This window comes from Quercus lobata, chromosome 2 (assembly GCF_001633185.2).
Source record: "Quercus lobata isolate SW786 chromosome 2, ValleyOak3.0 Primary Assembly, whole genome shotgun sequence".
Classification (NCBI taxonomy): Eukaryota; Viridiplantae; Streptophyta; class Magnoliopsida; order Fagales; family Fagaceae; genus Quercus; species Quercus lobata.
This window is the reverse complement of record NC_044905.1, coordinates 48,417,981-48,562,159: the sequence shown is the minus strand read 5'-3', so window position 1 is coordinate 48,562,159 and position 144,179 is coordinate 48,417,981. Positions and strand designations below refer to the sequence as shown.

General features: G+C 36.8%; 6 protein-coding genes and 5 long non-coding RNA genes across 13 annotated transcripts; 9 read left to right on the top strand and 2 right to left on the bottom strand.

Moving 5' to 3' along the window:
• The first annotated feature begins 9,764 nt into the window (after positions 1–9,764).
• Positions 9,765–17,632, top strand: LOC115975736 (ATP-dependent Clp protease proteolytic subunit 3, chloroplastic). The gene is made up of 5 exons (XM_031096641.1): positions 9,765–10,261; positions 10,857–10,971; positions 13,548–13,723; positions 16,902–16,997; positions 17,110–17,632. Exons 1-5 carry the CDS (start codon positions 9,935–9,937, stop codon positions 17,401–17,403), a joined length of 1,008 nt encoding a protein of 335 aa, XP_030952501.1. The 5' UTR covers positions 9,765–9,934; the 3' UTR covers positions 17,404–17,632.
• A 26,222-nt stretch (positions 17,633–43,854) lies between these two features.
• LOC115978311 (uncharacterized protein At2g29880-like) lies at positions 43,855–47,932 on the bottom strand. Its single transcript, XM_031100330.1, has 3 exons — positions 47,889–47,932; positions 44,729–45,080; positions 43,855–44,564 (listed from the first exon to the last, which is right to left on the bottom strand). The coding sequence occupies exons 2-3, from the start codon at positions 45,071–45,073 to the stop codon at positions 44,043–44,045; spliced, it is 867 nt and encodes a 288-aa protein (XP_030956190.1). The 5' UTR covers positions 45,074–45,080; positions 47,889–47,932; the 3' UTR covers positions 43,855–44,042.
• On the bottom strand, positions 45,333–46,571 carry LOC115978312 (protein ANTAGONIST OF LIKE HETEROCHROMATIN PROTEIN 1-like). Its single transcript, XM_031100331.1, has 2 exons — positions 46,120–46,571; positions 45,333–46,032 (listed from the first exon to the last, which is right to left on the bottom strand). The coding sequence occupies exons 1-2, from the start codon at positions 46,513–46,515 to the stop codon at positions 45,739–45,741; spliced, it is 690 nt and encodes a 229-aa protein (XP_030956191.1). The 5' UTR covers positions 46,516–46,571; the 3' UTR covers positions 45,333–45,738.
• Positions 47,933–62,572: 14,640 nt separating the features above from the next.
• Positions 62,573–74,785, top strand: LOC115965487 (serine/threonine-protein phosphatase 7 long form homolog). The gene is made up of 8 exons (XM_031084726.1): positions 62,573–62,738; positions 63,998–64,328; positions 65,130–65,241; positions 71,804–72,567; positions 72,938–73,028; positions 73,141–73,533; positions 74,043–74,695; positions 74,758–74,785. Exons 1-8 carry the CDS (start codon positions 62,573–62,575, stop codon positions 74,783–74,785), a joined length of 2,538 nt encoding a protein of 845 aa, XP_030940586.1.
• Positions 74,786–74,789: 4 nt separating this feature from the next.
• Positions 74,790–75,272, top strand: LOC115975764. The gene is made up of 3 exons (XR_004088189.1): positions 74,790–74,857; positions 74,970–75,054; positions 75,182–75,272. It is a non-coding gene; the product is annotated as an uncharacterized LOC115975764 (long non-coding RNA).
• Positions 75,273–76,047: 775 nt separating this feature from the next.
• On the top strand, positions 76,048–77,160 carry LOC115977964. Its single transcript, XR_004088611.1, has 5 exons — positions 76,048–76,116; positions 76,204–76,421; positions 76,515–76,587; positions 76,866–76,949; positions 77,121–77,160. It is a non-coding gene; the product is annotated as an uncharacterized LOC115977964 (long non-coding RNA).
• A 68-nt stretch (positions 77,161–77,228) lies between these two features.
• Positions 77,229–78,279, top strand: LOC115977966. 2 transcript variants are annotated; one of them, XR_004088614.1, is made up of 4 exons: positions 77,229–77,261; positions 77,346–77,432; positions 78,044–78,119; positions 78,204–78,279. It is a non-coding gene; the product is annotated as an uncharacterized LOC115977966 (long non-coding RNA). The 2 variants fall into 2 exon arrangements; XR_004088613.1 differs by lacking the exon at positions 78,044–78,119 and having other exon boundaries at positions 78,204–78,272.
• Positions 78,280–78,326: 47 nt separating this feature from the next.
• LOC115977965 lies at positions 78,327–78,937 on the top strand. The gene is made up of 4 exons (XR_004088612.1): positions 78,327–78,433; positions 78,554–78,621; positions 78,720–78,812; positions 78,896–78,937. It is a non-coding gene; the product is annotated as an uncharacterized LOC115977965 (long non-coding RNA).
• Positions 78,938–79,512: 575 nt separating this feature from the next.
• On the top strand, positions 79,513–82,258 carry LOC115975735. Its single transcript, XR_004088186.1, has 7 exons — positions 79,513–79,601; positions 79,693–79,881; positions 79,964–80,085; positions 80,464–81,027; positions 81,183–81,301; positions 81,409–81,440; positions 81,854–82,258. It is a non-coding gene; the product is annotated as an uncharacterized LOC115975735 (long non-coding RNA).
• A 7,560-nt stretch (positions 82,259–89,818) lies between these two features.
• On the top strand, positions 89,819–102,890 carry LOC115975734 (E3 ubiquitin-protein ligase SINA-like 10). Its single transcript, XM_031096640.1, has 2 exons — positions 89,819–90,336; positions 102,075–102,890. The coding sequence occupies exons 1-2, from the start codon at positions 89,887–89,889 to the stop codon at positions 102,777–102,779; spliced, it is 1,155 nt and encodes a 384-aa protein (XP_030952500.1). The 5' UTR covers positions 89,819–89,886; the 3' UTR covers positions 102,780–102,890.
• Positions 102,891–113,045: 10,155 nt separating this feature from the next.
• Positions 113,046–120,066, top strand: LOC115975732. 2 transcript variants are annotated; one of them, XM_031096638.1, is made up of 9 exons: positions 113,046–113,241; positions 115,418–115,554; positions 115,649–115,706; positions 115,814–115,948; positions 116,026–116,628; positions 116,721–116,864; positions 116,938–117,069; positions 117,794–117,835; positions 119,311–120,066. In XM_031096638.1, the coding sequence occupies exons 1-9, from the start codon at positions 113,239–113,241 to the stop codon at positions 119,929–119,931; spliced, it is 1,875 nt and encodes a 624-aa protein (XP_030952498.1). In that variant the 5' UTR covers positions 113,046–113,238; the 3' UTR covers positions 119,932–120,066. The 2 variants fall into 2 exon arrangements, with proteins under 2 accessions (XP_030952498.1, XP_030952499.1); XM_031096639.1 differs by lacking the exons at positions 113,046–113,241; positions 115,649–115,706 and having other exon boundaries at positions 115,469–115,554.
• Positions 120,067–144,179: the final 24,113 nt, after the last annotated feature.

Below are 144,179 nucleotides of genomic sequence, written 5' to 3'. Positions count from 1 at the left end.
CTGTGCATTTACATTACAAATCCTTTAACTTCCCTTTATGTTGTAAACTTGCAGTGTTTCTTTCTGCAGATTATGCATGTATAAATGTTACAATTATCTAATTCTTTATAACATGATCTAATCAGATCAACTACACCACAACTTCAAAGAAGGTGGTATCCTTGACAGATGAAAAAAAAATAACTTGGAAAGTTCCCCTATCTCTTATAAACTATTTTTCATTATTTCAGTCTAAACTTACATTAGCAACCAAGAAAAACAGTAAAGCAAATGAGAAACTCAAAAACTACTAAAAAACTTCTAGCTTAGTTGAGTATTCTTTGCTTTTACCTCTGTGTTATTTCCCATCTCCAAGTCATCCAAAGAACATGTCCCATTAGTGAATAATTCCTCCTTTACCTTTTTATTTTTATTTATTTATTTATTTATTTTTTAAATAGAAGAGAAAGAACTAAATTGGACTCTACTAACATGCTGGTAAGTTATCAACATTTTTTAGGGCCTCACATAGTTCAACTCCTTCCACATCTTGGACAAAGTTGATAACATGATATAAATATATATATATATATATATATATATGAACAAAGCATGAATCTAATGATTGATTGATGTGCACCTAATCATACCCAACATATAAAATGGAAATTTGACTTTATGTTTCTGCTGTATCAAAATCTACCTACAAATCACTCTAAGAAAATTCCTTTATTCATGTCAAGGATTTTATGAACGATTTGCAATTATGATACCTCATATTTCTAGTTAACTAATTTGTAAAATTAATTTTTATCAACTAAATGTGTCCATTGCATTCATAGCTGTGACTAAGAAATAGAGAGAACTAAATAGTTGAATTCATTTCTCTGCAATCTCTTTAATATCCTTGTAACCATTTGACTTCTACATGGAAATCCACACATAAACCTCTTGTCAATTAATTGGTTTACCTAATAAAAATTGGGGGGTTGTAAGAACATTCCATGGATATCCTAATCCTACCTAGTTTTTGAAAGGTATCAAAAATAATGCATTGAGATACTAAAAACAAAAGGCACAATACTATAGCAAGTAAATTGACCTTCCTCACTATAGTGAAAAAGCATCCCATGTTCCAAAATAATGCTGATTATTGTTCAATTTTGATAATTTGCAATCCACACAACTAAACCAATTAAAAATAAAATAAGAAAACACCATTAAATAGTAAACAATCAAGTTGTATCTCTCTTCAATAACTACTTAAAACCTAAAAGATAGAACAACAAGGAAAAATGGAAGAGTTTTTTGGTTTCTCTAATTTTTAGACAGCTTGTCATAGTTTTTGAGTGGTGCATTGGCTAGGTCCAAGGCAACCTCCATATATAGTTTATAGAAAAAAAATAAAGGCAAGAGAGATAGAGAAAGGGACTACCTTCAATGGCTTTCAAATCTGGTAGATATTCATCAATACCACATCCTCTTTATTGTACTTTGGTTTAGTTGCCCTCAGTTTTTACACATAAATCAACTGCACTCAATTTGCATAGAGTACAAAATGTAAATATTATTTACTCTAAATGGCACAATGGATTCTGCACAGTGACCTTGCCTAATCATATCAAAATATGCCCTAAGGATCCAAAAGCCAAGACAGTATTTAAATTAAGAACTTTCACCCTTGACCATAACACTGCTTGCCTTATAAATTAATTTGCTTTATTCAAATGAAAATCCCAAATTAACATAAAGCATAATCTTCTAGTCGTTTGATTTAGATTTAGAAAGCAAGTATTCTATTGCAATGATCATTAGAGCATCAGTAGTGGGACTTGCAAATGTCATATGCCACTAGTATTTAGCATCTAAGCCTTAAAAACCCCAACAGCCGAACTTGCAAAACCATCCCATTGCAAAAAAATTTACAATTTCGCTATAGTACCATCTTATATGTAAGATGGTACTATAGCAGTATTGTATAATAAAAAGTAGTTTTTTATTTGTCTGATGCTTCTTCTCTCTCCTCTCTCTCTCTCATTTCATTTCACTTTCTCTCTCCAATTTCTCTCTACTTCGTTCTGCTCTCCCCTCTTCAAACCCGAAACCCATACAATCTCAGGACTTCAGAACCAAATTTAAGGCTTATATCAAATTAATACTAAAATTTACACAGAGAAAACGAAAAATCAAAGAGATATGAACCTGATCTTTGTGATCCTCGGAAGAAGATAAGGAAATGGAAGCAACGACCGAAGCTCCGGTGGAGCGAACTGTGGAGGCGATGGTGCTGGTGTTGGTGGAAACTGTTTTGAGGCACAACGATATGATTCTGAGTGAGTTCGGTAACAAATCGTTGTTCTTTGCCTTTACTTTCTTCATCTTCACCACAATCATACAGTAACGGTTACAGTTACAACAACAACAACGCTGCTATCAACAACTACCACCGACTCGGCGGAGCTACTCGGTCCTCCACCTCCACCACCGCCACCAACAGTAAAACTAATTCCACTTCTGCCTCCGCCGACGATGAACATCTCCTTCGATCGCCGCTGACGATCGGATATCTCATCCGATTACTTCCGCGCGACAGAAAAAAATATCGTGCTGAAGTAAAAAAATAAGTAATTAACGGTTGTTTTTTTTTCCTATCTGTTCTTGTGCCAGAGGTTGAGGGAGAGAGATGAAAAGGAAAGGAGAGAGAGAGAGAGAGAGAGAGAGAGAGAGAGAAATAGTTAAAAAATAATATTTAAATAAACTGGTAAAAAAAATAGAGTTTTGAGATGCTGGGTGTATTGAAAAATGGTATGTTATAATTGATAAAGTAGTTTTTGGGATGGTAAAATAGGATGGGATGAGATTTCCGGTTATGGATGCTCTTAATACTTATTCAACAGATTTTAACACCTTTAAATTTAAAGCAACAAATTAAACAACAATTAATTTGCATTTGTCAAATGACTACACTACAACATTCAAGCTTCAACTATAGATTTTAATAGTGATCAAGGATAAACCATCTAAACCTAAGAAACAAAGCAAAAACCATTAAATAAAAAATAAATAAATAACTAATCCACATACCCTAATCCAAATTCCTTTATCAACACAAAATCCTCCAGTCTAGGCATGCTCACCATCAAAGAGCCCTAGACATTTAAGGGAGACTATCAAACCAATGCCAAAAATCCCTTTCAATTATTTCTCTGCCTTTTCTACTCTTGGTGTTGTAGATGTCTTCTATCATGCTCTGCTTTTTCTTATCATTCAACCAAATAGTATTATTTATAACTAATGAAAGTTTTTAAATAATAATAACTTATATAAATCAAAAGTCCTAAATTACAAAAATTTTAAAATAAGAATATAGTTCCTGTAATCTAGATTCAATGTGTGAATACTCAACAAAGCAACCATAATATACATAATCATAGAAAAGAATACTCAGTTCTCACACAACACAACAACAATAGCCAATAATAACAACAACGACAAAAAATTTCAATAATACAATGCCAAGAATAGCCAATAAATTAATAGGGGTGTGCATGGGTCGGGTTGGATTGGGTTAAAGAGATTTTTTGACCCAACCCACTAATGTTCACACACAAGGTTCTCTCGTTCTCTCAAATTATAGTATAAGATCCTTAATGTGAAGAAGCAATTCATTGAGTGGAACAAAAGAGTTTTTGGAAAGGTGGAAAAGGAAATTAAGAACCAACAACAGATGCTCCAAGAGATTCAGAATTCCATTTAGACTATAGCAGATTTGAGAAGAGAAAGAGAACTTAGAGAGGAGTTAGAGAATTTGATGATTAGGGAAGAAATCACGCGGGCTCAAAAAGCTAGAAGTGATTGGATTGTACAAGGTGACAGAAACACCAAGTACTTCCAAATAGTGGTGAAACAGAGAAGAGCTCGAAGTAGAATATTACATCTCAAAACAGTTTATGGAAATACAACTAAAGACTTAAAGGTAATTGAGAGCACTTTAGTGGAGCACTTTAGAAACCAATATGTTGAAGTAGAAACAAAATCCATTCAAACCTCGCTGGAGGAACTAGCAACTCTGCCTATCCCTAAAATTGATCAGCATCAACAATCCTATCTTGATAGTCCAGTAACAAATGCAGAAATTGAAAAGGCAGATTATCAATTGGGTCCACATAAGGCACCTGGTCCAGATGGGATTCCAGCTTTCTTTTATGAGGAGTATTAAAGCATAGTGAAGCAAGACATTCTCAACTTTGTGCATGCCTTTTTTCATTCAGGCTCCCTCCTCAAATCCCTAAATCAAACCTTTCTTACTCTTATACCTAAAGTCATTATTCCTGAGGATGTATCCCACTTTAGACCTATTAGCCTTTGCAATGTCACCTACAAAATCATCTCCAAAATTCTGGTGTCTAGATTAAAACCCTTCATATATAAACTCATTTCACCTTTCCAGAATGCTTTTATACTAGGCAGGAACATCACTGATAATATCCTGTTAACTCATGAAATCTTTGATACCCTGAGGAAAAAGAAAGGAAGGAAGAAAGGTTATGGAGCCTTGAAAATTAAATTAGTACTTGTAAAGCTTACGATAGAGTTAATTGAAATTTTCTTAAGGCTGTCCTACTCTCTATGAACTTTAGTAATACCTGGGTGAATTGGATTATTGTTCAATACACTTTGCTTCTCAATGGTAGTCCTACATAGCCTTTTTGCCCATCTAGAGATATTGGACAGTGTGATCCTATCTTCACTTATTTGTTCTTATTTTGTGCTAACATTCTCTCTATAGCACTCAGCCAAGCAAAAAATCATAAGAAAATTAAAGGTATCACAATAGGAAGAAGTGGTTTCTCTCTCACACACATTTTTTTTTTTGGCAGATGATTCCTTATTTCTCTTCTAGAATGATAAATGTTCCCTCTCCAACCTAAAGAGCACAATCATGTGGTAATGTTCAATCTCTGGTCAATGCATAAATTTCAATAAATTTGATCTCTTCTACTCTCCTAACATACCTCCCAATACTCAAGAATCCCTAGCTAGCACTCTACATGTTAAACTAGTTCGGAACCATAGTAAGTACCTAGGTATAAACTTCAAGCTTGGAGGTAGGAGAGTGATTGATTTTCAAGATTTGGTTGACAGAGTATAGACAAAACTTCAAGGTTGGAAAGCCAAAATTTTGTCCCAAGCAGGCATAACTACACTCATTTCTTCAATTCTATAGTCCATGCCTCTCTATCCCTTCTCTTGCTTTAGAGTGCCTGAGACTGTTTGCAACAAGTTGGATGCTATCATTAGAGTCTTTTGGTGGGGGCATGATCCTGGAGTTAGGAAATTACATTTGGTCAAGTGGGATACAATATGCCAACCAAAGAGTATGGGTGGTCTTGGATATAAAAAATTCAGTCTTATTAATCAAGCTATGATTTCTAAGCAAAATTTGGAGAATCTAGAATAATCCAAATTCCTTGTTGGCTAGGACTTTCAAAGCCAAATACTTTCCTAGATCTCCTTTGCAAGACTATAAGCCAAAATCACATCACTCGTGGATTTGGAAAAATATTACAGTACCACAGTTTGCCTCCTTACAACAGGGTCACTAATTGATAGGTATTGGTCATCAAATCCCCCTCACTCATCCAAATTGGTTTCATTGTTCGAACCATTTCCTAAGTGAAAATAATCTTCTTGATGGTATTGGGGTTGACCTCATGAGACTAATACAAAATCCTAAAAATGTGATATGGTCAAAAACTATACCAATATCCCATTTGTAAGGATATCTTGCAAATTCCAATCTCCAGAACTGATGGCATTGTTGATAAGCTCCTATTGAAGCATTCTAACTCAGGAGAATATAAGTTTTATAAGGCCTACTCTCTGATCCAACAAACTCAGAGCCACACAAACAGGATAAACTAGAGCCCCTTTTGTGTACCTCAAGTTGTTTGGAAGTTGATTTGGTAAGTTAAGCTACCTTTGAAAATTCTTATCTTCATCCTAGAAAATACTGCATGATAGTCTTCCTGTCTTTGCAAGCCTCAATAGAAGAGGTATTCTAACTGCTAACAAATGCCTCATGTGTGATGAAGAGGAGGAAACCGTAACTCATCTTTCATATTATGCCCTTTTGCAAGAGCTGTTTGGCATGGTTTTATTCTTGAGATTAGAACCTCTGACTTAAATCACAGCATAGCAAAGCAATGGATTTCAAATTGCATCATCACAAGCAAAAACTTGGAGCAAAACATAATGAATTTCTTGCAATCTCTATTCACCATCCTTTGGTCAATATGGAATCATAGAATTATGGTCCTTCATCAAGGAAAGGTGCCTAATCCAATAGAGGTTGTTCTCACTTCTCAATCTCTCATTTGCAGGTACCAGGAAGCTTTTCAACTATTAAATATTAGCATTGATACACCATGTTGAATATGCTAGTATAGATGCGGAAGCGAAAGCATAAAGTATAAAACACAATAACACACGAGGGTTACGTAATTCAGCCTAACGGCCTACATCCACGGAGGAAACCCTAAAGGGCTACATCAATAATATATTATAGTGTAATACAAATCCTGTATTACTATGAATCATAACATGTGTATATATAGTAGACTAAACCCTAGACTAATAGACTTCTAGTACAAGTAGGAGACTTGGCTTGCACACAAAGTAGAATTAGGCTTGGGCTTATGCTAATGGGCTAATATATCTCTAACATCAACAAAATCAAGTGCGGGAAAACAGCACTAGATAGAAGCCTTCACAACTTGTCACTAACCAGAACTGGCAGATACTTATCAGAGTGGCAGCATATAGGTTTAGAAAATCCAAGACATGTGGCTATGCCTTTGAAGGCGTTAAGCTAGATGGGAATATTCTGTTCACAGGAGGAGCTAACAGTGGGAGGCAAACTCAATATCTTGCAATCTAGGAAGCTTTGATGGAGGCAATTCTAAAGGCTAAAGAGCTAGGATTCAGCAGAGTTCTAACAATGAGAAACAACAGAAGCCTTGTTCAGATTTGTGGCTACTCAAGAACACTATCATGGCAGGAACAAACCCTCACTTCGGACTCTTTCAGTTGCAACAATAGGGAATGATCACACATGTAATTTTTGTACCTAAGATAGTGATTTCACATGTGCTAGAACTTGCTGCTAGGACTACTAGTTTTCTTTTTCACTTTTGCAAACTAAATCCGAACTCTGTATAAGCCAGCTGGCCTATTTGTTATCCTTTTATGATTAATGCATGCTTACCTGATATAAAAAATAAAAAATAAAACCCTTCTTGCCAAATAACTTTGTATTATACTACTGAAAAAGAAAAGAAAAGAAAATGGACATTTTTTTTTTAACGATCACCATAATTCCCCAATTATCCCTTTTCTTGATCAATGAAATATCACTTACGTTTCTACCCCACCCAAAAAAAAAAAACCATAGTTTCTAAAATCTAATGTAATAATTGCTTGTTACCAGCATTACATGATTTACATCAAGATACTAATAAGGTTTTTTTTAATGAATTTCTTTTTAAAATTTTTTATTTACTCTTAAGGTTTTAAAAGGCTTCTTACTAGAGTTCAAGACCTCCCCTACACAAACAATTTGGAACTTAGTCAAGATTTAGTTCTCTCACCTCACCCCACTTAAAAGAGATCTTTTGACTTTGAGAAGGGTCAATGGATGCCGTAAGACATTGGTTATTTTTAAAAACTTTTTATGAGAAAAGAAAAAAGTATATAACTTTTTTTTTTTTTTACAAGTTTTTATATATCTCATGAAAGTACTATTAAAACTTTCATAAAATGGTCCATTAACAAATGTACCCTATGGGTACCGATTCTTTGGGCTTTTGGGTCACCACAACAAAATTTACAACTTTTTTGCAACTTGTTGAGATGTTAGAGCATTTGTATTAATTCGTGTAATTTTTTTTTTTTTTTTTTTTGTCTATTTTAGCATAAAAACCATTTTTTTTCATACTCACTTTTCAAAATATCTCACATCCGATTTTCCATTTTACACAACATTACATTAAAATATTAATTTTTCTTGATTTTTAAATTGTTTCATTTTCTTCACATGCAACAATTTTCATTTACTCTTCTCCTTCGTTCTTGAGATACGTAAATAAAGAATAAACAATTAAATACAAAATGAATAATATCAGTGTAAATTTACACTGATATTGCAATAAACTTATAAATTTACTCAGTTATATGCGAACTGATGTGGGTCATTTTTAGGCAAAACTGTTTAAATTCAACATTTTTTTTTTCTATTATACACGGACCAATATAAATGCTCTTATAGTATGATTAACTTTCATTGAAATTATCACTGATATCATTTTTATTGTACACCAATTATATTTTGTTATTTCAACAATTGTTAAAAATATTATAATATTTTTTGTGACTTTAGATTTGTTGTTACGCAACTCACAAGAAATTGACATTGAACTCAAGTTTTTCCTTTTGACAAAAATAAATAAAGAAAAATATTTTTAAAAAACTTTGTTTGGTTTCCAAAATAATGAAAATAGATTTGTAAATAAATAAATATTAAAAATGTAAAACTGATCATCTAACTTTCAACGTTTTTCATTTTAGTTCTCTAACTTTTAATTTTGCCATGTTCTCTAACTTTCAATTTTTATCTATCCAGATTTCTGTTAGAACTTAGTTAAGGCTGTCGTTATACACACTGAAATGACGCCGTTTTATTTATTTTTGGAATTCAAAGAAAAATCTGTAAAAAAGAAAAAAAAAAAAAAAAAACATTTTAAGGGGAACGACCCCTTCCCCTGAAATCAAAACAAACAAAGAAATCATTGAGTCAAATCCCTAACATAAATCAAAACAAAGAAACCTTGGGTAACTTTGCTTTCCAAAGTTTTATAAAATTTCTGGGTTTTGTTTGAGTAAAAAAAAATTAACAAAATTTTCTCCACAACCAAAGAAAGCAAGAACAGAAACATAGTAAAAGAGGAAAAGAAAAAGTACCAGAGGGGTATTGAAATTTAGTACCCAGAGATGAAAAAAAAAATGTTGATCTTGGCGTCTAGTCAAGAAAAAAGGTTTCACCCACGAACCGAATATGTTGTCTAATATGGGTTTTGTTATTATGGGAGAGTAAAAGGGTCCTCTTTGAAAACTCTTCTCTCCCTCAATTTGTGTGTGTTTTGGTCTGCCTCTGTCTCTGAGGAAAAAAAAAAACAAACAGCTGGGAGGCGTTGCGAAAAAGCAGAGAACTGTACGGCTCTATCTCCAGCTTTTGAGTGCTTTTAACAATTTTAGACCGTTGAGGATTTGGGATCCCTTGCCTTTTTTAAAATTTTGGATTGTAATCCTCTCAAGGTTTCTTTGTTTTGATTTACGTTAGGGATTTGACTCAGTGTTTTCTTTGTTTGTTTTGATTTCAGGGGAAGGGGAACAATGACGTCGTTCCACTTAAAATGTGTTTTTTTTTTTTTTACAGAATTTTTTTTTCTTTTAATTCCAAAAAAAAAAGAAATAAAAAATAGAAGGGTAAAACGGCGTCGTTCCAATGAGTTTAACGGCAGCCTTAACTGAGTTTTGATGGAAGTCTGAATTGGCAAAAAATTAAAAATTAAAGAACTAAAATGACAAAATTGAAAGTTAGGGAACTAAAATAAAAAACATTGAAAATTAAAGGTCAGTTTTGTATTTATATCTAAATAAATATATCCTTTTCTTTGGTTCTGATATTTGATATTTGAATAGAATGCCGGGTCAGTTTTCGTTTTTGCCTAAATAAATATATACTTTCCTTTGGTTCTGATATTTGAATAGAAGACAGACTAGCATAGGGAAACGACGTCGTAGGAGTTCTTGAAGCGCCTAGGACTAGGAGTATTTTGTTGGTTCAACAAGAATCCCAAGCTAAGAAAGCAACAGAGACAAACTCAGAGAGAGAAATATGGAGATGAGTTTGAGTTTGACGTGTGCAACCTCACCTTCAAATTCGATGTGCTTCAACCATGGCGTTCTACACTCACAGTTCCCAATTGTGACCATAATAAGGAAGAACACTACTGGTCTTATCAGTAATATTAGAAAAAGAACTACAAAACCTATTTCCACAATCAAGGCTTTGAAAAGCTCATCTTCAAAGCAGACCTTATCGACCAACTGGGATGTTTTCCAAGATTACTCTGCAACTTCAGCTCCATGGCTGCCCAGATTCGAGGAGCTTGACACTACCAACATGCTTATCCGCCAGAGAATTTTATTCTTGGGCTCTCAGGTATCTTTCTCTCCCTCTTTCTCTCTCTCTCTCTCTCTAGAATTGTAAAAGTTGGTATTGTTTTGTTATTTTGAATTAGTTGTAGGATTTCTGAGATGGGTTTTGCTGATTTTTGGTTATTGGTACTATGTTGCTTTTGTTGAGGATATAGGGAAGTAAGATTCCAGATAGGCGGTGGGTTTATCTGTATAGGGTAGCTGGTTGTTATTGGCTTAAAATATTGGGTCTGGATATAGGTTTTTGTGAGTTTTGATGATTTGCAACATTTGCTAGTAGTTGAAGTTGACTTATGTGAATGAAAGGTTGTGCTTTTGAGATGGGTTTTGTTGGTTATTAGCTATTCAGTTCATTCCTATGAACTGTTGGGAGTGTATGGTTTTAAGTTTGGGAATCATGGAACCTGTTAGTTAAAATTGAGGTAGCTGTTAATGTTTAATGATTCTAATTGCATGTGTTGCAGTTCAGACACTTGTAAACTCAAGTTTTCTTCCCATTCCTAACCCCTTCTTTTCCCATATCCCCAAAACTAGGGGGGGAAAAAAAGAAAAAAAATATTACCCTAAAATATTCAGATTTTCCCCCTGAATGACGGCAGGTGGATGACATGACAGCAGATTTGATCATAAGCCAGCTTTTATTTCTGGATGCTGAAGACTCAAAGAAAGATATTAAATTGTTTATTAATTCACCTGGTGGCTCTATTACTGCTGGTATGTTTGATCTTGTGCTTTTTCCTTATGCTTATCATTGTTGTGTCTCTTCATATTTTATGAGTATCTGAGCTAATACTGACTGGTGATAAAAGAAATGAGATGCTTGTCAATAGGGTGGACATGTTGGTCATCTTGTATGAGACGAGTGAAACTTGAATTTAAGTTGATTGCTAATAAGCGTTCTAGCTTGAATAGCAGTATGCTTTAGTCAATTAGGCTTGTCAACATAATTGGCTGAAAAAATCTAATTTAATGAACACACTTCAAAGGATTTACTGCAGGTAAAAAAAGGAAAAGTAATAAGCACCTCAAAGGAATAAATTGACAAGTAAGTTGAGTGAAAGTTTAGTTAAGAACTTAAGAACCAAATGGCTTTTAGAAGAAAGGAGAGGCCAAAGTTTTTTTTTCCCCGGGGGGGGGGGGGGGGGGGGTGTATCCTTTCTTCTTCATCCCTCCCACCTTGCATCCAAATAAGGGGAAGAATACATACTCTGCTTTCCCTTCTTATTATTTATTAAAATGCCATTCAGTCTGCATCACCTATATCTGCCTTTACTAGAATGCTCTTTGATTGCACTACTTGTTGAAAACAACAGTACAGTTAAATATGTTTTGTACATATCAGATATACCATGTTCCATGATTTCCTTTATGTAAATTCCAGCTTCCACATATAATATTCAGTAACAAGTAGATACTTCTGCAGTAGGATCAGTTTTCTGTCTGAATACATGATGAGATGTTTTCCATTTTTTCAGCATTCAGTTCAATCTTATTTCTGTGCCTTTTGGTTGGCCTGAACAACACATACAGCTTAATCAATGAATATTGGATTTGCAAACTTATAACACATAGGTCGCTTGAAATATGTATATCCCCAAAATTTGTTATGAAAGTTATGAGGTAGTTCTTGGTTTGTTTGAGGACTTTGAATTTGTAGGTTTTTATAGAATTGGGCCAGCCTGTAAAAGATATTGATGCATTAGATGTGTACAAGTTTGTGATGGAGATGTCAAAGGATGGCATTTGATGTTGCAGACTGCTTATTTGTGCAATCTACCGAATATTTAATACTGGCTAGATCTCATTAAAAACCTATTGTCCTACCTTTTTGATTAATGAAGACAAGCTAAAAGCTTTATTGAAAAGGAATTTTCTAGAGAAGATACATTATTTGGGTATGTTTTTAGAGAAGATACCCCTAATATTCAAAATGATTTGGACTGATGAGCATTGTCCAAGGCATGCTGGATTAAAAAAAAAAGAAAAAAAAGAAGAAAGAAACTCATATCAAACCCTAGATACTGAGCAGTAAATAAAGATTTGACACAAAGGCTCAGTTTAAATTCTCCTAGCAGGATTTATCCTAAAAAAAGAAAAAAAGAAAAAAACTAAACTCCTAACAGGCATGTTTGTCTTTTGACTTGGAGAAGTGTTTTTCATTATGTTGATAACAGTGTGTCTATAAAACATATGATAAAATCTGAGGGTATGTTGGTTTTGCAAGAAATTTTATGATTCTTGAGGATTGGTGTTGGACCCAAGCATGCAGTTTTTCATTTTTCATATATTTTTGGGGGAAGGGTGTTTGAACCCTAGATGGTTCTCCTAGAAACACTGGGAAATGCCATTTGACCCAAGGGTCATTGTGGACCAAGTATGGAGTTGAGTTCCTTTTTTAATTTAATTCCTGTTGGCAGTTTGGATATGCATCGTGAAGTACCCACGATAATTCTGAAGGGAGTTTGGAATGAAGTTGATAAAATTAAAGAAGTTTGATCAGAAATAGTGCAAAGTTGTTGTACTGGTTTGGTTTCTGTTAAAGGCCAAAGAGGTCAATTATTTTTCTGTATAAAGAAATGGATCGATTGCATGCTTTCTAATATGGAATGTATCTGTTCTACTAACACGGGATTAAGTGCATCATTTTGCAGATATTAATAAGATTGTCATGTCTTTGACAGAGAACTCAACTATGAAAAGTAGTTTCATCTGGTTAATGTGTGTATGAATTTGTTAGTCATATGTCAGAGATGGTGACTTATAGGGATAGGGGGTAGTGTGGATAATGTTGATGTCTTAAGTTATTCATTGGATTGTGACAATGTCTTTGACAATTAGTTTAACTAATGAATGTTGGACTTGCCTGATCTATTCTTTGTTTATATCTTATATTTTATTTGTTCTTACTTCCTGCCATATCTGCAAGCTTTAAGTTCTTCTATGGAACTTCTGAGTCACAGATCAAGAACTTCAAGACTGCTTATGCATGGAGCCTGAAATTTAATCTAACCAGTTAACAAGTCCCAAGCCCTCTGTAGACACCTCAATTCACACCCTCTGGAAGGAGGGTTTGTTAGGATGACAGTCAATTCAGTCATTAAAATTGTGAACCCCAATGGGCCTCCTTAAACGGACATATATGGAGCTAACCCAAAAAAAAAAAAAAAGGATTTTTTTTTTGGTAGCCATTGCAAGTAATTGGGTAAAGCCTCAATGAGTTCAGTAAACGTATAAACACATTGGCCAACATTTGATGATGTTATATGACTTTATTTATTTGATGCATGTAGGCATGGGTATATATGATGCGATGAAGTTGTGTAAGGCAGATGTTTCAACTGTTTGCCTGGGCCTTGCTGCATCTATGGGTGCATTTCTCCTTGCTGCTGGTTCAAAAGGGAAGAGGTTCTGCATGCCAAATGCAAGAGTGATGATCCATCAACCACTTGGAACTTCTGGAGGCAAAGTAAGTGCTCATCTGAATTTTTGGGCTATTAAATTGCAATTTATAATAAATTTATATCCTGACATAATTGGATGGAGAGTTTTGGAAGTATAGAGATGAGAAAGGAAGGAATGTAAAAAAATTCTCTGATTCTGATATTAATGAAGGGGAGGGGAGGATATGGAGGGAAAAGACATTTCGATTTAGCCCCTTTTTAATCCTACCAAATCACCCAAAGGTGAGCAGATTCAGAGGAAGAGCAAAATCTTTGATGTGTAATTCCAAAAATACTTCCAACTGAAAATAATGTTAAATCATCAAAGAAAGGGTACAATAGTATCAGTTGGCATTCTTGGAGTTATTTAGTATCAGTTCATTCAGTTGTCATAAAGAATCCTCAATAGATGATTTTTTCCATCTCTCTAATGGGGTGTCCGATTGGGATGTTCGATTATCTAGACTGGTCCAAGATTGGGAGCTGGATCCTCTAGTTGCTTTTATGGAACTTATTTATTCCAAACCTATTAGGGGTGAGGGGATGGATAGACCCTATTGGAGACCTACCAAGAGCAGGGGTTTTAAGGTTCAAAGTTATTATCACTCCCTATCTGCATCTAATAGCATGTCTTTCCCTTGGAAATTGGTGTGTGATTGAAGGTCCCACCTAGGGTGGCCTTCTTTTCTTGGGCTGTTTCTCTAGGGAAGATTTTATCCACTAAGAATCTCTGGAAGAGAGGTATTATTGTATTGGATTGGTGTTGCATGTGCAAAAGGTGTGGGGTGTCTGTGGACCACCTTCTTCTTCATTGTCCAATAGCTTACGAGCTATGGAAAATGATGTTTTTTTTTTATTTTTTTTTATTTTTTATTTTATTTGGACTCCAGTGGATTATGCCAAAGAGGGTTATCGATTTGTTCACAGCTTGACAGGGATCTTTTGGAAGGCATAAAAATATAGCCTTTTGGAAGGTTGTGCCATATTGCATCTTATGTTTTCTTTGGCGAGAATGGAATGCTAGAAGTTTTGAGGGATATGAATGCTCTATCCTTGATGTTAAAACCTTTTTCTTTTGTACCTTGTTAGATTGGGGTGTTGCTTTTCATTCTTCTCCTTGTTTTACTCTAAAAGATATGATCAAGCATTGTAGTTTGAGAGTTTAATTGTACTTCACCTTGAGTACATCCGTGTACTTGGTTTCTGTTTTTTAAATAAATTTTTTTGTTACTTCTCAAAAAAAGAAAAAGAAAGGGTACAATAGTAAATTAAAAAAGTTTTCCCTTTTCTCCTCTACACACCCAAACAAGAGAAAAGAGAATCTCCATCCCAACCTTACGCTCTCCTTTCCCCATAAACTACCAATCATAATTTTTAGGGTATACACTTGTGAGTGAAGTTTCATAGTGAATATTAATGAGAAGAATGAGTGGTTAATATAACATAGTTGAGCCCAAACAAATTGGTTTAAGCTTTTGGGCCAATTGGTGTCCCTATATGTTATATTAACCATGCACTTTTATCATTATTATTCAATGTGGGGTACTTCACTCACATGTGCATATCCAACAATAATGTTAGTTATGGGCTTTCTTGTATTTTTCCATGACCATTAATTTGGTTTAACTGTTTCAGTTTGAAGTGCTAACAAAATGCTACCAATATTGGCATTATAGCTGTGAGACCAGTCATAGCAGACCTTACATATATGTTAGCTATCCAAGAAATTTGGATGAGTGTGAGATTAGAAGAGAAATTACACATTTCATAACTTTTTGCAATAGTAGCAAATGCATAATAATTTGTAGACCTTTTAGACTACACCTCTGCTTGAAATGTCAAAGCAATCTATATGGTATCAAATTCCTCTGTCCCAAGCAATAACTACCAGCATATATGGGATGAATTAATTCATTGGATGTGACATTATAGGATGAGAGTGACACTGATCTTTTGCAAATTAAAATGGTTTGCCAGACAATTCTTTTTTTATTATATTATTTATCCAGTTTGGGACACAATGTTTAGTTTAACTGCTATTACTCTAAATGAAAGGAACAACTAATCATCTCCTGATATGTTTTTCTTTGTTGTCATTTCCCTTCAGCTTGCTTGATTTTCTTTGTTCAGGGTCCAAAAGTTTGTTGTCAAGCTAGAATTTAAGGCATGGCTGTATGGGTTCCTGAAGGCAGTTGTAACGTCCACCTTACACAATTCTTTTCATTTTTAAATATGCATTTTTTCCTTTTATTTTCTAAATCTCTTGATGTTCGTATGATTTGTCCTTAGCTTGTTTGGTATAAATTAAATAGAGTTCATTTTTCATGTAAAGCGTGCTGAGGTTTAGACTTTAGGAGGGAGGAAAATTCTAACTGTTTGGTGAGTGAGTTCAAACTCACATTTTCACATTTTAAACTATATTACACACATTTCCACACATTTTTTCACCCACACGTATTTCAAAAAACTCCAAACAACAATTCTCAAACTACTCTACCAAATGCCCCTGACTCTCCCAAATTGTAATTTTTCCTTTTCTTCCTTGAGTGTACATTGGGTCTGCACTTTTGTTTTCTTTGCTGTTCCTCTGTAAAAACATAGAAAGAAGCAAACAGCTTTATTTGTTTAGTGAAAAACTCGAATACATTGTTTGGAATAAGGGTTAACCTTGTTGGATCTTCAAGTGTTAGCCTTAAATAGCTGATTACATTCCAATGTAGAGTGCATTTACCATTTGTACATTTGAAGTTGATAGTTTGATTTTTGTTTTTGAATTTGCCAAATATTTTCTGTATAGAATGAGGGCTGGTGACTGGTTTTTTTCAAATATTTGTATGAAATGATCTGCGGTGTATTCAAAAAGAAGTTTGGTTTGATTTTTAAATTAAAAAATCTGCTATTATGGTTAAATATTAAAAAGGAATTTTTAGCTTCTAGATAAGTTTCATAGCAGAAGAATGGAGCCTTGGCAGATTATATTCTTGCTTGACACAGCAAGGCTACAAGATTCTGGTCAAATTTTGGTTTTTCTCTATAAGTGCAAGTGAACATGTGTATTGCATTTATAATTGCATTGGCTCTATTTGGGTAAATATTGATACAGAAAGGACACTTGATATGTTTAGAGGAGGCTGATCCCTCCATTAGTGGTCTTAAGGGAAAACTCTTTGTTGTGTCTCATGTAAAGGTTGCATGTAATTCCAGGTGACGGACATGAGTATACGAATAAGAGAAATGATGTATCACAAAATTAAGCTGAACAAAATCCTGTCAAGAATCACAGAGAAGCCTATAGAGCAGGTTGTCTCTCAGATCATATTCCCTTATTCTCTACATATTTATTAATGTCCAACTACCTTTCCATTTTCCTTCACGCTTTCTATTTTTTCCTATTTTGGGTGGTTATTTGCAGATTGAAGCTGACACAGACCGTGATAATTTCATGAATCCTTGGGAAGCTAAGGAATATGGGCTCGTTGATGAGGTTATTGATGATGGCAAGCCAGGATTAGTTGCACCCATCGGAGATGCATCACCTCCACCAAAAACTCGGGTGTGGGATCTGTGGAAAGTTGAAGGGGGTAGGAAAGCCAAGAAGAATTTACCCACCGAGCATACACTTTTACAGGATGGATATAAAGGGGGTCAAGAAGGTGATGGGGAGAGGGGTCTTGAGCAAGAAAAGCAATCACCTGCTCCTGTATGAGACTTAAACTTCAACTCTTCCCTGCATCTCTACTTAGTTTACCTGTAATGTTCATCTCCCAAAACAGTGGTTATTGCTAATTTGTGCTTGTTTAATGATTCCTTATACTCATTCAGTGCTCAAGGTGTATTTCCTATATATTTTGAGCTTTGTTTAATAATTCTTGTTAAGTGCTCAGGTTGCCTTTTGGGATAACAGAATGGTCAATTGGAAGGGTTTTGGGGCATTAGTCATAATCTTACTTTAATCCTGAGACAATCCTGCATATTATAGTCCTTACTGAACTTTCTAATTACATTACAGTCAAGCTAAGTAAAAGTTGCCAGTTCCAAGCAGGTAGAAGCTTGATTAAAGTGGTAGTTTCCGTGCTAATTCCTCTGAAAATTGTCCAATGGGGGCTCTAGTGGGACTAAATGGAATGTTATTCTCACAAAATTTTGTTTGCGAATCTTTCACATACATGTATCTTCATACTCTATGTTAAATCACAAAATCGTTTGTAATCATATTCATTATTTTGAATGAATTCATTTTATTTGAGTTTTAAGAAATGAAGGGGTTTCTTTGAAGAAATTAAATTATTTAACCTCGTCGAATAACTGTACTTTGTGAAAGTGTCATGTGAACTAGGTTTCAAGATGTACTTAGCCTCATCCGTTTGGTCTCCCTCACTTAAATGACTAAAAAAAAAGAGAGATCTGTTCCCCTCTTCTTTATTTTTTATTTTTAACTATTTGTCTATGCCTTATCCTTTGGGTATTGCTTATATTTTCCGTATTATGGAATGAGTATATTTTCCCTATTATGGGAGGTGACGTAAGGGTAAACTCTATGTAATATTGTATAATTAGACATGATTGTTACCAAAACTTCCATCAAAAAAGGTTCCTTACCAAAACTAATTCATAATTCTTACTTATAACTACAAAAATGGTCCGAGAATGAAAGCACATATGATATAGGGAGCCCCATTTGAGAGCAATTACTAGATAGTTGTTACTATGACAGATTTGAGAGCAATTACTTGATTTAGCTAAGTGGGCTTTTTGTTGTAACAAGTTTGGTTCCTTTAAACTTTTGGGATGCCTCCAATCTTTCTCTTGTTTTGATAAATGCATTTTTATTCAGCAAATAAACAAAATACTACTTAGACGAATTGTTACCTCCTCAAACTCGAGATGCTCATTTGGTGAAAGTTGCACTAAAGAAAGGGGGGGGAGGTTGGTGGTGGAGGGGGAGAGAGAGAGAGTCACGGTGTATATTTGTAAAGTGTACAGCAGTAAAATGAAATGTAAAAGAGTAGAGAAGAAGAATGCAAACACAGATAACACGCCGATGTGTTATCGAAGAAGAAACCAAAGAACTCGGCGAAAAACCTCTCCGCTGCCCTCCAAACGGTAATCGATCCACTAGACAATTAGTTGGGATACATGGGTTAGCAAGAGACCCTCTAAGCTTAATCTACCCGCTGTACCTAAGCCCTCTAAGCTTCTACTCCAACAAGGCTTCTCGAAACTGTGTCCTGTCTAGCTCTCCGGATCCCGCAACAAACTCCATGTTGCATTTGCTTGGCTTCTTCCAATACTTCCCAGTAGCATCAAACTATCACTTGACACTCTGAAAGAGTGTTATAAGTGTTTGGACTATCAACCTCTCAATGGTATGGAAATTGAGAGGTAGGAGTTGAGGAAAATCCACAAACTATTATTTAAAGGATTGTGGGTATAACAATCTCTAACTCTCAAGGTGTTTGGTTAGGATTTTCTCTCAGAAGCACTCCTTAACATTTGTGGGTAATATGAGTATATATAGTGTGGGTACAGAAAGTGTGTATCAGATAACACAGTCTGGCAAAACAGAATGTCTCGCGAGAAGGTCTTACTCGCGAGATACTCACGATACACAGTTGTCTTCATTTGTACTGACTCTTCGTATTTCAGTCATGTGCAGGGCACATGCATTACTTCACGGGATGCTAAGTTGCGAGCTATCCGCAAAAACCTCTTCAGTCTTTAATAGCTTAAGTCTTCACATTCTCTCTCTCTATCACACAACCCTTACAATCAAATCCCACAATAAATACAGGATACAAAAGATTGAATAAAATTATAATAAAATTTGGCACAAAATTAAAGCCAACAAAACAAATAGTTGTAAATCACAACTTCACAAAAATAAAAGGATTTTTTAAGAAAATAAAATGAAAGAATTTACAATTTAGTAGTAATTGAATACTCATATTTAATAAAACTAGAAGAGTACCGACGCTATGCGCGGATAATATTTTAGGCTGCTATATGAGAAGGTTAAGTAGAACGTTAAACTTATTTGAAAGTAATAACATGGAATAATCCTTTTTATCCATTCAAAAATATAATTATAAATAATTTTTCAATTAAAATTGCTTTATTTTTTGGGATAAATAAATTAGAATTGTTTAATCTACCAATGACATTCACAATTAGTTACATGTTGCATCTATACAATTTTCCATAAACCTTACATTTATCCTTGACTCTAGAAATTGTAGATGACTTCAATAAAGAAAAAAAGAAGCATCAACTCACTTGAAGTTATATAAGGGCAACACTAAAGCTGCGTTTGGATTGCGCTGAAAATCAACGCGTTTGTGTTTTTTCCCTTTTTTTTTTCTTTTTTTTTTTTCACGCGTTTTTCAGACTTGCGGTTACTGTTCATGTACTGTTCAATGAACAGTAACCGCAAATTTTGACTTTTCAAACTTTTTTAGCCAATCAGAGCATATTATGTACTGTTTACGGACCCACAAATTTCACTTTTCAACAACTTTTTCATTAAAAATGGGTCTCACGGTACTATTCACACATTTAAAAATTATTTTGTTACAGTATTTTTCAGTTTTCAGTTTCAGTTTTCAGTTTTCAACTGTATCTAAATGGACCCTAATTGTCATTCAGCCAAAAAATTGTAGTTACATGCTGCATCAATACAATTTTCCATTAACATAACATTTATCCTTGGCTCCACAAATTGTAGATGACTACAATAAAACATAAAAGAAGCACCAATTCAATTGAATATAAATAAAGACAGCACTAATTGTCATTAAGAAAAACAAAAGAAAAAAATGTGTTGCACTTAGGAAGCACTAACCACATATACTACTTGAGATTCTCTTTCAAAGTTTTAGAGCATTTAAGTTCCACCACAGGAGATGTAACTATATAGAAACAAAAGGAGATGGACCAAATGAGAATTAAAAAAATAAAATACCTATTGGAAGCCTTTTGTTGAACACTTGGCAAATATAGTCATTTGTTTTTACTAACATAACCCTTACGGAAAAATAAATAAAAGAAACAATTTTATAGAGCTTAAATATTATCAACCAAATGAGTTCATAGCAAAATGATCAGATGTATGGGAAAGAATGGAGATAGAAATAGCAAATGTCAAGAGGTTAGAGGAGATTTTGTAATAGTTTAGGCATGCTAAAAGACAGGTTGAGGAGAGTTAACTAATGTGGCTCTTAATAAGAAAGTCTTACTGGTTGGAAGAATGTAGAGAGTCTTTCAATTCTATGTGCCATTTGACAAACCTGGTTTTTAAAGCAAAAATCTAAGATATTGAATTGCTGTAGATAGAGAAGAAATCGACCGAAAGCCAAAAGCACTTTTGCTTACTTCACGAACAAATATATGATCCTCTTACAACAAACCTCGCATACGACCTAAACTGCATAAAGAGGCCTATAGCATTTCAAATTCATTAGTACCTTTTTAAACGTAAAGGAAGAGCAAGTCAAACAAAGGAGCTTGACTATCCTACACAGATTGCACTTGTAAAGCTATACCAAACCAAATTTTTTGATAATGCAGTTTTATAGCCACTATGCCTGAAAGAGAAATCATTAACAACAAATATTAGTGAAACTAAATATAACAATCATTGCAATATATTGTCTTCTTCTTCTTCAAAGTAAAGACTTAAAAATTTGCTTCCATTGGTCTACATGTCAAAAGTCTTCATTAAGCAGGGCATACATAATATGTGTAGATTATGGTGATCCTTTTAAAAATTCACTTTCAAATTATCCTCAACCCTCAATGGTTAAAGACAAATTATTCACCATTAAAATATAATCACTTTCTTATCCATAAGTAAGTTAATTTGCTTCCACTTATGTCAATTAGAGGCTAATACATCATAAAACCAACATCGGCATGAACAACAACAAAGAAAACCCAATGAACACAAGCTATGTATTTACAATTGTAGTGCTTTCAATCAATTTTTCTCAAATTTAATTGTTTTTATTCCCAAAGAAAATACAGAACAAATGAGAATAAATTATAAAGTCATCAAGATAGAAATATAATTAATCAATTTTCTTTCAAGCATTTTATCTAAAATTTTGGATTCAAAATAAAATATATACCCACTCCTAGGCTCTTTGCAATGCAAATCCACTACAAAAGTTTCGCTTCCACTGGCATTTTGATTGTGACCCATTCCACATCAATACAAGGGTTTGCGCTGTTGATTGCAAGTGATGTGGAAGAGCTCAATCTTTTATGATCCGTTTTGATTGAGGGGAAATAGAGTAGATTTGATCTAAAAGTAGTTTATTTTCAGCTAACTCTACTCTACTTTCCTCCACTCCCCCTCCTTTCCTCTCCATCCAAACGGGCCCTTAGTTAAGCTTCTCCCTCACAGATCTTTCTACATGCCCAACAAAAAGCAGATTATTTAAACAACTCAGTCTTAACCTTAGGATCCAAAAAGTATCAAATTTGACAATTTTTCTTAATCACATTAGCATATAACTTATTTAAACCACTCACCTAAAGACCAAATTATAAATTATAGAAATGGGGTGGGCCTATAAATATCTCAACCAATAAAGATATCAAAGCAAAACAAACAAACCACTTTGATTAGCAAAAACCCATTACCAAACAACAGCAAAAGATAAACAAACCGAGTTAGTATTTTGTACATCTTAGATGAAGGTTTTGATATTCATTGGCCAGTGGTTGTTCCTCCTTTGGGTTAGTAACCAGTATAGTTGAAGCTTTGATTTTCTCTAGCCCGTGTTCCCTTAAACATTGCTGACCACAAACTGAGTACTTGAAATAAATAAATAAAAAATAAAAAAACGATCTGAAAGAAACAGAGAGAGAGAGTCAGCAATCAATAAAAGGAGACAAACACAAAAGTGTGCGTTAAATTGAAGGGTACCGAAAAGTGTAAGAGAGAGAGAGATAGTAGCCAAGAGTGAGAGAGAGAGAGAGAGAAAGGTGAAGTGGTTTTGCCAAACGTTTCATTTTTTATGAGGAGTGCAAAGGACGGAGATTCTAGCCTTTTGCCCTTAATTTTGAAAAAAATTAGCAATATGCCCCTTTTTCGAAACTATATAGGGATATGCCCCTGTTTCGATACTCGATTACTTTAAAATCGAGTTTCATTAAAATACTCGATTCGTAGAAAGTCAAGTTATTTCAAATAAAACTAAAAAAAAAAAAAAAAAAAAGCATAGAACTCGATTTTAGGGAAGTCGAGTTCCAAAACGCCGCCATAGGGCTTTAAAACGTCACTATAGGGCTTAAAAACGCCACTATAAGGCCTCTTGAACTTGGTATGGGGACTTACAAAATTTTTTTGCAGGAAAACGCCGCTATATGGCTCTAAAACGTCACTATAGGGCTTAAAAACGTCACTATAGGGCATAAAAAATCACTATAGGGCACCCAGAACAAAGCGATTACGCTTATAAAAATTTTTGCAGAAAAACGCCGCTATAGGGCCTTAAAACGTCACTATAGGGCTTAAAAACGCCACTATAGGGCACCGTGAATATGGGCCAATCACACTTCTAAAAATATTTGCAGGAAAACGCCGCTATAGGGTTTTAAAACGTCACTATAGGGCTTAAAAACGCCACTATAGGGCTCCTTGAATATAGAGCAATCACACTTATAAAATTTTTTTTTGCATGGAACTCGATTTCCTGAAACTCGAGTTCCATGGAAATTTTTTTTTTAATATTTTTTTTAAGTTTGATCGGGCATAACTCGATTTTCTACAAATCGAGTATTTAATTGAACTCGATTTTAGGATAATCGAGTATCGAAACAGGGGCACACTCCTATATAGTTTACAAACAGGGGCATGTTTCTAATTTTTTTCAAAATTAGGGGTAAAATGCCAGAATCCTCGTGCAAAGGACTATAACAGAATAGTTGGGTTTTAATTCTTTAATTGGGTTTGGACTTTTTAAATATCAGCCCATTTTTTAAGCTAAATGCAGATACAGGACCTCATGAGATCTTTGCTTTTTTATATACTTGTGTTTAAATTGCGCAATATGTAGTATCATTTTACATATTAATGAATTTTGCATCTACATAAACTTAGTTCTCATACTTCCACTACATATATTCAAACCAAATAATGTATTATATTTAAGTATATAGTGTCCAATATCCCCTAAAATTTTAAACATTAGTCTCTTCAAATCACTTCATGTTGTACTTTCCTTCTCTGAGAAACCACTTGGAGGAACATATGAAATAAGCAACCACCATGGCCAATAGTGTTTATTAGAAAAAAAAGAATCTGACTTACTTTAAGCAATTAAAACTTGAGTTACTTTGAGCATCATGTCAAGCTTCTGTAGTGCAAGAAGATTGACATAAAAAACCACATTTGTAAAATGTATACTTGGACTATGGCTTGCGTAGCACACTTTGCAGTGGAGTGCTCTACGATTTTGGCTTTCAATACTTTGCCCTTTACTAATCTCACTAACAATCTGCAAAGGTTATTTTATTTTTAAAGCATTTACTAATTTGCTCCAAGCAAGAAACTACATAAAATGATACACAGAAACAAACTAACCTAAGTAAAAATAAATAAAAACCACATATAAGCTTGAAACGCACCAATCTAAAACTTACATGACAATTTCAAATTTCAAATCTGCTATTCTTAGGAACCACAATTACATTTTCCATTTTTTTTTTCTTTTTGCTATCATATCATGGGGAAGGAAAGAAATAAATTTTAGCATTTATTTTTAGAATAAGAAAGTCCATATTTGATAATCTTCAAAACTATTTTAGTTCTAATTTTTTTTTTTTTTAATTAAGCATCAACAAAGGATAAAGAGTTACAAATTAAATAATAGCTAAAAAGGGAAAATTAAAGTTTTCCTAACCTTTCAATTTAATTCAGTAGCTCTTCTTGAATAGTAGCCACAGGTCTTATAAGTCAGGGATGACTGATTTGCATTAACATGTGGGGGAAAATATTTCATCGTAAATACAAAATTCCTGATAAGAGTCAACATAAATGAGGCACTAGAAATTGAGATCCTATAAAACATATGATTGTGTGCCAGGTAATCTATATATCTATATATATATAATAATAGGTGAAGTTGAGAGAAACTCAAATTAAAATTCCAAATTAGAGTTCCAATTTTGTGCCATATGTCCTAAATTATTTATTCTTAAAGAGTTTTATTTCTTAATTTTAGAATCAAATGTGGGACCACATCATAAATATTCATCCAATTGAGTTATTAAGTACAAAACTAAAGAGTCTAGAATAAATGAATCATTAAAAAAAAAAAAATTGCTTCACAATAATTTTTTTTTTAAATGGACAATTTACATTTTATTCCTAATAATATCCTTATAATTTTTTTTAAATACTTAACAAAATATAAAAATGACTATCAATAGTATTTAAATTACATATATATATATATATATAGGAATTATATTATGCAACTTATTATATATCTTTAAGTGTATCCAAGCATATGCATGGGGTTACAAGCTAGTTAAGTATAATTATCTAAAATTCAAAAAACATTGCAAGTTTATATAAATGAACCATTTCAAATTTTGAACGTTTATCAATACCAAACTAAAATTTAACAACATAAAGTAATAATTTATACTCTATTTTGTATATAATAATTCGACAAAATAGAACATAATGGTTATAGGTAATTTACTACTATAGCAACTCAAACATTACAAACACTGGTTCAGAAAAATTCAAGAGACCACAAACCATATATAAAAACATCATTTGAAATTGAAACTCTCATTTACGGAGTCATCACTAATCACAATTGAAATCCCTCAGAATCAAGAAAACTTAATATTTGGGGTTGACTAAAATCTGAAACTGTCTTATGTCATATGCAAGGTTTGTTGCAAGAGGATCATAGATTAGTTCATGAACAAAGCAAAAATGCTTTTGGCTTTTAGTCAATTTTTTCTCTACCTAAAGCAATTCAGTACCTTAGTTTTTTGGCTTTATAAATTTCCAGATTTTGCTAAGCGGGGCATAGAGTTGAAAGGCTCTCTACAATCTTCTAGGGAAGACTCTTTCCCATACATTTGATCATTTTTGTATAATGAACAATATAAAATGAAATTTTAGAATAAAAGCAACATTATAATTTTAGCAAACAATTTGTAAGCACAATATTGCTAATGTAAAGACTGTCAATTACATACATTTGGGTTGATGTTTAGGTAGAAAATGCCTGAGAAGTTCTTGGAGGACTATTGCTTATTCATCTAAAATTGTGGTGCAACACTATCTGCAATAAAAGTAAGCACAGCATCACATAGCTATGAAAAAAAACTCTGTACATATTTTGTAATATTACCAATTACATCACATTTGGTTCAAAATTAATTTTATCCACCATGCTGATATCTTCTAGACTTCATCCTTGAAAACTTTTGTTCATATTCATTGTTCATAAATGAATAAATCAGTTAGATTTATCATGGTATGGGGGCAGGAAAAATTGAATCCAAACATCACATATTAAGTCTAAAAGGGATTTTATTGAACATGTGGAGTGCAATAAAAACAAATATGTAGAACAGTGCAAATTTTCATCTACATTCAAAGAAACCCAAAAATTCAAATCGGGTCCAATTTAGTAACACCATAGACACAACAACAAGCAGCGAAACACATATTGCAGAATAACCCCATCATTGAATTTTTTGAGTCTTACAGTGGTAGGAGGACGGCTTGATGGTGGTAGTGGCCTTCAGATTTTTCTCTCTCTCTGCTAGGCCAAAAAACTCGTTGACCCTCAAAGAGGTAGACTTTTCATGAGTTGGAGCTCAAGAGATGGTTGACTTCATTCTCTTCCAAGGATTGGGCATACATCAAGCAATTCCTCGGAGATGCCACTTCACTATTTCGCACTCCTCTAGATTGGCACTTACTAGAGGCCATAGTCACTTTTTGGGATCCCACTTTAAGGTACACCATCGAGGATGTGGACTTAGTCCCTACTTTGGAGGAGCACGATCGCTTTCTTTCTCTTCCTACCTTTGTGAGTTGGGTTTATCAACCACCAACTCGATCTCACTTTCGCAAGCGATTGGCGAAGCTATTAGGCCTGAAGACTCCTGTAGTGGATGTTCTAACCCGATATGGAAGCATTTTAGGAGGTAGCATCCCCTGGGATTTTTTGATCTGTTGATTTGGCCTAGTTGAGTGCCCTGTTGCTTACCAAGAAGATTTTGTGGATTTGGGGGAGCATTGGACCTTCTACCGATGCCAGGTCTTCATGGTGGCCTTCTTTGGCTCAGTGTTATTCCCTTCTCAACCAAGTTCTATCATCTTTGCAGTTCTACCCCTAGTGAGTACTCTATCTCATAGCACTTCCTTTATCCCTTCTCTCCTCTTTAAGACTATTCAATCTCTTTCTTTGTGCCGTGAGATAGGTTGTGGTAGGCTTGGCTGTTGTGTGCATTTGTTACAACTTTGGTTTTATAGTCATCTGAGTGTGATATCTAGGGCATAACCCCCGAGGTTCTTAAGGAGGAATAGAGTTAAGATCACTGTAGCCCTTGATCTTCCTTTTACTGGGGATACCACTGCTTGGTTGAGGTATTTGTTTGGCTTGGGTCCCACTGACTAGGTATGGTGACTCAAGTGGGGAGTTACTAAGTGGCAGGGTTGGACCCACTGTGTTGGTTTACTTGGCATCCCTTTGGTAGGCATCTGGGGTTGTACAGGGTACTATCTAGGTATGGCCATGAGGCAATTTGGGCGTACCCAGCATGTTCCTCAACTCAGCAATCTTTCTGTCATCACTTGCGAGTATGGACTCCAAGATATTGACATAGTCGTCATAGATTACACTTCTGATTTCTGGAAGAAGCGCAAGTTGACTACTAATTACCTATTTGTCCCGGAGATGATTATGAGTGATCTACCGTCGTGTTTAGGTAGCGGAGAGCTACTAGGGATCTATGTTTCGTCATTGACCTGTCGGTTTTGGATCCACTTGACCTTTGCCTTCTAGCTAATATATTGAAGGATTACGCACTAGGGTTTAAGGTCAGAGTTGAAAGTACTCTTAGGGACCTGAAAGAGTGCCTGACAAAGGCTATCAGAGATGGATTGCTCTAAGGAGGCTTTTGATGCCATTGTAGAGGACTTTGATGAGATAGGGAGGACATACGAAGCTAAGCTAAGCCATGAGGCTACTGTAGGCAAGATCCTACATTCACTTTACTTTGAGACCTGAGTATGAAACAACTAATAAGCCTAGTGAGCCATAGTTGGCATTTCATTGTCTCCAGGTTGAGGTAGCTAAGAAGGAGGAGGCATTGAGAGTTGCCACTGTTGAGATTAGCACATTACAGGTTCTGCTTGATATAAAGAGGCATAGTTGCACCTCAAGTCCCAGTGTGGAAAGGGAGCTGGTTCATCTTCAACATTCCTATAGTAGGCTTAACGAGATTGCTAGAGATCTGGGCTTTGATGCTGCAGGGTTACTTCATACCTATTCCTCAAATGATCCGATTCTTCTCACCGAATTTGGGGCACTATTCAAGGCAGTGTTAGACCATTTGGGCCATGTTTGACTTGCTGGAGTCTTTTCTGTTTCTTTTCCTTTCTGCACATGAGCTATGTAGTTAGTATTCCACCATGTATGGGAAGGGCTATCATAAATTACTAGGCGATTACGTACGGCCTTCCAATTTTGGGTTTTTTTTTTTAACATAGTCTAGTTTGTAAGGCATGCTTAAAAATGGAAAAAAGGTGGAAACAAAGATGTTTACGCATATATTGATTATTTAGAGATATTTTTGTTTATGAGATTTGTGTTTGGAAGCATAATGATGAATGCATGAAAGGATTGGAAAGGAATAAAACAGGCATGTTTAATGAATATGTGCCCAAATGCATTGAGAATGCAAGATCATACAAATAAAATGATAAATGTAAGTCTATGCATATCAATATCTCAGGTTCCAAAGGATACATACTGTTTTAGATGGATCTTTCCCATTCCCATTAGGGTACACCTTCCATTGGCGTGTGCCATAGCATCTTCAAACAAACCACAAAAGGGCCATGCACGTTGCAAAGATAGAGTAACCCAAGAGGATCCATCATTTCTTTCCTTAATCTTGATCACAAACTGAAGCAAATTCAACTGACTGAATTTCTTTTAAAATGTGACCAGCCCTGAGTTGACTGCCTACATACCTCCGCGAGGAAAGATCAGATCATCACATAGTTCAACTGACTTTACAAATTTTGATTGCCTTAATTTTTGCCTAGACCGCCATTTCGGGTTTTCAATCTAGCAATCTCCTTCGCATTTTTTCTTTTGCTCTCCTTTTGCGTAGACCGCCCTTTCGGGTTTTCAATCTACCTTTTCATATTTTTGTAATTTTTTGCTTGTTTTGTTTTGTTTTGTTTTTGTCAAGTAATGTTGAAAAAGAGGTTGCACTTGGAGGCTCCCTCATGCAAAGTACTATATGACAGCATCAGAATTAGTGGGCATATTGAAATTGTGCCCATCCATGTTGACTAGAATCAAGGCTCCTCCGAAGATGGCCTTCTTCATCACATACGAGCCCTCATAGGTTAGACAAACTTTCCTCTGTGGTTTTAAGACTAGGTCACCTTCTTCAAAGACTTTAGGTCTAACCTTCTTGTAAAATGCTCGCTTGACACGATGCTAGTACAACTATCCATGGCATATTGCAGTCATGTGCTTCTCGTCTATCATGTTCAGTTGCTAATATTGGGAACGGGCCCATTCAGCTTATGGCAGCTCTGTCTGTGATAAGATCTTGAGAGAAGGGATCTCTACCTCTGCGGGGAGGACATCTTCCATGTCGTAGACCAAGGAATACAGGGTTGCACCCATGGAAGTACGAACAGAAATGCAATAGGCACACAAGGCCAATGGTAAGAACTCATGTCAATCCATATAGGTGTCTGTCATCTTTACCGATATCTTCTTTATGTTTTTGTTGGCTACTTCCACTGCGCCATTCATCTAGGGGCAGTAGGGAATTGAATTCCGGTATTCAATCTTGAACTATTGGCAAAGTTGCTTGATCATTTTCCCATTCAAATTCTTTTCGTTATTTGTAATGAGCTCTCCTAGCATGCTGTAGTGACAAATGATGTTCTGTTTCAAGAATCAGGCCACCACAGCTTGGGTGACGCTTTTGTAGGAGGCGACCTCAACCCACTTAGTGAAGTAATCGATGGTCACCAAAATATACTTATGCCCATTTGAGGCTTTCGGAATCACAGGTTAGATGACATCCATTCCCCAGGATATAAAAATAAAATAAAATAAAATAAAATAAAATAAGACTCATGGCGCTACTAGAGAGTACAGAGGTTGGGGAGGAACATTTTTCCTATTCTGATAGACTAGGCAACAGTGGCACATCCTCACATGCTTAATGCAGTCACTTTCCATGGTGAGCCAATAGTAGTCAGCTCTCATAATTTTTTGGGCTAACAAGGGTCCACTAGCATGGGCTCTAAGTAGGCCCTCATGCATCTTTTCCATCCAATGGTTAACCTCGAGGGCATCTATGCATCGTAGCAAAGTTGTGTAATGGTTCCTCTTATGTATGACTTCCCCACTCAAGAAAAATTGGCACACCATGCACCTGATGAATTTCTTCTCACTATTTTTGGCCCCAGGTAGGTATTCACCATCTTTGATATAAGCCTTGATATCATGGTACCATGGCTTCCCATCGATTTCAACTTCAACGTTCATGCATTCTTCTATAGTCATGTAGTAGGCTAGCACTCCGCAAACCTCTATGCACAATTGTCGCATCTCATCACCTTCTACCAACTTAACCATGCTTTCTAAGGTGGCTATAGCATTTGCAAACTGATTGTGTGATCGGGGAAAATAAGCAAAGGTAATGTTCAAGAACTTTGGGATTAAGCATCTAATGCATTTTTGATACAGAATTAACTTGGTGTCTCGGACTTGCCACTTTCCCTTTATTTGGGAGATGCTCAGATCATATGTGCCAAACTCCAAGGCGACTTGTAAGCCCACTATGCATGCCTCGTACTCTGTGACATTGTTTGTACAATCAAAATTTAGCTTGACTGAAAAAAGGATTTGCTTGGCCTTTAGGAATACCAAGTCTACTCCTACTCCATTTCCAGTGCTATTAACAGCTCCATTGAAATAAAGCTTCCTACGCCACGATTCTACATTGTTGGGTTCTGGCTCCATGGCCAAAACATCCTCATCTAGGAAGAGGGATTCTGAGAAATTTGAATCATTTAATGGTTGATCCGCTAGGTAATCGACTATGGCCTAGCCCTTAATGGCCTTTCACACCACAAACACAATATCGAACTCGGATAGCATTTGACAACGGGAGATCTTCCTTGTAAGGGAAGGTTTTTCAAAGATGTACTTGATGGGGTCCATGCGGGAAATCAACCGCCTGGTGAAGTAGAGCATGTACTGCCGCTACTTACATGAGGCCTATGCTAGGGTGCAACATTTCTTTTCAATGGCGATGTAATTGATCTCACATCTGGTGACTTCTTACTCAGGTAGTAAATCACCTTCTCTTTTTGATTGAGTTCATTTAGCTGGCCTTACATGCAACCCATGGATGTCTCTTGCATCGCTAGGTAGAGAATCAACGGATATCTCGATGTTGGGGAAACTAGGATAGGAGGGTTCAATAAATACCGCTTAATCCTATCAAAGGCCATTTGACACTCATCTGTCCATTCTATATTTGTATCCTTCTTCAAAAGCTTGAACAAGGGATCGCATGTAGGGGTCAACAGTGCTATGAAGCGAGCTATATAATTAATCCTTCCTAAAAAGCTTCGAACTTGCTTCTTCGTTTTTGGTGCAAGCATGTCCCTGATGGCCTGGACTTTTGCTGGGTCCACTTCAATTCCTCTTTGGCTAATTATGAAGTCGAACAATTTCCCTAAACTGGCTTTGAAGATGCACTTGTTAAGGTTAAGTCTCAACCTGTACTTGACAAGGCACTTGAATAGCTTTCTCAAATCTACTAAATGATCTCTAAGAGTGCATGACTTAGCAATCATATTGTACATATAGACTTTGATCTCCTTATGCATGATATCATGGAACAGGGTTACCATGGCTCGTTGGTAGGTCACACTGGCATTCTTCAAGCCAAATGGTATGACATTGTAGGCAAAAGTTCCCCAGTGGGTGGTGAATACTATCTTGGCTTTGTCCTCTTCAGCCATTTTGATCTGATTATAACCCGAGCACCCATCCATAAAGGAGAAGAACATGTTGGTCACGGTGTTATTAATCAGGGTATCAATATATGGCAAGTGAAAATTATCCTTCGGGCTAGTCCAATTCAAATCTCTATAATCAATGCATATGCATACTTTCCCATCCTTCTTTGGCATGGGAACAATGTTTGCAACCCAATCAAAGAAGGTTATAGTGGTAAGAAAACCGACACTAAACTACTTTTCTAATTCTTCTTTGATTTTTATGATAGTCTTGGACTTCATCTTTCGGAGAGCTTGCCGCACTAGGGGCATTCGGATTTAACTGGAATCTTATGGACAATAATCTCTATATCTAGTCCGGGCATATCTTGATAAGACTAGGCAAAGATTTCCTTCAATTCCTTCAATAAAGCTATGAGCTCATCTTTCATGTCCTTGGGAAAGTTTACCCCGATCTTGATAGGTTTTTCCTTCTCGGCTTCCTCAAGTAGGTTTATCACCTCTATCTCTTCTATATTGGGCTTGGACCCTTCACTATCTCTGTTCAGAGCTTGTAGGATGTCTCGAGGTAAGTTTGGGACCTCTTCCAATCCTTCAACATCATGATCCAAATCTATTATCTCATTCACCTCATCCACACCCTTGTTATGGCAAAGGGACGATGTACCCACTTGGGAATTAGAACAGACCCTATAAAGCGGAACATATACATAGAAACATAAGATAATTTGCACACACATATTCATAGGAAAGAAAATAAAGAGAGATGCAAGAATTTTCCTGAATAATACACTGAATATTTCATTATAGGATTATGGGTAGGGGGAAAAAAAATTTCATGCCTAATAATTATAAAAAGGGAAATACACTTTTTTGTTGTTTCTGGGAAAAAAAACTGGGGAAATGAACAGGGAATACAAAGAAAGCAAGAAATAACATAAGCATGCAAAAAAAAACTAAATATGCTATTCCAACCCTCTTGGGTGATTAGGAGGCCCAATCACTCATTGATGGAATACTCCTTACTTAGTCAATGCAACCATAAAGCAAGGCTCGATGGTCCAAAGGCCTGCCATCTCGCTTGGCATCCTTGGTCGGATAGTAAAAGTCGGGTCATTTTCAGAAGATGTGATAGCATTCACAGAGAACTCTTCGGGACAAAGCCGAATAATGCAAGCTAGATCTTGGGCTAATCTCAATTGTTAGCTTAATTTCGCCTTGCACTTCATGACACATGCCGTCAAAGGCTTTGATAATCATAGTGCTAGGCCGAATAAGCGACATAGCCACTTTCAGGCACTCAAGAATGGCCATTAGGCAGATATTGGAGGTTGATCCATTGTCGATTAATACCCTCATGACAATCATGTCTTCACACTTGACCACAATATGCATAGCCAAAGTATGATCTCTTCCTTTTGAAGGCAACTCGTCATCTGAAAAGGAAACTCAGTTGGTGGCTAACAACAATGATACCATACCCTCAAAGGAGGAGTCTGTAATGCCAGTAGGAACATGCGTTTCCTTCAATACCTTTAATAGAGCCTTACGATGAACCTCAGAAGATAGCAACAGGGCTAAAATAGAAATCTGAGCTGGAGATTTGTTTAACTGCTAAATCACACTATAATCGGCCTTACGAATGGTTTTCAAGAATTCCTCAACTTCTCCATTGGTGACCCTATTCCTAGCTGGCTCAGCCGTGCCCTTGCCAAAGTCACATCGTATTTCCATGGGACACGATGGCTATCTTTGTAAGGGAAAGGCTCTAGCATACGGATAAGCAAGCCTTCTCGAGTTTGAAGATTTGGCGCTAGGGAGAACATCCTTAAACCAATAATGACTGGACTGGGTAGAGCAGTGTAGGAGCCTTTTCTGTGTGATATGGTATGTTGGGCTGCCTCCTGCGGTAATGGGCTAGGCTGCCTCCTGCGGTGATGGGCCCTAGTGTTTCTAAGTAAGGGAGTTGGGGCCGGTCCAATTGTAACTCAACTTGGGCCGGTTTGTGCACAAACTTATGCCTTGTCTGCCAGAAGCAAGTTTACGACAAGCAGAACTGTTGCAAACAAATTACGGCAGGCGGAACTGCTGTAGACGAGTTATGGCAGGCAGATATAATAATAACTAAACAAAGTATTTTGACTTATTTAAATAAACAGCTATGTATTCCCTGCTAATAAAGCATGATTATAGTCATAATGATATCAATCACAGAGAAGAATGAAGAAAATAATACTGGCTAATTTAAATTGTCATAAATTAAGTTTTAGTCTTAGTCTGCTGCGGCAAAGCCAAAAAGGAGAGAACGCCTCTTCTCAATGCAAATAACCTCCATAGGAAAAGAATCATGCCATGGAGATTAAAGGCTTTGAAGGAGTCAGCCCTGAATGGTTGTTACCCAAAAGAAAGAATCCTTGTTTGCGTTTTAGAAGAAGGTAAGATTTGAAGGGAGAGAGAGAGAAATCGATCTATGGGTGCATGCCCTATTGAACCAACTCTCGTTTTTCTTAGTTTTCTTTTCTTTTCTTTTCTGTTTTCTTTCTTATCTTTTTCTTTTCTTCTTACTCTGTTTTTTTTCCTTTTACTCTCCAAAATATGCTCTGTTTTCGATCCCCCTTTACAGGGCACTGCAAGAGCCTTTTTATAGTGCCTGCCGTGACCATGGTTTTACTGTTTTGCCCCTTAACCGCCTCTGTCTGGTCTAGGCGTACTTGCCGACCACCAGAGGTGTGTGCCACTCACCCTTGCCAGACAGAGGCAGGTTTCAGTTCTCCCCCTGCCGTAGCACTTCTTTCCTGCCACAGTGTAAATGCTTTCTCTCTCTACTCTCAGAGCATGCACCAATGGTTCCCCCTCAAACTTGCCTCTTTTGGGTGGTCTATCATCCCAGCAGGATGTAGCTCCCGAAAGAGGCTTGGGTAGGAGCCGTAAATAGATCTTTTCCCCTCTCCCCACCACCAAACCACACCCCCTTTACCTCTTACCTCTGGCTCATGGCCCCACCATGTCCTATATTGGCTGGGTACAGGCTGGTGGTGCGTGGGCCTTGCGCGTGCTTCCCTTTCAAATTTGTCCAAGAGTCTGCCTGCTGCTCATGCATCTGCCGTGACCTGGAGACTCTCCGTCTGTGTTTTCCTGGCCTTTCATGTGGGCTTTCCTTTGGTTTTTCGCTCCATTTAGGAGCTGGGCCTCGTATGATAATGGGCTTCACATTTCCTTTGCCCACTTTTGATGTTCTTTACTGCCTGCCACGTTGAACTGTTATTCCTGCCATAATAACTTAATCTTGCTAGACCTCCGGCTAGCCGTTTATCCCTTTTCTCAGTGGCCTATTATGGGCACTGTTTTGCTTTTACTCATGGGCTCCTATGTCCCTTTGGGCTTTTCCTTTGGACATCCGTGGTCCAATTGCTTTCCTTGGGCTTCCTCGGCCCGTTTGCTAATTCCACACTCTCATGGGCTTTTTACTAACTTCATTGGACTTCCCCGGCCCAATAACCTTATCCTTATCTTTGGAGTTCATGCGCCTACCATAAACTCTTTACTCTCTTAGTTTACAATTGCCTTAGGCCTGCGGCGGCCCTTTCTCACTTTTCTACCTCATACTCTGCCCATGGGATGCTACTTCTTTCTTTCCTGGCTTCTTTGAGCCCGCTTGCCTTCTTAAGACCCATTTATTCATTTGTTGGGCCTGTGATCCATTTTTCCTGCCGCTTGGGCCTAATGGGTTCTTTGCTATTTATCTTGTCAATTCTTTGTGGCCCTCATTATTGGGCTTTTCTGTCTGTTGGGCTTCCACAAATGGCCCTCAACAAGCAGCTTCTAAATCTTTTGGGCCAGGAGCCCCAGATATTCCTTGGATAGGTTTTGGCAAAATAAAGGATCAAAACCTCGAATGGTGAGAACTATAGGGGTTCCCTTCTAGAAAAATCCTAGAGATGGCTCAGCGATCCCAGGCAAAGATAAGATCAAAGGAATAAAACCCTCAATGGCTAGCATGGTTTATTCCTTCTTTGGAGCTAGCACTACTAAATCCACAGGCGATTCTTAATCTTTTCGATAACAACTGAAGTCAAAGGAGCTGGCATCCTCATCCCTGGAGGAATCTTACAAAGGTGCTCTTGTAAGTACTCATCCTAGTCTTTCCTTAATCCTACTGAGATAGCGTTGTGGCTAGTTCTCATTTGGGTACTTGGAAGGCATAGGCTAGTTGCCATGCAATCATTACTCTGTACGACCTCTCTTTTGATCTAGATAATGTCACAGTCAACTCAACTCTGAACTTGTGCCCTGAGCACTCTACATTCGAATAGTGCATGTTGGTCCTCATTGTCACAGAATGAGTAGATTTTTCAGTCAAATCCTGGGGCTCCTATGTTCTCTAGAACAATGTGACTTTCTCGGGCTAAAGCCCACAACATGGCTTTCCAAGGAATGAGGGGGATGAGAAGTTTGGTTCCACTGTAGAGATAGCGTTCACGTTCCCTTCTGGATGAGGAGGCAAGGGATTGGTGATGACATTCGGCCCAGCCATGTTGTCAAACTATATTAGATTGTTGTCAATGAGATCTTGGATTTGATATCTCAACTGCACACACTCTTCCAAGGTATGCCCTTTAGCCCCGAAATGGTACTCACATTTCTTAGACAAATCACAACCGGGCAGAAGTGGATCGTCTCTAGGTTTTGCAAATAATGGAGTCACTAGCTTCTTCTTCAACAGATTGGCAAAGCTCTGCCATAGGCATGGGTAAAAGTGGGAATTTCCATGGTTCCCCCTTGGGATATCGGGGTTGATCGAGCCTTCCCCTCTAATTGAATGCTCGGTAAGGTGCCTAGGCTGGCAGAACTTGTTGCTGATAAAATCGAGCATTTGGGGTTGTATAAGCAGAAACAACACCCCTTGGTCCTTCAGGCGTTTTGTCGATCATGTGAACATCAACTTCCTTTCCTTTGCGGCTGGTTGCCTTTTTCACCTGCTATTCTATCATAGAATTCAAAGCCTCGAGATCGACTATTTTCTTGCTCCTAATACCTTCATCAATACACTCAGGCTTACGAAGTGAGTGACTTGGGCACTAATCATCTTCTCGTGGTAAGGAGGCTTAAGGTTATCGATGAACCACTTGATCATTTCGTCTTCCATTATGGGAGGAAGCACTTGTACAGCTAACACGAGCCACCTTTAGGCATACTCGCGGAAAGATTCTCCCCTTTTCTTTTCTATCCTCTAAAGAACTATGTGGTTGGGAGCTATCTCCATATTGAACCCTTAATACTCCAAAAATGCATTGGTCTTCATAGGGTGCTATCTTCCTATAGAACATGCGTAGAAAGGCGTAAGGATCTCTAGTACCATCACACTTGACAAACTCAGGTGCCCTGAATTTGGGAGGCATAATGACCTCAAGGAAATTGGTCAGGCTATCCAAATCGACACTTCCTCGGGGATTGGAGCCTTCTATGTTACAGATTTTTTCAGCCAGGGTCTCCACTTGACTTTTGACCTAACCATAACCAGACTCTAAGGTCTTATCCTTAGGAGGATTCAATTCTTGGTCACCCTTTTGTGGGACGAATGGCGGTGTGGCTTGGCCTTGATTTGGATTTGGCAGTGGTCGAGCCTCATTTTCAAACTAGGGTGCAAAACCCTTTAAAGTAGGATTAGACAAATCTCAGCTCCCTCCTACGACTAGCTGTTGTTGCATCATGCACATCATTTCGGTCATCTGCTCTTTCAAGAGAGTGATCTTGTGAATGTTTTCCACGATGGGGGTGTAGACACTTGATTTTCAGTCTCTCACAAAGGTAAAGGACCACTAATAGACATTTCTTTAGCATGAGACATAGTGATGATAGGATTACGATGTAATGGTAACTTGGATTATTTCCTTTAAGCAATCTTTTCTCTTCATAATCCTAGAATGGAAAATTATGGGACAAGAAAGAAATGGGTACATTTGAAAATTTGACAATCTGGAAACATAAAACAAACATGAAGTTAGTTTAGGTTCTTACTTATTTGAAATGCGCCTATCATTTTCAAAAATATTGGCTTGGCCCTTGAGAGGGGTTTTTATTATGGTGAGTTTCTATAGTGATGCGAAATTAATGCACAAGCTTGGCAAGTAGCTGGAACTTTCATATCATGCTTGAAATTGTGGGATGGACCCGTCTCTTTTGATTACAAAGAAAGCAATGCTTTTACAAACTTTGGCTTTTTACAATGCCCCCAAAACATGGGCTATAAACAATGGCTCCGACAATGGGCCTTTTACAATATAAGAAAATTCAAATTTACAATGAAGAGGCTTCATTCTGGGTGGCCTTACCTTCTCGGAGAAGATCTTCAACTCTTGGAAATGTCCTCCTATTGGCAAAACATGGTTTGTATCGCATACAAAACATATGCAACAAAAAATTAACGGATCTACTTCATTCGCAATTAATAACATGTACTATGTAAATTTCAGAATTTAAGAACAAGAGAGTGTACCTTGGTGCAGTGAAATTCAAAAAAAAAAAAAAGATTAGAAGTACTTGGGAACACTTTTAATCTTCACTCCAATTCTACTTGTGCCCAAGAAGTGTGGTCTCTCAATTAGTTTATATGTATGTGTTCGAGAATAAAAGAGTGGCTTACACTCACATACACACCATTTCATTCTCTTATTAAAATTTTGAATGTTTCTCTCCTTAAATATAACTAATTATCTAATTGGATTAGCCTTTTGGGCCATTCCAATTAGGCTTTTGTATGTGGCTTGGAGTGGGACCAAAAGGGAACAAATAAAACACTAGCTCCAATGGGTTTTGGGCCTTTTTGCCAACTCTTGACAAGTTCAAAATTACCATTAATTATATTTAATACTACTATATAAATATAATTGCACTCTAGGCCTTATTAATAAATTATATCCCAAGAATTTATTATACATTCAACCCATTCATTAAAATATTTACAGTAATACAAAGTCATGAAAGTTGACTGCCACTTTGAAGATTACTACATCTTAATCCTTGAGTAACCAGTTTAATCCTTTAAGTTATTCATCATATATTTATGAAATCCAATTTCATAAATATATACTTTGGTAATTCCTTACTAAAGTGGTTAGGCCTAACACTCTGAATAACCAAACTCATTAAACTTATCTCAAGGGAATATTTTATATCTCTATTAAGAGATTATGAATTCTATCTTGAGAATATATGTTCCTTCAACACTAAATATGGCTGCCTAACATACTGAGGTTTTGATCGTGACTTTAGATCTCACTCCTGATATATTAAAGCAACATACACCTCATGATCAAGTTCATTATTCTCTTAGGAGTAAGAGTTGATGTAAATAAAAGTCGTGAGATTTATTATTCATTTGACAGTCGTTAGTAGAATAATAAATCTCACAGTAGTCCAGTTCAATATGTCTTAACACTTAAAACATATCAACATATCAACTAGAAGTCTCCACTTCCATGATCAAGACAAATCATCTTAGTTGATATGTTATAGTCTTCACATATGAAATGCCCAATTTCATCACCAACCACGAACTAAAATTCTGAGTTTAAAAAGAACTTGTAACTTATATCTTCTGTGACTAAATCACATACTATGCATCTTATGAACTATATGATAATGTCCAAATATTCATGTTATCATTATTTTAGATAATAATAAAATAACTTTATTAACCATAACATAATATCATACATAACATCATACAATAAGATTTAAAGGGCATATATCCTAACGCCTCCTTGGTGCGAAGTTCCGGCTACTTGCCACAAATTTTGTCTGTACGCATTTACATGACGAAGCCATTAATGTATGCATGCATTCCCTTGTAGGGTTGGAAACCCTTAGGGATCGAGTATGACCTAATGTGCAAGCAACGAGGTTGCTTTTCCCTAGGGGTTAATCAAAGATGCTATGTAAATAGGATGGGTAGAACCTGGAGTAGAGCACAACTCTTTGACGCAAGCAAAACGGCAAACCTGCAAACGGAAATTGGACACTTTCCCCTTAACTCATTTTGAAAAAAATCCTAAGAAGGATATCCTACCCTAGGCTTTGAGGGTCATTTAACATTGGCTCTTCCTAGTCCTCATGAGATTTGTCTTAGTCTAGTCCAACTAAATGAGACACGACTTAACTAGTAAGTTGGTCCTATTCTTAGGGGGGACCTGGATCATCTAATCATTCCCTTTATAGAAGTTGTGGGATAGAGCGGATCAAGAGGGCCTTTTCAACATAGTCCTGTCCACCCATGGACCTAAGAAAAGCCTACAATTCGGCATCTAGTAACTATCTAAGGTATACGCATCTAGCATTCGCCTTTAACGTTGAGTTCAAGTTCGATCCAATATAAGGGGAGATGTCATAAACAGATAAAGGTGTAGCAGAAATTAAATCTACTACCCTAGGTTCGCATATGTGAAGGAAAGCTGTAAAGCATGCTTAGGAAAGCAGGAAGCTTCACATATATGAAAATGCTTCAAAGCCGGTTTTTGGAAAACCATTTGAAAACATTTTTGGAAAATATTTTTTATTTTTGAAAATAGTATTACTAGGATATAGTAAAAGTATTTTTCAAAAGCAAAGCCCCATAGGCTAATGCCAATTTCAACATTTTTGAAAGCCAATGTCCAATGATTAAGATCTTATCAAAAGTTCTAAAGGCTAAACTCTCTAACTGTCCTTAGCAGAGTCGCTAGTCTATCAATGCCTCGCAGTGGTTCGACCACCTATCGTTGCAACGCTCACGCGGGCCCCTATGAAATTTCAAGCCCAGGAGCATGGGTTGTACCTCTGGTGTGTGACTGGAAAACGAGTCAATTTTAATTGAGTTACCAAAGGTAAGTGAAGTCTCCACCAATCATTAGGTTAATTATAAGGTGTGATTGTCACCTAACTCTATTTGATTTTATTACCAATCCTAGGCTAAGAAAAATGTTGTTTTTCCTAATATAATATGGATGGATAAAAAATCTTGATTCTTGAGTTCGAAAATCTAGTTACATGTGGGGAAAGTGTTAGGCTCCCACAACACCTGTCCAAGGATAGTCATTTGTTTTGGTAAAATCTTAATTTAAGGATATTGGCAATTAAAAATCGAGCTATTGGCATTAGCTTAGCTTTCGGGGCTTTAATTGAATTGGGCTTTGAGGTTTGGTTTTGGAAAGGTTGTGGTCTCGATTGATGCTTCCCTAGTGCATTTGGGATCGTTGCTGAATGCTACGATGAAAATCCAGGAGCATTTCGCCTTTCGTGGAAAAAATCTGGCAGTGCTTCACCTTAGGTGCGTCATAGCACAGAAAACACTATTCTCACCAAGCCTTCCTCACCAAGCCTTCGTCGTGAGAATACAGCAAGGGGGATGCCCCATTTTCATGGAGAAAATCCAGCAGAGTTTCGCATTAGGTGCGCTATGGTGCTGACAAGGTTTCATGCTTGTGTATGCGGCGTGTGCCAACATACTCGTGCTAGGATGAGCCAGAGCCCCTTAAAGCATCAAGCATATTGATGTGTGTCACGTACAGGGGGAAACTGATGTGACTTGATGACATGGATTAGGATATGTAGACACTCAATTTTGCACTCATGATTTAATCAAGGAGAATGACTTGAATGACCATCCATGTACCTCAAAAATCATGATTGCATAACATGCATCAACTTGTCTTTGCATTACATGCATTAATTCATTCATTGCATATCATAAAAATGATCTTGAGATTCTAACGGTTGCAATGGTGTTTCCGTTTTCAAATTAGACCATTGGATTAAAAGATATCACATGATCAAGTTTGCACAGTCAACATGCATTGTGTCTAGCTAGAATCGACCACACATGATTAGTTTAAATTAATTCTGATTGGTTAAATAATTAAAATTGATTAAATAATTTTGTGATTGGTTGATAATTAGTGTTTAAAAAATGGATGCATGCATGGGAATAAAAGGGATGATTGGATAACAATAAAATTGTGGATAGTTTGAACCTTCTCTAGATTTATTTTAGGGTATTTATCTTCAAGATAATTATTCTTAAATATCTTGAATTATCCAAAAATGAGATAAAAAAAAATCATAGACGAAGGATGAAAACGTGTCTAGGTACAAGGACCAGCCAAAAAACCCTAGAAGAGGAGTCCAAATGGCACCCGAACACGAAAGAGTGTTCGGAGCCATAGGGCAAATTCGGCACTTTTGGAGTGTCGAATAGCACTCTAAAAGGGCCAAATTTTCATGTGATCGGCTTTGGCCCAACAGCCTTCGGGTGACGATAAGGCACACCCTTTTTGACCTTTTCGTAAAAGGATGCGTTCGGATTCAAACCCTAATCGTCCGTACCTATATTTTTAGAGTCTTTTGGCCTCTATAAATAGAGACTAAACCTCATAATTCAACACCTTTTTTTTACGCTCTGAGAGGCATATGTTTTAGGCTCTCAAATTGCTCATATTTTCTGATCCTCTCTTTGAGTGTTACTACTTAAATTAGGGATTTTAGTTTTCAAAGAGAATTGAACAAATTTCTTTGAACCCTAAAACATCCTCTCAAGAATGAAGAGTGCTCATGCAAGAGGTTGTTTCCTTTACCCTATCTTTCTTGTGTTTTTTATATAGATGAATGTTTTTATCCATAACATGAATGGTTCATCATTGTTTTGTTTAAAGCATGATTGTTTTTATGTGATTATTATAATCTCTTTCTTGAATGTCAATAATCTGCATGTGAACAATTATTTTTCTCAAAATAAAAACATATCTGCATCTTTATAAGACGTAGATCTAACTTTTTCTCAAAATAAAAACAAATCTGCATCTTTATAAGATGTAAATCTAACTTTTTCTCAATACAAAAAAAGATCTGCATCTTTACAAGATGGAGATCTGGCTTTTTTTCAAAATAAAAATAGATCTACATCTTTATAAGATGTAGATCTGACTTTTTCTCAATACAAAAATAGATCTGCATCTTTACAAGATGTAGATCTAAATTTTTCTCAAAATAAAAATGGATCTGCATTTTCATTAGATGCAAATCTGAATTTTTCTCAATTAAAAACTGATTTGTATCTCTCTTAGATATAGATATGATTTTTCTTTAATACATGTAGATTTAAAATAAAGAAAAAGATTAAACATGATTGTGTTTGTGTTTATTTTTTTAATTCATGTTGCATAAATTTAAATTATGAGTGAAACTCTCTTCTTAAAAAATCTTTTTTTAAAACATATAAAAAACAGATCTGATTTTTCTATCATTAAAAACCTTTTTTTTTTATCATCACAAAATAGATCTGGATTTTTATCATCAAAAACCACTTTTTCTACATACTACTAAACAGATCTGGTATTTTGACAAATCAAAATCAATTTTTTTTACCAATCAAAACAGATCTGAATTTTTTTTTAAAACAAAAGAAGAGAATTCATTCATAACGCTCTGTTTGTTTCAGCATTAATGTTTTCTGGAAAATAGGTCATTTTTCAGAGAACATTTTTTGGAAAACTATCTCATTTTCCAATGTTTGGTAACGACTTTGAAAATGGGCTTGAGAATGTTTTCTAGTGTTTGGTATGTACAAACATTTTTTGGAAAACTATCTTATTTTTTTGGAAAACTATCTCATTACAGCTTTACCACTGCAATTTGTGTGGCTCTGGAACTCTAAGCATCAATACCAAGTGAATAGAAATACGAATAGTGGCAAAAGGTGCTTAACTTTTACCATCCCACACCTTTGTAGCAGATAGCTTTCTAAGCTTCCTATCATGATTAAGCATGGCACTTACACTATTAACCACCAAAATTATGCAATCAATATCCACTAGTAACAATAGCAAACCAATCATTCCATATTAAAATAATTTTTAGCCAACAAAAGGACTAAAAGTTGCTTCCAAATCCACATGCCCATGAAACAAAAGGACTAAAAGTTGCAAACCAATACCCATTATAATGATCTCAAAACCTACAAACTAGATGCCAAATAGTCTGATAAATACCAAAATGCCAAATTGTCCAAATAGAAAAGCATAAATTCTAACAAAAATGCACCTACATAATCAAAATTGGCTTAAATAGTTGTCAAAGAAGTTCTGCAGCCATTGTCTACGGAGCTTGTCATTTTTCAACATGAATGACCTTGCTTGTTTTTCATCCCCATTCAAATGGTCAAATGCAGACGCAAGCATATTTTCTTCAAATCCATCCATCTTCATAACTTCTTCATAAAGACTACCAAAATTTAGCTGATTTTTAGAAATCTTTTCTATTGCAGAAGCAACCTTACCAAGTTGTATGGACAAATCTTGGTAAACAGCATCTTCAATCATAGTAGCATGACTTCGTTTCCTGTGAGACCTTGTTTCATTTGAGGCCACATGTGAGGGATCAACTTGCTTCTTTTTGGATATGTCATCAACATCAGCATCAACAAGCGGAGGTGAGTCATCCAATGCTTCTACACCTATATCACCTACTCCCTTGGAAAAACCTCCTGTAGCCATATCCTTACCCACAACCAAAGCCATCTCATCAAACATCTCAATTTTCTTGTTTAGAAATTGTGCATGATTTGGATGTGCCTGTGTAAAGAAAGGAAAAGAAACAATTAAAAAAAAAAGAAAAGAAAGGAATAGAGCCAAAAACTAATATGAGAGCAATAAGAATAATGAAAAATTTTAAACTTTACAATGATACAGACTAAAAAGTTTCTACCTATAAAATAAAAATAATAAAAGTTTCTTACCTCGACTTCTTCATCATACACTGTCCTATCACAGGTGATCATTTTCAAATCATCATTCCATCCAAACCCACTTTTCTTATTACGAAGTAATGCAATTGTATTCCAATTGGTTTTAAGTGTTTTAAAGCGATGTTCCACATGCTTTGGAGTACATTCAGTCATAAATTTCTCAGTAATTGCTTCAGCTACTTTAGCATATGATGCATGTTTAAATGTGTTGGATTGCTTGTTTCCATGAAGAGCCTCATCTGCAAGTATCTCAAGTAATAAATTCTGCATTGGTTGTGACCACCTGAAGTTGGTCTTGGTGTCCTTGACCTTCTGAGTATCCTTTTTATTTCCCATTGCAATTCTATTACAATGATATTCACAAGAAAAATGAGACAAAATGAAAGAAGAATATAAATAATATTCAATACAAAATATGAACTGGGGTTGTGCATGCCAAACAAAAATAATTGTAACATAAAAGTCTTGATAATATGAAACCAAAAAAAAATCCATTACACAACCAACTAATATAAAGAGTATGAAATCACTCCATAGCATTATAATCCTCCCACATACTACGACAGATATTATCTCGTATTTGAACCCATTCTCTATTTTCTTCTTGGACTTCCCTTTGTGATTGTTGGACTCTTCTACTTGTACTGTCATTTGCAAGTGGACTACCACGAAGCCCATTGTTCATAATTGAGTCTAAAGGGTCAACTCCTATGATATGATTGTGAATTATGCAACAAGCTAAGACTACATCCACTTGTGTTGGGAATGACCAAAAAGGTTCTGCATCTAACACACGGAAACGTTTCTTCAAAACCCCAAAACAACGCTCAATGCTAGTGCGTAAAGAAGAATGGCGAAGATTGAATAATTCTTTGTCATTTCTTGGTGGGTTATCACTAAACTCTTTCAAATGGTAACGAACACCACGATAAGGGGATATAATTCCTTTCCGAACTCCATAACCAGCATCACCAAGATAATATTTACCTACACGTTCATAATCAGAAGGAAAAAAAATCACTCCAAAAGCTATTATCCATAATAAAATCACTTTCTATTCCTATAATACCTTCAGGAATTTTTAATCCTCTTGGCCTAGAGAGTGCATCATTTAAGACACGTGAATCATGGGCACTTCCTTCCCAACCAGCTAATACATAAGTGAATTTTAAGCCAAAGGTAGCAGCAGCGAGGACATTTTGTGTTGTTCCATCCTTTCTGCCGCGAAACCTTCCTTGTATTTGAATTGGAACAGATGCACGAACATGAGTTCCATCAATAGCTCCCACACAATCCTAATTACGACCAATATAAGTTACATTTATCTTATATCTTTATATGTATATAAAAAAAAGAGGAAAATAAAAGCCTATGGAATTTACCTTAAAATAGGAGTTAAACCTGCTGCTATTTCTTATCTCCAAGGGTGTATCTTTGTCAGGCTCTCTAATCATGTGTTTGTATAATTGCAAAATAGCTCTAAGGACATGCCTAAAGTATCGGTGCACTATCTCAACTGATCTATAAAACCTCCCACCAACAACTCGAAACCTCACATCATGTCCAATAGTGTGTAAAAAAATTAACACTTGTTCTTTAATGGACATATGAATGGTCTCTTGAAGTAGATTATTCTCACTCAAAATTTTGCATAGCGCATAAAAAGCAATAGGTCTCATCCTTATATGATGGAGACAACGCATATCACCTCTACAAAGAATATCATTCATATATGTCTCTCTTTCATACTCTCGATTAACATGAGGTTCTCTAGGCATAATTCTTCTAGATCTTAGTCCTTTCAAAAGAACAACACCCAAAGCAATAACAGATGTAGCTGCCCCCATTATGGCAGCAGGAAGTGATGGGTTATCCATCTATATTTCCCAAAAAAAAAAAAAATGATGAGTATGAATTAAATGTGTACTTAAAGAAAGCATTCATATATATAGGTACATCGAGAAATCACTTCATAAAAAAAATGAACACTTTAAGTTTGATGAGACAAAACTATAAGGTAACAACATCATCACTCCATAAATACTAGAAACCAATGGCGGCTCTAGGAATTTTTTCTAGGGAGGTCATTGAGAAACTTAAATTAAACAGTCGTTTAATTTAGAAAAAAAAAATTGAATATATTGAATTATTGAAAACAAAAACACACAAATACATAAAATTTTACAATTTTTTTCTATGAGTTTTTATATTTTAAAATCATCTCATTATAGTTCTATTATCAGTTCTCATTATCTATTGTCAATATAAGTATGACCATGTTATTTTGTTAAATTTGTATAATATTTTTGTTTTTATGCAATTGTGGTTATATATTTGTCATTTTTTTATAAAAATATTTTAAACTAAATAAAAAAAAAAAAAACTCAATTCCACTTACACTATATAACTATTAACTCACACAACCACACTCATCCTTTCATAAATAATACAATAAGTTGTTGTTTGATTGTGAGATAAACTGATATGGGATCAGAATGTGTAAGATTTAAAACAAAGTGTGCAAAAATAATTTTAAAAGTATTAAATTAGTAAAGCAATATTATATATATATATATATATATACATTTTTTTTTTCAGTCAGGGGGTTCATTTGAACCCCCTGAAATGTATGTGCAGCCGCCCCTGCTAGTAGAAACAATAACTATTGAGTTTGTTATTAGAGGCTAAAAATTGACAAGGTAATAGATGGTGAAGGAGGGACGTTTGCCCTTAAAAACACTCTATTTCTGGACCACGTTTTGACTAGCTTACAAACACTCTGTTTCTGGACCGAGAAACAGAGCATTGCTCCTAACGAAAACAACAACAACAACAAAAAAACTCTTTAATAATTTTAATTCCCTAGACATTGAGAGAGGATTCTAATATGACTAACATGAAAATATATATAGATAAAACCTCCTCTTCTATATCTCTATCATGGCCGGACACATAGGCCTGAATATATAGAAAAGATACGTGCCAATAGCCAACTAGTCATTAAATCACAGGTTTATTTCCAACGTGATTTCTGATGTTTTTGTATACAAAACGTTTGACAATAATTACAGTGACGTATAATTGAATAATGGCTACCATTGAAGATCTGGATAGTAAACCGTGTGAGCATAATTGAAATCAAGAACCTTACCGTGGGAATACTGCAAGGAAGAGTTGTTGACCGTGAGAGACAGATAGAGAGAGATCTGTGAAAATTGAAAAGAGGAGAGACCAGAGGGGGAGAGACAGTGAGAATATGAGAGGAGTGAAAAAGCAAAGAGAAGGGAGAAAACTGAGAACTTATTGTGAGACTGTGAGACAGAGGCGCCAAAATAGTTGTTTCCCGCGGCTACAGAGGGTAAAGAAAAAAATAATATTTATAGGAGATGTGATGTGTGAGAGAGAGATTGTTTTCCAAAAAAAAAAAATTTAAAAACATCCCATAGAAAATAAGCCTTGTTTTTATTAGGGTTTTCCATTAACTAAAGATTATTTTCTGTTGACTAATTTTTTTTTTTTTTATGCTACCAAACACTGGAAAATGTGGAAAACTATCTATATAGATAGTTTTTCGGTGAAACAAACAGAGCATAAATAAATTTGAGTGATTTAGTTTTTAATTCACATGTTCAACATATCATTCATGACATGCATAAAATGGTACATTGGTCACAAGAGTTTAAAAGACCAGACTTTGTCTAGGTGGAATGGGTGCCTAACACCTTTTCATTCTGTAACCTAGCCTTTGGATTTAGGTCTTTGGCTAAGTAGATCTAGCCTTGTCTTTACTTTTTTATTTTGGGTAGATTGTAACTAAGACTCAAAGCTATGTAACTTTAAAGTTTTTCAAGATATGTAATTTCTTTTATTCAATCAATGAAGAGAACAATTCAGTCATGTATTTGTATATATTTAGTTTTTCTTATTTTTTTGTATAAAAAAAATAAATAAATAAGTGGCGACTCCATACCATTTACCCAAAAAGAGAGGTGCCCTAAAAGGTACCTGAATCTCTTTTTTGAGGGACGCTTTTTGTCGAGGTCTCTCATAGGATGGTCACATCACGATGATTGTGCACACAATATAGCATGAGTATTCACCTACAACAATTGCCTTGGGCACATACCCACACTACAAGGTCAAAAGCACTCATGGCTAGAGAGGGTTGCTCACGTAGCCACATTGGTCCATCATACAAAGTGCACAATCACCCATATACAAGCATATATAGATATACATACATCATGCACAATCCTATCACATAGAGGAGGAAAGTAAAATAGACATTGCCAATGTCCCAAAGGTATGGCTGAGCAAGGTACAGGAAATGTAAAACAGACATTACCATACCCAGGGAATATGGCCTAAGCAAGGAGCGAGAAGATAAAGGGTACATGGAAAGGAGAACCCTAATACATTACTCTAAAGAAGAGGCTAAGAGGGAGGAAGAAAGATGTAACCACTTGGGGAGGTTGCACCCTTGCCCTTTTTGCTAAGAGAGGGGAACCCTAATACATTGTGTCTTCTTGCTTGCATCCTTACCCTTTTTTCTTACACCTAGTAGGTCGCACCCTTGCCCCAAGTGTCCATACTCCAAGCGTGTTCATGTAGTGACAAAGGAAACAAGCCAGCAAACTAGCAAAGAGACAACTAGAAGGAAAGCATGCTAAAAGACAAACTTTCAAAGAGAGCCAAACGAGGGCAAACAAACATCTTATCAAACAAAAGAGGGTGTCCTAGGAGGACAAATGTAGGTTTGGATCAGGTGTCCATGGTTCCATAAGATTGGAGTATGGATGACACATAGACTCATGCATGAACATGTAGGCAAGTGTGCAAAGATGCAAAGGAGAAAAGAAAGCCAAACGAGTGGCACAAAGCAAGCAAGGCAAGCATATCAACATCGCACTGAGTGGAGAACGATGTGTATCAAGCACACCAACACCACAAAGATGTGTCTCACAAGTGGTCACATTCACACAAGCCATAAGAGGGACAAATGCAACCACACAAACAAGTGGCCCCAAAGACCGACAAGCACAAGCCCACAAAGGGAAAAAAAGCATGGCAAAGCCTAGATCTTGCTAGCTAAACCTGGAGTAAAGCATAGAAGCAAGCAAGTATAGACATGCATAAAGGAAATAATCTAAACCTTTTGATATAGGCCTAGGCGTATGGATGTAGGCCTAGACCATAAGATCTAGATCTACACTCTACCTAAAGGGCCAAAACACAAGAAAAAAAAGGGATAACTAGAGATAAAAAGGCTTTAGAAGCACACGGCATAGCAACCAACTTGTAAATCTAGAGACATGAACATGGCATGGAGCACACAAAGGTATATATCTAAGCATAAACATGGTAAGGAACACATAAACATGTAGATCTAGGCATAAGCATGGCAAAAGGCACCTAGGCATATGGACCTAAGCACAAACATAATATTTAGGCATATCGTAGCCCAAAAAGGCTAGGCCAACATCATCAAAGCGATAAAACATGATAGAAATCAAGGAGATATGCTAGAAAAGCTATAAAACATGCTAGGAAGCAAGATAAAGCAAAAGATATACTATAGAAAGCAAATAGACATGTTATGAAGAAAGATAAAGCAAAAGGTGTGGATTGTAACTAAAAAGCTACATCTACACCCTTAAAACCTCAAATCCAAGGTCCTAAGACCAAGGTGAGGAAAAAGAGTGCAAGAACAATACCTCTTGATTGTTGAGAAAAGAGATAAATCAAAGGTTTTTTGATGTATTTGGGAGAGAATTTAGAGAGGGAAAAAGAGAGAATCTGCCCAAAAAAATGCCCTAAAAGTGCCTAAATTCTTTTTTTTTTTTTTTTTTTTTGGTCTGAGGGGGGTCTGGGGGTTAAATAAACTTTTGGCACACTTCCCAAGGCTTGGTAGCCACTTTTTGTGTGCTGGGTCGGGTTGCTTGGTCAGGTATGCTGACATCAACAATTTTGTCTTTTTCCCACCTAACTTTGATCACATGTTTGAAGGTGTTCCCTGATTGAGCTGATCTTGTTGTTACTAGAAAAGGTCTGGATGTCTAGTTGCCAGAACACTAAAGAAATTGAAATTCCAACGATTGGATCAAAAGTTATGGTCTCGGGAAGCGAACTAACATGATTTACACGGTTTTTAGGATATCTTAACCATTTTAACTCTAATTTTGACCCATGAATAGCTGTTGGAAAAAGAATTCAATAATATTCGCAATGACGCTAGTCCCAACCCATTACAATGGTCGAATCAAAATTAGGGTTTTTGAACCTCTTAGGAGTCAACCTCATGTCAAACTTGGTCAAAGTTTACGAAAATCACCAAGTAGCTCGAGTTAGATGTAGAAACATGAAAAAAAATTTGGGATGATTTTAACTAGGTTTGACTTTCAGTCAACTTAGGGTTGCCTTGGGGCATTTTGATTAATTTGACCTGGAATGTCACTTTGAGTTCTTTGATGCTCGAAGGGTTATGCCACATCAATCCAAATGTTTCTACGGCCTCATGGAAGAAAGTTAATATTTTTGGAATTTTTTGGTCCAACACGCAAATCAAGGCGGACAAAATACGTTATCCACACTCTCGATTAGTGTGGTTTTTTGGATATGGTTTTTAAGGGTTCACCGTTCACTTGGAAAAAAAAATTAGCGACGGTCATTCCATTTAGGAGAGATTGGATGGAAGCTTATCAAACAACAATTGGTTAATTCAGCTTGGAGGCTTTACAATTCACCATCTAAACAACAGCACTTCGGATCACTCAACATTGTGGATTTTAGCTGATGGCTTGAAACCTATTAACCCAACTAAACCATTTTGTTTTAAGGAGATGTGGCTTGCCAAGAAGGGCAATTCTAATACTATCAAATATGAATGGTCCAAACACAAAATTTCCAACCCAACTACTGGTATTGTTCCTAAAATCAAGGAGTGTGGTAAGGCATTGCAATAGTGGAGTCGTAGGATCTTTGGTAATGTAACAAGGGAACTCCAGCACAAACAAAAACTCCTTGCATGGGTAGAATTGGGGACTTTAATCTTAGGGGTTAGTTTTTGGGTCAAGATGCTTAGATGTGAAGTTAATGATCTTCTTGATAAGGAAACAAGAATGTAGTTTCAACACTCTAGAGCTTTGTGGGCTACTCAAGGAGATAAAAACTCTAAATATTTCCATAGTAAAGCCACCCAAAGACACCGAAAAAAGAAAATTGAAGGAATTAGAGACTCCATGGGAGAGTTGTGTTCTGTGCCAAGAAAGATAGCTAGTGTGCTATTGGAATTTCACAGTGGATTATTCTCCTCTCCTGACACATGCCAACCTAAAATGACCTTGGATTCCATCCAAAGATTTGTGATAGATGACATGAACTATCAGTTATCTAGTGAGTTTTTGGAATGTGAAGATTAGGCGGCTCTTAATTAGATGGCTCTATTGAAATCCTCAGGACCAGATGGCATGCCACCTCTCTTCTACCAATACTATTGGGATTTGGTTGGTAAGGACATTACTACATTTATTCTATTTTCCTTAATTCGGCCTCTCTCCCTAAGCACCTCAATCATACTTTTATAACTTTGATCCCAAAAGTTAAAAACCCAGAGTTGGTTTCGGAATTTCACCCTATCAGTCTATGCAATGTGTTGTACAAAATTTTCTCTAAGGTGCTGGCTAATAGGCTGCAAACAATTTTACCACATATTATCACGGAGAACCAAATCTCTTTTACAAAAGAGTGGCTTATATCTAATAATATTCTAGTCGTTTTGAGTCTCTTCATTGCATGCAAAATCATATTTCTATCAAGGATGGTTTCATGGCTCTTAAGCTTGACATGGGCAAGGCTTACAACCGAGTTGAGTGGTCTTTCTTGAAGCTATTATGAGAAAGTTGGGTTTTAATGAGTGTTGGATCACCCTTTTGATGCTATGTGTTTCTACGGTCTCTTATTCAATTCTTATTAATGGTGCACCTACAAGATTCATAAGACCTTCAAGGGGTATTGGGCAAGGGGATCCCCATTCACTATTCCTGTTCTTGTTATGCACCAAAGGTCTTTATGGCTTACTCACTCAAGCAGCCTTGAAAGGGGACATCCATGGTATCTCCCTTAGCAGGAGAAATCTTTTACTAACTCATCTTTTATTTGCAAATGACAGCTTGCTATTTTGCAAGTCCACTTCTGAGGAGTGCCAAAAAATTTTGGTTGTTCTACAAGTCTATAAAACGGGCTCAAGACAGCAAATAAATAAGGCTAAACCCACTGTTTTTTAGCAAGTCCACGAGTGAAGAGTGAAGACATTTGATTAAAAATACTTTGGGAGTGGTGGAAATTTAGCAATATGAGAAGTATTGGGGCTTACCATCTCTAGTGGGAAGAATTAAGAAAGCTAGCTTCAATTTCATAAAAGAGCGAGTCTGGAGAAAACTTCAAGGTTGGGAAGAAAAACTCATTTCCCAAGCAGGTAGAGAAGTTCTAATTAAGGCAGTCGTGCAAGCTATTCCTACATATACCATTAATTGTTTCAAGTTTCGTATTGGTTTATGTAATGATATTGAGAGCCTTATTCGCCCAAATTTTGGTGGGGACAAAGAGGAGATCGAAGAAAAATCCATTGGGTATAATGGAAGGAGCTTTGTAAACCGAAGAGTGAGAGTGGAATGGGTTTTAAAGATCTAGCATTATTCAATGATGCTTGTAAAGTTGTGATTTCCAACTAGCCTTTATTGGCTTTAATTCCGCATCAAATTTGATTGTAATTTCTTCAATCATTTTCCTATATTTATATGGGTTTAATTGTAAGGAATGAGTGTGAGAGATTGGTAAAGAATCAAGCTTCAAAGAAGAATCAGTGCAATTCATGACTAGCTCACGAGAAGCTTGCGAGAAAGTATCTCGTAAAAGGCCACATATGAAGCACATGACTAGAAGCTGAAGAGTCATGCTGGGCTATTAAATTCATGAGTACTTTGCGAGAAAGGCCATCTCGCGAGGTACCCGCAAAACTCTCTATTTGGAAAAAAGATAAAGTGCTTTACCCACACTATAAATACCCTTATTACCCACGAAATGTAAGCAGTGCTTTTTGGAGAGAAACCCCTAGCAAAAACACTTGAGAGTTAGAGATTGTTATACCCACAATCATCTACACATTTTCTATTATTTTTCCTCTACTCCTACCTCTCCAACTCTACATCCTTAAGAGATTTTTAGCCCAAATACTTACCACACCCAATCTTAGTGTTGAGTCAAGTTTTGGTGCCTTTGGGAAGCATTGGAAGGAGCCATTTAGTGGCGGAAGCAATTAGGCTAAATTGTGGGATCTGGAAAGTTAGTGAAGACAAGACTCTAAGAAGTCCGTTGGTAGCAGAAGTTTGGAGGGCTCAAGTACATAGGGTAGACTAGGCTTGGAGGATCTTTTGTTATTCTTGTATTCCAACTTTATTCACTAGTAGATCGATTTCGACTTGGAGGGTTACAGAGAGGTTTTTCGTTGAGTTCTTTAGTTTTCTCTTCGATAACATGTCTTGGTGTTATCTTGTATTTACATCTTTCTTCCCTACTCTTTAAGCTTTCATTTTACTGTTTATTGTGGTTGAATATGATTTAAAGTAGTGTTACTAGTTTATTGCGCATATTTACTTTTATTCTGCACTTTGTTAAGATTAAAGTAAAAGTAATCTAGCCGTAATTTTAAAATTAGGGTTTGAACAAGCATTAGTGTTTTCACACTAATTTGAGCTTTCAATACTCTATTGGCCAAACAAGCTTGGAGGTTACTTCAAAACAGAAACTCTTTTTTCTGTAGAGTCTTTAAATCCAAGTTCTTTCCCAATTATTCTATCATGGAGGCAACTGATTCCTATTCAGGTTCTTACGCTTGGAAAAGCATTCTGAAGGGTAGAGATGGGCTTAAAGAGTGGATGAGGTGGAAAGTGGGGATTGGTGTAGCTATTTGGATCTGGTCTAATCCTTGGATGCCTTCTGATTTTCTACGCTATATCTCCTCCCCAATTGTACTTGAGTTTGAAGAAGCATTGGTAAATTTTCTTATTAACCTGAGTACTAGGCAATGGGATCCTCATATCTGTTAAGATATATGTGATTCACTTGTTAGGAACATATGTCACTATTTTATGTAATTGGCTAATCCTTTGACAAAATGCACTTTACTTGTATTTGGGTAAATTTAGGATATGTTTAGTACTTCAAGAAACTATGTTTCAAGATCAAGTGTTGAAGCCATGCAAGTCTGTCCAAGATTCAAGTCTGAAAAGTGCCTGTCATTAAAGCTCGACAGCTAGCTCGACAACTAGCCATCTATCAAGCTTGAAGAGTTGTTCCAGCCCCGTGGCTCGACAGCTTCTCGACAGATAGACATCTATTGAGTTTTATGAAAAACAGAATTTTAGTTTTGTTTTGACTCTAATCCGTGATTATGTGTTTGGACTTTCTTTTCTCACAACCCTAAACATATAAAAGGATTTTTTTAAGGGCCGTCAAAGTGGACACAAGTTGCACAAATGTTGAGCAAAGTTTGTTCAAGCAAATTGTGATCGGAGACAGAATTTGCCCTAGTTCATTGTTCTTGTGAAGAAGTTGCTGTGTTTGTGCACAGTAAGGTTTTGTGATCAAGTATCTTCTTGATCTTCATCGTGGATGAACTGAAGAACTTTGCAGCCAACAAACTTTCTCTAGTTAGTGATTGAAGTCACGTACTGGGATCCGCGCAATTGGTTAGTCACGTATTGGGAGTTGTTAGGAGTTTTAATTAGGAGAATTGTTAAATGTAATGATCATTGCTATTTTAATTGGTTAAGTGCTTGGCTGTCTGCTAAGGTACCTAATTAGCTAAAATAGCAAAGGTAAGTATGTAGGAACTACAATAAGACTATAAGGATGCTTGTACCCTAATCAGGTGTAAGGATTAGTGGAGTTAGTTGTGACAGCTAGGACAGCTGGGGTGTGAGTTAGTTACACAGCTGTAAGCACAGCTATGTGCAGTTATTTACCAAAGGGAATTGGGGTATAAGGATGAGAGGCATGTAACCATGAGGGGTATCAATTCAGTAAAGCTCAGTATTCTTTTTTTGTTATTCTATTCTTCTTCCCATTCTTGCATTCATCCCAGGAGGCCTAGCTAACCTCGAATTTAGCTACTATCACCTCATCAATTCAACCCTTAACAATTGGTATCAGAGCCGAGATTCTGTGACTAATGGCTGAGACACGATCAACAGCTGCCATGGCAGCCACTAATGAAGCTATTTCTTCTCTTCGAGCTACTTCTGATCATCATGGCAAAAGCATCAAGGAAATTCAAAAGATTCAGGAGATTCATACCAGAACAATGAATGAGATGAACCAACATCTTATTTCAATTCTTCAGAAGTTGAACACGGATGACAATAGATCACAGGAACCTTCATCTACAATTCCTAATTCTTCAACAATGACCTTTGGCAAACCTGTTAGGCTTGATTTTCCTCGCTTCTCAGGTGATGATCCTGCTAGCTGAGTATACAAAGCTAAACAGTATTTTGCCTATTACCAAACTCCAGCTATGGAGAAACTTTTGGTGGCTTCCTTTCACATGGACCAAGAAGCTCTGGTGTGGTTCCAGGACGCAGAGGATGCTGGAATTTTCTGTAACTGGGAGGGTATGGTACAAGCCTTATACGTCAGATTTGGATCAACACCATATGATGATCCAATGGAGGCCCTTACTAGGTTGAAACAGACCTCAACAGTAGCTGTTTACAAAGCTAAATTTGAGGCCTTATCAAATCGAATCAAAGGCTTATCATCAACACACAAGATGAGTTGCTTCTTAAGTGGTTTGAGAGATGAAATCTGTTTGCCTGTGAGAATGCTGAATCCACCATCATTGAATGCAGCCTTTGGTTTGGCTAAGATTCAAGAGGAGTATTGGAGCAGTTGCAAAAGGAGTTCTAGAATCCAACAAGAAACGGGTAAGCCATCTATCTTGGGTCCTTCTAGAGTCAACACGTTTTTAGAAGCCAAGTCTAGAATTCCAATTAAAAGAATCTCTCCTGCTTAAATGGAAGATAGGAAAAAGAAGGGATTATGTTATAATTGTGATGATAAATGGAGTCCTGGTCATAAATGTAAAAGTGCTAAGATATTTCTGCTTGAGGGAATTGATTTGGGAATTGATCCACAGTCTGGTGTCAAGATCACTGAGTTGGAAGAAGACCTGGGGAGTTCAATGGCTGAAAAAGAAGACACTAATGCCAATTCTGAGGAGGTTGAGATAACCTTATATGCTTTAATTGGTAACCCCACGCCTGGTACTATGAGGATTAGGGGTAAAATCAATGGAGTAAGTTTGGTAGTGTTGCTTGACACAGGCAGCACCCATAACTTCATTGATGCAGCCTTAGCCCCTGGACTGAAATTAGCAGTTGACCAATCACAGACACTGGAGGTCAAGGTAGCCAATGGTGCCTTGATCAGGACTAAGGGATTTTGTGATCAAGTACTAGGTTGCTTGCAGGGAAGGGAGTTTTCTATTCAATTCCATGTGTTACCACTTGGAGGATGTGATGTGGTGCTAGGAACACAGTGGCTAACTACACTGGGCGATATTCAATGGAATTTCCAATTCTTAACTATGGAATTTTGTCATCAAGGGCACAACATCAAGCTGCAAGGATTGAAGCAAACTGATTCACATCTCATTGATGGTGACCAATTTCTTAAAACCCCAATCAAAAAGGGTATGTTGGTTCATATTTCAAACCCTTCATCACTGGAGAAACAGGCTGCATTACCTGTGGCAGTAACTGATCTACTGCAAGATTTTTCTCATGTTTTTGATACTCCAGTAGGCCTGCCTCCTCTCAGGGGTCATGAACATCATATTACCCTTAAAGATGGAGTTCAACCAGTCTGCCAGAGGCCATACAGGTACCCTTTTTATCAAAAGAATGAGATAGAAAAAATAGTTAAGGAATTGTTGTCTGCTGGATTTATAAGGAATAGTTGCAGTCCCTTTTCATCTCCTGTTTTGTTGGTGAGGAAGGTAGATGGCTCTTGGCGTATGTGCATTGATTATAGGCAGCTTAACTTGAATACCATTAAGGATAAATTTCCAATACCTGTTATTGATGAATTGCTTGATGAGCTGAATGGTGCTTGCATATTTTCTAAACTTGACTTAAGGTCAGGATATCATCAGATTAGAATGAGTGAGGAAGACATTCCTAAAACAGCCTTTAGGACTCATGAGGGGCATTATGAATTTCTGGTTATGCCCTTTGGACTCACTAATGCTCCTTCAACATTCCAGTCCCTAATGAATCAAGTGTTTAGACCCTACCTTAGAAGGTTTGTTCTTGTGTTTTTTGATGACATTCTGGTGTATAGCAAGTCCCTGGTTGAACATGTTTCTCATCTCAAAACTATATTGGAGGTGTTGACTAAGGAGAAGTTATTTGCAAAGAAATCCAAGTGTGTCTTTGCTTGTGAAGAGGTGGAGTACTTGGGCCACTTGATTTCTAGTGAGGGAGTAAGGACAGATCCTAAGAAAACAATGGCAATGCAACAATGGCCTACTCCAAAGGATGTTAAGGCCTTGAGGGGATTCCTAGGTCTCACAGGGTATTACAGGAAATTTGTGAAAGGGTATGGGCAGATTGCAGCACCACTGACAGCCCTTTTGAGAAAAGATTCTTTTGCTTGGACTGAAGAAGCTGAGATGGCATTCCAAAATCTCAAGTCTGCTATGTCCAATCCACCTGTCTTAACTCTTCCAAACTTTGATAAACTATTTGTGGTGGAGTGTGATGCTTCAGGTGTTGGGTTGGGAGCTGTGTTAATGTAGGAAGGGAGAGCTATAGCATTTCACAGCCAGGCTCTTAAAGGCAGGAGTTTAGCTTTATCAACTTATGAAAAGGAACTGCTAGCCTTGGTCACTGCTGTGCAAAGGTGGAGGCCATACTTGGTTGGAAACTCTTTTCTAGTAAGGACAGACCAGCAGAGCCTCAAGTATATTTTGGAACAGAAAATTGGTACACCAGCCCAACAAAAGTGGATCACCAAGCTGCTAGGGTATGCCTTTATTGTGGAATATAAGAAGGGTAAAGAAAATGTAGTAGCTGATGCTTTGTCCAGACAGGTCCCTAGTGATGAAGTCTCATCTCAAAATGGGGTTTTGTGTATGATTTCTTTCCCTACTCCTGACTGGTTAGCTCAACTTAAATCCAGTTATGCTACTGATTCCCATGTTATGAGTATTTTGGAAGCTTTTCAAATAGGGAAGGAGGGTCCTAAGGGATTTAGTATGCACAATGGGCTGCTGTTGTACAAAGGCAGGATGTATGTGGGGTTATGTGAAGCCTTAAATTAGCTATTCTGCAGCAGGTACATGATGGACCATGGGGGGGACATTCTGGGGTCCTTAAAACTTTGCACAGGGTTCAAAGGGACTTCTATTGGCCCGGATTGAAGTCAGATGTGAGGAAATATGTTAGGGAGTGTGACACTTGTCAAAGACTCAAGCATGAAACATGTCATCCAGCAGGTCTACTACAGCCCTTGCCTATCCCAGAGAGACCTTGGGTGGCTGTGAGCATGGATTTTGTTGAAGGCTTGCCAAAATCTCAGATGAAGGAAGTGGTGATGGTAGTGGTGGACAGGTTCACAAAGTTTGTTCACTTCATAGCCTTGTCACATCCTTACATTGCTTCTAAAGTGGCAAACTTGTATCTGCAACATGTGTTTAAATTGCATGGGATGCCTACTTCAATTGTGAGTGACAGGGACCCTGTTTTCACTACTCACTTTTGGCAAGAACTTATGAAATTTCAGGGCATTCAATTGGCAATGTCCTCAGCATATCATCCCCAGACAGATGGCCAAACAGAGGTTGTGAACAAGAGTCTTGAACACTATCTGAGAGCTTTTGCAGCTGACAGACCAGCCACTTGGGTGGAGTGGTTGCCACTTGCTGAGTATTGGTTTAATACCAACTTCCACACCTCACTCAAGCTCACTCCTTTTGAAGCAGTGTATGGCTATCCTCCTCCACGATTGATGGACTACATCGCTGGTACAACAAAGATTGAAGGAGTGGATGCTCATTTGAGGACTAGACAACAATTGACCTATTTACTAAGGCAGAATTTGGTAGCAGCACTAGACAGAATGAAGCTATATTCTGACAGGCATAGGACTAAGAGAAGCTTCTCTGTGGGGGATTGGGTGTTCCTAAGACTCCAACCTTACAAACAGAAGTCCCTTAAGCACCATCAGTTGAAGAAATTAGCTCCTAAGTTCTATGGACCATTCCAGATTTTGCAGAAGGTTGGAGAGGTGTCATATAAATTGGATTTACCTCCAAATTCTAAAATTCATCCCACCTTCCATGTATCTTGCTTGAAAGCTAAGTTGGGTCAACATGTGGTCTCAATTCCCACTCTACCACCTACTGATATGGAAGGGGCAGTCATCACAGAGCCTGTAGTTGTGCTTCAGGAAAGGTCACACCAGCTTCGAAATAGGACCATCACTCAAGTCCTAGTTCAGTGGCAAGGAGAATGTGTTGATGATGCTACTTGGGAGAATTTATATATGATGCAGCAGAGGTTCCCTCACCTTGTGGGCAAGGTCTTTTAAAGAGGGAGGTATTTGTTAGGAGTTTTAATTAGGAGAATTGTTAAATGTAATGACCATTGCTATTTTAATTGGGTAAGTGCTTGGCTGTCTGCTAAGGTGCCTAATTAGCTAAAATAGCAAAGGTAAGTATGTAGGAACTACAATAAGACTATAGAGATGCTTGTACCCGAATCAGGTGTAAGGGTTAGTGGAGTTAGTTGTGACAGCTATGACAGCTGGGGTGTGAGTTAGTTACACAGCTGTAAGCACAGCTATGTGCAGTTATTTACCAAAGGGAATTGGGGTATAAGGATGAGAGGCATGTAACCATGAGGGGTATCAATTCAGTAAAGCTCAGTATTCTTTTTTTTGTTATTCTATTCTTCTTCCCATTCTTGCATTCATCCCAGGAGGCCTAGCTAACCTCGAATTTAGCTACTATAACCTCATCAATTCAACCCTTAACAGGAGTCGTGCATCAAAAGGAGAAATTGTCACTACAGAACAAGTCTAATTGGGTATTGGGGTAAGGGTTCAACCATAGGTTGGTATAAGGTACTGAGATTCCTTTATTTGTAACCGCTTGTTGTGATAATAGTAGAATTTCGGGAGTGGTGACCTTAAAATCACTCGGTGGGGTTTTTGCCGTGTTGGTTTCTCCATTCGTAAACAAATCATTGTGTCAATTTAATTTCCGCTGCATTTAGTTATTTGGTGATTTGTTTATGCTACCACGCCTTTGCATGTTAATTTGATTAATTAATAAACTTGGCTAATTAATCAATTAATTCATCACAAGGGGTCAATACGTTTTTGGCCTATCAATATCTTACAGTCCCTCTTCCTCCCTAGAGATATTGATTTGATTAAATCAATTCCTTTGAGTTTAAACCCGGTGGAGGATAAGCTTTTTTGGCTTTCTAATCAATCGGGCTTATACACTGTCAAGTTCGGTTATAGATTTCTTTATAAGTCCCAAAGCTGTGATGACCAAGAATACCAACCCGAAATCAATGATCTGTGGAAAAAGTTTTGGGGGTTAGATGTTCAAACCACGGTTCATAATTTCCTGTGGAGGGCAATAAAAAATTCCATTCCGTCGAAGACCAACCTTAAGCAACGAAAGATTATTCCTAAAGATATTTGTGATCACTGTAAAAGCTCTAATGAAGATGTTGTTCATGCCCTTTGGTCATGTCCCCACCTATCTCTAATATGGAATTCTGATTCTAATTGGAGCTCTCGTTCTAATATGGTTTTTCAGAACTTCAAAGATTTGGTACAACACATATAAAGGAAGGTAAGGATTTGGAATATTTTGCTACAATAGTTTGGATGGTGTGGTTTCATAGAAACTCTTTACGGACTGGTTCCAAAACTTTTCTGATTCATCAAGTAATCCCACATGTTTGGACTGCCCAAGCTGTTTATATCTATGCAGTTCCTCCAAAACCTCCAGACTTAACTACTCGTGTTCCCCAAAGGGTCATATGGAAACCACCCCCTTGGGTCTACTTTCAAGTTGAACTTTGACGGTGCCGTGTTCAGGGATTATAATTCTACAAGTATTGGCCTTACTTCTATTATCTTAGAGGGATATTTGGGATCCGTTTGATTAGAGGGGTGGAAAAGTGGGAGGATAGAAAATTGTAAGAGGATTGAAAAAATGAGTTTGAATAAATTTACTCATATATCCTTGTTAAAGAATGATGTCAAATTAAAAAAAGTGACAAATAACCACACAAAAAAGAGAAATCACCCAAAAATTTTTATAAAAATAAAAAATATGTTCCAAAAAAAATCACATCCAGTAAAAATAAAAATAAACTATCATGCCCAAGCCCTAAAAAATCAAAAGAAAAAAAAAAAGGCAATGTTAATGCCCAAGAAAAAGAAAAGTGACAACTAGCAACGTGATTGCCCAAAAAAAGAAAAAGAAAAAAAATAAAGCCAAAAAAAGGGGCAACGTTACTAGCAACGTTGTTGCCCAAAAAAAGAAAAGAAAAAAAAAGGCAATGTTGCTACCCAGGGAAGAGAGAAGAAAGAAAAAAATGCAACTTAAATTGAGAGTATTTGTGAAAAGTGATCTTTCAGCACTTTTCCCTCCTCATTTTCCTCCAAAATTTGGAGGATAAAAAAAGGTGGGCCCGGAGGGAAAAATTTTCCCCCTATTTTCTGTCTCTCTTGTTTTCTCTCCTTAACTAAACAATGGAAAATGTCATTTTCCACCCTATTTTCCTCTCCTTATTTTCCATCCTCCCAGTTTTCACCCAACCAAACATACCCTTGAAGATTACAAATGAAGCTTTGAAGTGTGCTAATGCTTCTCTTGCCACTTTTGGAAATCTAATAGAAGAGGCGAAACTCCTGGCTAGTAATTTCACTACTATTGAGTTTTGTCATATTAGGAGATAGGGTATTTGTGCCGTCTATAACATTGTTAAACATGTTAGACATGTTAGCAAGTTTTTGGTGTGGATGGAGGATGCTCCTCCACACCTTTCAGTTGTAATTTTGGCTTATTCGGCCATCTCTTTTGAATAATATTTCAGTATTCTTTCTCAATATATATATATATATATATATATATCATAACTATAAAAATATTAGTATCTTGATTTTATTTATCTTTTTGTTTGTTTGTTGAGGAAATGGTATCTTGGTTTGATTGTAAGAATGAGTTATCATGAAATACATGCTATAAGTTTTAAATCCTATATATATATATATATATATATATATGAATTGGGTTCAAGTTATACCTGGTGTAACTCTAAGTGATATTACACTACTTAATACCTTATTATTAGATGCGAATTTTGAAAAAACTACTGTTGGATTACATTATATTCATACACTCTCCATGCTTGCAAAATTTCATAGTGATTAAATATTAATAGTCATGTTATCAATCAATTGTTTAAATTAAGTTTTTGTAATTTAAAATAATTCATAAAAGATGAGCTTATGGACCACAAGGTAAATAACATCCGATTAGTATGAAAATTGACATGCATGTTAAGCACGTGTAGAATATGTAATTCAATGCTGAGATTCTTAAAATATGAATTTAATAATAAATTATTAGGTGGTGTAACATTATTTAGAGTTACACCATATATAGCTTGAACCTAACTCCCTTTCTATATATATATATATATATATATATATTTTTATACAATTATAAATCATATTGTAAATAAAGATGAAATTGGATTTAAAAAAAAATGTAACTATGAAAAAGAAATAGTCCTACAGTTTCATTTTAATGAACTGTGTGACTATACAAGGGTGATATTCGGAACGAAATTGGAAAATAGGCCTAATTTCCCAACTATCTAGTTAATAGGTCCGGTTTTGAAAGAAATTGGGTAAGTAACATCTCGAGTTTATGACAGTCGATTTTGGGCCTTGTAAATCGACTCTCACAGAGTCGGTTTTGGTTGTCCGTGACATCTGATGTGGCGTTATTGCCAGGTGGCAGCCATCTGAAAATCGACCATCAGAGAGTCGATTTCCATGTTGGTGTCACGTGCCATTGACGTGGACTGACGTGGAGCACAACCTGGAAACCGAGTGTGTGAAGGTCGATTTCTAATAGGATATTTTTGAATTTAACGCTCTCTCTTTCAGTCACCCACCCACTCACTCTCCCTCATCAGTCAAACGCCTCTACAGACGGACACTCTCGCTCACCCTCACTCACCCTCTCCTTCTCTGACTCTCTCAGCGTCACCGTCGCCGACGCCGGCCCCAACCCAGTCACCCTCTCTTTCAGTCACCCACCCATTCACTCTCCCTCATCAGTCAAACGCCTCACTCACCCTCTCAGCAAACCAACACTCTCACTCACCCTCTCCTCCTCTCACTCTCTCAGCGTCACCGTCGCCGACGCCGGCCCCAACCCACTCACCCTCTCAGCCTCACCGACCCAGTCTCAATCACTCTCTCGCTCACCTACGCGGTATCTGAAAGAAATAGAAGAACAAAAGGTGAGTCCCTTTATGCATTTTGCAATGTAATCAGTTCGTTTTGTTTGTTTGTTTGTATTTTTTTTTTGTATAAGAAGCATTCTTCTTCATTCCCAGATTGTTGCTTCAATTCCTTCCCATTTTTCAAGTATGCCATTTCTCACTTACTTACTTTTTTAGATTCGAATTTTATGTTCTTAAGACAAATTTCGAAGACCCATTTTAGATAACATCAGTATTTTTTATTTCTTTTTGTTTGAGTATATTATTGTGATGAAGGAGGACAAAAAAATGGCATGACATGTGGTGTAGCTTTGAAGGGGTTGAATTTGGGTATTTGATTGCAGATAACACACATGCTTCAGATTCATCTGAGATATGTGTTAAATCTTGTCTCCTGTAAAATGTATCCAATGGTTATGTATATTTAGTAGATTTTCTGCAATGTCTTATGATAAGTTCACGGATACAATGTTGATGTTCTTCCAAAAAGGTTACTCTTACTTTGTGTTGTCTTTTTACTTGCTTTAGAGAGATAATAACTTTGAACTGATTCATTACCACTATCCTATAAGGCCTGCAATTAGCTCTTTAGCAAGTTACTTTCACTTGCATCTATTAAGTTGCTTATCATAACTGGGGAGGCTCTTCAACAGTTATACACTTATACTATTCATGTAGATGTCGTGGTTAAAGTAGAATGAAGCTAGATTTCCTTCTAAAGCTGCATATTGTTTTTGTTTTTGTTTTCAATAATGTCTAGTATGTGCTAATTGCTTATCATTTTTGTGCAGTATGGCTGCTGCAAATGCTGGACAGATTAACCATGCGCAGCCTGGCCCCATTGACACGTCAGTGTTGACGTTGCAGCCCAACCATCAATCAGAAGCCATTTGGAATGGGCAGGTAAAACACACCACTAAGGATTTCACTTTTTTTTGTGTGTGGTGAATTTCGTTTTTTGAACTTGGAGTTTAGTTTGTTTCTAAGTCTTTTCTTTCTATGAATATTACATGTTTATTTAGAAAAAACGAATGTTTAACATTGATGCCAATAAGAGATTTTATGACCTAAATATTTTTAAAGTGTAATTTTCTTAGTTAGCATCAAGTCATTAACTAGCTTTTAGAAATTAATAATAAATAAATAGAAAAAGATACATAAAAATCATCTTCCAAACTACTTTTTATGCTAAAGCAGCATAGATTGAACTAATACATATTGGGAATTTTGCTAATTTAGTACTTTTGCAATTGAACTGGTAATGCCATGAAAAAAACGTAATCATTTCCTCCATCATCAGCATCTTCATGGAATCTTCACAGTCAACAGCATCATAGTCTCATTTTCATCCTTTCTTCTGTGTCCTTGAAAATTCAACAAAAAGTTTGTGTGGATTGTTTGTTACACCTACCAATTATACATTTACAGAACTCTGTCAGAATCATCCTCCAGAAAGTAAAGATGATTCAAATTCTGAAGCTAAACATGCGGGTTCCTGTGATATATTTAGTAGTCGGGGGAAAGTTTGAATTAATGTCCATGATTATTGTAAGCTGACCAAGTTTTGTTTCACAACAAGAATCATAGGCTGGAAACATGATATATTGTTTTATTGATGGCTAGTGAATTCTAAGTAATAGTTTCTCAGTTTATTAATTTCTAGAAGGGAGTTACTACATGTAAGACCCGACGCTCTAGACCAATCAAACATGAGTTCAAATTAGCAATGATTCCAACTAGACCTTTAATTATTCTGAATCTTAAAAAGTACGACTATCTTAGTCCTTCCACCATAGCCACATCAAACATAACGGGAAAAGTTACAAATATTTGATAAGTGCTCCCTGAACTAATTCCTCCAAGTGAACAAGAGATCAACTACCCTTCTTGGTAACACCCATTAAATCCCAAATGCTCTAAATACTAGATCCATAAAGCATATGCAATATCACTAGGGATCAACAAATGATGGCTGTCAAGGAAACCAAAGCCTAAGAAAGAATTTATAAGCACAGTAATAGAAAGAATTAAAACAATACAAAAAATTTATAATTCTTAAGCACAAAAACAAAAAATTTAAAAAACCTAGTTCCTGTAGACAAACAAAGAATGGATTTTTAACATGTGAATTGCAAAAGTTGCAAAACAACGAATGAAAGAACTATATATTTCCAAAGAAATTAAACAAGCCAAAAGTTTTTTAAGTTCTCATGATTGCAAAAGAGAATCATGAAAGCAGGAGAAAAAGAGAATTTATCAACCTAATAAAAAAAACAGTTCTGTAGACATATAAGCAATAGAATTTTAACATGCACAGAGAATCACAAAAGTTGCAAAACAACAAATGAAAAAACTACAATATTTCAAAGAATGCAAAAATATAAAGATAAATCCTCTCTAACTCAAGAAAGCCAAGCTATTCTCTGTTGCCAGATATTGGGGGGCAAGGAAATCAAGTAGCAACAATCCAAGTTAATAAATTACAATGCATACCAATGTAACTCCCAAAAAGCCCATAAATGCCAGGAGAAGAGAAAGCAAAAGCTTTCCCTCATAAACCATATTCAAGACACACTACGATTATAATTGTGGACTACAACAATAATAAGCATTGCTAGATTAAGCTGTGAATTCATTATTGAAGTTGCCAACACATAATGAACAAAAATAAAATAAGACAGCAAGACAAAGGAAGAAAAATTGCAATAGAAAATTCAAACCCTCACTTTGCAAGACTTGGAATTATAATTCGTCTCGATAATGAAACCTAGGAAATTCAGTCACAAACCCAAGTATTAGACAAAATTAAAACAACAAAAAACGTATCCTTAAAACTATTATGCTTGAAGGAAAGAAAAAGGGGAAGAAAAAGAGAGTTTATCGCCAAACTCAGCTGCTTAAGCCGTGAAGCAGCCAAAAAAGAAAAAATTTCTTGCTTCCTGCATATAGACAATGTGACAATCCAAACTAGAAATAGAGCTGCTAGCACAACATAACCAGGTTCCTCTAGAAGCAAGAAAACATCAATACAAACAAGACAAGAATACAAATGTACAAGCGCTACGTGAAAGATGACCTACAAGGAATAGTATAATATCACAGTTAGTGGGAACACTATATTAAAGGACTTATAAGTAAAATGTAAAATTCAAGACAATATGAGTTTTCTTATTGTTGTAGTCTACACAGTTTAAGTTTGAGAAAGATTTAAGACTTCTACACAAACTCCACTGCTCAAGTACAAGAAAGTCCAAATCAGTTTCCACTCCTGCAGACAGATCAAGATAACTAATCAAACATTGTCCACATAAAACAACAAAATAGACATCACCAACTTATACAGAAGCATGTGATTCAGAGCACAAATATGAGTCCAAAATGGCAAAAACTTCAGCCTGAAAATGGACTTGGTTGGACAATGACAATATCTACCCACTCACTTTCTACAACTAGGAAATTAATTAGCAATAATCTAAGGTTACGAACTATGATGCAAACCCTTCTGAACGAATTAGCTCCTTGGTAATCGAAACCTATGATGCAAACCTTTCAAACTTTTATCAAAAGAACTATGATGCAAACACCCTAAAATAGTTGCTGAGGGCCAACATCTATAGGATAAATAGAATAGAGAATGTATAGTAGGGAACAGTATATTGAAAGAAAAAAAAAGAAAAAAAAGTGAAATCAATAGAATAACATAAATTTTTTTTTTTTTAATTTACAATTTTGACTGCTGTACACATATCAAGATCAAAATGATAAAAAATTGTCCTCACAAAACTACAAAACGAACATCTCCAACTTCTGAAAAAGCATATGTACCTCAGTTGATAAATATGAATCCAGAATACTTCAGACTAAGAACAGTATCTTCTCACCACTTTCTATAACATCAATCTAAGATTATGATATGTATTTCCCAGAAAGCACACACCAATAAGAGAGTTTTACCAAATATTAAACAAGACAAGAGATGCAATGGAAGTTTCAACCCTTACTGAGTGAACCAGAATTTAGTCCCCTTGAGTGAACCAGAATTTATAGTCCCCCACAAAACCAAAGCCTACAAGTAGTCACAAAAGCAGTCACAGGCCAAGTAGTAGAATGTATTAAACAAGCAGAAAACTATCCCCATAACTTATACCCAAATCCCTTTCAAAAAAAAAAAAAACTTATACCCAAATCAAACCTTGCCACGGACACAGAAATTTTCTTGTTATTGACATTTTTAACATGAACCAGAATAGCAGTAGTTGCAATAGAAGATAAATCCAGATAGTTCTGAAAGGAAAACTCTCTCCCACAAGAGGCATACGCAATATAGCAATAAATCAATACCGTCTCCCTCTGCAATAACAAACGATGACCAGCTTCTTGAACAAAACCCAGGTTAACCACAGAGCGATAAATCCATATAATTCTGAAATCCCTGTAATTTCTTGAAACAAAACCTAGAAAATCACCAAGGTATTGCCTAATTTACAAGTATTAACATAAATCCAGGTAACTCTGACAGCTTAAAAACAGAGCAATCGCCAACAGATACAAGATAAATCCATATAAATCTGAAATCCCAATGCAATTTCTTGAAAGAAAACCTAGAAAATCACCAGGTATTGAAACAAAAATCCATAATTTGCAAGTATAAACATAAACCCATGTAACTCTAAAAGCTCTTTTCTACAAGATAGCATCAACAAAATCATATCAAATTCAAAACAAAGAAAACCTGAACCTCTGATTCATAACAAAGAAAACGAATCTCAGATTCGTAACAATATGTATTAATTGCAAAAACCAAAGAAAAGTGTGATGTCAGTACTACAATTTGTTTTCCTTGCTCATAAATATCTTAATCCAATACTTATATCTTCAAATTTTAGGATAAGAATAATGACATGCAGAGATAAAGAGAGCTTAATCAATGCCATAGGTCCCCAACAAACTTCATTTCCCAAGTAGGATACCAGATTGATTTAGAGAAGTCAATTTTGCTGCAACAAACAGCCAGCACCAAAATCTATAAAATAAATTGAACAAAAATACTGAATAGTATCATGTTTGGGCAAACAGTGTTTTAAAAGACTAATAAGCAAAAGGAAAAATCAAGAAAAGGGAGGAGATTGCTTATTGTTGCAGTCAACACAGCACAAACTCCTGCTCAGGTATGTTAAAGTCCAAATCACAATTTTCCCCTCCTGTAGACATATTGTTATCAATAACACCAAACATCACCCTCACAAATTTATAAAACAAACATTGGCAGCCTATAAAGAAGAATATTGTTGTTTAGTGAATTTGAGTCCAAAATAGCAAAACCTTCAGACTAACAAAGGATTAGGCAGGACGTTGACAGTATTTTCTCATTTTCAATGACTACAAAATCAAATCAGCTACAATTCAAGATTACAATTATGATGCAAATCCAGAGGGATAAGTTAATTCCAGAAAGCACTCCTCATGCTCATCACTACAGGATAAAGAAATATCAAAGTTACTTTCCCACGACCCACACTAATAAAAGGTATTACCACATCCGAATTAGATATAAGCTTGCCAAAATAGAATGACTAAAGTCGAACTAGAAAACAGGACAAGAATTTCAATGGAACTTTCGAACCCTTGTTGAGTGACTAAAATTTATAATCCTCAAGGAAACCAAATCCTAAAAAAAAGCATATGTTGCCTAATATTAGAAAACAATAGGGAAAATAAACCTATAATTCATATGATTGAAGGAGAGAATAAAGAAAACAAGGGGGAAAGAAAAGATTGCTTATCGCCAAACTATACTCCATCACTTAAACTGCCGACAAGATCAACACTCCTTAAGCTGCCAAGCACAAAAAAAATATTCCATAGAGACTTTTTCACATGCACCTACAATTGCAAAAGTTACATAACGAGTAGAAGAACTCATCCATACAAGGCAAATCTTATATTTTTCTAACATTCAAACAACCTTTTTTAAAGCTGGCAGCTCTTACATTATATGACTGCCCAATGACAAAATTGACAATCTTAGGTTCTTAAAAGTAGTAATAAGTGCATGTAGATGGCAGTTAGAAAAAGGGACTGGAACAAAAATGCCAAGTAATGCTGAGATTAAAATACACAAAATGGAAGCACCAGTTTATTTTTTACCATGTTATTTTAACTTTTTAAAACTCATAATTACCAGCAAGCCAACAATAAGGAATCGTGCTCCTATAGACAAGAACCAAATCGATCGAGGAAAGCCAACCACACCAAAACTAATGCCTTGAAACAGCTAACGAGGACCAAAACCTAAGAATAAATTGAACAAGGAAAAGTATAATATCACAGTTAGTGGGAACACTATATCAAAGGACTTACAAGCAAAAAAATCTACATCGCTCGATGAGATTATCACAAGTAAAAAATCTTCCCCCAAAGATGCTGTCCAAATAAAGAATGAGACCTTCTTAGGGGCCTTAACACATCAAATACTCTACTAAGGGAAAGAATTAGTCAGCGTACCTCAAGTAGCCTCATAATAGGACTGAACATTAAAGCCACCACTCCCTCTCAAACTCCATCTCATCTTATCACACCCCACCTTCCTAGGGAATTTGGAGTATATTATACAGTCACATACTTCAATAGTTCTTGACATATGTATTGAATACGACATGGTCAATTATAAGCCAAGTTTGATAACCCAAAAGACAAAATAGAGAACAAAGAAAAAAATATTATTGTTTCACAACAATAGTACATAAAGGCTATTCAATCACAAAAAAAACACATGTACACGATAGAAGAACCAAAAGCTGAAGCTAGAGAGATAGATAAACATCAAATGCAGCAAAAAATGGGGGTTTAAGAGTGATGGGGTTGGTGGGTTAGGAGTTAAGGCTTACCTTAGTGCACTTGCCTTGCGTGTAGTACAAACACATGGGATTCCAACGATTCTTACTTACAAACATGTATATATATTAAAACTGTGCAGAAGTACAAGTGCAGCACTTCAAATCCTTTCTTTACTCTCTAAGGTACTTCTGCATGCATCTATAATATGGTCAATTTCCAAAATTGCACATACATAATCGGGTTTGTGTCTACATTTTAACACTATCTCTTCCTCACTAAATTTTCGTTTTAAATCACAAGATAGAGAAGGGATTAATTCCCTCCCCCTGTGATTTGTTTCTAAGTCTTTTCTTTTTATGAATATTACATGTTTATTTAGAAAAAATGAATGTTTAACATTGATGCCAATAAGAGATTTTATGACCTAAATATTTTTAAAGTGTAATTTTATTAGTTAGCATCAAGTCATTAACTAGTTTTTAGAAATTAATAATAAGTTGTATGTTTATAAGTTGTATGTTAATCCACCCCACATGTTAGTCCATGGTGGGTGTTATAAATACTATAAACAACTTCTATTGCACTCAACTTGCTGTCATATGTTAATCCATGGTTATGTTTTGTGCAGGATCCAGGGTCCCTTAAATGTCGTGCCCGTAGTGAAGAGTTCTCGAATCGAGAGCCAATGGTGGACGATCGAGTCATTGACATCATTAAGGCACTTGGTTTGGAGGGACTTCTCAGGACTCCGGGTAGAGAGATTGATCATGGCCTGATAACGGCCTTAGTGGAGCGATGGCGGCCCGAGACTCACACATTCCACATGCCGCATGGTGAGGTCACCATCACACTGCAGGATGTGGAGGTTCTTCTTGGACTTCCTGTTGATGGTGACGCTGTAACAGGGAGCACACAAAAAGAATGGGAGAATGTGTGTGATGAGTACCTTGGCTTTCGACCTACCAATGAAGACCATCTGGAACGTGCTGGCCAAAGGATTCTCATCAAACGGCTTTTGGAGCAAGTTGCCCATCCACTGCCGCCTAATGCTGAAGACGATGAAGTGCATAGGTACGCACGATGCTACATCCTAGCGCTATTGGGGGACACAATCTTCATGGACAAATCCGGTGATAGGGTGCATCTAATGTGGGTGCAGCAGTTGGAAGACCTTCGCAACCCACGAAGGTATAGTTGGGGAAGTGCTTGCCTTGCATGGTTGTACCGACAGTTATGCAGGGCAAGCGATAAGAAAGCTAGTCAGATTGGTGGGTGTTTATTGTTGGTCCAGTATTGGGCGTGGGCCAGATTCCCCTATTTGTGCCCGGCAGTTGAGCGTGGCCCACCAGTGGGTGCTTATGGTCCTCCAGTGCGTGGTCCACTGTCCCTTAAGTAAGTCTGTACCTTAGTAACTTCATTTACAATATGTGATCATTACCTAAGCTTACAATCATGTAACTTAAAATATAAATTTTTTATTTTTATTTAAAAGGGTTGTACGAATCATTTATGTCAACATTTAAAAATGTTAAACAGAGTTTCAATATATATGATTACGTTAATATACTCTAATTTTGTCATTGTCATATGGCTTGTATGTGCTTTGTTTTTATAAGGACTTTTTTCATTCTAGTGATATTATTAATTGAGGAAATTTCTATAAGATTCTATTAGTAGTTATATCTGATTACATTATAGTTTTAATCATAATATTATCTTACTTGGGAAGTTGTAGATATTGATTCCCTGTTCTTGATTGTAGGTGGGTGTGGGTCCCAAACAAGAAAAATAGGCCCGCCCAGGTCTTCAGGGACAGGTATCGGGAGCAAATAGCTTTAATGTTGCCAAACCAGGTATGAAAATGCTTTGTTCAACATGTTCAAGAACAAGATATATATTTGCTGAACTTTTAAATAGAAAGATAGTTGCCTAATGTGTTGCATATTTGTTTTTGGGCTGTTGTAGGTGGTGTGGCAGCCGTATGAAGATGAATACGAGAACCTTCCGCCGTGGTGCGTTGCAGGGAGGGCAGTGTGGACGGCAATCGTGCCGCTTGTATGTTTCCATCTAGTAGAGAAACATACACCGGATCGTGTCGTTCGGCAATTTGGGATGATCCAAGAAATTCCCCGCCATGTTAACACGGACCCGGTGCTTCATGCAATTGATTTGAGGGGGAAGATGGGTGTTGATTGGATGCGGAGACATGCTATGCATCTCACGGACTGGGGTCATCGCCTTCAACGGCGTTGTCAAGCAGTGCTTGGTGATATGCCTCTACAGCACGAGTACTTCGATTGGTTCACAAGGATAACTCGAAGGTTTATCGATATCCCTGGTGCTAGATTCATTCTAATGGTAACTTCTCCATGTGTTCTACATCTTACCGTACTTGTTACTTAGTTTACCACTGTTTAGAGAACTCTTCTTATGTGGTCCAATGTTTGCTTACCATCAAACCTCCCTTTTAAATTGTTGTCTGCTTAAGATTGCTTATAGACAATCGAAGTTGATTTACCTTATAGAGAACTTTGGGAATATACAAATCTAATTTGGGATGCTCTAAGGTCATATCTCGTATTTCAGCCTTTAGAGTTATGGTATACATTCATCTTTCCATTTTTATTATTTTTAATTTTTTTCCTCATTTGGCATTGGCAATTTGCATTTTTCAAAAGACGATATCCGCCAACTACATCTTTAATACAAAAGTTAATTTCAATTTAGTCCAATGTAACACTTGGTGTCCCTATAATTTCCAATTATTAGTTGCCGTATCAATTTGGAACCAACCTTTATTATACTATTGATTGGCTTTCTTCATTTTGATATTGCATTATTAATATACTTGGTTTTTCCATGTGCAGATTGAAGGATATGTCCGTATGATGCGCCGTCACCCAGTGGGCACGGAGGAGCACAATGACATTATTAATGTGCTGGAGGCAGTGCATGAGATTGGCCGTGTACGATCTCGAGAACCTGAGGCCCCGAACGAGGAGGCAGCTACTCCTGCGGCAGCGCCTACTCAGAGGCCAAGCACTACTGAGAGCCCAAGCACGAGCACAGCTCCTGCCGGACGTTGCTCTCGTCCACCTGTTGCTACCCCTCAGGTTGTCCCTACCCTCGATCCCTCTCCATCCACCGCACATCCATCCCTTAGCCCCACCATCCCTTCACCCACCCCACATCCATCCGTTAGCCCCACCATCCCTTCACCCACCTCACATCCATCCCCTACCCCTACCATCCCTTTAGGCACTCCACATGAGTCCCCTAGTCCCACCATCCCTCCACCCACCCCACATGAGTCCCCTAGTCCCACCATCCCTCCACCCACCCCACATGCCTGTCCTGGGTCTGACATGCGTCCACCCACCCCACGGTCATTTCCTGAGCTATCACCTATTCCATCATTTGACCTGGGTCTTGATCAAACCCCTCCTGACTTGCAACAGGACCCACCTTCCCACAGTACATCCATTGGCCCACCCCATGTTCAGCCTGAGCAGCCTGTTGGGTTAGCTGCAGCGGCAGAAGGTCGGCCAAAACGCATATCTAAGGCACCTCCTTGTGGGACAGGGGGGCACAAACATGGACACAACGCTAGGCCGGAGGCATCTGACGAAGGACATGCAAGACCTCCTCCTTATTATACGAGAAAGCGTAAGGTTCAAAAAAGGTAACTCAAATGATACCTTATTCCTTTAACTAGACATTTCAAGCTGGTGTTGAAAAGTTCATGAAATTATTTTTGTGGCCAAAATGATTTTAATGTACATTATTTGAACTAGGTGAAAGGTACAGTTGGGACATTAGCTGGAGGTAGATATTCATGTGTTTGTGAATGATACAATTCTTGTTGCTGTTATCTTCGAGGTACATATTCATGTGTTTGTGGTTATCTATGGTTCTCTTGTTATTAATGAAAAGAAGTTTAATTCCCGCTTCCGTGTGCATGCATTAACAAGAACTAACTATCTTGCTTTATGTTCTGTTTCAGCAGTAGCTACAAACTTGTTGCATCAATGATTCTTTGTTGACAATATTCTTCTTGTTTCCTCAGCTCTTATATTTATTTATAGTTTCTCCATTTCGTAAGGCAAGTGACTATGTTTTGAGGTTTTTTGGTTATTGGCAGTGTATAGAGATTTTCAACTCGTGATGCTAATGGTTAGTGAACTTTGTGCAGGTATTGAAGAAGTTGCTCAAGGATGATGCCATATCCAAAGCAAGGATTAATACTGAGGTTGGTTACTTCATACAATTAAATTTGTAAATGGTTCGTGGGTGTGTTGTTTTCCATGGCATGACTTATTTCTAATAGGTTTCTAATCTTTTTTTACTAAAAAGTATTTTCGTCAAAATGGGCTTCAAGCTTCAGGTCGTGGGTTCACGTCATAACCCATGACCTGAGGCATAAATCAATAATTGGGTTCTCAAAGTTACTCACAAGTTCATCTTTTGGAGGTTCATATGGAGGCATGTTTTCAAGTTCTGCTTCAGCAGCAGCAAGATAAAGTTAGCTTTAATTATTCTATGTTTCCGAGATTCTTCTTGCTTCCTCAGGTCTTCCATTTCTTTATATTTTTTCCTAAGGGGTATTAGAAAGAAATATAAAGAAGTGGAACACGTGAGGTTGCAAGAAGAATCTCGGTAACAAAGAATCATTAAAGCTAACTTTTTCTTGCTGCTTGTAAAGCAGAACTTGAAAACATGTCTCCATATGAACCTCCGAAAGATGAACTGGTGAGTAACTTTGAGAACCCAATTATTGCACCTGATCGGAGTAAGCTGCCAAAACGGCATGGTGCAACTTCTGCGGCTCAGGTAATTAATCTTTATTGCTTGAATTTGTACTTCATGCAGAAGTTGTAGACTGTATTGTTGATCTCCGCGAGTATGATGTTCCTTATCATGTTCGATTTGCCATTGATAATGGTGATTTCTTGTTTCTTTCTATTTCTTTTGAGATTTCATTTTTATTTTTCTATCTCCTTTAGAGACACTGAGAAATTGATGACTCAGATGTACGATGTGGGCAATGGTATGACGTTAGTGTATCCAGTACTGGTCTTATGCTGGAAAAGAGGACAGATCTTTTGCAACGTGCTGAAGTGCATGTTTGTGCATTTGATATTGAGACTACAAAGCTTCCTTTGAAATTTCCTGATGCTGAATACGATTTAATAATGATGATTTCGTACATGGTTGATGGACAAGGGTACCTGATTATTAACAGAGAGGTACACATGATTGGCTTAAGCTTAGTGCTCTTTCAGTGCCTTCTCCAATCTATTTCTTTTGACTTTTTTGTGTACACTCTTCTGCTCTGACAGCTTTCCTGATAAGAAAAGAGTTGGGGGAGATAACGTGGATAGTTCCTTTGAAGCCTCAGACCGAATAAAGATGGTAAGATTGGTTACTCCTTTCATCCTTCAAGGAATTATCCACTTCATCTTATTATTAATTTGATTGTGTTTCGCTCTGCATCTTAAGAGCCCATCCAGAACATTTGTAATCCTTACTAATTGAGATATAAGGCCTTGTTGGGCTGAGTTGATACCTTATACTAAGCAAATGATCGTTTTTTATAGCTCTTATGCAGTGCTTTCTCAGTGAGTTTTACTTGTAGTAAATAAGTACACATGCAACTCTTGCATTTCTAATTTACTTCAATCTGGTTTCAGGATATGGGGCACTTAGAGGACCATATCAAAACCAATAAGAAGCAATCCCCTAAGGCTGAAGTTCAAAATTCTTTAAAGCAAGAGGTATGGAAGTGAATTTTTTCTTCTCAATAACCACGTTATGAAGAATCACAAGACTTAAATCTAATCCTTTTCCTTGGTCATGCCTCTATTCGGCCTATTGCAAATAGGCTCCATCTTTATAGCTGTGATTTCTACTAGTTACTTATTAATTTTAAGTGATGTTGCTAGCAGATTCTACAACTTGAGAAGAGATTACAAGACCAATTTGAGGGATGGGATCAGCTTTTTAATCAGCTTTTTGCTTTCCAATAGGCATATTTGGCTTATGGGATTCCACACAACAATGTAAAGAGAGTTTTTCTACTCTTAAAGGTGGGATGTTCCTCATTGTTCCTTTAGGAGAATAGTTAATGTTTTACGTGGTTATTTGTCTTCTTACACTTTTCCACTATCCAGGCAGCATATAACATTGGGGGTCACATCATCAGTGCAGACACTATACAGAGTTCTGTCCTAGGTTGCAGAATGTCTCGTCCTGGGCAGGTGTGCCTAAGCCTTTTCTTTTTTAAAAGTTATCTTGAGATTATATGAGATTAGTGTTGATATCTTTAGTAAAATTTATGCATTTAAAGTTATGTGAAATGATGTTGGGCTTAAATTCAATTACTGGCCTTGAAAGTGTTAGAACAATAGTTAAGTAATTAAATTCACTCTTTCCCATTAGCTTAAACTTTTGCTATAAGCGGTAGTTTAACATGGTGTTAGGGATGGTGATCCTTAGTTCTAATTCTTTCTCCACTCCACCTCCCATTTAAAGTTAAAAAATTCTAATAATGATTTAAGTGATTAAATTTATCATTTCCGATTAGTCCATATCAGAAAGTTTTTCTTTGGTAGACAGAAGACCATCTCTTGTTGCACAGCAGAAAATTATAAGCCTATCCTCTTATTTACTCTTACTCTTCTCAGTAGGAGGTCAAACTTATGATTCCCAAAGACACATTATCAATTTTTTATTTTGACTTAATTATCTAAATTAATTCTCACTAGAAACAACAATTCCTTGTTGAAGTTAAGTGATTAAATTTATCATTTAAAGTCAAAATCCTCATCAATTATCTGACATTTATTTTAATTATACCACTTGCATGTAGCCAAATTTAAATGCATCATCCAAGGTTTTCTTAAGTGAGCGTGCTGTTCCCGTTGCAATATTTGAAACTGATGCTGGTAAAGTTCTGCCATGGTTTTCTTAAATTTCATTTGCTTCTTGTTTATGTACTAAAGAAAGCATGTACACATTTGAATTCACAGAAATAATGAAGCATTATGTGCGGAGATGGTGCAAGATTTCATCAGATGTGGGCATTCGATCCATTATTGACTGGTGCAAGGTATGCCAATTGAGCTCAAGAGATACACAAAAATGCTTGAAGCTTGATTCTCCTTTGCAGTTTCTCATGAGCTTGCTTTTTTGACTTGACAGAAAATTAAGAACCCCAATTATAAAGGAAAATGGAAGACTCCTTGGATTGATAATCCAGGTATTGTGAAGCATACCTATATAATTTTTTTCATTGAGATGCAGAAATATAAAATAATTTGGACCGCAGGTACAAAAATTTGAAGTTGACATTAAGTGGTTTCCTTTTTCCTATGTCCAGAGTCTGAAGATGACCCTGATGTTTATGTGCTTAAGCCAATTAAGTATGTAGGAATTGAGGTTTGGCAGGTAGGACATAAGTCTCAATCTACTATGCTAGATAGACTGATTATTATGTTGCTCTTGTTATCAATAAACTATATGATTAATGGGGTCAAATAATGCAGGTAAAGGGTGGGTCAGTTTACGACAATGTTTTGATCTGTGATGACCCAGATTATGCAACACAAGTTGTGGAAGAAGTATTTGCAAACAGGGAGGTGTGGCCCTTCTCCTTAAACTTCATTGTTAGATTCTAGATCAATAGCAGTTCCTTATTTGCATATCTTTTCTGTAACTTCAGATTGAAAAAGAGGCCTTTGAGGAAGCAGAGAAAGTGAGAAAAGCACGATGTTGAATTGGTTCTTAACGATACTTACTGCTGATTGCAATTTCTTTAGTCTTAGTTGAATTTCATTCCAAGAATGAGTATGTGAAAACAAATTTATTACAATGGGTCTATTTTGCCTTTGATGTCATGGCCTGTTGTGTGAACACAAATAGAACACTGATACTCAATAATTTCAGCCATTTCTTAGGGAAACAATTATTAATTGCAGTTTTTGTATTTTGTGCAGAAATTTCTACTGAACAAACGTGAAATGGAGTTGTTGAAGTTAGAAAACAGGGTTAGGTTTATCCTTGCAGTTGTGAAGGGAGAGATCATTGTAAGTAATAGGAAGAGAGCTGATCTGTTTGTTGAGCTGCAAACAAAAGGTTTCACTCCTTTTCCAAAGAAAACTAAAGCTGTTGAGCCAGGAGTTGCTGGTGCAACTGATGATACAGAAGAAACAGAAGTGAAATCTCCTGCTGACAGCAGTAGTAATGGGGTACAGATAAGTGATTATGAGTATCTACTGGCCATGGCAATTGAAAGCTTGACCATTGAGAAGGTTCAGGAGTTATGCGCTGAAAGGGATGAGGTCAATAAGGAGGTTGATGATTTGAGAAAGGAAACTCCAAAGTCCTTTTGGAGGACAGATCTTGATGCTTTGGAGGGGCAACTCGATGTATGACTGAAAAATTAACAATTCCTTGTGATGATTTGTTTATTTTTCTGTCTTTCTATTTGTTGACTGTTTTTAGTTTTATGTCATTTAGGAGCTAGAGAGAAGTGATGTGAGTCAGAGGAGTTAAGAAAGAAAATGAGAGGCAAAGCAAGGGGTGAAGCTGCTATGAAGTCTGCTAGACAAGCACCCAAGAACCCACGGAAGAACAATAATAAGAAGGCAAATAATGCAGAATCTGTTGCAGAAGCTGTCTCGTCATCTGTGGCTGCAATGGAAATTGGTAAGTGTCAAAAAATATTATGTTTATTATATGGGAATTACTTTTTGATTGATTTTTGGTTTACTTCTGCTTCATTTACCAGAGAAAGCTCCTGCTAAGGTCTGTTTCTGTTCGTATGTTCTATTTTTCCTTCGAAAGGATGAGGTTAAAGAACGATAGAAGTTGCTGCCTATAACCTCGATGCATCTCCTGATCAATCAGCCGGTAAATGCTATATTATTATATTTCATTAGACTATTTATTATGATCTTTACACAACTCAGCTGTAATGTAAGAAAAATTACAGTGGATGATATGGGGATATTGTTTGCAAACCAGTTAATATATGATCTTGTGTGAGAAATTGTGTTTCTATTATTCTTCTTCATAAAATCAATTATAAGAGAACAAAATACTGTAATGTACAAATTTTCCATGTTACAAGCACCAACTAAAATTTCCACTTGAGATTCAGCAGAACTAATAATTAGTTTCTTGTGAATTTTTCCATGATCTTTTACCGTGATCATTGGGAATGTGTTGGACTGTTTTTTCTGTAAGTATTCCCACAGTAAATTTCTCTTTGTTTTTATCTATAACTAGCCATGGAGACTGAAGTGCCCAAAGTACCAGCCAAGAAGAAAGAACCTAGCAAAAGGGCTGCTGCTGCACAGAAGAAGAAGCCCTTGGCAACTGTTTCGGAGATATCTGATGATGATGATGATGATGATTATAATGATATTAATGAAATTGATGATGATGATGAAGATAGTGAGATAGAAGTTGTAGCTACTCCAGAAGCGAGGAAAAAGGGCGGGGGAAAACTGGCTGCAAATGCTAAGGCAGTTAAGGCCCCTGCAGCGGCAAAGAAGAGAGGTGCAGCGAATAAGCAGCAGCCTCAGACATTGGCCTAGAAGCTTTTAACTGACATGTTAAAGCCTGCTGAAAATTCCAGGATTTCACTGGAGAAAAAAGTGAGAAAGATGAGGGCATCTCCATTCAACAAGAAAAGTGGTTCTGTGTTGGGAAGGGTTGGTAAGGTAAATGAAGTGACTGAAAATGAAGAAAATTCGGGTTCTGCTTCTACTTCTGCCAGTACTGAAGAAACTATTGAAGTTGCACCAGCAAGAGCAAGACCTCAAAGGGTGAACCAAGTTAGAAAACAAGGTATGTGTTGAGTGACTCTGAAAGTGAACATGCCACTGAGGATTCTGAATTTGATGAAGTGACTGATGAAAGTGAAAACAAGAAAACAAAAACAAAAAACAAAAATAGCATCACCTCTTTTGCTTGCTAAGCTTAACTTCTTTTTGTGCTTTCAGAAAGAGTATGACAGAATATGATCCGCGTCTTGTGGCTCCAACCTGCTTGTACCTGGCATCAAAAGCAGAAGAAAGCACAGTGCAGGCCAGGCTTCTTTTATTTTACCTTAAAAAATTATGTAATTACTTGATACTAGATTGATTGTATGAATTTCCGCTAAATTCAATTGTTGTCATTCTACATTAGTGTGTGAAGTGCTTACAACATACCTTTCTTGTTTTACAGATGCTGATGAAAAGTATGACTCAATTAACTTGGTAAGCGTCCAATCCCAGCATAGTCAATTTGGTGTGGCTGCTGCCAGCACACATCACCATGCTTCTCAAATTCTTTGCTTGCTAATTCCTGTGCTTAATGACCATAAGCCTTTATTATGAACATCGAATTTTTGACCATATAATTAATAAATTGCAATAAAATTTTTGCCAATTTTACCATTATGATTTGGTAGCTTGTAACAAGTGCAGATGCTCTTTGATAACCTTTTTTTGATGCTGAGTAGAGATGAAAATGAAAATGAATTGATAACATGTTGGATTACTGTTTTGGTGGAGTTGGTTGTACTTTCTTTTCTTTGACTTTTCTTCTGAAATGGATGCTGGTGTCTTTATGAAAGTTTATTCTTAATAGCACACTAAATAAGTATGGAATGCTTCAATTAAAAATGCAGGTGCTATGGGCCAGGTAGTTGCCCATCAAAGAGGGTCGCATGGGCTAGAGAATTGATAGACGAAGAAGCAGAACAGTTCCTCATGCCTCGTTTCATTGACCCAGATTCAGAAAGACCTTGGCTTGCCCAAAGAATGGCCTTGAGGATACCATATTCTGCGTAAAGTTAATGGAAGGAGACCTGCTTATGCTTCCCAGCAACTAATATAAGATCTGCATAATACGTTTTATTTTTAAGTCTTTGATTGGTCAAGTTATGAGAGAATAGCATGGTGCCTTTTGATGTATGAACTTCCTCTATAGATTGTTTGGCTTATATTTTGTGAACTTGTCCGATCAGCTTGTGTTAAGATTCTTTCAAATAGTGTTTCAAAAGGGACAGTATCATTTTCAGCAATTCGTGACTGATGGTTTTGTACAAGCAAGATGGTTTCTCCATTTGAAAAACCAGTTTTAGTTTCTCGGAACAAGCAGTGAGCATTTTATAGTTGGGCAATAATAGGTCTCATGTTGACCGCCATGAAGATCAAAACTATAAACACATGGGTTATGACTTTATGTTAAGTGCCAACTTTGGCATCAACTTTAGCGCTCGTTTGATCTGGCATATGTATTTCATGCAAGACCTACAAGGGTTATGACTTTATGTTAAGTCCCATTTGGTCCATTTCGGTCTAATTTGGTTCACTTAGGTCCACTTTGGTTAATTCGGTCCAATTCAGTCTATTTGGTCCTTTTGGTCTATTTTGGTCCAATTCGGTCCACTTAGGTCCATTCCGTCCATTTAGGTTCATTCGGTTCACTGCAGTCCAATTCCGTCTATTAGGTTCATTCAGTCTATTTTAGTCCACTTCAATCCTATTCGGTCCACTTAGGTCCATTCAGTCCAATTCAGTTTTGGGCTCGAAGTTTTATTTTATTTTTCTTCATTTTTAGGTTGAAAAGCATGAAATTTTATTCTATTTCTGTCAAACTCTTTAGTTTTAGGTTAAAAAATACAAACAAAATAGGTATTGGAAATAAAGATATGGGCCCTAGAAAAGCAATAAAAATAATAAAAATTAAAAAAATTACCTGAAAATTGAAATTTCAACAATATAGGTATAATAATTATATTTGGAAAGGAAAAAAAAATGCTACAATTCTAAAATTATATAATAATTTAAACTTATTGTAATATGTAACATGTATTCCATAGAATGGGGGTGTACAATTTTTTAAAAATCTTCTTGGATATGTTTAAATTAGTCAACTAACTATAATATATTTTTAAAAAAATCACTATAATAACATATTCTCCATTTATATTGTAAGTTCAAATTTATCGTTATCGCTCTTCCTGTGTAGAGTGTGTATCCAACCCACCAACACAACCCAACCTAACCCACCATAAGTCTATTTGGGTGGTGTCATGTGTAGTGCATAGGATGTGACTTCAAGGCTTTAGGTGGCACCTAAGGGCCAGTGGAAGCTTGAAATCTTCAATAATGAGTTGATCTATCAATCTGATTGTGGAGAGCTGAATGTTGGGGTCAATTTGGTGAAGAATGGATCAATGATGGATTATAGCTCAATCTCATCGGTGGAATGTGTGAGGACGGTCTCTCTAGGCACGTCAATGTCTTACACCCCTAGGGAGACAGTTGGAATGCTAAGGGGCGTAGAGACACGTCAATGTGTTTGGTACTATATTTCAAATAACATGTTTTAATGTGTAAAAAAACATTACTCAAATTTTTTTCTTTCTCTTTTGGCACTTAAACTGTACCAGCCTTGTGATTTTATCATGAATATGAATGCAAATATTTGAATAATATAGCATGATTCGTTGAGATGAGTGGCGTTTGAATTCTATTTTTATGCTTAGTACCTGTTTTTAAATGGTTACAATATACCATCTATCAAAGTCTTACATTAAAGCCTGTGTGATAAAGTAAGAAAGTTTCAAATTTGAGCTTTTAGACTTGGTGTGGTTCTCTTTAGTCTAAAATTTCATTAAGGTATGTCCTTGCAATATATGGAAACAAATAACCTAATTCATTTAATTTGACTCTTGCAATTTAATTTCAGCATTGTAGTTAGTTTTATGCACAAAATAGGAAAGTTGAGTTCATTGTTATATCCGTCGTGACTTTTTACATCTATACGTTTCTATTTAAAGCAATAAGTTATAAAAATACCCCTTTTCACTTGCCTGTTGAAATTAGTTCCCAACTTGGGATTAAAAAAAAAAATCCCCCAGCAGAAGTCGACCATCTTATAGTCGATTTCCATAGGAAATCGACTCTCAGAGAGTCGATTTCCATGGGAAATCGACTATCAGAGAGTCGATTTCCACTGGGGTTTTTTTTTTTTTTGGTTTTTGGCACCTACTCGTGTAGCAGTAAACCATAATTGGTTTCCCTTCCCCTGCAGCAGTAAACTAGGTCCATTCCATCCATTTAGGTTCATTCGGTTCACTGCAATCCAATTCGGTCTATTAGGTTCATTCAGTCTATTTTAGTCCACTTCAATCCTATTCGGTCCACTTAGGTCCATTCAGTCCAATTCAGTTTCTTATTCGGTCCATAGGAAATCGACTCTCAGAGAGTCGATTTCCATGGGAAATCGACTGAGTCGATTTCCACTGGGGTTTTTTTTTTTTTTGGTTTTTGGCACCTACTCGTGCAGCAGTAAACCATAATTGGTTTCCCTTCCCCTGCAGCAGTAAACTAGGTCCATTCCGTCCATTTAGGTTCATTCGGTTCACTGCAGTCCAATTCGGTCTATTAGGTTCATTCAGTCTATTTTAGTCCACTTCAATCCTATTCGGTCCACTTAGGTCCATTCAGTCCAATTCAGTTTCCTATTCGGTCCATAGGAAATCGACTCTCAGAGAGTCGATTTCCACTGGGGTTTTTTTTTTGTTTTTTTGTTTTTGGCACCTACTCGTGCACCATAATTGGTTTCCCTTCCCCTGCAGCAGTAAACTAGAGCCAGAACACATAACATGAGCAGCAGTAAACAAGTAGATACAAGCATATGATACTGGTAAATTGCTCGTACATCATATGCAAACAACTGGATTCAAACAGTTACTATTCATACCCATTATAGGTTCCCTATTAACGGACAAAAAACATTCAATACTAGCTATCATCGCTTCAAAGGAGGGCCCTGTGGTTGAATTTGCCAAAGTAGTAGCTACTAATGCCAAAGTAATATAATTGCTGGCATTATAGGCAAAAGCTGCACAACGCAACTATAGTAACAAGTACAATGGACAGCAAATAGTTCAATTACAACAACATTCAACAATAACCAAAATAACAACTAATAAATACAACATAGTCTCCATATTTGTCTACCACTTGTCCATACTAAACCATACTGATACAACATACTCTACATAGTTACCAAGCACTTCTCCATACTGATACAACAGACTCTACATAGTCACCTAGCACTTGTCCATACAGAAGATAACCACAAGTCCCACGTACAATGTGACTTAGCAAAATCGAGTTTCCGCTTGCCTGCCAAAAATTAAAATACGGTCATTAGTTTCCAAATGCAAAGAACAATAAGAAAATGAAATTCTGAATATATTATATAAAAACAGTGAGGGCACTTGCCTAGTTTATAGCAGTACCACTTGTCGATGCCCCACGGGAATTGGGACAACTTCTACGGTTATGCCCCTCTTGATGACACACTCCGCATCATTGCCTCGGTTGAGTCTCCCTCAAGTCTGGATCTTCCCTCCGGCTTCCCCGTTCTCGCTGTACCCCATCCATTTCATTCCTTATTCTTGACTTCACAGGACGACCTTTGCCCCGCAACAGCAGTGGGTCAGGCACCCATCGTGGTCCGGAAACGTCCCTCCACTCAGACTCTGACTTTGGTACCACAAAATTATGTGAATATGTGAGAATGGCGTTGTTCAAACTGTAACATGGGTCAATATAGTTGGTCGCATTGAGATGCAGATCTTGAAGAACTTTAATTGCATGTGAACAAGGGATCTTCAAGTTTTGCCACTTTCTGCAACCACATGTTCTAGCAAATATGCGTACTTCATGACTGTGGTTTCCCCCTCCACCTCTATGGTCATTGTACGGGGTAACCACCTGATATACACCCTCTGCATGATTAAAATTCCTCACAGTGTGTCCTGCAATTTTTTGCTCATTTCTGCTATAGATCTCCATTGCATAATCACTCCACAGCTTACCTCGAGAAAGATCAGAAGTAATTTGTTTATGTCGATCGTGGAAATATGCAACAAGTTTGCACAAAGTGAAATGAACCATTGCAGCAATGGGCAAACCGCGGGCACCTTTAAGTACCCCATTAAAGCACTCGGAGATATTGGTTGTCATTGCCCCATAACGTCTTCCACCATCATGTGACTGGGTCCATTTCTCCACATTCTCACTCACTAGATATGTGTATGGCATATAACGTTCAATCCGCGTATCAGTAGGGTCTACACCCCTCAGTAAATTAATCTCGGCCTCCTTAATGGTTTGCATTATGGACTTAAATTTAGCTTCATTACTTGCATATCCAGCTTTCAAGGCCAATGCCTTTAGAATCGGGTTATCAAAGTGTCTGTTGAAGTTGCTAGCAACATGTCGAAGGCAATATCGGTGATATACCTGTTCTCTTCCGTCCTCACGTCTAGGCCACTCTCGAATGGCACATTTGATACCTTTATGTCGGTCAGAAATAATACAAATGCCATCGTTAGGTATGACATGCTCTATGGAAGTCCTGAGACACTCTAAAAACCACCCCCAACTAGCCCCTGACTCCTTGTTCACAACAGCGAAGGCGAGAGGCAAAACCTTTTGGTTAGCATCGGTTGCCATTGCAATCATCAATACCCCTTTGTATTTACCATACAGATGAGTCCCGTCAATACTAATCACTGGCCTGCAATATTGGAATGCAGCAATGCATGGAGCGAATGCCCAATATACATAGCGTAGTACCGCAGTACCTTCGTCTGGCCTAGGTATGGTGTGATAGCTGTACTGGGTACCTGAGTCCTCATCCAAGTATGCCAACAACAACTTTCGCAACTTTTGGTAAGACTCCTCCCAATCCCCAAATATCTTAGCAATTGCCTTTTGTTTTGCGTCCCATACTTTATAGTAAGAAAGCTCATGATTATACTTAGTACGTATGATCTCCCATAGGTCATCAATACGTGTAGTGTGATTTTTTTGCAATCTCCCACAATTTCTGATGCAACAAAATGCGAATCCATCATTCTACCATCTCTTTTTAGGCCAAAGGGTATACAAGTGTGTGGACCCACATAAGACGTAACCATCCACATACCATTGAATTTAGTCTTCATGTATGCCCCAACATACCACTTGCAGTTGTCATCAACACATGCGGCGCACAATTTCGTTTTGGTCGACCTCCGGATTATAAAATTTCTATTATCATTTGCTGCGTATATTATCAATGCATGTTTCACCGCATCTTTATTTGCAAAAGTCAACCCTTTAGAAAAATGCATCCCATCTTCCCAAGTAGAGACAAATGGTATCTGAAGACGTGAAGGATCAACCATATCTTCCCAAGTATTTGAGTAGAATGACTCAGCAGGAGGTCTGTAGCCAGTGGTCGTATTTCTATTATGCTGGACACCAATATCATCATTTGCATCACCTTCATCATGGTCCTCCATATTTTCCTCTTCAAAATTGGGAACGACTTCATGTTCATCCACATCGTTCTCAAAGTCGCCTTGCTCAATCCTCTCTTCGTACTCATCCACAATCTCAACATTTTCACCATCATTCGCAACATGATCTTCGTCTTCGTCTTCCTCCTCTAAATGTGTCTCTTCACGATAGAGGGTTTCACTAGTATTAGCAACATGATCTTGAGATGGGAGCGTATAACCTCCCATCGTATACCCTTGTGCAGTATACCCTCCCATCGTATACCCTCCCATTGTAGTGCATCCATCATCTAGGGCTGTAAATTGTAAAGCCGTAGTTGTTTCTTGCACCACCTCAGTAGTGTTATCTGCAGGCGCCTCCAAACTTACATACAACTCAGCAGCATTTACTTGGGGCATTTTCTGGATCCTATTAAACATCATCTTTACATGTTTATCTTCTTTGATCGCCACATACCCATAATTTATCCGTTCATGAAGGACTTCTTGTGGGTAACGATAAATAATCTTGATGTCATACCAAGCAGGATTCAATTTCAATTCGTCCATTATTTTCCTCTTCAAATCATTCAACGTCTTCAACTTACGACGGAACATCATGTAGTAGCATTCGATACCCTCCCCTATAAATGGGAATCTGTCAATCCCTTCAGGATTGTGAAGGGGTCCACCGAAGTATACATTATATCAATATTCTTCAAAGATTGTGAACCTATTAGAGAGCCAAGCCAAGGAAATTTATGTTAGTGACATATTTTATCTCTTTCATTTATGTTCGAATTACAAAACCTTTTCTATCTACTCAAAGTACAAAAATTACAAGGGATCTAAAAGTGTAACAATTGCATATACTCACCCCACATCACATACAAACACACTCAATCATTATAATTTCGTACTCAAACAAATATCTTATCAGGAAACAAATATGTATATATATTTATTTATTTATATTTATATATACATATTTAAACAACCAACTAATATACATAAGGAGCCTATCATAGGCTTGGGCTTCCAGGCCGGTTACTCAACAAAAAAAAAAAACTAATATTATGAAACAAATATACATATTTAATACAAACAAATATACATATTTAATACAAACAAATATCTTATCAGGAAACAAATATAAATATTTAATACAAACAAATATCTTATTAGGAAACAAATATAAATATTTAATACAAACAAATATTTTATTAAGAAATGGCATGACAAATTCAATGCAAGCAACACTTTTTAAAGCAGCTATATACACTAAACAACCAACTAGATAGTGAGGAGGAGACCCTTACTTGACATGAGGATGAGCAAATATACTGCTGAGATTGTATGAGAGTGAGAGGAGCAATGTTTTGCTGCTGATGTATGAGAGTTTATGAGAGTTGTATGATGTTTTGTGAGAGTTGTTGAGAGATGTTTTGTGATAGAAGTTGCTGAAGGTGTGAGTTGTGTGAGGCAGTCAAAATATTTTCTGAGAGTTGTGTGAGAGGTTGTGTGAGAGTTTTTTATTACTGACCAATCACCCAAAAATAAAACACGGATATGACCAATGCCAAAACAGTGCTGGTCAGACTTTTCTTTATAAGCTTTGCACATTCAAAATAAACACAGTAGGCTGGTCAGATGTTCTCTGCACGCCCAAAAGAGACCAAAAACAAAACACTGTAGGCTGGTCAGCTTTGCACGTTCAAAATAAACATTTGACATGACCAATCACTACACAGCCCAAAAGAGACCAAAAACGTTCTGCCTGGTGAGCCACTCAAAAACACAGAATAAACATTTGACATGACACTACACAGCCCAAAAGAGACCAAAAACAAAACACTACTGGCTGGTCAGCCACTCAAAAACACAGACATGATGGCATAGTCAGATTCTCTGCACGCAAAAGAGACAAAAAACATAGACACGACCAAGACGTAAGTGATTCTGAATGCGTAAAAATCGAGTCTTAGAGACTCGATTTTACTTTAAGTAAATCGACTGTCTGAGACTCGATTTCTACGTGTTCTCCACGTAGAAATCGAGTCTCAGACACTCGATTTCTACATGGAGTACGTGTGGAAATCGAGTCTCAGACACTCGATTTCCGCGTGTACTCCACGTGGACTCTTGGGATGGAAAACCAGGTAAACCGAGCCTTAGAGGCTCGATTTAAAGGCCCTAAATCGACCCTCTAAGGCTCGAGTTGTTACAATCACAGATTGTTTGCAAACGGGCCAACTAACTGAATAGTTAGTTTTTTAATGCTAGTTTCCTACAATCTCCGTGATATTCGTAAAACACTGCCTTATTTTGGGGTAAAATACAAGACAAGACCTGAGAGAGAGAGAGAGAGAGCGATGGCGAAGTTCTCGGTGGGTGGAGAAGAAGATGGGGAAGGCCCCAGCAGTAGTCCCAGGCCAAAACGACTCCGGATCTCTGTCCAAACCAACTTTGTGGACCAAAATGACCCACAACGCCTACAACAACAAGAACAAGAAGAAGGAGACGATGAAAGTTACGAAGAAGAAGATGAAGAAGAAGAAGGAGAAGAAGAAGCAGCCTCTTATGACGATGAAGAAGACGACACTGAAGAAGAAGAAATCGAAGAAGTAGAAGAAGATGAAGAAGAAGAAGAAGCACAACAAGGAAACCAAGGTTCTGATGTCACTGTGGGACCCAGATCCACCATTGGTAATGATGGCCACGTTATTCATGTGGGTGACGGTTCCATTTCCGTGACTCTCACTGATCCCGAAGTCCTCGATTGCTCTATTTGCCTGGAGCATTTGTCCCCTCCTGTCTTTCAGGTCTCTTCTTTACCTTCTCTTTTCACTTTTTTCAACTTATTGGAAATTTATGGGTTTGTTTCTGTTTTGGGTTCGTATGCGTGTAAAGATTGAATTTTTTTGTTTGAATTTCTATATGGGTTTTGAGAGTATTTTTGGTGATCACGTGGTGTGAGAAGTTTTAGAATTCGATTTGGTCACTTGGGTTTGAATTTTTTGCTTTGGCTGTTTTTGTATTTCTCTAGGTGTTTTGTAAGAAGAGAATCATTGTCTGCCCTGAGGGAATTTTACTAGTTAGCAGTATTCAGTTACTTGCAACTGATTATGATGCTCTCCTAGGACCTTTGATGAAAAATTTAGTAATACTTATGTGTAAGAGGTTATACAGAGAGTATAAATTGACAGTAGCTACAACATAAATTGGATAAATTGTTAAAATTGTGGAGTTAGGAATTGAACTTATTGAGGATCGGGGAGCTTTTTTGTTTCCATATTGAGTCTACCTCAACTGCTAAAGTACTTTCCTTTTGGAAATTATTATTTTTGGGTATATGAAGGCCGGTTTTGACATTGTAAGGACTTTTTAGTATGAGGTGTAAGTGTCCTCTGTCAAGTACTGAAATACTTTCTATAGAAAGCGAGGCTAATTAGCATCCATTTATGCTGCACTTCTAATGGACCAGTGTAGTGTATGATTCACTTTTGCCGCTTTTGGGATGCCTCCATTATCATATAAGCAGTCCATTGTTACTTTAAAAATTCCTTCTAATAACTAAGCTTTTTTTATTTTAAAAAAAAAAAAAATAGTGCATACCCAATAGATAATATACTGCCAATGAGTTCTACCATAAATGGCATCTGCTCCACTCTCAAAAGAAAAGTGTGGAGGGCAAGGTTGTGGGTTCATAACCCACTTGAGTGCGTGTGTAAACTTACAAATTAAAAAAGATAATATCCTTCCATTTTAGCTTTGGAATGTTTAACATGCACATCATACTTCTTATAAAAATAAAAAATAATAGAAAAATGCACATCATACTTAAAAAGAAGGAAATATACAGAATGCAGTAGATGGCAGTAGTATGAAAGTCACAAAACTATCCAATCTATTTTAGAACATGATTAATGCTTGTAGTTAGACATTCGCACTTTCTATCTTACATTGCTCAATTTTCTACTATTTTTTGTTTGTTTGTCTGATGATTGGTGGGGGTAAAACGATGTTTCTTCGTCCTGTATGTGGTGTTTTTTTTTTTTTATTGCTGGGAGATATTGTCTCTTTGGCATGTGTGACTCCAAAACTTAATTAACCCTGAAGTCATTTTTATTTCCCTGATAGGTAATAAAATTTTATTAAAAAAATGAATTGTTCGACACTATATTATACAGTGAGTATACAAGAGCCCCACCAAAGAATTAATATCGAAAATCAAAAAGATCTAAAGAATCAAGAAAAGATTTACAAGAAGATTCTCAATATCCCTAAACTAATCGAACAAGGATCTCAAATAAGAGTTTCAATTGAAGCTCCGAGGTCTCAACTCCTTAAAATGTCCTAGAATTATCTTCCCTACATATATTCCACATCAAGCATAAAGGAATAGCTTTCCACACATTAACCCTGAAGCCTTGGTCTTAAGAAGGACCTTTCATTCTAGCTTAGATTGTATTTCAATTCCCCACCCCCCCCCCCCCCCCCCCCCCACACAAAAAAAAAAGAAAAAAAGTTTTAGGTTATATTAACAAATAGAGGTGTGTAGCCCAAGTACACAGGAATATACACTGTGGATACTCACAAAAGAAATTGAGATTATTTGCAGGCATGTTGCGGTGGGAATTCAGAATTATCAATTACTTGGATTGTATCAATAGCAAGCTCTAAATTTTCTTAACTTTAAATAGATTGCTGGGAATTGACATATTAGTAACAGAACTAATATTTTCTGATATGACCAATGTTATTAAAAGCACACTTAAAGCTCAAAGCTTGAAGCCCCAAAACAAATCTCATTTAATGAAGCACTCTTTAGGCACATTTTTTGGGCACTTTTTGAATAACTAGAAAACATGCCTAGGTGTGCTTTTTTATTTTATTTCTATAAAAGATATGGAACATCAAAATTAATTGTTTGATCTTGAAAGAAATGACATGGGCCAATGATTTACTGAAGGTGTTGTATTACAAAAATAATTATTTTTTATTTACATGTCAAAAGATACGAACAAGATTAATTTACTGTTCTTGTGCTTTTTGGTCTTTAATTTTTAGATGTATGTTGATTGAACCATATACATTATTTAATCATAACTATCATGGTTATGTAGCAAAAAAGAATTCTATAAAATGTTATGTTTAAACTTCCTACAACTAGATTATTTTGTTATTCTCAGCCAAAAAAAAAAAAAAAACAGATTATTTTGTTATTGTCCATTGATAATTGTTTTCAGTTAACTATATAAAATCCTTTAGAAAAATATGTAAATTTTGAACTTACAAATATTATACAATTGCGCTTACTTAATAGGTAAAATATACAAATATTGAGTTTTGATAACTTTTTTACTATATCTTACGAATTTTTTTATTAAAGGTTACTAGATATTATATTTGAAAAGTTTGTGCTTTTTTTCAATTAGGCGTGCGCTTGCGCTTTGTGCTTTGTGCCTAGGCTCCAAGAGGCCTTTGTGCTTAAGTGGGCTTGACTTTTTACCAACACTAGATATGACTCATTTTTTTTATCATGTCTATTACCTTTTAAGTTTTGGTGTAGTTTTTACTTCATTTTCCTGTCATCTTGTAATGCTTTTGCGTGCCTCCGTGTGTTCTATTCTAGTACACTAAGTTATCATCCATAAAGAAGAAAGGTAACTGTCCTAGGCATCACTCACTGGATTCCAAACATCAAAAAGACTTCACACCATAGAGCATGAGCATACTTACAATGGAGTAGAAGATGATTCACCCCCCTCCCCCACCCCATCCTCAGCCTCTCCACCCCCCTCCTCCACCCCACCCTCTCCCTCTCCCTCTCCCTTAACCATCACCTTCTTTTTTTCCTTTTTTGCCACCCTCACTTTTTCCCTCTCCTTCCCCCATATGTTTTCCTCCACAGTTCGGGTTTTTCCCATATCCTTATCTCCCTACTCCACCATTGCCTTTGCCATCCCCTCCCCCACCAACTCAGAGGTCAAACCAAGCTCTGCCTAAACAGCCGTCCCTTGTACCTGCACCTTTAACCCTACCATGTCCTTCCTCCATCGAAACCTCTCTAAACATCCCTCCTAAACCTCAATCCTTTGTCCTTGGGGGCAGCAAGAGGTCTTTTCATGTTGATGCAAAACTTTTTTCTTTTTCTTTTGATGGGGGGCGGTCTGATTCGTATGCCATTCATGAGACATGTCGGAATGTTAAGAGCTCTATTTGGGTTGGACGTAGGGGCATAGAGTGGTTACTTGTCTCGAAGATATACGAGATTGGGTGCCTAGCCATGTTTTACTTTGTAAGAGATTTAGGGAAAATGGGAAGTTGTTAGAGTTTTGTGGAAGATCCTAACAAAGCTGGTTTGTTTGTTGTTATTGCTGTTTATTTTGGTGGGTCTAGGAGAGGTTGTATTATGATACCAGCAAGCTCTAATAGAGCTGGTTGGTCTTTGTTTCAGAATGAGCTTAGGAATTTTTGCTTTGTTGCTAAATCGGTCTCTTTGGCCAAAGTTTTTGTTTTTAATGGTGGTGGAGGTGGCCAGCTTGCTAGTGATGGCCGGAGTGGGAAGAGTATGTTTGTTTATGGTAATCAGCAGAAGTTCAGGAAGTTTGAAAAAAATGGAACTAAATGGGGGCAGAACGTGATTCATGGAGTTTCTTTTGAAAATGGTTCAGCTAGAAATGGCAATGTTTCAGCTTTATCTGGCAGACCCACGCGGGCTTGTAAGTTTAAGTTGACTCCTCCTTTATTGGCTTTGAGGGTGTGCAAGCCTGTGGGAGGAAGACGTGTAGTGACTTTTCTGAATGCTAAGGAGATCAGCTGGCCCAAGGATGTTGGTGGTGGGCCAGTAGTCACTAAACTAAAAGGTGGGCTTGATGAAGCCCAACCTGTGGTGCAAGTGCCTTCTTTCATGAAGGGCAGTTTGGTCAAGCCCGGTTCTTTTCAAGTAAAATCTGGTGCTCAGACATCGTGGGTAATAGGCGAGTGCTCGAATGGTGTTAGGTGTGGTGATTTCGAGTCATTGGAGAGCGCAGCGGCGCCGGAATTGGTACTTAGTGCCTCTGCACTCAACAGCGACTCGACCCATAGTGCATTGGAGGCTTCACCGGCTGGCAGGTTAGTGGGAGCTACTTCCGATGTAGCTGTTAGTGCGATGGTGGCTTCAGGTTACGAGCTGGAGTTTGATGGGTGCAAGCCGATGGTTGATTTCGGTGCACTGGGGGCTGAAGTGGCTTCTCCGTTTGCCATTTTGGATTGAGCCAATCACGATGTAGAGTTTAGTGCGACGGTGGCTTCAGTTTCTGAGTTGGAGCTTGATGGGTGCACGCCGATGGAGGATTCCGGTGCACCGGGGGCTGACATGGTGGATTCCGATGCCGGCAAGGTGGGTTCTACTCCGGCGAGTACGGCGATGGTGCCTCCGGCTATGCAAAATGGGTCACAGGCACATCGTCGGCATTGGTGGGTGAAACAGAATCGTTTTTCCCCTTTGTTTGAGCTGGGTAACGAGTTGGGTACTGAGTTTGGGGAAGGGGAAGATCGGGTTGAGGCTTTTAGTGACTACCACGAAGTGGTGGCACGGCCAAGGTCAGTAACTTTTGTTGGTATTTGTCATAATGATTTTGGGCTTCTTTTCCTGCCGTGGGACAACAATGGAGCCGATAACTGTGGGGGTGGTAGTGGGGGGAAAGATAATTGTCTTTTGGAGTGTAATCCTTTGACTCGGTGGGATCCTAATACTCTTGGTGAGGTGGTGTTGGTTCAGGATGATACAAGAGGGGCTCTGGTGGCTAAAATTGAACCAAATTCAAGTTGGGTGTCCTAGCTGATGAAAGATTTTTGTAATATGATGGGTTTTCCTATTGTGAAACATGAAGCTCAATGTTTGGCTTTGTTTCGCCTTCTTGAACAGGAATGTCTCAAGGTGATTAATGTTGGGTTGCCTAGGCAACCTACAAACTCAAGGTCACGAGGTCTTAGGGAGCTTAAGGGGCTCATTTCTAATGTTAATTATGAAGGTGTTTCTTCTAGGAGTAGGAGTAGGAGCAGAGCTCTTTCAAATGATGTGGGGGTTGTTGGTAGTTTTTAATGAATTTACGCCTACTTTCTTGGAACGTAAGGGGGCTCAACAATCCCTAGAAGAGACAGGTTTGTAAGAATCTTATTAAAGAATGGAAATGTGATATTGTTTGTTTTCAAGAAATGAAAGTAGCTTCTGTCGGCATTGCTTTTGTTCGAAGTTTATGGGGAAGTATTTTCATTGATTGGGTTGCTTTGGATGCTGTCCAGACTTTGGGAGGGGTCTTGCTGATTTGGGATGAGGGTTTTTGAAAAGATGGATGTTATTGTTGGACAGTTTTTTGTCAATGTCTTATTGAGAGGGGTAGTAGATGACTTTGTTTGGGCGTGTACAAGTGTTTATGGCCCCAATGAGGTTAGTCAGCGGTCTTTTTTGTGGGAGGAGTTATTACGGGTGCGAGCCAAGTGGCCCATGGCATGGTGTTTAGTAGGGGATTTTAATATTATCAGGTACCCAAGTGAAAGACTTGGCTGTGAGTCGTTCAACCCTGCTATGTTTGCCTTTTCGGACTTTATAGAGAGTAATTCTTTAGTAGATTTACCGTTAGAGGGAGCTTCCTTTACTTGGTTTAGAGATTCTGGTATCCCCTCTATGTTAAGAATTGACAGAGCTTTGGTTTCTCTAGATTGGGAGGAACATTTTGAGAATATATCCCAACGGGTGCTTCTGCGTGTTATTTCAAATCATTGTCCGCTTTTGTTGGAAGCTGGTGTTGTTCGACAAGGCCATAGTGCCTTTAAATTTGAAAACATGTGGCTGCAAGCTGAGGGTTTTGTTGATAGAGTGCAGCAATGGTGGGTTGGTTATAGTTTTATGGGCTCTCCAAGTTTTATTTTGGCACAAAAGTTGAAGGCTTTGAAATCTGATTTAAAAAAAGTGGAACAAGGAGGTGTTTGGTGATTTGGCTTTTAGAAAAAAGAATTTGCTTACTGAACTTATGGGTTTAGATGCTAGAGAGGAGTCAGTGGGTCTATCGAATGAGGATCAGAATCATCGCATTCAGCTCAAAGGGTACATAGAACATTTGGCTTCTCTTGAGGAAATATCCTGGAGACAAAAGTCTCGTGCTTTGTATGTGAAGGAGGGAGATAATAATACTCGTTTCTTTCATAGATTAGCAAATTCCCATAGAAATGCTAATCTAATTAAGAGGATAGAGGTGGATGGTGTTCTTTATAAGGATGAGGTTGATGTGTGCTCTCAGTTAGTCCTCTTTTACCAGGGGTTGTATAAGGAAACTGAGGTTTGGCATCCTACTATGGATGGGTTAGACTTTGCATGCATTGAAGAGGAAGAGAGGTTGTCCTTGGAGAAGGAGTTCTCGAAGGAGGAAGTCATCCAGGTATTAAAGGAGATGAAGGGTGATAAAGCCCCTGGTCCTAATGGTTTCACCATGACTTTTTTCCACAAATGTTGGAGTGTTGTGGAAAAGGATGTCATGGATTTCTTTGACTATTTTCATCGGCACTCTATGTTTGAACGGTCTTTGAATGCTTCGTTTCTCACTCTAATTCCCAAGAAGTGTAATGCTGTTTCCATTAAGGACTTTCGCCCCATCAGTTTGGTGGGTAGTGTGTACAAGTTGCTATCCAAGGTGTTGGCTAATAGGTTGAGGGCGGTTTTGGATAATTTTATCTCAGAGTCTCAAAATTCATTTGTTGGCGGAAGGCAGATTCTGGATTCAGTGCTTATTGCAAATGAATGTCTGGATAGTAGGTTGAAGAGTAGATTACCGGGTGTGGTTTGCAAGCTTGACATTGAAAAAGCTTATGACCATGTGAACTGGGAGGCCTTGTTTTATTTGTTGGGCCGAATGGGTTTTGGGGTGAAATGGAGGGGGTGGATTAAGGCTTGTGTTACTTATGTCCGTTTTTCTGTTCTGGTAAATGGTTCCCCTGAAGGCTTTTTTGGTAGTTCTCGTGGATTGAGACAAGGGGATCCATTATCCCCGCTAGGGCTGTCCAGAGTACCCGATGACCCGCCAGAACCGACCAACCCGACCGGAACCGACCCGTCACGGTCGGACTGACACCTTCGACGGGTCGGTGACGGGTCCCAATCTTCAGAACCCGACCCGGGCGGGTCGAGTGGCGGTTTCCATCCTCAAAAACCCGATCTACCCAACTCGCCCAACAAAACCTCAAAAAGAAGGCCGAAATCCGGCGACATTTGGGCTTCTCAGCTTCGATCCGGTCACGTTTGGCCTTCCTTTACGCAGATTTGCTCAAATCCTCACTCTGATAAGCTTAAATCCGGCGAATCTAGCCCAGATCGACTTAAACTCGGCCAAACTCCGGTGAGCTCGACTCTAACTCGGCCAAATCTAGTTAGATCTCAGCCAAATCTCGGCCATATTTCCATAGATAGGAAGGAACATCGGCCAAATCTCGTTAGATCCGGCCAGATTTCGGCCAAAATCCGGCGAAATCGGAAAACCCGAAACCGACCGATTCATAGCCGATATCCGATATGACTCGACCCGATTGATCTGGAACGGCTGACGGGTCGGTTGCGGGTTGAAATCTTCCCCACCCGTGAAGGTCGGGTCGAGTCCGGGTTGGGCATAAACCCGACCCGGCCCGACCTGTGGACACCCCTAATCCCCGCTTCTATTTCTTTTGATAATGGAGGTTTTGAGTAGACTTTTGAAGAAGTCAGAGGAGTGTAATCTTATTCGGGGTTTTCAGGTGGGCTCTGTGAACTCTGTTAGGCTGCGTATCTCCCATATGCTATTTGCTGATGATAACTATCTTATTTTGTGATGCCTCTAGGGAACAGCTACTGTCCATAAGGTTGGTGTTGTCTTGTTTTCAGGCCTTTACGGGTTTGAAGGTCAATGTTGGGAAAAGTGAGATTGTCCCTGTTGGGGAGGTGAATAATCTAGATGCATTGGCTAATATTCTTCAATGTAGAGTGGGCAATTTGCCTATGAAATATTTGGGGATGCCGTTAGGGACTTCTTTTAAAACAGCTTCGATTTGGAATCCTATTTTGGAGAAAATGGAGAAGAAGCTATCCGGGTGGAAGCGTATCTATTTATCTAAGGGTGGTAGGCTCATGTTACTTAAGAGTACTCTCTCAAGCCTCCCAATGTACTTTTTATCTCTTTTTACTATTCCTAAATCTGTGGCTGCTAGATTGGAAAGTATTCAGAGGAACTTTCTTTGGGGGTCTTCTGAGGGGAGTTTCAAATATCCTTTGGTAGCCTGGGAAAAGGTGTGTTTACCCGTCGAGATGGGTGGTTTGGGGATTAGAAGTGTGGTGTCATTTAATCAAGCTTTATTAGGGAAATGGTTGTGGAGATATGGGCATGAAGATACCCATCTTTGGTGGCGAGTTATCTCCACAAAATATGGTGAGGGTCAAGGGGGATGGTGTTCTAAAGTGTGCAAGAGGACTCATGGGTGTGGCCTATGGAGAAGCATTTATGAAGGATGGGAGAGCTACTCTAAGCATCAGTCTTTCGTAGTGGGTGAAGGTACTCGTATCCGCTTTTGGCATGATAGGTGGATTGGTGATAATACTCTAAAAAATCTCTATCCTAATCTCTATGTGTGTTCAGCGATCAAGGATGCTTGTATCTCTGAGGTTTTGTGGTTGTCAGAAGGGGGTATTGTTAGAGTATGAGATTTAAGGTTCTATAGAGCTTTTGAAGATTGGGAGCTAGCTGCATCTTATTCCCTTCTCCAGCTTATCCAAACTCGTATTCCTTGAGGTGATAGGAGTGATACCCTTTGTTGGCAGTTAATGGGTGATGGTAATTTTGACACCTGGTCTTATTACCATGTGATTCAGGGTGCTTCGAATTCTTTGTTTCCTTGGAAGGGTGTTTGGAAACCAAAGATTCCTAGGCGAGTGGCATTCTTTTTGTGGACAGCTGCTTATGGTCGGATCCTCACTTTGGACAATCTAATGCTTAGGGGTCACCCGTTGGTTACTTGGTGTTGTATGTGGTGTTGTGATGGGGAGTCGGTAGACCATCTTCTTCTTCATTGCCCTTTTACTCATTCCCTTTGGACTTTTATGCTTCAGGCCTTTGGTATTCATTGGGTTATGCCAAGATCAGTGGCGGGTTTGTTATCTTGTTGGCATCAGTGGCTTGGGAAACATAATTTAGACATTTGGAATTTGGTTCCAGGGTGCTTAATGTGGATTGTGTGGTTGGAACGAAATCGTCGTTCTTTTGAGGATAATGAGAAGACATTGGACGAATTAAAAGTTTTATACCAACGTAGTCTTTTAGAGTGGTCTCGTTGTTGGGGTTTTACTGATTGTTCTTCTCTCTCTGAGTTTATGTCTTCCCTTAGCTTAGTTTCCTGATTTCTTGTTTTGCTGTGCTGTTTGTTCTTTTTTTCTTGTTGTTCATCATCATGAACAACTTGTACTTTTCGTTTCTTTTTTCTCTTTATTAATAAATTTATGATTACCTATCAAAAAAAAAAGATTACTATCCCTATTGGATATTACTGATGGACGTGGTTCCTGTATCTGATTGCTACAACATATTCTTAAGTTTGTTCCAACAACCATATGTTTGTTGCAATGCTTTCACACATGAACCAAACTTGCTTTGCCTCTATAACATATGTTCATGGATAAAATATGCTAAAAGATAAAGGTTTTCTGCTATATTTTGGAGAAATTTTAGGTAATACTAGGTTACTAATGGAAGCTTGAGTTCACTGGTAAAGATTACTTGAAAGCGTAATTTTTGTCTTCACCTTTGTGTGCAAATGCTGATAATGGATGCTTGGTTTAAAATCAGGATTTACTTTGCTAAAATTATAGAAAACATTTTACAGCAAAGAGTTTGCCTAATACACATCAAGAAGGTAGTGTTCTTGTTGTCGTTTCTTCTGGTTATTGGCTGGGATGCACGGACGCGGCAAAATGGCCGCCGCACCTGTGTCCGACGCGGTGACGTGCGAGGGACGCCGCTGCCTGTGTGACAAACCACATTCTTTTTCTTCTTCTTTTTTCGTTTCGCCATATGCACCAACTTGCGCTGAATCGGGCCGAATCAGTCCGTATCGGCTGAAACCGCTGAAACACACCGTGTCGGCGACGAACAAGAAATGAAAACAAACAAAAAATGGATAAAAACTTGTGACTAACTGTCTCTTGGAGCCAGGGAAGATGGAGAGGAAAGAGGTTAGAATTATTAGGAGAAGAATAAAGAAAGTCGGAGAAGAAGGTGTGGTTTTGGTAAGACGAAGTTGCAGTTGCTACAACCATTTTCTCTCTCTGTGTGACTGTGATACCGGTGGCCTTAACCCCTTTCTTCTTCTTTGCTTCTTTGTTTTCTTCATCCTTTTTTTTCGCCAGAGCCCCTGCCTTCTGTTCTGTTTCTTTTTTTGAAATGTTTTGTTTTGTTTTGTTTTGTTTTTTTTTTTTTTTTTTTTTGACAGTAAAACGATAGGATAACTGGATAAGTTAAATGCCTTTGCCTTTGTTAACTTTATTTTGTTTTTTGTGCCTCTCTGACCAAACATGTGAGCCAGCCACATCTTCCCCTTTTTTTTTTTTTTGGGCTGACCAAATACGTGAGCGACTAAGCCACATCTTTTTATTTATTTATTTGTGGGAAGCCTCATCTATTTTAATACCTCTGTCAATAATTCAAGTGTCAAAAACTTTAGTGTACTTATTACTATCTATCTATTTATTTATTATTATTATTATATGAGTTTTCTAGTATTATTATTATTATATAAAAAGGTATGCTTAGCAATATATTAAAAATATAAATATAAATATAAATATTTTTAATAATTTTTTAATCACTGCACCCCCACACCTGCACCTGCACCTGCACCCTACTTTTTCAAAAATTGCCGAATCCCACACCCGAATCCAGAAATGCACCTGTGCTTCATTGGTTATTGGCTTGTAATGAAAGGTTGAGCTCAAGCTTGTCTTCATGCTGGACTGGCTTGCTTGATTGTTTTATGGTTTAATTTCACTGAACATTAGACGGTTTGTTATGAAGAGATATAATTTTTAATTGAAACTCTTATTTGTTTTCCAAGGTTTCATTTTTATCTTTCTTATCTCATTTGGTTGGTTTAAGTAGTACTAAGGTAGTCAGTCATGTCTTCATAATGCCTAAATTATTCAAGTGCATGTATGGAGTCTTGTTGAAGTATTACTGTATCAGTTATGGTTTGGATACATACACATTGAGCCGAAAACTATGTTAATGGGTAAGCATGAATAATACTTATAATTTGCAATTGTCATGGCATTTAAAAATTGATTATGAGATATATACTGTTGGTTACCCCAATAATGATTCAGAATTGGTGATCTTTGATGTTTCGTGAATTGGCGATTTTTTAAAGAATTTTTCCCCTTTTTATTTATGCCAAATTCAGTTATCCATGTTGCTGCCTCTTCCATGTACATCATCCATGGCATACATATATTATATTTCAAATCCAGTCTACTAACGTTCTGATTGCTTGCATGACAATTCAGTGTGAGAATGGGCATATAGCTTGCTCTTCCTGCTGCAACAAACTTAAGAATAAATGTCCCTCCTGCTTTTGGCCTATTGGCTATAACCGTTGCCGAGCCATTGAGAAGGTTCTAGAAGCAGTCAAAATTCCGTGTCAGAATTCTAAGTATGGTTGCAAAGAAGTGGTTTCTTACAGTAGGAAAAGTGACCATGAGAAGACATGTATATATGCACCTTGTTCATGCCCCCTTTCACATTGCAAATTCATTGCTTCATCCAAGCAGATATATGTTCATTTCAGTAGCAAGCATAAAAATTCTGCAATAGGCTTCAAATATGATTCCAACTTCTCTGTGTCCTTAACTCTTACTGACAAATTTCTTGTCCTCCAAGAACAGAGCAACGGTGTTTTGTTTGTTCTTAATAATTGTGTTGACCATCGTGGGAATGCGGTGACAATTAATTGTGTTGGGCCCAGCTCAACAACAGGAGGGTTCTCCTATGGTCTTGCAGTAAAAACTCAAGGAAGCTCTCTCCGATTAGAATCTTTCACAAAGAACAGTCAACATCGGGTTGATAGTCCTCCTTCAACAGGATTTCTTCTAATTCCAACTGATTTTTTTGGTTCTTGTGGCCAGCTCAAGTTGGAAGTCTACATTAAGCGTAGTGCTACATGTGGCATTACTTCTTTTGGGATTGCCCGAGGAAGAATTGGTCCTGTTTAAAGTAGCTGATGTTATTATAATATGGTGTATTGTTTTGGAGAATGATTCAGGCTAAACGGATTGATAAATATATATAAAATCATCTCTTTAGAATATGAGTTACATTATCTATTTGACTGTTTGATCTTGATACTTGTTTTTCCTTCTCTTAAAATTATGCAGTTACTTCTCGCTGATGTGTTTTGGTTCAATTGACATTTTACTATACCAATAAGAATGGGGGGTGGGGAGAGGAATTTGAGGTCATGGCTTTCATACTCACTAGGAACTTGAGTGTTAGTAACCTAACTAGCCATGCACAAATTTGATTACTTGATCATTTCATAGGTTCACACCCACACCAGCCCCCCCAGTATTATTCTTGTAATTCTTTTTGCTGATGCTGTTCTATTGTAAGGATGTACCTAATAAGGATATGCAATGCTAAAATGAGAGAAGTCTCTTTAAACTTTAAACAACGAACGAATCTTTATTTGGTGGTAGTTTCACCATACTTCAACTCATTTTGTGTTTGTTTTGTGGTTGGAAATGTAAAATAACAGGAGAATAATATATGCTAAGATGATATGGTATCAAACAAGGTGGAAAAAATGCCAGATTGAATAATGGCGTTAATTTTAGTAATTTGGTGCTAAAGTAAATATGACCTGCCACTAGTTGTTTAGTGTTTTTAAATGTTGGTGTGTGGTAGTAATTTATGTAGTCACATGGTGCAATGAGGAACGGTCAACAAAAAGTCAAACATTTCGATTATTAGTTATTATATATATACACACACACACACACACACTAGTATTATGCCCGTGTGATGCACGGCTTAATTAAAACTTATATATGTTGAAAGTTGAAACTCTATTAATAATTTATGAGTTACGTGATAAAAACAAATTAATTTTGCAACATGTATGTATAAATATATTGAGTCACTTTGTGTATACATGGTGTGTAGTATATAAATTTTACATATTAAAAAATAAAATTATGATATATAATCAAAATATTTAATTTATTTTAAATTACTTGAAACATTTAATAAAATTTGAGGTGGAAGACGTCAACTCAAGTTGCCCCTCTCTACCCATTTTTTGTTCATAAAAAAAACTACACACACACACATAAAAATTATATATTCAAAACAACAGTGAGAAACCCATCAAATTTTGATTAAATAAAAACATATTTCTATCATTCTTACATCTTCTTCCATATTGGAAAGTTGCGTTGCAAGTACTTTTCTCTCTTTGTCTCCCTTGTTTTTGTGCCGTGCATTTGATTCTTTGGCATATCTTTATGCTTATTTAGACTTGCATATTGGCAAATTCGATTGTGTCTCCAACTTACATGTCCAGCATGTATCTGAAATATTATTTTTCCATTTATATCAATTAATATTTATATATATTCAAAGTTAACCAATAGTAAATATATATTCAAAGTTAACCAATGGTAAATGTTATCATTCTAACATAAATCCCAATATTAACCAAAAAAAAAAAAACTAACCTATTCTTTTTCAATCTTTATAAAGGTCAAAATTAACAAAATGCAATGACTATCTTTTTCTCTTTCTCATCAAGGTTGAATTCGGATTCTTCAAAACTGCATTTGATGGTGAACTAAAAATCAAACCATCTCCAATTCGTCCATAGAGTCATCCAGGACCAAGAAGGTTAACCCAACATAGGAAGGTCAATCCACCATGGGGAGGTTGTCTGTGGGTATGAAGGTCGTCCATCAGGGAAGCAACAGGACGACCTCGCAACACTTAGAAAATTTTCAGAATGGATTTACGCACAAAAGCTTATGATTTGGACCATATTCTACTATTTAGAAGTATGAGCAAAATTCTTGTTCATCATTATAACTTCCCACTAAGTTCTTAACTTCTAATGGCAGTTGTAGAAGATAAGATTGAACCTTCTAACTTCTATAGCAATTGTGGGAGTTAAGCCTGAATCTTCTAACTTCCGTACACATTGAGGAAGTTACTAAACAATAAACCACTCCAAAACTCACTATATAAGGACTCATCCACATCAAATGAAAGTAAGTTTCCACTACTCCAAAAGTCGGAATTCTTGAGTTCTAAAGGAAAAACTAATTTAAGCATTGGAGAGTTTTGGCCGGTTCACCTTGGTCACCTTTGATCTTTTATGTTTCTTTTTAGGCCTTCCAGACAACTACTAGTCCATTGAAGCTCGATGCATTCAGCCTACTGATTTTCTTTGCATCATCAATATTGAAATACAACATATTAAAATTAGTTTATTGTTGAACTATTTTAGTTCACAAAATACTATTTTAAGAAAATATAAATTGAACTATCAAAAATAAGAAGTTCTAAAATTGTACCAACCCTTTTGTTTTTGTTAGCAATAATCTAACATCAAATTAATGTCATATATATATATATATATATAATGTGTATGTAAAATAACTTTAATGAAAATAATTAATAAATTATAACAAATACATAAGCCAAAAAGAAGATTGTCCTCAAAATCGAAATTGAGGGGATGGAAACAACATATCACCATTGGAACCAATATCATAAAAATTTAATTCATATATGATATGCAAAATATTAGAACTTCCAAAAGGAGAATAAGAGATTTGTATAAATTAATATATCAATTCTCATGGAAGATCCACCACTATGAAACCATGTCTAACAATATTTAATCAATGATTCTCAAACCATAAGCATATAAAATATATCAAATTTTAAGGAAAATAGTTTAAACAAAAGCAACAAATACATAAAACCTATTCAATTTGATTATAATAAAAAAAAAAATAGAGTAAATAAATACATACTTGTGAGGTTGTAGGTGTTGTAGGTAGAAGGAAAGACTAAATCAAAAAACCATACAATTGGTAAGAAAATGAAAAAATACATCAAATAACCATGTGTGTGTGTATATATATCCTAAACTTCTTGAAAAAGTTGACGTGAAAAAAAAAAATCAAAAAGTATATAGAACTTCTCATATCAAGAAGTTCATATGGAAAAAAAGAAAAAGAAAAAAGAGTCTATGATGTTAATGACATTAAATTATATATATATATATATATATATATATATATATATATATATATCCTTAAAAAAAGTTCATAAAATCAAAAAGATATAGAACTTCTCATCTCAAGAAGTTGACATGGTATAAAAAAAAAAAATTTTGATATGGAAAAAAAAAAGTCCATTACGTTAAATTAGAAAAGATATAGCTTGTTAATTTAGTTTTGCTATTCAAACTAATTAGGTCTCTTAGGTATAGTAGTTGTATGCCACAAAATAACTAAATTTAATTTTTTAAACAGAAATTTGATAAATTTTCTGCAATTTGATATAGCCATTTGACACAACTACGACTTCTAAGCACAACTTTTATTATATAATATATGATATGATATTGATCATGATCATAAAAAAAAAAAAAGAAAAAAAAAAAGATAGATTGTCAAAAAATCTTGAACGTTTTGATGTCTATAAATGACCCCCACTTCACGGTTCAACTTTATGCATGGTCCTAATGCGAGGAAGGCAAGGTTTGAACTTTGAAATATGGTGCATTCTTGGATTTTATTCCCCCTCCAACTTAATGTGTTGAACCCTCTCCTCAAAGATTTCATGAGAGAATAACCAAATATTTATCCTAAGCCAGAATACCTATTTTTTAAATTTGATTCAATTTATCATAAAAAATAGTTATGGTATAAATTTTAAATTTTGAGTCTAAAAGAGCATTCACATCCAATTCTTTAAAAGCCCAAAAAATCCAAAATAGAGCATATTGTACACAAAATTGCCCTTAAACAAATTCTACATTTAGTTCTACGTCACTGTTTGAAATTTGTAAAATGCTATGGTTCTCTTTCAAATTTGAAGATGTATAGTCGCGGGGATTCTAGCATTTTACCCTTATTTTTAAAAAAATTTAGCAATATGTCCCTGTTTTTAAACTATTTAGGTGTATGCCCCTGTTTTAAAACTCGATTTTCTCAAAATCGAGTTTCAATGAAATACTCGATTTGTAGAAAATCGAGTTATGCCCAATCAAAATTTTTTTTTAAATAAAATAAAATAAAAACAAAAATAAAATTTCATGGAACTCGAGTTCCATTAAAAATGCCACTATAGGACAATTAAAACGTAGCTATAGGTTATGCCCGATCAAACTAAAAAAAAAAAAAAAAAAAAAAAAAAAAATTGCATGGAACTCGAGTTCCATTAAAAACGCCACTATAGGACAATCAAAACGTAGTTATAGGTTATGCCCGATCAAACTTAAAAAAAATTTGCATGGAACTTGAGTTCATGGAGCTCGAGTTCTATTTAAAACGCCACTATAGGGCAATGAAAATGTAGCTGTAGGTATGGAACTCGAGCTCCATGAACTCGAGTTCCATGCAATTTATTTATTTATTTTTTTAAGTTTGATCAGGCATAACTCGATTTTTTAGAAATCGAGTATTTCATTGAAACTCGATTTTCTAGAAATTGAGTATTTCATTGAAACTCGATTTTATTAAAATTGAGTTTCAAAATAGGGCATATTCCTAAATAGTTTTAAAACAGGGATATATTGCTAAATTTTTTTTAAAAAAATAAGGGTAAAATGCTAGAATCCTCGTATAATTGTTTTGTAAAAGATTTTTTTTTTTTTTTTTTTTTTTTTTTTTTTTTTTTGAGAATCAAGACAGTAAAATTTTATTAACTAAGGCCACTCAAATCAGTCATGTATACAGAGTTAAGGTCTAGTGGTATTTCTTCCATCCAGATTCACAAAATAGGGGTAGAGGATGCACGTCGTGCTAAGGCATGTGCCAGACTATTACAATGTCTCCTAACATGAGATAAACTAAGCGATGAAAACTAAGTTATGAGAACATGAATGTCTGCAATAAAATGACCATAGTGAGCCAGAGAATTGCCGCCTTTTGCTAAAGAGTTAATCAAAACTTCAGAGTCCCCTTCAAGAGTGATGTTGTCGAAGCCAAGCTCAATTGTAAGCTCCAATGCTTTCCGTGCAGCCAAGACTTCCACCTCTATCACTGAACCGAGTAATGGTATTTGCTGAGTAAGAGAAGCCATGATCAGTCCATGACCATTACGGATCACCACTCCCAAGCTAGCAAGTCCTTCTTCTGCAAATATCACGCCATTAAAGTTGACTTTATAAGCATGTTGAACTGGTGCCTGCCAAGCCACTACTTGGTGGGGTCGTGGTTGTTGAAAATCAGCGTTGCAAGAAGCTCTCTCCAAGATTCGATCTTAAGAAAAATCAACCACCTGACCGAGTGACAGTGCAGGCTTGCCCAAGCGCAAATTATTCCTTCTATTCTATAGAGTCCATAGTACAGCAGCAAAGAGTTCAGGTTCCTTATTACCTGCAAAAATAAGCTCAAAAATATCAGTGAAAGAGGAGTACGCCTAAAGTGTGCTGTGATTCCATTGAGTCTAAGACCTCCAAATGGGTTGCAAAGCTGGGCAACGAAACAAAGCATGAACCACATCCTCCTGGTGCAATTTGTAAGCATCATAGTAGCCCTCAGTAATGACCTTTCTGAGAATCAGATTAGTCTTGGTTGGCAACGAATCCTTACAAGCCTTCCAAGCCAGGTGCTTGACTTTATTTGGAACTTGAAGCCCCCAAATTTTCTTCCAAAAAGGCGTGAGCACTAAATTGTCTGAGGGCCTAGGTAAGCCATGTTGCTGCTACTCATGTAAATACCGGTATCTGGATTTGACAGAATAGACTCCATCAGGGTTAAAAGGCCAAATTAGGATGTCATCTTGTAAGGTTTTGTAGAGAGGCGTATTTTTGATAATGGCTCCACTCCTTAAAGGCCGGATCAATCAAATCAGCCACCAAACTCACTCCCTTCCCTTCAACCCATGGTGATAAGACCTTAGGATGACCTGAGTTGGGCAGCCAATTCTCACCCCAAATATGGACAAACCTGCCTGACCTAATCCTCCATTTTGCTCCTCGTTTAATCACGTTCCTACCCTTCATAATACTCTTCCAAGCATACAAGTTGGCTAGAATTTTTGCCTCCATAACCAAGGTATCAGGGAAGTATTTTGCCTTGAACACACGGTAGAATAAAGATGAGTTGTCATGCAGCAAGCGCCAAGTTTGTTTGGCCAAGAGCGCATTTTTGAATAGAGACAAATCTTTGAACCCCATACCTCCCTGTGTCTTGGGCTTACAAAGTTCCGACCACTTCACCTAGTAAATCTTCCTATTATCACCCCTTTACCCCCAAAAAATTCTACAAATCATGCTCTCAAGATCGTGACAAAGTGAAGTAGGAAGTTTGAAGCATGCCATGGTATAAGTTGGGAGGGATTGCGCCACCGCCTTAATTAGTATCTCCCTACCCGCTTGAATGAGTAACTTACCCTTCCACCCTTGAATTCTCTTCCATACTTGCTGCTTGATGTATGTGAAACTTGCCTTTTTATTACGGCCCACTAATGAAGGAAGTCCAAGATATTTCTCATAGTGTCGAACAACATTAACACCCAACAAGTTTTGAATCATTATTTGAGTGTTTGCATTGGTGGATTTACTGAAGAAAATAGTGGTCTTATTACGGTTGATTTGCTACCCAGAAGCTCTCTCATACTTTGCCAACACTTCAAGCAAGCTTTGACATTCCTCTTCTCTAGCTTTGCAAAAAAGGAGGCTATCATCGGCAAAAAATAGGTGAGTGATCCTAGGCCCATTTCGGCAAAGAGATACACCCCGAATGTCACCATTGTGGGCTGCCTTACTAATTAAACCATGTAGACCTTTAGTACACATGAGGAAAAGATAGGGGGACAATGGATCTCCCTGGCGTAAACCACGGGTTGGAGTGATATGCCCACGGGGCTCCCTATTAATTAGCAACGAGTAAGAGGTTGTAGTGATATACATCATCATTAATTGTATCCACCGAGTATGGAAACCCATCTTTTTCATCACTCTCTCCATGTACTCCCACTCCACCTTATCATATGCCTTACTTATATCAAGATTTAAGGCCATAAAGCCAGATTTCCCCTTATTGTAGTTCCGCATATAGTGTAGAGTCTCAAATGCCACCGATATATTATCTGAAATCAACCTATCAGACAAGAATGAACTTTGATGCTCTGAAATAAGATTAGGTATAATAGCTTGCAACCAATTAGTGAGAACTTTAGCAAAGATATGATACAAAACATTGCTCAAGCTAATAGGTCTAAACTTAGAGACATATGTGGGATCCTTTACCTTAGGAATCAATGTAATAAAAGAATGGCCAAGGGCTTGGGGTAAAGAACCTGAATTGAGATAGTGCAAAATAGTGGTTGACACATCAGACCCAAGTAAGGACCAATAACTTTGATAAAAGAGAGATGGCATACCATCCGGACCGGGGGCTTTTAGGGGTACCATCTGCTTCAAAGCAACCTCCACTTCCTCAATATGGAATTTAGCCATAAGCATATCATTCATCTCATCAATTACAACATGTGGAATAGTCTCAATAACCTCTCCAAAATTGCTAAGGCTACCCGAGGTAAAGAGATTTTGATAGAAGTCTACAATGGTGGCATTAACTTGATCTTGGCTTGGGCACCATCCTCTATTAGCATCATGCAACTTGGCAATATAGTTCCGTCGACAACGTTGAGAGGCTTTTCTATGAAAAAATCGAGTATTACGATCACCATCATGGAGCCATGCAATTTTGGACCGTTGCCTCCACATTTTGGCTTCGTTATCAAGAAGTTGATTAACCTCATCCTCCAGCAATCTCATGTGGCTTGAGTCTCTAGACCGGATAGCATGGTTCTCAGCTGCTTTCAGTTGTTTACAAGCAGATTCCAATTGTTTCTTGACACTACCAAAGGACTTTTTACTCCATTTCGACAAAGCTACCCCACATGACTCAATCTTCCTTAGCACACCGGTATCCCATGATTCTTTGCAATTTATACTCCACACAACCTCCACGGTGTCACTACAACCTTTGTCAGTCAACCACATTTGTTCAAAGCAGAAGGGTTTTTGAAAATTGCAATGCATATGCTTCAATGAAATCCATAATGCTCTATGGTCTGATGATGTGACATCTAAGTGGTGCACCTTTGTACCTGCAAACATTGAGAACCACTTATTCGTAGCAATTGCTCGGTCTAATCTTTCCCATATAGTAAAATTGGGATAGTATTTGTGCCAAGTGAATAGAAAACCAACAAAATCAAGGTCCATAAAAACCACACTCATCAAGAATATCTCTAAAAGCCTGCATTTGATGATGGGGCCGAGAACGCCCACCTTGCTTCTCAGATTGCTATGTGATTTCATTAAAATCACCTGCACACAGCCAAGGTAGAGACCCCTGATTTTTTAAAGCTCATAACTTTGACCATGCTTCATGTCTCTTAGTGGTGTCCAGTTCTCCATAGAACCCAGTGAACCTCCAGGCATTCTCCTTGCCCTTATTGATGACAGAATCAATGTAATTCTTTGAATACTTTACAACTTCCAAGGGAAATCCTTCTTTCCACAAAATGGCCAACCCTCCCGCCTTACTACAACGGGGAACCACAAAAAGATTTTTAAATTGAATACGTCTTTGAACCTGTTTTAGCCTTGCAAAAGATTTCTATTCCTTTTTTATTCATATGTCCCCCCTTTTAGATTATATATATATATATATATATATATATATATAAAATAAAAAATAAAATAAAATAACTACATATAACTCTCTTTCTCTCTGGTTATGGGTTATGACGTCAGTGTCGAAGTCATTGTTATGGGTTTGAACTAAAAAGAGCTGTACACATGGCTTGATGGTGATTTGAGAGAAGAATTGATAGTGGTGACAAAATTGAGATGACAACAAAGTTGGGTTTGGGTTTTCGTGGGTTGCTAGGTTTGGGTTCAGGTTGCAATCATCAATCCAAAAGATATGATATGTTCTTTTAGTGTAATTGATTTCAGGTTTAAAGGCCTTCGACAATTAATTAAGGTGGTGCTGGCTTTGTGGTAACCATGGAGTCACGATAGCTTGGGTTTGTTTGGTGTATGGTATGGGTCATAATTTGTGATTGGTTTTCTTGGGATTGAACATGGGAAAAGAAAAAAAGAAGAAGAAGAAGTTCTATTAGGCCTAAATACACTATTTTCTCCTAAGTTTACTTAGTGAGCATTATTGGTTTTTAAAGTTTCAAATGAGCAATATTGGTCGTTGAAGTTTAAAAATGAGTTCTATTAGTCCATTTGTTAAATTCAAATTGAAAAATTACATTAGAGTCAAAATAAAAAAAGAGCCGCATCACACGTGTGGAGTACATGTGATGAGGCTAGTCTATATTAATCAAATTCTAGCCTTCCATCTAAAAAAAGAAAAAGAAAAAAGTTATAACTAGAGTTAAAAACTTAAAAGCATGTTTAAAAGTCTTTTAGTCTAATTTTAAGATAAGAATATTCCTTGATAAAGAAATATTCAATGTGTATATTGATGGCACTAGTTAGTGGGATAGGGAAGAGGCGATGAAGTGTCAATTTTTTTAAAATTGTATATAACAAGTTTAATTTTGCTAGATTTCGGCATATTAGTGTAATTTGATTTACTTTTTCCACACACCAAACAAAATAATTAAATATGTAAGACATAATTTTTATATCTACTAGAGGGGGAAAAAACAAGCATGCTAAAGGAAGGAGGGATATTAAGAATTAGCCTTAAAAAGATTGAAAAAAATTGTTCACAATAAATTTTAAGTAGCATTTTGTTATTGATTATTATAGGTGGGCAGAAAAAAGTAATTCAAATTAGAACTAATAACAACATACTTTTTCCCTTATTTTTTCATTTCACCCAATAAAACCTTACCTTTACTTAGCAAATAATAATAACTTAAAATTTATATTTTACTTCACTTTCATCTCAATTTTTTTTTTTTCTATTTTACTTGACTTATTTTGCAACTCAAGTCTTTTTCTTCCAAAAAAATAAAAGTCATTTACAATCCTTTAATTTTAATATATTAATTTCATCTGATCTTACTATTAGTTTTATATATATATATATATATATTTTTTTTTTTTTAACTTTTCAAAATGATGATATTTCGCCATTTGGAAAACAAAAATTATAAAGTATAAAAATCATTTTAAAGAACAAAATTGAAACATGTTAAAGTTACTTTTAGGTTTCAAAAAAAGAAAGAAAAAGAAAGTTACTTTTAGGGACCGTAATTGGTAATTAATTTAATAAATAAATTGAGAGAAGGTACAAGTCCGACACAGCGCGAAAACTGAGATTTGCGAGTCTGCAGAGAAGGAGAAGAAGAAGAAGAGACTCAACTAGAAATTAATTCACATTGAGATTTCACTGAATCTTTGGCCCTTTCAGAAACCCTAACCCTAATTTCCCTCTTCAACAGCGAGCTTTGGTTCTCAGCGAAATGGTTTGGCTTCTCAAACCCTATACTTTTTTTTTTGGATAAATTGTTTCTCATTGAAGTAAATTTCAGCTATATATATGTATATGTATGATATATTATGTAACCGTGGAGGTACAATGTGTGACTGCATGAGGTACAACCCACCCAGTATTGCATTGTGATTTGATTTGTATATGGTCTGCAAATGTGTTTTTGAGTTGGGTTTAATGTATGATTTATAGGGGGGGTTGTTAATATTTTGAAAGGCATTAGATTTATGTTGAAAAGAGAAGTGGGAGTGTGCCATGTTCAATGGCTACTACCATTTTTTTTTAAAAAAAAAAAAAAAGCTGAAAACTGCTTTATGCACCTCTTCAATGGCAGTGGGTATCACCTTGAAACATTCTATGCTTTTCCTCTATCACACACACTTTTTTTTAAAAATTATTTTTTATTGTTTTTAATTATAAAATTAAAATTTCAAGTATTTAATTAATTTATTTATTTTAAAAAAAAAAAAAATTGATTGTGAGTTACACATGCCTGCAATAGATTTAGAATGCACGACCTCACCCTCCATCCCATTATTTTTATAGGGGAGGAGGAAGTGCCATTTCAACTAGAGCTCATTGACTATTAATTTAAACTTTTTTTTGGGGGTAGAGAATAATAGTGTCACTGAAAGCCTAGAGAGAGTATGTTACTTAGAGAACACAAGATTGTCAGATTTGGCCCTTTCTAGTTTTCTATGTTTTAGACTACAGTGGGTAATGCCTAGGAGAGGAGAGTTGTGGATTTACTTTTTGGGTGGAGGAATTGGTTTTAGTAAACATTAGCATCTGTTTTGTTTAGGACATAACCTCCCTTTGTTTATGGAGGGAGAGGAACAATTGCACATTCAAGGGATTGGAGATTTCGGTTATTGAGTTAAAAAAAAAAAAATCATTGTTTTTCATAGAGATCTTGTACTCTTGGCTTCTGTGATGTACATTCTATTGTATATTTTATAGATTCTCTCTCTTTCAGAATGTAATTTTTTAGGGGGCACTTGATGTACACATCCTATGTACACATTAGGTTTCACCTCAAACTATTACTTATCAAAAGGGGGAAGTTTGTTTGGGGGGCTATCACTGGAATATGGGTGACATCAGTTGAGCTTATCAAGAAAGATAAGAATACTATCAATTGAACTATTGTCAAATCAGTTGTCTCTAGCTCATATTCTATTTTCTCCCCACTCTTCTTACACATACAACACTGGTCAATCACGATAACATGCTGCTTCTTGAGATTATCCATTATAAGAATTCCCCCCAAAGCTACCTTCCAAATTAAAAAAAGGCCACACCCTAAACTTTGGGCTTCCAAATGCTCTTCCAGGTGAAACATGAGCCCCCATTAGATTTTAGAACTTTGTAAAAAGACTGAACTTCAAACACTCTACATTGGGTTCCAATTTCCAACACAATTTTTCCTCTTCACACTTCGGTGGCATACAGTAGGTCCATAAAGGAGATTATAGACTCCACTTTAAGTTCTGTGCAGCTCTGACAAAACTGCCATCCCAATGGATAATGGATAAAAATTCTAAGGAGGTTACCTTAATGTCAAATTACTTAATCTTGAAGCAAGCCAAACAAAGTTGCTTGATGGTGAAATAAAAGGCAAAGTATCCTATTCGATAAACATGCTGCTGAGGAAGCAAATATATTTCCTAGAAGTCACGTCTTAAGAAATCTTCCTGTTCCGCAAAATTACTAAAGATTTGACAGCCTGCCCGAGCCTGTAATGACACTAATTTTCCATAAACATCGCTTTGATCATTCTCTTTCAAGGACCCTTTAAATTCTACATAAAAACATACAAAAATGTTGTATAATGCTTGTGAATGTCATCTACCACACAAAGCTGCTTAAGGCATAATGAACAAATAATTGTGAGAAATTAATTACACTCCTCATTTTTAGAATTAGTGAGCTATATTACGTTTCAGGTGCCTCTGGAGTTTTGTTCATAAGTCATCTTATCTGTTGTAACTATATTTTTACTACTTTGCTATTTCGAAGAAAAACATTTCTTCATAGGATTTTTAAAAATAGTATTTAAAGCAAAGATCAATGCACCAATTGCAGTATGTTAGAGTTGTAATTCACTAGTTATTCCAGATGCTCACCCTGCAACATTTCTTGTGGTCCAGGTACCAAATGAAGGAGATATTGCAACAGAAAAACGAAAGGCTGAAGAGCAGTTTGTCTCAGAAGAAAAAAGGAAAAAGAAGAAGAAGAAGAAGCAAGTTGCTACTCCTCGTCCTGCATGCTCATGGGTGTACTTCAGGTAATTCTTAGTTTCGTGGAATTACGATCTACTTTGAGCACATGCCTATTTGGGTATTGTTACCAAAAAACTAATGTCTAAATTAATATTGTAGCCGGGAGTTTATCAAAGAGTACATTGCTTCCCATCCTGAGTCATCTGGCCTAAAAGCTGTGAGCCTAATGATTGACTTCCAAAATTGATTAACAATGAGTTATCTTTTATTTCAATGTAAGTTTTCAAGAAAATCGTTGTTCATAATGACTTTTGTCAAATTCAGGCCACAAAGGCTGCATCGGATGCTTGGAAGTCTATGAGCCTTGAGGAGAAAGCAAAATACACTAATCGTGCTCGTGAGGTGTGGGATAACTACTTGAGTACGGCTCCTGCCCGTACCCCTAAGCCAAGGAAACAGGTAAAGTATATTTATTGGTGATGGTTTTCTCATCTATGATTTTGCATCTGGTGAATTGTTCAGCTTTTGTAATGCAGACTAAACTGGTTACAAGATGCTCTCCTGGACGCTTATTCAATGTGTTACAGCGCCTCACACCTGAACAGAAGGCTGCTGTGAAGAGCATGGGATTTGGCAGCCTCCTTGGCCTTAGATGTAGGACACTCCGCCGCAGTTTGTGCCTTTGGCTATTGGAGAGGTTCAACACTACAAGATGCAGCTTGGAGATTTGTGGTGAGAGGATTCCTTTATCCCCAAAAGATGTGGAGCTTGTGATGGGGTTAGCGGCTAGTGGAAAGGATGTAGTGAACTCAGGGCCGGATGATTTGATTGCAGTCTTACGTCATAGTTACAATGCTTCAAATCGTGGGATCTCAGTGCGACTTCTAGAGGAGCGGTTGGCAGCTCCTGAAGCAGGAGAGGATTTTAAGAGATCATTTGTCCTCTATGCATTGGGCACCCTTTTGTCTCCAACAGCAAGGCTGGATGTTAGCCCATCGTTCCTCCACTTTTTGACGAATATGGATGTTGTCCATCAGTACAACTGGGGGAAATTTTTACTTGATCGGCTAGTTCGAGAAGTATCTCGCTTTCGTCAAGGGAAGCAACGGGCAGTTGGTGGTTGCCTTTTGTTTCTCCAGGTATACTAAGTTCTTTTAGAGAAGCTTTCATGATTTTATTTTAAACTATTCAGATGTATTATTGATTGCCACTGAACTTGTATTTTTTTCAGCTCTTTTACTATGAGAGTATCTCTGTTGATGGACTTGGTCCTTTGGCCACTGCAGTTGTTCCATGCTTGTCTTCATGGGGTGAGGATGAGATTACTGAGAGAGAGAAACGAGAAAGAAAGCTTGGTGGTTATGGTTTAGGAGAGGTATGTTTTAAATTTTCAACATGCTATAGTATAAAGTATGTACGTATTTGTCAATCTAGCTTTTCTTTTGCAGGTGATTTTTAAGGAGAGATGCCTTGGTATGGAGTACCCAGAGTGTAGAGATCAATTGGATGGCCCACCAGTAGACAGCATAAGCACGGGGGTTGAGCGTGGTCCTCTTTTTGAGCAGGAGGGGGGGACCCAGGTAGTCCTGACTTGAGATTCTTGGAATTGTTTAAATTTAGAGTTTTTTTTTATTTTTTTAATTTTTTTATTTTTTTTTAACATATAACTACTCATGCACCCATATGGGATTGAACCCGTGCGATATGATTAGTTGGTCTTAAGACCTTAGGCTAAATTATGTGAGAAATGGTTTCTTATTTTAATTCCTGTAAACAATCTTGTTTTGCCCAACCAATCAAATTGGAGCCAAATAGCCTTTTCGTCTTTTTGACACAATATCGGTAGATTTGGACACAAAAAAATAGTCCTCCATGGCTTGGTTGTCATCTTCTCAATGATGGATCACATGAAACAGCATTTTATGCTCTTTCAGATTTAGTCCTCTTTAATGGTGGTATATAAATGGAATTTTTATTGATGAGTTTATCATATTATAATCCGGTTCTTTGAATTTTTTTAATCATTTTTGCACTTCTAAATTGACAACCTGGATCTGTCCCTTGCCCATGTCAAGCCTAGGGTGAGTTGTTGAGCCCTAGGCCTAGTTTTCATCTTGAGTTGCCTTGATAATGATATACAAAGAATTTATTCTGTAACTTAATTTGGCGGGCAACTTAGGCATGGCACAAGTGGCACATCTAAGGTCCATTGACCTGATATTGTATAAGTCATAACCCATAAAAAGATCTTCTGGTTATGAGCTCAAATATTTTGACACTTTAATTTGCTTGTCTACTATGTAGGCTGACGAAGAACAAATAAATGGGGAAATCACCATGGATGAGGTAGTTAATTCTCTTATTCTTTATGTTTTTCTTCTTGTCATCTTCTTCCTCTTGACCATAGAGTCACCTGACAGTGGGGAGGGGTTGTGATACGTATGGTATGTTTTAGTGTGCGTTTGGCATTGACTTAGAAGGCCAACTTTTTTTATTATTTAGTTTATTTTTGCTACTATTCATAGGTTCCATTACGCTTTTTGGTACTATTTATAGGTCCCTTTGTACTATTTTAGCTATCTTTTAATTTTATTTACCATACTTTTAGCAAAAAGTTTTCAGTTTCAGCTAAATAAGTTGTTTCCAAACAGACACTTAGGGTGTGTTTGGATATCGCTTATTGCTAAAAACTGAAAATTGAAATACTGTAGTAAAATAATTTTTAAATATGTAAATAGTGCCGTGAGACCTATTTTTAATGAAAGTTTTGTTGAAAAAAGAGGTTTGTGGATCTCATGAACAATGCATGGGACCCACTGACAGATGCTGGACGCAGCTGAAAAATCATTTCAGCTGTATCCAAACGTTCACTTAATCAATCTTAGTGAACATAAAGTTTGAGATGAATCCCTGACTTTCCATTTATATGCATGCTATGATTATGATTAACACATGTGACTCCACCCCCCACCCCCCAACCCAAAAAAAAAAGAGGAAGAAAAAGGAAAGAGTTGAGATATAATTGAAATAAAACACTGGAATGATAAAATGTACAGCACAGATGGTTTGGTGGACATAAATAATGTACTGAAAATTTGTATCAGTGGCCTATCATATTGATTTTGTGCAGTATATAAATGGTTTGGATATTAAAGATCTACTTCCATCCTTGAAGCTTATATAATAAAAAAAGACAAGTAAACACAGAGAGAGAGAGAGAGAGAGAGAGAGCTTATCCATTTGTGTTTTTACCCTTAAACTTATTGAGGACTTCTTACTGCTGACGAAAAGAATAAACTAAATCTCTTAAGTAAATTTTTTATCCAACCAAAATTTGATAGACAGAAGAAATTATTGTTTGTATAGGCTGTTTATCAGCAATGGTTATTGGCATAGTTAGTAGGCTTGCGATGCTCCGGGGGATAGTCTGTTGCTGAGTACTACTTAATCCAGCAGATAAATATTTGTTTTCTCTGAATTGGATGATAAAACCGTGTCAGACTCTCCCAATACCAATGTTTATTTCTCTTGAGGAAGTTATTCCATATATGTGTGTGTGTATATATATATATATATATATATATATATATATAAGAAAAAGAAAAAGAAAAAGAAGAAATAAAAAGAGGAAAAGAGAGAAATGAGAGTTATGAAGTAGTTTGACCTTCCATGTTCAGTTTTGGATTTTGACTACTTTCACATGTTCCTAGATAAATAAATAGGATTTTTAGCTTCAATTTTATATTTATTCATTGTATCCTCATGCATTTTTAAAAAATAAAATAAAATTAAGAATGTGGTTGGTGGATATGATTCTACAGGGAGATATGCCAGTTCTTGTCAGGAATAAAAATGTAGTCTGTGGGGATATTGCGGTGGTGGTTGATTCAGTTAGAGTGCCGTGCCGGAATAAAGAGTACGGGTGCAATGAAACAGTGGATTACATGAATAATGACCATGAAGAAACATGCACCTATGCACCATGTTCATGTCCACTTCTAGACTGCAACTTTGTGGGCTCATCTGATCAATTGTCACTACACTTTAGTAGTAAACATTGGGATTCTGGAAGGCGCTTCAGGTACAATAGTCCATTGGCTGTCTCCGTAGGAATGAATGAGCAATTCCTTGTTCTTCAAGCAGAGGATGACGGTGTTCTTTTTCTCCTTAACAAGGGTGTTGAAAGGATAGGGAACACGGTCATGATAACTTGTATTGGGCCAAGCTCATCAAAGGAAAGGTTCTTGTATGATCTTGAATCAGTGAGAGGAAGCAGCTCTTTGAGATTAAAATCAGCAACACACAATTTTCCTGGATGGCTCGAGGATTTTCACCCAACAGATTTTCTTCTGATTCCATTTTGTTTTCTTGGTAGTTCTGGGCATATCAATTTGGACGTTTGTATATGGAATTCTGCAGAACTTTGTGCAGATTGTCCTTAATAAGTCATTTGCAAATGTAGTAGTAGTGTACAGCTTAATGACTACTGGTCAGTCTAGTACCCCTGACACCCCCCCTCTCTCTCTCTCTCTCACAGGTTTATATCTGAGGTCTTGGGAAATATACTTTGTAAATTATAGTTTTTTGAAAAATCAAAATGGAAAATGGAATATTGATTGATTGCCCATGACAAACAAATAAACAAACTCGTAAATGGATGCTCAAGATCAATGTAGTCTCATATTGCTATAGTTGCCAAGTTTAAACAAGAAGGGAAATATTGAGATTTTGACATTCTTTCTCTCGCTCTATATTTTTGCATGTTAATCCTTTTTGATAACTCTTGTGGAATGCCGTACGCCTGTACCTATGATGTGGTAGGACTGGGTTCCTTTTCCTCTATGAAGTCTGATCGAGTTTGGATATGAGAAAATATTTGTGACTTTTCAAGCCTTTTACTAAATATTTTTGAGGCTTTCACAATCCAAGGGATTTCAGAAGAATATTGGCTGCAAACCTTGACTTTTTGCACTGGTGTTAATAAAATGTGGAATTTATGAAATATAATAACCTGGAAATACTATACATTGACAAGCTGCATGATCACCCGGCTCCCCCCATATAGTAAATTCATATCTCACACTATGAAGGTATCAAGAGACAAACCGTAAAAGGAGATCTGTTAAGTTGTGGTATATAATTATTCTGATGACTGAACATAGTAAAAGAATTGTGAGTTTGTGTTGGGAAGGTAGTGGATTTAGGCTAGTGAACCCAAACTAGTGGCAGAATAATCCTTAGTTCATTTTATGTTGAAAGTTTTTCTCATTTAATTTGACTTGTAAGAATTATTGCTCTTCACATATTAATTCCTTAGTCAAAATTAAGAAGTGATTCAAAAAACCAATAATGTGAGTAGCCAAAGGAAAATCAGTCAAAATTAAGAAGTGATTCAAAAAATCAATAATGGCTCGGGTGACCAAAAGAAAATTAAAGACAAAATGATAACATAATCACAAAAAAGTTAACAAGATAATCAATGATAATGGAGACTAAAGAAACTTGTGCATTTATCATAATCCAAATTCAAAAGTGATTCAAAAAATCAATAATGGCTTGGGTGACCAAACAAAAATTAGAGACAAAAATGATGACAACAAAGACCAAAGAAGTCAACAACACAATTATTAGTTAATGACCGACAATTCTTACATAGTCCCGGAACGGCTTTAGACTCTCATAGAGGAGGTGGACCCCACATCCCCTATATGAGAACTTGAAGTAGTGCTTCGGGACTATTTAAGTTTTTTTCCGTTAATAACAATAAAGATTAAAAATACTTATGCATTCATCTTCATCCAAATTCAAGAGTGATTGAAAAAGCCAATAATGTCATTGGTGACTAAAAGAAAATCAAAGATGAAATAATGACAACAAGGAGCAAATAAGTAAAAGAAAAAAAAAAAAAAAAATAGAGCCTGTTAAGAAAGTTAAAAAAAATGTAAACTTCTATAAAAAGTGCATTTCTCCACAGAAAATACGATCACCGTATTTCTCCGTACAATTTCTCTTGTAACCTTCGCTCTTTGAATCCACTTTTATTTCTCTCTTTATCTCCTGGTAAGGACCCTAGACCAAGAATAAGATCATAAAAATTACACCCGAAAAGCTGCCTATAGTTGGACTATTTTGCTGATTGGAACATAAAAGTCAAATGATTAATCATCCAAGAGTTGGTGTTCATGCTTCTAAGATGCCATAACTTCTAGTCAACTACCTCATACACCATAAATACATGGTGACAAATAACTATGCTCATAATAAATTCATTTTGAGAATAGCTGTGTCTACAATTTCTATGACCAGGCCGCCACCCCTCAAAAAAGGAAAAAGATAAAGGAAAAGATCATCTCCTAAGTCCAAACATATCAAATCAATTCACTTTATCTAATTAAAGAAAGTCAGGTCGAATGACTTCCTAACATCTTTCAATTGAGATGTTTATAGTTAAATTCGTCACTGGTGGAGAGCTTAATATGTATTAAAAAATATAAATAAATAAATAAATAAAGAAGAGGAAGAAAATAGAAATGGAAATAGAAATGGAAATGAAAGTCAGGTCAAACCAATCAAGCCTGAAATCAAATGTTGTCTTGTTTAGACCCTTGTATATTCAGATTGTTTAATCTATTTAGTTAATCAAGCTAATACTTAGGTTTATTATTCAGATCTAGGTTAAATATATACAATCATATCACTAAGTGCAGAAAAGTAAAGAAGACAAGCAAAACGATGACCTAGGAAAACCAATGAAACCGTCCAATTTCAAGATAAAAAACTTGGGAATGATTTAACCTAAACTATTCTCAAGGCAACAAATTCACTATGATAGAATGGAAGTTTTACAACAGATTTTTTCCTAAATCTAAAGTTATCTCTTGTAGTACTTACTCACGTGACTACATGCAACTCCAAATTCATGGACTCTTTTATTTGAATTTGTTGAACACAAACATCCACATTTGTGACTCTGAGATTCCCCTCAAAACTTTAAATCATCAGCTATGTATGATCTTGTTGCAGCAACTTCAAATCTACCAGTTCTAATAATATGTAGATGGAATTCCGGTAATGACTTTGAAAGGAGAAGGCACAATACCTTTTAGATCTCACAATAGCATCTCCAAGGTCATATCAAAACGTGTCTTAGGGTTTCCTTTATATACTATGAGAATTAGATCTAAAACCATAATCACTTAATGAGTTGTTGGGCCAAAATTAAAATATGTAGAAACGTGTCTCGATCGGTTGAACCTGTTCTCTCAATTAGTCGAGCAAGGTAGTTTCTGAATTCCTGAACCTATAGCTTCCTTTTTCTTGAATTTTGACTTGTAGCACCTTGAGCATTGTCTAATATAACTTATAGATTCTATGATCTATACCTAGACAAGTTTGTACTCACGGTTTGCCAGTTGTTCTAAACTTTTAGAACCTAACATCAAATATTCTTTAAAAGTAATGAGATTCAACTATAAACGTAGCCAATACGAATTCCCCTAGGCAAACCAAACTATTGTGAAACATATATCATGGCTTCACTTGTTAATTTATTCTGGCAAATGGGTTCTTGAGAACAACTCAAGTGCAAAGATGACAAGAAGGTTGTCCTTCTAAATCCTAATGATGTCTATGATTAGAACTCATATAGAAAATGCTATCAATGTTGAAAGGAAGATTAAGTTTCTCTGTCATTAAGAAAACTCTAGTTTCCTTAGCTTCTCTTCGGCAGTAGAATTGTCTATCCCTTCTAGTAAGGCTTTAGGTCCCAAAGGTAACACTGTTATCGGCAGGGTTTGTGGTTTGTTTATTCCAGGGTTTTGGGAAACATGAGTGTGAGATTCCATTGCTCTCTCAATATGGAGAGTCTTACAAAACACTGGAGCCACCTTTCACTGAATGATAGGGGATGTGGTGGTCTTCATCTGTCCAAAAATAGGTGTTCGACTGAATTCATTATTGCAGCAAAATTCCTTACAAAGTGAGCACTCAACATGGAGGCAGTAATAAGGAATTTTAACCCGTTGTGGAGATCAAAAAATGGGTTTGAAGTCAAAATGCAGGAGATCATGTAGTGCTTTTTGTATTTGATAATGAAAAGGAAGTTGATAAGATTTTCGCAAGCGAATCTTGGAGTTTTGACAGACATTTGATGATGCTTCAGCATTATAAAAAAAAAGATGAATGTACGTGATCTGGTTTTTAACTATGCTTCTCTACGGGTTCAGGTCCATGATATTCCAGCCAATTTTATGAAATGAGATGTGGTGGAGGAACTATGCAAAATTATTAGTTCGGTTGATAAGTCGACAGATATCTCAGAAGTGTAGGGTGGGGGTTTTATGCGAGTACGTGTCTCAATTGACATAACTCTCCCTCTTTGTCGTGGCCGTCTTATCTCTTTTGAAAATGGGGATAAGGGAGAGGGTTGGGTTTCTTTTAAGTATGAAAGGCTGCCTAATATCTGCTATTGGTGTTGCTGCTTAAATCATGTCGACAAGGATTGTGATCATTGGATAGAGAGTGATGGAACTTCAACACAGGAAGATCAAGAGTATGGTTCCTGGATTCGAACTGCCCCAGCTCCACTGAATAGAAAATTAGCGATTAGAGTTCCTGGTTTTTACAAAACCCGAAAGAAGAAGAACCAGAATAGCCAAGGGCGTGGTGAAGGGTCTTCTCCGGTGGCAGGGGGGACTGCCAAACAACCAACTATGGTGGAACAGACGCAAGATATGGAAATTACTGATTTCGAGGGTGAAGTTAATGAAACTATTCTAGCACTAAAGTCAACTAGGGGTTATCCAATTTGGGAAATAGGTACCCCAATCACGATGGGAATAAATTTGGATAGCAAGATTCAAGAGATCGACCAAGATTTAAGGAGATACGATAACACAGATGGCATTATTCTCGGGATGATTTATCTCAAATGAGGTAAGAATTTATGAACCTTTCTCTGAGGAATTTCCCGAAACCCCACCAATTAGTTTGACTTACGCTATATCACGTGCCTCCATGAGTTCTCACTTCAGTGGGCATGCTCCTCCATTAATCCTACAGGATATTTCAAACTTGGGCAAAGCAGATGGGTTAGGTGAAGGCCAGGTTACTAGGAAGTGGAAAAAGACACCGAGGGATAAAAAGGAGGGGGATTCATTAAAGGTTTGTTCTCTTCCTGCAAAACGAAACCTTATTGGAGATGATTGTTATGAGTTACCTACGAAGAAGAGGCCAGTTTCTCAAAATGATTAGGAAAACTCTATTGTATTGGCAGAGGCTGTTTACTAGCCTTGCCAGACTCAATAAGTCTCTTATGTTGGAATTGTTGTGGTCTTGGTATAAATTTGGTGGTATGATTGAAGTCTCTCGAGAATCTAGGGGAGGGTGCGTAGTAGTGCTCTAGAAAAAGGATTGGATTTTTTAGTTAATACTTTTTCTCCTAATCATATTGATGTCATTGTTAGTAAGGAGAAAGAGGATGAGTGGAGATTTATGGGGTTTTACGGTGAACTAGATACAGATAGGGGTGAGCAGTAACCAAAGCTCACCAACTAAACCACACCGAACTTTGGGCCGGTCATAGGAACCGATGCTAGCGAATGGAACCTGGTGATCCTTCCGACATCGATGTGGTGATACAGTTGGAGTTGATTTTTGAAACCAACACACAAACCATACCGACCAATTCACATATAGAGACAACAATAAAGGAAAAAGGAGAAAAACTATGCCGCAACCACATCTATTTTTTTGCCTGAGCCTCTAGTCATCTGCTCAAATTTGCCCCAATTTTATGTAGATCTGCCTCTTGCCCTTTTTCTTTGCATAGCTCTAAGTAGTATGGTAAAAGTAAAAAGAAGATAAAAAGAGAAGAGACTTATAGACTTGGGCAGCAAAATGAAGAAGAAGACAGGTAGAGAATGAACGATTTGAGACTTGAATGTTGAATCTTGAGAATGAATAAAATAAATTACAAAGTTATAATGGGAGAACATATGGGTGGGGTAGAGTTTAGTATGTAGGTATTGCTTCCCAGCCATATTTCTATTTTCTAGACTACAATGCCATAGCCTATAGGTGCCTGATATGTTGCAGGCTTGGTGACTAATAGTCATACTGTTTTGTACTTTTATAAATATTAAAATAATCAATAAAAAAAATATTGCTAAATTAAAATGAATAACATCTGCATTTCTACAGTTTTAAGCAAAGAGAAAATAATAAGTAATGTTGTGATTGAGTGATAACTAGCATTATTTATTTATTTTTCAAACCGAAAAAACCAATGAAACTGACTACAAAAAACTGCACCACTGTAGGTCAAAAATTGATCCTTGGTAGTGTTCATCAGTTCCAGTTATAGGCAAACCGATCTCAATCATTTTGGTGATAAATTTGAGAAAAAACTGCATTGACTGAACTACGCACACCCGTGGATACAAATAACCATTTTGTGTCGTGAGCAACTTTGAGGAGATTAAAGTCTCGACATTCCATGCTGTGGATTTGTGTGAGTGACTTCAATGAAATTACTGGGGTGCATGAAAAATTGGAAGGAAGACTAAGATTGGATAGACAAAAGCAAGATTTTAGGGACACCTTGGACAAATGTGGTTTTAAAAACCTGGGGTACGTGGGTGGAAAATTCGCATGGTATAACGAACAGAGGGAAGGTTTTACTATCTAGGAGAGATTAGATTGAGTAGTAGCCACGATGGATTGGTTGGAAAAATTTCCTGAGACCAAAGCAGTTCATCTGGAAAATGGGTCTTTGGATAATAAGCCATTGGTCATATTCCCTTTGGGGATTCCAAAGAAAAACCAACAACCTTGGAGGTTCAAATAAATGTGGTTAGAAGAGGAGGGTTGCTAAGAATTAGTTGAATAGGCTTGGAGGTAGAATTTTCCTGGTGATCAAATAGAACAAGTGGAGAAAAAAATACTGAAGTTTTAATTAAATCTGAAGTGGTGGAGTAGAGTGGCTTTTAGTAATGTCATAAAAAGTTTGAAAGAAAAAAAAAGACCAGTTACGGGAGGCCGAGGATGTAGCTACTAGGGGGGAAGTATGGATAAAGTACTGAACTAAAAAGGGAAATAAATGGGCTACTCATAAAAGAAGAGAAGATGTGGAAACAACACTCTAGAGCGTTATGGCTGCATGAAGGGGATAAAAATACACGTTATTTTCACAGTAAGGCTACCCATTGGTTTTGAATGAATAAAATTGCTGAATTGGTGAATTCAGAGGGGGTGTTGTGTATAGATGAGGAGGATATTTCACATATACTTACCAACTATTATCAGAACCTTTTCACATCCTGTGGGCGCAAACACTCATGGCCGTGGGTTGGATGAGTATGCCTTGGCCTAGGGTGGACCATGGTTTAGGATGTAAATGTTGTTGCCACCTAATTTAGGTCTAAGAACCATAAATATAGTGCCCGTTGTGGAAGGACTGATCTTTACTAGAGCACATGTCTGAATTTTAGGTATGGGGATGGGAAGGTGTTAGACACCCAACCCCACCCGACCTGTGGGTCAGCCTTCACTCATTGTGTTTCAAGTCTTAATCTCGTTAAAGGCATATTTAACATGTTATTTTAACTCTCTCACACACACACACACTCTAACATTCATCTAAAAGTAAATAGCGTGGCATAATCATCCCTAAGCCTAGCATTCATCTATCATGGCATTAAGCATACATTACCAAGTGTTGAAACAACTTAAGATAGATCTAGACAAGCATGTCTAGATAACCAAGCATCAAAACCATGGTATTCAACCAAGCATATTCATGCTCGTTCATCAGCCATATCATGCTTATCATCTAAATTAAATGCATGTTCATGTAATTATGCATGACTTACCTTACCTCACTGCATCACAACACCTATGCATCAATGCATGTTCATGTTCATATGCATGTCTATGGTAAACAAACTAAAACCCTAATAGGCATCAAAGAGATAGAACAAAACAAAGCAAAACAAAATACATAGAAAAATATTTAGAGATATGAAAACTAGGTTAAACAAAGGCTAAACATGTAAAGAAAACAAAGAAAGAACAAATAGAAATGAATTAGGGTTTTTGGGCACAAGTGTGCGTGCGCATACATAGGGTGTTCATGTGCATACATAGGTTATGCGTGCGCACACTTCGAGTACGCGTACGCATGCATACATGCCCAAAACCCTAACCTAGAAACTCAGAACAGAAAAATACAGAAAACAAGAAATCTAACAACCTAGCATGCTTCTAATATAAACATTACGTAAACCTAAACTAAACAGATATGTTAAAACATTATAACATATACACAAACAAACAAACAAAAAAAAAACAAAGAAAAGTGAAGAGCCAAAATTTGAACCTTTACCTCAACACTAGAACTCTTTAGAGCTTGATTTTCACCGTTCCCCTCAGTCAATCTATTCACAACCAAATCAAAATGGGTTAGCAAACTTTAGAACTCGAAGATCAAGACTAGAAAAGGTTCCAATCAAGTAAAATTTGACTTGATGATGTTTTGTGAAAAACTCCCTCTTTGATTCACTATTTTTTAGTGAATCTTGTGTGTTTTGCCATCATTTTTGTCCTCCCTTCAAAAAATGCCTTTTTTGACTTTAAATAGTAGAAAAATAAAGTGTGGGGTGGCTCTCAGATGATGTGGGATTCATTTGAAACTAGAAATAAGTGCAAAAAGCTTTCTTTACATATTTCTGGAAACCTAGTTACATACGCATGCTCGTGCATGCGTGCACATGCCATAAGCATGCGTACGCATGGCTTAAGTGTGTGTACACATACGCGTGTATGTGTGTGTACACTCTAGGGTTTCCAGTGGCCTTTCTTTTCCTATTATATTTTTATTCTTCCAAAAATAAGTTATATTTTCCCTAAATATTTTCCTCAAGTCAATTTTCATCTGATTGGGCCCTAATCCAACCTTTGGCTTTAGAGTACTACCATCATTGGGGAATAGAGGCCCAAGTCATAAGGGGTACAAAATGTGGTGTTTACACGTCCTCTACTCCTAGCAATATAGCTTCGGCCGTGGTAGACATTCCATGCTTTGTGACTAAAGATATGAACACTATGCTGCAAGAGGGATTCACAAGGGGAGAAGTAGATGTGGCTTTAAATCAAATGGACTCTCTCAAGGCACCGAGGCTTGATGGCATGCCTCATTTGTTTCTCCAACATTATTGGTGTGATATAGGGGATGAAGTTTCTACAATGGTACTAACCTGCTTGAACACAGGTTCTATCCCTTAATCTATAAACAAAACTTTCATCACCCTCATCCCAAAAGTAAAAAGTCCAACTCTTGTTTCAAATACCGTCCTATTTCTCTTTGTAATATTTTATATAAACTGGTCTCAAAGGTTATTGCAAACAGGCTTAAGATATTTTTACCTCATCTTATCTCTAAGTCTCAAAGTGTGTTTAAGTCTAACAAAGCTATCTCTGATAATATCCTAGTGGCTTTTGAAACTCTCCATCACATGAAGACTTAAAAATCCAAGAAGATGGGTTTTATGGCCCTAAAATTCGATATAAGCAAAGCGTATGACCAAGTGGAATTTTTTTTTTTTTTTTTTACAAAAAAAACTATGGAGAAGATGGGTTTTGTGAAAAATGTGTCTCTCTTATCATGGAATGTATTGGATTAGTGACTTACTCAATTTTGGTAAATAGGGAACCAAATGGAGAAATTAGACATTCAAGAGGAATCAAACAAGGGGATCCTCTATCTCCATATTTATTCTTATTGTGTTCAAAAGGTTTAAACCGTTTAATTCAAGATGCAGCTAGGGAGGACAAGATCAGGGGTTTCTCTTTGTGTAGAACAGGGCCACGGGTTAGTCACCTATTTTTTGTAGATGACAGTTCGCTTTTTTGCTAGGCAACTATGGGAGATTTACACACTATTTAGAATATTTTAACTCTATGTAAGCAAGCATCCAGATAGCAAATAAATAGAGGGAAGACAACTACTTTTTCAGTAAAGCTATTACTATTGAAGGAAAACAGGAAATCTCAAATTTCCTGGGGGTGCCCAAAGTTAGAGAGTATGAAAAATACCTTGGTTTGTCATTGGTGGTGGGGGGAAAAAAAAAGAAGCTAGTCTAAATTATATTAAAGAGTGTGTTTGGAATAAACTTCAGGGGTGGAAGGAGAAACTATTGTCCTAAGCGGGTGGAAAAGTTTTACTTAAAGCGGTGGTACAAGCCATTCCAACCTTTGCCATGAGTTGTATCAAACTACCTCTAGTTCTTTGTTATGAGATCAAGATGATGATAAGAAAATTTTGGTGGGGGCATGTAGACACTGCATTTTGTACCCCTTACGACTTAAGCCCTTGTTCCCCAATGATGTAGGAATTTTGAAGCCCATGGTCAGTTTAAGGCCTAATCAGTTTGAAATTGATTTAAGGAAAGTGTTTTATGAAAAATATAACTCTTTATGAACTAAATAAGCTATTTTCAGAAAATAAAGGCCACAAAAACCCTATGGCATGCATGCTCAAGATCTGCGTGCGCATGTTTCATGCATGTGTATGCATACACGGGCATGCACGTGCATGCTAGGGTTCCAGAAACTATGAAAGATAAGTTTTTTCTGCATTAAAAAATGATTTTGGAATGAATCCCACATTATCTGGGACCCGTTCCAAACCCTTATTTTCTGAATATAAAAAGCCATACATGGTACATATTCAAAACACAATGAAAATCCTAAGGGAAAACACTAGATTCACTAGAAATAGTGAATCAAAGATGGAGTTTTTACAAAACATCCTGAAGTCAATATTTTTCTAGTTGAGGCCTTTTTTGGTCTTGATCTTCGAATTTCAAAGTTTACTATTTGATTTATGTTAGATTGTGACTAGATTGACTGAGGGGAATGGTCAAAATCAAGATAGGGAGCTTTGTGTTTTGAGATATGATGTTCTAGTTCCTTTTGCTTTTCTTTTCCTTGTTTTGATCTTAATTTCTTTGTTTTTCTTGTTTATTTATGTTACAATATGCCTACTTAGTTTAGGTTTTATTTGTTTTATCGCTTTAAGCATGTTGAATGTTCAAATAGTGTATAAAACACCTATGAATGTTTAGACCCCCAATTTACAAATTACCAACACAAGCTCATAATCAAACAATGTATGTGCGAAATATGATAATAAGTTAAAACAAAATTGGTAAAACAATCTAAACCATAATTAATCACAACCATAACAGTAATTAAAATGCAAAGATTAAGGGAAGAGAGATGCAAATACAAAGACAACACAGCAATGTGTTATCGAAGAGGAAACTGAAGTCCTCGGCGTAAAACGTCTCTGCCACCCTCCAAGCGGTCAATAATCCTCCAGAGAATAAAGTTGGGATACAAGAATAGTAAAAGACCCTCCAAGCCTAATCTACCCAGTGTACCTAAACCTTCCAAGCTTCTTACTCCAACAGGGTTACATCGAACCTTGTCTTTTCTAGCTTATTGGATCCCGCAATAGCCCATTGCATCAACCAAAATGAATTGGTCCCTTCTGAACTGCTTCCCAAGCACCAAAATACTTTCTCACAGATATGGGCATGGTGAGATAAGGATTTGGCTAATGTTCCTCTCAAGGATGTATCAATGGAGAGGGTGAGAGTAGAGGAATTTGGAGAATCAAAGGATGAAGATTGTGGATGAGTCAATCTTATTTTTCTCTAGGGTTTCTTTCTCAAAATTCTCTCTAGAAACTCTACATTTCATGGGTATAAGGATATTTATAGTAGGGTGTGTATGGAATGTGAAGAGTCAGTTACAACCAAACAGGGTGTTCTGGTGACTCGAGCTCACGACTGGAACAAGTTGTGAGTTTGAGTCGTGAGCTAACTGCCTTGCCAGACTGGAGGTTTTGTCCTGTAGTTCAACAGCTGGTGTGACCATGGTTGTCAAAATCGCAATCCGGATCGTAAAATTGCACGATTTTACGATCCCACCTCACCAAAAAGTTTAAAATCGTAACAGGATCGCAAAAATGATAGGATCGTATGTAGGATCGTGTAGGATCACATAGGATTGTAGGATCGTATGAGATCCTACCGATCTTACCGATCCTACCATTTGGATTGAATTTTTTATTTTATTTTTTTTATTTTATTTTTTTTATTTTTTAAGTGGGATTCATTTGGGTAAGATAATACCTAAACCCACAAGCCCAACGGGTTATCAAAAGCCCAATAATGAATTGAAGTCCTAAATTTACCCCTATGTTAACAAAAAATCTCAAAAAAACCTATAGTACTTAAGTTTAACGATTTCAAAAACAAAACCTAAAATATTTAGATGATGAAATGGGATATGACAATGACAGTGATTAGATTAGAAGAACCTCAAAATAGGAATTCTCTTTTGGATTTCATATTTGTAATTAGTTAGTTTACCTTAGATTGAGAATTCTCTTTTGGATTACATATTGTAAATTTGTAGTTAGCTAGTTTTTATATGCTAACTAGCCTAACTTATTTTGGATTTGGAACTTAGAATTTGGAAAACATTTTCCATATGTGTAGATAATATTTTGGTACTTAGTCTACTTAAACATGTATTGAATTTTTTAGATACATTATGTCAAAAGTTAAAAATATTTTGTTTCGTTAGAATGACATAAGAACAATGTAGTGCGTGCAAATTACATTTTATGATGCAATTTTTTTTTAATGGATGAATTCATATTTTAAGTGATTATATAACATACAAAATCACTATCAATAGGTTTTTTGCTTAAAATCTGAAAATAGGTAGGATCTTACGATCCACGATCTGATCCTACGATTCACGATCCTATCTACCTCCCACGGTCCTACGTAGAATCCCGATTTTGACAACCTTGGGTGTGACCCTTCAACTCCCCCCGCATGTGTCACACGTGTGCCATTTTGGCGACTTGCCAGTCACGAGATCCAGTTGCGAGGCTCTTCTTGATTGCACACTTTTGAGCTTTTCTTCACACTCTCTCACACACTACCCTTACATGATTCCTACCTAAATACAGGGTTTCTAAATGTTGAATTATAAGCAAATTTGGCATGGAATAAAGCCAACAAAATGATTGAACAAATTCAACCTTACACATGTTAAGTTATTAGTTTTAAGTTTATGTTTTGCTATGTTCTTGTGTTTTTGGGTTAGGGTTTTAGGGCGTGTATGCGTACGCATGCATTCTGCATGTGCATGCATAGTTGAAGTATGCGTATGCATACAACTGGGTTGTGCACGCAGGTCCTATATATACGCACGCATGTTTATGCCCAGAAACCCTAATCCAAACCTTTTTTCTTCTATTTCTTTATTGTACTTATATAATATGTCCTTGCCTTGCTTTATTTCATGCCTATGAGTCTCTGCCTCTAAGTTTGTTTGCTTTGTTTGTTCTTTGTATGCTAGTTTAGGGTTTTTATATTTTGTTTTGCCATGAACATGCATATAACATGACCATGCATTAATGCATAGGTGCTGTGGTGCAACGAGCTAAGACATGCATTCACATGAACATGCATTTGTTTGAGATATGATCTTGCCTTGATTTGATGAACATGAATATGTAAGTTTGTTTGCCATGCCAAGGATATAATAACATGCTTGTTTGATCGTTGCCATGATATGTAACTGCCTTGGATATGATGTGATGACATGTGTGATAGATGTATACTAGGGTTTGGGACAATGTGATGCCATGTTGATTGCTTAGATGTATACAAGTGTGTGTGTGAGTTTAGAATACAATTTTTGAATATGCCTTTAATGAGATTAAGACATTAGACACAATGAGTGGAAGCTGACTAACGGGTCGGGTAGGGTCGGGTGCTTAGCACATTCCCATCTCCATACTTAAACTCCAAACATGTGCTCTAGTAGTAGATCTGTCCTTCCATGAATGGTGCTATATTTATGGTTCCTAGACCTAATCTAGGTGGAGACTCCATTTCCTTCTTTGCCTCGATCCACTCGGTCGAGGCGTACTTTCCCCCTTCCCCCAGGTTATGTTAACAGTGGCAACTCTGCTGGGGATAGAGAGTTTGATTCCAATGTATCTTATTTCCTAATCTTAATAAAGGCTTATTCAATATTTGCTTGCACGCACTTTACTTGGTTTTTTTATCCCTTTCACCCCAGTTGGTGATAAGTGGGAAGGTGGAGGCTCCACTCGGGCCAAAATCTTTCGGAGTTCATCCTACCAACTCACAATTTGTGCCATTGCCTATAATAGGCTTTGAGTACATTAACAATTTACCACCAATCCACTACAGTACATTTATGCCCAAGGTTGGAGTCATGGACCACCTAGTTGCTAATGACCTATTGATCTATCCCTTCTGCTCTAAGGAGCCTACCTACACTTAGAGAGATCCTAGATCCTATCATTAAGAGGGTACCCTTCATATCTCTTGTTTGTTCAACCATATATCTTTTGTTCACCTAATTCTAAATGACAAATAAAAGATGTATAAAAATTTGAGGATGACCCAAAAGTTATGGCATACACTAAGATAATGGGATGAAAAGAAAAGAAGTTCTCACATGTAAGAGTCTTGTCCCAAAGTCCAAAGGTATATCTTAACTTGAAAGGTTCATAAGAACATAGCTTAGTTGCTATCATAAGCCCAAATCAAAAGGCCTCTTGAAAAGGAGAACCTTCGGCCTAAGGTAACGAATATGATATGGACTTAGTATCCAACATCCTACAAAAGCCAATATGAAATTCCCTAATCTTGGGCCTCCTTGTTGTATGCCAAGGCCAAAATGATGGGAAATTCATAGACTTTGAAAGGAATGCTACAATATGTTCTAGCTAGAGAGCTACTTAAAAAAATGATGATAATGAATGGAAAAAGGAAGAGCCCAAAGGTGATGGATACATTGTAAGCCCATATTTGAGACAAAGGGTTGAAAATCTCTAGGCACGTTCTAATGAAAGCCCACAAAAGTAAGATGTGAGCTTCATTGTAAATGGACTAAAGCCTAATGAAACAAGGGGCAAGGTTCATGAGAGGAAAGGGAGTGATTTTGTAATTGAGCCTTCATTAAAATGGACTTAAAGAATTTCTAAGAACATCTAAGATTAATAAAAGAACCTTTTAATTGGGACATAGGCTTAATAAAATGGGACTTCTTTCCAGGCACCATTGCACCACCAAGATCAAGTAAGCACGTCCCCACTCCAATTTGGGTCCAAGAGAAGAATGGAAGATGTTTGATTAAGGTTGAGGCCACACATCGAGAGGAGTCATTTCAAGAAGTATCTCAAGAAGAAATGGCTTCTTCGATTAATGACATAGTTGCACAAAAGGTATTCAAAGCAATAGAAGAACAAGGTGATGCCCTCAAAAAGATAAGAGGTCGTCCCTCCAAGCTAGAGGAAAGCAATCTCAAAAATCCTATACACGTAGAGATACATGGCAAAGATGAAGGAGAAGAATGGGATGAAAAGGATAAGGTTGAATATGAAAAGAACAAGCAATTTGAGAAACTCACCGCAGATAGCATGGCCATGAAGGAAAAGATGCAACTAGCATTTCGCAAGGCTTAAGGAATGGATGATTGTCTCTACAACATGGGTGGATTGGGCTCCAAGACTCCCATCGCATTGCTCCCAAGTTCAAGATCTCTAATGCGCAAAAGTTTGATGGGATTGGAGATCCAAAGCAACATGTTAGGAGGTATCTAAGCATTGTTGAAATGAAATGGTTGGATGAGAAATAAACTTTGCATGCATTTCCTCTCTCACTTATAGGGGGTGCATCAAGGTGGTACTATAGCTTAGATCTGAATAAGACCAATGTGTGGAATGAGCTAGTAGAGTTATTCGTGGATCAATACATCTTCAATACCATGATTGATGTAACTCTAAGAGACTTGGAGACCACCAAGCAAGGAGTAAGGGAGACATTTTATGGATACATGACACGGTGGAAAAGAAAGACATCTAGGATGGTTAATAGATGAAATGAGAAGGACCAAATTAACATGATTATCAAGTATTTGCTTTCGGCATATAATAGTCGGCTCCTGTCATCGCCTATTAGTTCTTTTGGGGAATTGTGTGATTGTGGAACTAAGATTGAAGATGCCATTAATAATGGGCAATTGGAGAAAGGTGAAAGCAAGACTCCAACCAAGAAGACATATAGCGGAGGAGCGACCACTTCTAAAGCACCCAATCTTGTGAATGTAAGTGTCATCATACCTCAACAAACTTTAGCTTACCTAAGCTTCACAAAGAAAGCCCGTTGAGAATTCTCCGACCTAAGAATGACCCTTGCTAAAGCATATGAGAATTTAACCTCCAAAGGATTTGTTAGGACATATGTGATTCACTTGTTAGGAACATATGTCACTATTTTATGTAATTGGCTAATCCTTTGAAAAAACACACTTTACTTGTATTTGGGTAGATCTAGGATGTGTTTAATACTTCAAGAAACCTTGTTTCAAGTTCAAGTGTTAAAGCCATGCAAGTCTGTCCAAGAATTAAGTGAGAAAGTGCTGTTTAAAGCTCGATAGTTGCTTGACACCTTTCGACACCTGGCTTATCTGTCGAGCTCTTTAGTTGCTTCTTATCGCAATCTCGACACCTCTAGATAGCTAGTTCGATCGATCGAGCAAATTTCTATCCCCTCGACACCTGCTCGACACCTCCTCGATCGATCGAGAATTATGAAATTCAGATTTCCAGATCTTATTTTTGGCCCATGCTGACATGTATGTGTAGGGTTTCTTTTCTCACAACCCTAGACATATATAAGGCTTATTTTAGAGGCCATCACATAAGAGAATACAAGGAGAACATATGCAAAAGGTGACCGATGCCTTATTCTCTTTAAAAGAAGCTACTGCGTCTTTGCGCCTTTGGGTTTTGTAACCAAGTGCTTCTTGATCTTCATTGTTGATGGAGTGAAGAACTTTGCAGCCAAAATCTTCTTCTAGTTGGTGTGTTAGTCACGTATTGGGAGCTGTGCATCATTGGTTAGTCACGTACTGTGATCCGTGCAAAAAGGGTTTCATTCATATATTGAAGAGTTCAGAAGTTCTGAAGCGGTAGAAGGTTTCTGCTTTGAGTTCATCTACGAGGATTGTAGAGTCTAGGGACAAAGGTTTCTAGATTTGAAACTTCTCTTTACTATAGTGAATTGCTTTTCGGGAAGGTTTCCTTCCAATTTTTTACTGTGAAACTAGTTTGTTTCATTGGTTTTCCTAGGTCATCATATCTTGTTTTATTTATTTTTCTGCTGCATGATTTTGACATGATATTGATGTTTGTTTGTTTTAATAAGTTTTATTTATAATAAATCTAATTAACAACTTGGGTTTAAAACTTATTAATTCTATCAACCGAGGTCTAAATTTCCCAACAAGTGGTATCAGAGTGGGTACACTTTGATTGGATTAATTTCCTAAGTGTGATTCTTGACCCCTGTTGTCATGGATCGTGGCCCCTCCTCTTCCACGGCTTCTAGATCAAGGACTGTCTTTGTACCACAATCTGAGATAGGTGATAAAGGTATGAAATCCAAAACTGTTTTGACTAATTCTAAATCCTTTGTTAGACATCATGTTTGTCACCATTGTGGTGTTTCTAGATACATTCGTTATAATTGCTTTAAGTTGTATCCTCATAAGCAATTGTCCAAATGGTCACAGACTTCCTCTCAAGGACCTACACCTTTGTTTGGAGAGTTATTAAAAGCTTTGGGCTTTTTAACTCACTTTTAGGAGAATTTTAATTCTTCTATGTCCTTTAGTAGACATACTAGGACACGTGCTTTTTCATCTTCACGGCCAAAGACTCGTTCTGTGTAGGTGTGAAAGGAGCCTAAGACTTAGTTGTCTTTTCTGTTTATCCTCTGCTTTAATTCTTTCTATCTAAAGTAGGACTCTCTTTACTTGATTTCTTATTTGTTTCTGGAATCGTGCTTTTATGCATCTGCACCCTTCTATCATGCCTTCATGCATATGCATCTTTCTTTCATGCTTTCATGTTGTTTGTCTGTTTTTGTTTGGTTGTTTAGTTTTTATTTTGTTTTGTTCTCAAAATAAAAATAAAAAGGAAAAATCAGAAAAATTACAAATATAGTGTGTGTTTGTGTATATTGGTACTTGTGTACCTTGGATGGCCATTGAAACAAAGTTTTCTAAACTTTGTATCTTTTGTAACTTAGATGAGCATCTCTATGCACAACTAAGCAAGTGAGCTTTGTGGCTTTTGTTTGTGACGAGTAAGATTAAGTTATCTCTTGTACTTAACACTTGTATCACTCTTTTTGATGGGAAGGAATAGAAAATCCTAAGAGAAAGGCATAAATAACCATCTCACCACTGTTGCCCGCCAATCATGAAATGACATCTGTATGTTTCGGCATAGGAAAAGTGCAATGTCAATGACATTTGTGTGTTTCAGCATAGCAAAATTGGAATGCTAAAAGCTTAACATAATTGGGTATTTTTTTTCTATCTCTTATATGCCCATTCATGATTTGCTTAAAAAGAAAAATATGCAAAGAAAAATAAAAAGCAATAAGATCAAAATACTTTAAATATGATTGCAAGCGTGTCTTCTAGGAGATGTGGGAGTTATAGGATGTACCTCGAAGGTGATAGTTTCCATCAAACAGTTATGATTATGTGTGAGTTAAAGTGATTTTCTCATATCTCAAATCGTCATAACATGTATACACTTATGCAATCTTGCGATGTTTTTTTTTTTTTTTTTTTTTTTTTTTTTTTTTTTTTTTCACACGCAACACGCAATATTCTTTGCTACTCTTGATACATGTGCAGGTACAATGTGATTTAGCCATCACAAGGTTTACATGTGTTAATGTATGCTCACTAAATTGTCTTGACTTGTTTTTGAAATATAAAATTGGTTAGACTTTTTTAGTGTGTGTGTGTGTTTTGGGATCTATGTGCATAACATTTTTCTTGTTGAGAGATTTGTTTTTCACATGTTTTGCATCCTTCTATTATCTTGTCATCCATAGCATCTTATTTCATTACATTCATGTATTTATATGGATTTCTTGTGCCCCCTTGATCATCCTTGATCATTTTTATGTCTCTCGGGTGAAGCTTTCTAGCTTCTTGTACCCTTTGTCAATCATGACAAAAAGGGGGAGAAAGTGTGGAGAATATGTGGATTCTTTTTAAGATTCTACATGTTAGGGGGAAAAATACATGTCTCTGTAAGGGGGAGATGTATTTCATCTTGTTATGGGGATTGCTTACCTCATTTTTCTTGTACACCGGTCTTGTGACCATGTTTACATACATTGTGATTATATTTGATATATATATATGATGATGTATGTTTTTCTTCACTTACCTCTACATGAGTTGTTTCTTTTCTATCTTTATACACATGTTTCTTATATTTGTATGCAATCTATTATTTTTGTTTCACATAAAGATGCCTTGATGAGTTTTGTTTAAAGTGTTTCAGAAATATAGGTTGTCAAAGTCTACTTGCTATAAACTCTTTTCTTGCAAAGTTTTTCAAGAGTTTGTGTTAGGATAGATTTTATTGTATTCAACAAGTGAATATGAGTTGAGTGATTTATGACTTCTCTCATATGTTCATTTGTTTGTTATGGTTTTGTCACGGATTGCCAAAGGGGGAGATTGTTAGGACATATGTGATTCACTTGTTAGGAACATATGTCACTATTTTATGTAATTGTCTAATCCTTTGGCAAAACTCACTTTACTTGTATTTGGGTAGATCTAGGATGTGTTTAATACTTCAAGAAACCTTATTTCAAGTTCAAGTGTTAAAGCCATGCATGTCTGTCCAAGAATCAAGTGAAAAAGTGTTGAATTTTAAAGCTTGATAACTGCTCGATACCTCTCGACACCTGGCTTATCTGTCGAGCTCTTCAGTTGCTTCTTATCGCAGTCTCAACACCTTTCAATAGTTAGGTCGATTGATCGAGCAAATTTCTGTCCCCTCGACACCTGCTTGACACCTCCTCGATCAATCGAGAATTACAAAATTCAGATTTTCAGATCTAATTTTTGGCCCATGCTGACATGTATGTGTAGGGCTTCTTTTCTCACAACCTTAGACATATATAATGCTTATTTTAGAGGCCATCACATAAGAGAATACAAGGAGAACATATGCAAAAAATGACCGATGCCTTATTCTCTCTGAAAGAAGCTACTGCGTCTTTGCGCCTTAGGGTTTTGTAACCAAGTGCTTCTTGATCTTTATTGTTGATGAAGTAAAGAACTTTGCAGCCAACATCTTCTTCTAGTTGGTGTGTTAGTCACGTACTGAGAGTCATGCATCATTGGTTAGTCACGTATTAGGATCCATGCAAAAAGGGTGGCGTTCATATATTGAAGAGTTTATAGGCTTTGAAGCGGTAAAAGGTTTTTACTGTGAGTTCATCTACGGGGATTGTAAAGTCTAGGGAAAAAAGTTTTGCATTAGATTTGAAACTTCTCTTTACTATTGTGAATTGCTTTTCGGGAAGGTTTCACCTAGGTTTTTTACTGTGAAACTAGTTTGTTTCATTGGTTTTCTTGGGTCATCATATCTTGTCTTATTTATTTTTCCGCTGCATGATTTTGACATGATATTGATGTTTGTTTGTTTTAACAAGTTTTATTCATAATAAATCTAATTAACAACTTGGGTTTAAAACTTGTTAATTCTATCAACCGGGGTCTAATTTTTTACTGTGAAACTAGTTTGTTTCATTGGTTTTCCTGGGTCATCATATCTTGTCTTATTTATTTTTCCGCTGCATGATTTTGACATGATATTGATGTTTGTTTTTTTTTTTAACAAGTTTTATTCATAATAAATCTAATTAACAACTTGGGTTTAAAACTTGTTAATTCTATCAACCGGGGTCTAAATTTCCCAACAGAATTCATCAAACCTTTAGACCCCACACCTATGCCTAATCTTGTGCCTCTTACTTGGAACCTCAACGAATACTACCACTTCCATTAGAAATCTAGCCAGAAATCGACAATTGTTTCCACCTTTAGCATAAGATACAAGACCTAATAGATAATGGAACTCTTCCAAATCCAAACATTATCACCAAGCATAACATTAAGAGGGAACCCCTAGCCTGATTATCATCGAGCTCTTCCTCCATATCAGAATTAGAAGAAGAGATTGATTGGGATTTTTCGAAATTGATAGAAACTGTAGAGGTTAATGCAGTGGAAGTCCAAGGAATATGGGATGAAGATGATGAGATTTTGAAAAGCGTGGTGGTTGTATGGGGAATACTCCTCAAAGGAATGTCCAAATTAAAGAAGATAGTCCTAGAAGACGATGTGGCCAACATCCCTAGGAGTGGGAAACACTAGAAGCCATCCTTTTTGGAGAAGGATCACCCTGGTAGGAACATGGAAGAAGGGTCCAAGTCCATTGAACTCAAAGGGAAGGAAGACAAAGAAAAAGGAAGATAGGGCTTTGACTTAATTAAAAAAGACTCAAACTCATTTGTCCTATGGGGTCTACTAATGGCTTCTTACAAGTATCGTAGTGCTCTTTTAGACACTTTGAATGGGAAGGAAGTACCCATAGAAACTACACCACAAGAGGTGCAATCTCTCATGGGAGTTGAGGCCCCATCCTACCCTTTTCTCACCTTTTCTGATGAAGAACTTCCTTCCAAAGGAGCTGCTCACACTAGATCTTTCTAAATCACCATCGAGTGCATGGGTGCCAAGGTTCCAATGGTGCCTATTGACAATGGATCCGCATTAAATGTGTGACCTTTTAGGACCATTCTCAAAATTAGCATAGATGTGGAGACAATCATACCCTCTCCTTTGACTGTTAGAGCATATGATAACACTTCAAGGAAGGTTATGGGAGCTTTCAAGACTCTTTACAACATTGGTCCATTGGAAACAATTGTGGAATTTCACATGATGGACATCACTCCTAACTACAACATTCTCTTAGGGAGGGCATGGCTTCATCCCATTAGGGCTACCCTTTCTACTTTACACCAAAAGATGAAGATCCTATGGAAATGAGGAATTGCTATAGTACTTGGAGATGGTGAGATCCTAGCTCTTGTCTATGGACTCGAAGATGGAGGAAATAAGCTTCAAATGAGCGGCTTTGAGTTTGTGAACATGGCTAATTATGGATTGAAGGATGAGAAGTACACTATGGATTTACTCCTATATTGGAGTCATGAGGTGATTGCAATGATGAAGAAAATGGGATATATGCCTGGTTTGGGTCTTGGAAAAGAAGGATGTGGGATTCTTTGAACAAGGAAGGTTTAGGATTCTTTGAAAGCTACAACGGAATCAAAAAGAACGTTGGTACCCTAAATGGGAACTTTGTGAAGGAAGGGGGAGACTTTCCTTTCTGTAGCCTTCCTGAGCTTTGGGTAGATAAGGATGGAAAAGTGAATCCCGGCTTAGAGATATTCTTCAATGAGAAGCTCACTTTCAGGGAAAAACCTATTGTGGTGATCAAAGAAATTCAAGAGGAGGTTGACTGGATGGACTACATGGATGCTGAAGCAATGGAGGCTATGCTAAAAGTGGAGGGGGATGTGTTCGCCATCACCATCGAAGAACCAAGTGATCCTTCTACCTTCTTCATGCCTGCTGATGGGCAATTTAGTAATTGGACTTGGGTTGGGTTTTCCAAGAATATGGGAAAGAAATTTTGTAATGCAAGTTTAGATGTACTTTTCAACATTTTTTCACTAAGATGAATTCTGATTTGGCTTATTTTGATGTGTCCCATAATATTGAAATTCTGCACTTAAATGATTTTAATGAATTTGAAAATGAAATTAATAAACAATTGGAAAAGAAAATTGAACCTGTGGAACTAGCTTTTGAAACCCTTAATTGGGCAATGGTGAGAATCCACACTTAATTAAAATTGGCTGAACCCCAAATAAAAAAGAAAGAAAACATCTCCAAGAACTACTCACAGAATTCCAAGAGGTTTTTGCATGGGCTTATGATGATATGCCTGACATTGATCCTGAGATAGCCTAACACCACATTGATACCCATGATCACATGGTGCCCATTAAGCAAAAGTTGAGACATATGAGAACCAAGTGGCTTCTTAAGATCAAGGAAGAGGTCATAAAACAGTTGAAAATAGGATTCATCAAACCCATGCACCAAGCCAAGTGGATAGTTAATGTTGTGCCTGTACCCAAGAAGGATGGAAAAGTGAAGATGTGCATGGATTTTAAAGAACTAAACAAGGCTTTCCCTAAGGATGATTTCCCTCTTCCTCATATAGATGTCTTAGTGGATAGCACCGCCGATAGTACCTTGATGTCTTTCATGGATGGTTTCTCAAGATATAACCAAATCAAGATGACTTCTAAGGACATGACCAAGGCCACCTTCACTACAGAATGAGGGATTCATTGTTATACTATAATGCTGTTTGGGCTTAAGAATACGGGTGTAACTTACCAAAGGATGGCTACAGCCCTACTACATGACATGATGCATAATAAGGTTGAAGTATATGTTGATGACATGATAGTGAAACCTAAGGATAGAAGGGGGCATATCACCAACCTAAGGAAGTTTTCAAAAGGATAAAGGACTATAGATTGAGATTGAATCCACAGAAATGTACCTTTGGAGTAATTGAGGGAAAATTGCTAGGTTTCTTGGTAAATGATAGAGGAATAGAGGTTGACCCATCAAAGATCAAAGCCGTATTAGACATGCCTCCATCTAAGAGTGAGAAATAGATAAGTGAATTCTTAGGCCGATTACAGTACATCATCCAATTTATCGCTAAGCTCACCTCCACTTATGATCCCATCTTCAAGCTCTTAAGGAAAAATGAACCCCATACATGGAACAAAGAATGTCAAAAAGCCTTCGAGTTAATTAAAGAATATTTTCTCTAGTGACTCATCCTAGTAGCCCTGAAGTAAGGAAAGCCACTATTCCTTTATCTCTCAATCATAGAAAATGCGATTGGGAGTATGCTTGTAGAAAAGGATGATGATAAGAATGAGAGAGCCGTTTATTACTTGAGCAAGAGGTTTCATGATTATGAGACTAGATACACACTAATAGAAAAGTCACGCTTTGCTCTCGTGTGGATATGGATAGTAGCTAGAATGGACCCGTTGAAGTATCCATTTGAGAAGCTCGCCCTAAGTGGAAGGTTATCAAGATGATTGATCCTATTGGTAGAATTCAACTTAAAGTATGTGGCTAGAAAAACCATCAAAGGAAGCTTTATGTCAGAATTTTGTGTCGAGAACTCCGTAGAAGGAGAAGACAGTAGAGAGGATTTCCCAGATTAGGATATTTTGGATATTGAACTACGGGTATGAAAGATGTATTTCGATGGAGCTATAAACCAATATGGGAATGGGATAGGAATACTTTTGATCACCCTTAATGGATCTCGCATACCTTTAGCAATCAAGTTGAACTTTGAGGCAACCAACAACATGGTAGAATATGAGGTGTTAGGACATATGTGAATCATGTTAAGAACATATGTCAATATAGAATTGGCTAATCCTTTGACAAAACACACTTTACTTGTAATTAGGTAGATCTAGGATGTGTTTAATACTTCAAGGAACAAGGTTTCAAGTCCAAGTGTTAAAACCATGCAAGTCTGTCCAAGAAACAAGTGAAGAAGTGTGGA

What these genes read in the sequence shown, in the direction of transcription:
- LOC115975736 (XM_031096641.1), top strand. Translation starts at nt 9,935, where the DNA reads ATGGAGATGAGTTTGAGTTTGACGTGTGCAACCTCACCTTCAAATTCG. An exon ending in TTTTATTCTTGGGCTCTCAG is followed by an intron (nt 10,262 to 10,856) that starts GTATCTTTCTCT and finishes GAATGACGGCAG; the next exon opens with GTGGATGACATGACAGCAGA. An exon ending in TTGGAACTTCTGGAGGCAAA is followed by an intron (nt 13,724 to 16,901) that starts GTAAGTGCTCAT and finishes ATGTAATTCCAG; the next exon opens with GTGACGGACATGAGTATACG.
- LOC115978311 (XM_031100330.1), bottom strand. Translation starts at nt 45,073, where the DNA reads ATGGGAAATAAAAAGGATACTCAGAAGGTCAAGGACACCAAGACCAAC. An exon ending in TGTATGATGAAGAAGTCGAG is followed by an intron (nt 44,565 to 44,728) that starts GTAAGAAACTTT and finishes TTCTTTACACAG; the next exon opens with GCACATCCAAATCATGCACA.
- LOC115978312 (XM_031100331.1), bottom strand. Translation starts at nt 46,515, where the DNA reads ATGCCTAGAGAACCTCATGTTAATCGAGAGTATGAAAGAGAGACATAT. An exon ending in GGTTTAACTCCTATTTTAAG is followed by an intron (nt 46,033 to 46,119) that starts GTAAATTCCATA and finishes GGTCGTAATTAG; the next exon opens with GATTGTGTGGGAGCTATTGA.
- LOC115965487 (XM_031084726.1), top strand. Translation starts at nt 62,573, where the DNA reads ATGGAAAATGTCATTTTCCACCCTATTTTCCTCTCCTTATTTTCCATC. An exon ending in AGAGGCGAAACTCCTGGCTA is followed by an intron (nt 62,739 to 63,997) that starts GTAATTTCACTA and finishes TCTCTCTTTCAG; the next exon opens with TCACCCACCCACTCACTCTC. An exon ending in CGTGGTCCACTGTCCCTTAA is followed by an intron (nt 72,568 to 72,937) that starts GTAAGTCTGTAC and finishes TCTTGATTGTAG; the next exon opens with GTGGGTGTGGGTCCCAAACA.
- LOC115975734 (XM_031096640.1), top strand. Translation starts at nt 89,887, where the DNA reads ATGGCGAAGTTCTCGGTGGGTGGAGAAGAAGATGGGGAAGGCCCCAGC. An exon ending in TGTCCCCTCCTGTCTTTCAG is followed by an intron (nt 90,337 to 102,074) that starts GTCTCTTCTTTA and finishes ATGACAATTCAG; the next exon opens with TGTGAGAATGGGCATATAGC.
- LOC115975732 (XM_031096638.1), top strand. An exon ending in TGCTCATGGGTGTACTTCAG is followed by an intron (nt 115,555 to 115,648) that starts GTAATTCTTAGT and finishes TTAATATTGTAG; the next exon opens with CCGGGAGTTTATCAAAGAGT. An exon ending in GTGGTTATGGTTTAGGAGAG is followed by an intron (nt 116,865 to 116,937) that starts GTATGTTTTAAA and finishes TTTCTTTTGCAG; the next exon opens with GTGATTTTTAAGGAGAGATG.